The sequence below is a fragment of the Nylanderia fulva genome, unplaced genomic scaffold (assembly GCF_048542155.1).
Source record: "Nylanderia fulva isolate GAGA-0341 unplaced genomic scaffold, ASM4854215v1 Scaffold13, whole genome shotgun sequence".
Classification (NCBI taxonomy): Eukaryota; Metazoa; Arthropoda; class Insecta; order Hymenoptera; family Formicidae; genus Nylanderia; species Nylanderia fulva.
This window is the reverse complement of record NW_028189518.1, coordinates 3,613,127-3,757,305: the sequence shown is the minus strand read 5'-3', so window position 1 is coordinate 3,757,305 and position 144,179 is coordinate 3,613,127. Positions and strand designations below refer to the sequence as shown.

The 144,179-nt window shown below is 34.8% G+C and overlaps 7 protein-coding genes and 2 long non-coding RNA genes across 13 annotated transcripts; 7 read left to right on the top strand and 2 right to left on the bottom strand.

Annotated features, from left to right (window-relative positions):
• Positions 1-139: 139 nt before the first annotated feature.
• On the top strand, positions 140-1,267 carry Osi16 (DUF1676 domain-containing protein Osi16). The gene is made up of 2 exons (XM_029304902.2): positions 140-641; positions 891-1,267. The coding sequence occupies exons 1-2, from the start codon at positions 140-142 to the stop codon at positions 1,265-1,267; spliced, it is 879 nt and encodes a 292-aa protein (XP_029160735.2).
• A 10,416-nt stretch (positions 1,268-11,683) lies between these two features.
• Positions 11,684-15,865, top strand: Osi17 (DUF1676 domain-containing protein Osi17). 2 transcript variants are annotated; one of them, XM_029304841.2, is made up of 5 exons: positions 11,684-12,916; positions 13,094-13,326; positions 13,411-13,657; positions 13,727-14,126; positions 14,727-15,865. In XM_029304841.2, the coding sequence occupies exons 1-5, from the start codon at positions 12,271-12,273 to the stop codon at positions 14,860-14,862; spliced, it is 1,662 nt and encodes a 553-aa protein (XP_029160674.2). In that variant the 5' UTR covers positions 11,684-12,270; the 3' UTR covers positions 14,863-15,865. The 2 variants fall into 2 exon arrangements, with proteins under 2 accessions (XP_029160674.2, XP_029160673.2); XM_029304840.2 differs by having other exon boundaries at positions 13,411-14,126.
• Positions 15,866-17,046: 1,181 nt separating this feature from the next.
• On the top strand, positions 17,047-18,421 carry Osi18 (DUF1676 domain-containing protein Osi18). Its single transcript, XM_029304887.2, has 3 exons — positions 17,047-17,172; positions 17,331-17,695; positions 17,857-18,421. The coding sequence occupies exons 1-3, from the start codon at positions 17,072-17,074 to the stop codon at positions 18,135-18,137; spliced, it is 747 nt and encodes a 248-aa protein (XP_029160720.2). The 5' UTR covers positions 17,047-17,071; the 3' UTR covers positions 18,138-18,421.
• Positions 18,422-20,241: 1,820 nt separating this feature from the next.
• Osi19 (DUF1676 domain-containing protein Osi19) lies at positions 20,242-21,373 on the top strand. The gene is made up of 2 exons (XM_029304853.2): positions 20,242-20,530; positions 20,704-21,373. Exons 1-2 carry the CDS (start codon positions 20,333-20,335, stop codon positions 21,250-21,252), a joined length of 747 nt encoding a protein of 248 aa, XP_029160686.2. The 5' UTR covers positions 20,242-20,332; the 3' UTR covers positions 21,253-21,373.
• A 2,334-nt stretch (positions 21,374-23,707) lies between these two features.
• Osi20 (DUF1676 domain-containing protein Osi20) lies at positions 23,708-25,656 on the top strand. Its single transcript, XM_029304852.2, has 2 exons — positions 23,708-24,398; positions 24,822-25,656. Exons 1-2 carry the CDS (start codon positions 23,843-23,845, stop codon positions 25,055-25,057), a joined length of 792 nt encoding a protein of 263 aa, XP_029160685.1. The 5' UTR covers positions 23,708-23,842; the 3' UTR covers positions 25,058-25,656.
• A 49,751-nt stretch (positions 25,657-75,407) lies between these two features.
• LOC146724470 (uncharacterized) lies at positions 75,408-103,289 on the top strand. Its single transcript, XR_014924058.1, has 3 exons — positions 75,408-75,891; positions 102,708-102,913; positions 103,239-103,289. It is a non-coding gene; the product is annotated as an uncharacterized LOC146724470 (long non-coding RNA).
• Positions 88,912-109,844, bottom strand: Dip-B (Dipeptidase B). 2 transcript variants are annotated; one of them, XM_085479808.1, is made up of 9 exons: positions 109,760-109,844; positions 109,286-109,588; positions 101,048-101,329; positions 97,238-97,346; positions 92,636-92,783; positions 90,797-91,143; positions 90,115-90,393; positions 89,387-89,626; positions 88,912-89,310 (listed from the first exon to the last, which is right to left on the bottom strand). In XM_085479808.1, the coding sequence occupies exons 2-9, from the start codon at positions 109,300-109,302 to the stop codon at positions 89,152-89,154; spliced, it is 1,581 nt and encodes a 526-aa protein (XP_085335934.1). In that variant the 5' UTR covers positions 109,303-109,588; positions 109,760-109,844; the 3' UTR covers positions 88,912-89,151. The 2 variants fall into 2 exon arrangements, with proteins under 2 accessions (XP_085335934.1, XP_085335935.1); XM_085479809.1 differs by having other exon boundaries at positions 109,286-109,568; positions 109,760-109,835.
• LOC146724471 (uncharacterized) lies at positions 100,101-101,149 on the top strand. The gene is made up of 2 exons (XR_014924057.1): positions 100,101-100,181; positions 100,998-101,149. It is a non-coding gene; the product is annotated as an uncharacterized LOC146724471 (long non-coding RNA).
• A 1,390-nt stretch (positions 109,845-111,234) lies between the features above and the next one.
• On the bottom strand, positions 111,235-143,838 carry LOC114932394 (sodium-coupled monocarboxylate transporter 1). 3 transcript variants are annotated; one of them, XM_029304561.2, is made up of 6 exons: positions 143,252-143,838; positions 121,685-122,090; positions 120,898-121,072; positions 119,336-119,490; positions 118,763-118,903; positions 111,235-114,124 (listed from the first exon to the last, which is right to left on the bottom strand). In XM_029304561.2, the coding sequence occupies exons 2-6, from the start codon at positions 122,038-122,040 to the stop codon at positions 112,960-112,962; spliced, it is 1,992 nt and encodes a 663-aa protein (XP_029160394.1). In that variant the 5' UTR covers positions 122,041-122,090; positions 143,252-143,838; the 3' UTR covers positions 111,235-112,959. The 3 variants fall into 3 exon arrangements, with proteins under 3 accessions (XP_029160394.1, XP_029160395.1, XP_029160393.1); XM_029304562.2 differs by lacking the exon at positions 143,252-143,838 and adding an exon at positions 122,287-123,032; XM_029304560.2 differs by lacking the exon at positions 143,252-143,838 and having other exon boundaries at positions 121,685-123,032.
• Between the last annotated feature and the right edge of the window lie 341 nt (positions 143,839-144,179).

Below are 144,179 nucleotides of genomic sequence, written 5' to 3'. Positions count from 1 at the left end.
TTTCATCCGTCAGCTTCAAGGTCCTTCGTCTTCAAGGATATCGTCGCGCTGCTGGCGATCCGTAGACCTAGGACGGAAAAAAATTCTGCACAAATTTTTCTTACTTCAATCAAGTTCAAGAAACAACCAAAAATTCGCGATGAAAGGAATTACGCAGGAATTGTCGCGTTGTCATCTCCTTCTTCTGGTACTTGTTCTTTCGGGATGCGTCAGTGCAGAGATCGAGAGACGCACCTCGAGACAATTGATAGAAGAAGCGCCGGAAAATTTGGCGTCCAATTTAAACAAAGATTGCGGAAAGTCATACAGTGCCACATGCCTCAAGCTGGACGTGGTGTCTTTCCTGGATAAATTGTCGGAGCAAGAGAACATCGGTATCTTGCCGGGTGTATCTGTGATCAAGGAGAACAGTTCTGCCAATGTTCCGGCATCGGAAGTAGTCGCCAATTTGGCGAGGGACTTCCCGAACGACGTTGAGAAGAGATTGGATGCTTATTTGGTTCACAAGGTCGGCAGTTACATTAACAGTCACTCAATCTCTATCAAGCTTTTCGATCCAAAAACCTTTGAAGCTGCCAGGAGCTTTAACGAAGATGCGCTCGCGCAACTTGGTTTCGGTGGCAAAGAAAATGTTGAAACAGGTTAGAATTTCTTAATTTCATTATTTAACTAAGTAATCAAGAAAATAGCAAATAACAAGAATTATTAGATAATCAAACAGTTTAAAAACAGATAATTTATTTTACTATTTCACTATTTGAGCATATTTTACTATATAAAAGGTGATCAAATCAATGTGTTTCATATCTCGATTATTTATGCGAGTATATATATTTCAAGATTAATTAATTAAATTATTTATTAATTATCATTTTTTATATTTATCACAGGACGTAAAAAGGACAAGCATCACGGCGGTCTGTTAGCCGGTCTGATGATGATGAAGGCAACTCTCGGCGCGATGGGATTCGGCGCGTTGGCACTCCTCGCCGGAAAAGCCCTGATGACCGGTTTGATGGCACTCATGTTATCAGCCATCATCGGGCTCAAGTCCCTGACTAGCGGTCACGACAAGAAGACGACGTACGAAATCGTTAGCAAGCCGGTGTACAGCAGCTCGCATACGCATAGCTCGGAGGAGCATCACGGACACGGATTCGGACATTCTGGATATGGAAGATCCCTCGATACCGTTCACGATACGGTTCAACAGGCCGTGCTGAAATACGGCAACGCGCGCGATCGCAGATCAATCTTGCAGAACTAATCTCAACCCAATGATCTAATCCGATGAGTAGCGTCCGCACTCGCCGGTACACGACAGAACCATCTTTAGCACATCTCTACCTCACTGCGTTTCTTTTTTTCCTTGCCGTTTCTTTTTACCCTCTAACGCACTATCGCGTTTCCTCCTCATGCCTATCTTTCTACGTCTTCCTCTTACCTTCGCTTCGTCTCTCTTCTCTCTTCTCTGTCTCGCCATCATTATCACTTTTGATCCGCCTCTCTAAGATCTCATCTGGCTTCTTTTCGTCGCTTCATGAATTATCATATTATTTATTATTTATAGTTACCTACGTATATTTATTGCGGCCGCCGTTGCATTTTCGTCTATTGGGGAAGCGTATCATCGTCGTGCACGCAGATTGCCCAAGATCATGTACATGATTTTTGAATATTTATTTTGTTACTGTTAAAGTTGTAATAATAAAGAACATTTGTAAAGACACATAACGCGTTGTCATTATTACTAATTGCAGCAATCATCAAGAATCGCGGAATATGCACGCTGCAATAAGACTGCCTGTCGTAAAGTGATTAGCGATAGTCATCAGGAATTTGTTAATTTAAATGAGAAAATTACACTGAACTTTTCTAACTGGCCAACGTGAATACATCGTTTAACCGCATCACGCGCTGAAAAGTGCACATGTTTACTGTTATAGTAATTTAATTGCTACGGTTAAACTTAGATATCTCTGAAGGTGAATGTACGAACCAATTAAGAAGTAATAAGGCTAGCACCTTCACCATAGACAACTATCAACCTGGCAGTCCTGCACCAGATCATAAAGTATTGCGAGTCTCAAGGCGCGCATAATCATATGTATTATTACATACATACACAGCACACTCACACATGTACACATATATGTACATAATGTGCTCGAAGTATTTGAAATAAAATATAATTATTATCATAATCATATATTAAATCATATAGAGCAACGCGTTTATTTTAATTTATTAATCAATTTAATTCATCAACTTAATTCATTTGGCAACTAATAAATGAAATATTTTTCTATAAATAATAAAAAAACAATTTAATATTACATTTTACATAAGAAAATGTTCTGATATATTAAAGAAAAATAAAAATATAACAAAATATAAAAATCAAACGCTTAATTAAGCGATATATGTCAACAGATAGTATTAATTCTATTTCAATTATTAGTTGTTATTGCTTTAATGTCGTAGATCTTATAAATTATAAGTTTTAGTTAGTAATTAATTTGTAAGTGGCACAAACTGTCTCAAACTCTTTGAAATGTTTCTATAAGCGTGTCAACGTAATACAGCTCGTAATGCTGCATCCGGAAACGTTTGCTTTAACTATTGCGTGTACCATCTAGTTGTGGTTGAAACCCGATGAATGATTTCGATCCTTTCTTGATTTGCCTCTTCAATCGTATTATTAGATGACTACTTGTCTCTCGCTGCAAGTAATGACAATCGTGACAAAGCATCGCGAGGATACCGCGAATGACATAAATCTCATTGTATATAAACGATTGCGATGATCCGGAGATCAGTCAGTGTCAGTCAGTGTAATCCTCTCAAAGTCATATTTCTGTCATTCATCATCGTCATCGGTGTTCATCGTTAACCACTCAACGTGCAAGAGTGCGTGAACCTATGTTCGTCTTCTGTTTGCTGATTGCGTGCGCGATCCATGCGAATGCGTACGAGAAAAATGAGATCCGAAACGTTAAGGATTACATCCTTGATATGGGATTGCGCAAGGCGCCGGTCGAACGTCGACTATTCAATCTCAAGAAGAATGGTTTTAAGATCGACGTTAAGATCGTTCCAGCAGCCAGGAATGATTCCATGAAAAACAAGGACGACGATCATTTTCCGAGGTTTCCCGTAAAGGATATTGGCAAATGCGTTATTGAATTTTCGCTCGGCTGCATCAAGAAACGTTTCGTCCGTTTCTTAGAAACAATAACTCATCTTGATGAGATTACTTTGCTCGGGCAAGACATAAAATTGGTGAAGATCAGAACAATACATACATCTGACGGTCGAGCAATGAATAATACAGATGTTAGCATCGAACGCAGCTTGGATGATTTTTTCAATTCCTTTACTCTGCGTATCACATTGCCTAGATGGAACAGTAAGCGTGAAAAAAATCAGATCGATGTAATGTACGATGATGCAGCTGTAGTGGAAGGTTGGTGCAAAGGAAATTAAAACTAATGCAAAGGATATTAAAACAATATTAGTCACGCAATATAGATATCTTAGATGGCAATCTTTAATGGATAATTTTAAATCCTCAGATATCTTTTACAAATCTTGAAAATCTTTATCTTCAGAACACTTGTGCGTTCTTGAAGAAATTATTGCTCTTACAGTTAAATATCATTTGTTATAGGACGAGGTAAGTGCGGCGGTGGTAAGGACAAGTGCGGGGGGGGTGGAGGTGGAGGTAAAAAAGGAGGATGCCAAATGATGATGATGGGCATGCTAATGATGGTGAAAATGAAGCTAATAGGTATATTATTTTTTTATATTCTTCCATGATCTCTCTTTGCATCGGGCACATATTTTCACTATTCAAATATCCATATGTATAAGTACCGTCTGTCTGTCTGTCTGTCTGTCTGACTACAAACTACTTCTTCAATAATGGACCGACTTTTAGCATTTAATACTATGTAATTTTTTAATTTTTATTTTTTTTCATGTTAAAAGCTGTTTTTGTGAAAAAAAATTGTTTTGAAATTTTGTGCCAATGTGTTTAGAACATTCCAAAGATACTTATATAAATAGATAGTTTGAAAAAATCGTGCAAATAAAAATGCACGATTTTCGTTCTATTGCAAAAAAAATCTTGATATATATTTCCGCGCGTAACGCGGATTTAAAAGCCAGTTATATATATTTCTGTTCTGTTTTAAGAAACACACATCACATGCATATTGAAATATTTTATTATAATAAAATAATTAAATACTTGATAGGATTGATGGCCATGAAAAGTATGATGATGGGCGGTATGTCTCTGATGCTTTCCATGATGATGCTTATGAACAAATTTGGAAAAGGTGGAGGCGGCGGCGGCGGCGGAGGACCATGGCAGAGTGGAGGTGGAGGTGGAGGAGGTTTGATTATTCCTTGTTAAATTTTAATATTTCTATGTTTTGTGTCTAATTGTTAAAATCTAAATAATCTGTCTTAAATATTTTTATGTTTTGTGTCTAATTGTTGAAATCTAAAATAATCTTGTTTTAATATTTTTATGTTTTGTGTCTAATTGAAATCTAAATAATCTTTCAATGCCCACACTAATTTACATTGATTGTTCTATTGTAAAATTTTGGTTACCATAAACTTTGAGAGTTTTTAACAATCTAAAAAAATATTTAATGTAATAGCAATCTTTTAACAAAATCTATAAATAACAAAACTAAATATCTTCATAAAACACCTATATTTCTGTTCTGGTAACACTTTCCAGGGCAACTCAAAGAAATAGTACTTCTTACGAAAGCTTCGGGTGGTGGTGGTGGTGGCCCTAGTGGTAGTTATGGTGCACCGCCACCAAGTAGTTATAGTGCACCACCACCTAGTGATAGTTATGGTGCACCTCCATCAAGTAGTTATGGTCCCCCTTCAGGAGGAGGCGGTGGCTACGGCGGCGGCGGAGGTGGATGGGGTCGCAGCTTCCACAAACGGCCGATGACATTATCCTACGACAAAATAATTAAGGAGGAGATGACCGCAAATGATGGACTTAATCACATCCCGAATGTAGGAGAAGTTATCTCGAACGCGGAGAGTATCGATTATCCAGACTATCAAGACTATCGAAAATCACCATCAGAAATAAACTCAAACTCCGTGACTCCTAATTGGAACGTAACAAATTACAAGACTTTCTATGAATATGGAGGCATCAATAAAACTGCTGATTCGGTAAAAAATAATTCGAAGGTAGAAACAACAGTAAGTGCGAAAGAAAAAAGTTTCATCTTCAACAGAAACCCACCTATCAATCTCATTAATGTAACTGAAAAAAATGTTGATTCTGCAACAAGCACAAATCAACCTGATGTTACTCATAAGACAGATATAACATATATGAATGAATGGCAGGCTACAGCTGAAAAAAATTCTAATAATATTCCATCGTCAAATTCGAATATAAGAATTGAATTACACCAAGTCGAGCCGCATTCTAAGGGTATGCTTCATGGAATTTAAATCAATTATAATTGTACGACACATTATTGTATGCTTGTTTATAAATAAAAAATATTACAATCGTTATACAATTATTAAAAAGTATTTTATTCCTATTGTTCACATTTTTTGTAAGAAATGTTTTTGAATAAAAATCAGATTGAAAATTAAGAAGATATAGATATATTTAAAAAGAGAAATAAGAGAATTTTTAGTAATTAAGTATACAATAATTTAATTTAATAAAAATTTAGTAATAATATTTTTAGTTTAATAATTATTATTATAAACTTTTTGTCGACAATTTTTTAAATTGTTTATTAATTTTGTTTGTAAGATAGTAGCGCGATCTTCTGAAGAGTCTTCCAAGCTTCTTTTCATTACTTTCTAGTAAGTAACCGACTTTGAATGTTGCCGGAAGTGTATGAAATCCATTTTATCTGGTACATTTAGTATACCGGTTGAGAACCTTCACCAAGAGCGTGAAGAATATCAACACCAGGTGTCGAAGGTATTCGTATATTTGATTAAAATCTAGATTTAGTAAATATATACAAATTATTTTGAAGAAAGACCGAAAAAACCATATTCGAGGCCTATAACGGGTTTTTTCTTACGTCATGGTCTATAAATTTTTATTTTTTCCGCATGACCTTTCATGCTAAAATCAACCGCAATTATTTATCCGCAGTCATTTAGTCATTATTTGAAGAGATATTTCTCACATCAACTTTCCAATGTTAGCGTTTTGTCACCATTCAGCGAATTATTGAATTTATTGAGTTGCTAACTATTTATCCAGCAAATAAGTTCTTTATAAAATGATAATGGTACTAATACGTTAAAAATTTAATGTATTATTTGGAAATTTTGTTAGATTGAAAAAATGATTTAATTCCTTAAATTTAGTTGGTCTATCTAAAATTAAAAAAAAAAATTAATATAATCTTCGGGAGAAATAATAAAATAAAGATCTTTTACAAATATAATTTTTATATAAACTAATAATACTTAACAAATTTGTTATTTAAAGGTAAGTAATTGTTATTTGAATATATACATAATGGATATTATATTATTTTCATTCAAAATTATCTAGGAGGAACTCAGTTACACTATAGTGAACTTTATACACGACCAAATTCTTAAGTCGTCCAAGCTTCTTACTCGCCCAATGATCGACCTACATTAGTGCATTGACTATCTACTTGAGATTCTCGACACGTAATCTTTTCGGTAGCAACGTGAACTGATTTGAAAAGAATAACGGCAAGTGAATTTATCCTTAGCTGTCTCCTTGGACAGCGACACGAGTGAGTGCCTTTATGGCCGTGCATTTGATTTTCTCAAAGGATGCTCTCCTTTAGCTTTGGTGACGAAGCGCCTGCTTTAAGCCACGAGGTCATTTGCCGATTCCCGTTAGATAGCCGACTGATCAACGGGATCCCGTTCCCTTTCGTGATCGGGAAAAGCGGCGAAAGTGTTCGTATCGTTCGACAAAAAGAGGATTTCCTGTTCCGGAATTAGATGCATATTGCGTTGAGGATCGGTTGGGTCACTTTCCTTATTGCATCTCATAATAGCAATTGAAAAAAATATCAAGTAATTGATTTTTATACAATTAAAATTATAATAATTATAAAAAAAAACATAAAAATTTATAATTGCATAATAAAAACATAGAAATAATTTTTCTTTTTTCTACGCTCTGATAAAATTTGCTTAAGAGAAAAAAGATATTGTAACTTTCCGTTATATTTATTCTTTCTAATATTAACTCAAGTAATATCAGTTATTACAATAAGGATGTGATAGTTTGTTTCCAATATTTATCTCCGTATATCTACATATTTAATAAGATGTTTCTGTTTCCGTTTTTAGTTATTCTTATATACATACATATATATGTATCTGTTACAAATGCCGAAAGCTATTTCACCGCCTCACTTTGTGACGTAACGAAGGAGACTGGACAGCGGTCTATGCTGCGTAACATGAGGCAATGCAGTATACTATTTGTTCCGTCAGAGATGGTGCTATAATATTATATTTGCATGTTGCTTGATTCATAGGAAGAAGTGTAGAAAGATAGGTAAGTGGGTAAGTAAACGTCATCGCTCTTTGTCAAAAAAATGAGAGGATGAAAAAATTATGATTGATTCTTTGATGACAGTTTTCATTTGCATGATATATGTGATATAGTCGGTAGATAGTAAGCTATAATATATTTTTGTTACAAATAAAATTTAAATTTAATGTAGAATTAAAAAAAATTGAAAGTTTTTTATGTTATTAAATTTATATTATACATAAATTTATATTATACATTTAAAAATATTTATAATAAAATTAAAATTTTTAAACTGATTTTTGTAACTGATAAATAAAGCAATCTTTAAAAAATGATTTGATAAATAAAGTCATATGCCAAGAAATAAAAATTCAAAGTATTAAAAATAAAAAAATATAAATTTTCTCTAACATAAAATAAAAAAATATAAATTTTCTCTAATATAAAATAAAAAAATATAAATTTTCTCTAATATATGTATTTTCTCTAATATATATATAACTCATTAATTATTAAATAATTTTTAATGAAACTCACTTCAATTAACATACAATGCATCATTTTTAAACAGGTAATAAAGCTTAAATTTTATCGCTCATCCAATATGTGACATGTCCCAGTTGCTTGGTTCACTTTGTGCACGTACAAACCAGTTTCGATGCACCGCAAATACTTTCCGTTGGGGCTCTTATCGCTATTGAAGTTTGCGTTTCTGGTTTACGACGCTAACAATTTCTACTACTATCTACCATCCGAAATACTTTCTAATGTATATACAGACGCACTTGTCACAGGTGACTGACATATCCCAAATAATATGTTACAGTCAGACCGGCACAGATTGCTTCCTCTTTTCGAGATTATATATGAAGAAATAATTAAGCAAAAAAGAGAAATTGTGATTGTGTATGTGCAGTGGAGCCACTAATATACTTGGTAACCATCACTAAAATTGCTAAGCAAGTTCATCAAGCGAAGTTCTATCAAATGTATATTTCAACGGTACGATTTGCACAATAATAACATCTTATATTAACTCTCAAGGAAAATTTATAATATACTTAAAAACGAATTATTCATACTTATAATATGAATTTCTTAATTGGTTTACCTCTGAGAAGCTTTAGTACATCATAAATAAAATAAAATTAATATTGTATACGTTTTCCTCAAAATTTACACACACGTGCGTACTAATTGCTTTATAAACTGATATTTTCACTTAAAGTTAAATTTCAAAAAGCTAATTTTAATATACATATAATAATGTTGCATTTATATTTCAGTGATATGAAGAAGCAGCCTCTTGTCGCCCTCATCATTATATGATGAATTATGGTCAAGACGTAACTGGGTTACGTTAAAGTGTTGAATGAACCTCTTGTTCCTCCATGGGTATCGAGAGCTCAGAAGAAGTGAGGTAAAATGGGAAAGAACGCGCGTGCACGTTATATTTTACATTCGTCAACGGAGAGGCAAGACAAATCTTCGCGTGGCGGAACAAAATTCCCAACGTGAAATCCTGTTTCGTTGAATGCGTCTTGTGCGTGTTCGATCGGCTTTTCGGCAGCGAACGCGTAAGCCGGTCATGCGCCTCAACCTACTGTAGCATCTTTCATTAGTGGGTCAATGGAATTCATTCGGTCCACTCGCTTGGCCCACTCGATCAACTACTTGGTAGTATATTGCAAGATAATTTCCCCAGAAATGCTCTTCGTTATTGAGACGACCTCTCTGTTTTTTCAACCCGGACCGATTTGACAGATCAATGCCCTACTTTTCAAACTCGTTTATATGTAAAAAAAAAGCATTTATATTCAAAAAACATCGTAATGAAAATATAGTAATAAAAATTTAGTAATATCTTAATATATTTAAGGTTAATATTATGTGACCTATATATTTAATATTATGTGATATATATGTAGACACATATGTATATTAAAATTTTGGAATATAATGCAAGAAGAGAAACGTGACGACCGTAATATATTTTTATAAAATTTTATTGAGAGAAAAAAATTGTTTTCACAAAATTAGGAAGTATATAAAAATACATTATATAGATGTAATATATAATGCAAGTATCTTTGTTATTATTATATTGCATTATCAAAATTATCGAAAAATATCATCAGCAAGACGAAGAAGATAGTCTAACTGTCACTTAAGTAGAAGTTAGATACGGATTTAATGGATCGCGTAGTTGCTGGCTGGAATAATGAGAACACCTTCACCAGAAATCTATCTAGTGAAAAGCCTGAGAAACGCGATTGACAAGTTAGAAAAGCAGTAATAATAATATCTAATTTTGTTTGGATTTTTCCTTTTACATTCAAACATATATATAGATAAGGATCGTAAAACTATTCGTAGTAAAACATATATATAGATAAGGATCGTAAATATCATATTTCTTTCAAAGATCATAAAACATTATTTCTTTAAGAATTACGATGTTTCACAAAGTAAAAGTATATTACATTGTTGAATCATAAATGAGTTTATCTGTATATAGTACTACTTGCTTTATCATAATTTTTTCATTATGATAATGCTCATGCATAAATGTGGAATTTTTTTATTATGCTTTAACGTACAGTGTTGTTTCAGTGTACCAATAAGAAACATAGTGCATGTATGGTCTAGCATTCACGTGGAAAAAACTATTCACTATCTGGGATTCATTCATAAATACCTCACTATCTTCACGGATCTGAAAGTGTGTAAGTATGTGTTTCTATTATATATAAGCACATAAATAAGATTTAAAAAAAATTTTACTACCAAATTAAATACAGATATTAATTACCTGATAATTTGTCGCTGTCATTTCATATTAAAACATTTTTATAAACGTCAACAATTTTTCTTAACCGCCGTTATTGCTGATTATTTTAATAAAACAGTAAAGTAAAATAAAAAAATAGGTCTAAAAAATATGTGTCAGAGAAACTTAAATCTTGGAAAACATCTCTTTATCAAAAATTCGATAAAAATAGATTCTTATTTTGCGTTTTGACTTGACACACATACATAAAGATTACATGCAAACAGTAAACTTTAAAAAAATATCTTTACTGAATCATTTATATACGCAAATAAATAATTTTATACTTATATTTAAATGCAATATGTGCAATACATATTTTCATTGAATATATGTGCACTTAAATTCAACTTGCAATTAATTATTATGGCATCTAAATGATTTTAACATCTTATTTTTTACAACTATAATGATATTTTAATTCTAGTTTGATGTTACTAATTTCTATTCATTATATCGGCACATGGATAAGGAAGTTGAACTATATTTTCACCGGAACACGTAGCAGAAGTATATGTATATAATTCCGTATAAATGGCCGACCATGTGACAATTCAACTATATACTTGGAAATTTCTTGCTATCATCATCTTTTGAAGAAACGAACTGCGACCGACAGTTCATGAATGACCATAATTAACTTTTTTTATATAAAAAGCGACATTGCGTGCCACTCCATAATATACGTAATTTGAAGCTTAATTGTATCTTACATATTTATCGCGAATGTAGAAAAATTAATGAGATGTCCTACAGAGAATATAATCTTGTGCAAGATGTAATAAAAGTACGAGGCAGATCTTTTCCTGCAATTAAACAAAAGTTATTCAAGTTTCACCTCCACGCGAGTAAATTGCATAAATAGAAAATACAGTTTTCGTGAATTTTGATAAATTTCAAGATAATTTAACATTCAACTATAAATACGAATACAAATATACAGAAATACAAATAGGGAACCACTGAATATCATTAGATATTCTCGAGAAAATTGAACCTTGGGAAAAAAATGAGAATAGACACGACATTCCTACTTGATCGTAGGAGCTCCCGTGTCCCGCCAGATGTTTGCATATTTATGATGCATCTGACCAGGTCTTCGGGCAGGAGCCCAACGGTCTTAAACGCGCGCGTGTGTAACCGCAGACCTGGCCGGTTGCAGTCCGAGAGGAGACGATAATGACCTTCCACGGAGGAGCTCTCGTCGAAGAAGAAGGAGTAGGAGGGCATTTGACATACTTGACGTTCAGGTGAATTGTAAGCGAGAACGGAAAGGCCCGTGGTTAGTGCGAAGCGAGAGATCGAACGGTGCGCGTCTGCGACGGAGGAGAGTGAGACAGAGAAAAAGAAAGGTAAAAAGGAGACGAGACAGGTCGAAAGATGTGACAACAGTCACGAGCACGTTAGTAACGCGATGATCGACGTCTGCGATGCAACGTGATTGCAACGGCAGAGTCTGCCGATTGCACGTCGCGCCGAAGGAGAAGCCGAGGAGGCTGTCGCGCGGAGAAGAGGATTGCCGATAAAAAGGTGGGAGAAGGTCAGGTTTTTGGATAGGAAGTAGGAGGGAGGGTTGACGTTGAGCAGCGAGATCTCCAATAAGTAGAAAGGGCATGTGATGACCGCGGGTAGATACCAAAGAATTGGACGTGTACGTGGACGAAGTGACGATGACTCATTTGCAAAATGAAAAGTGCGCCGGTTTCAGTTACTAGATAAGTAATTGGCCAGTGGTACCGCCGGTGGTGTACAATTCAGAGCGTGCAGTGCTTCCGGTACGCTACCTCATATTTCTGGTCATATACAAGTAAAAAAAAAAAAGCCGAGTCAAATATAAAATATACAAATTAAATTAAACGTAGTTAATCTCTCAAAAGTGCTATCGAAGATGCATTGGGGATCGACGTTGTTCCTGCTATGTCTCTTGATAACGTTATCACACTCGAGCCTGTTCAGTGTCGAGAAACTTAAATTATTTGCGAAGATCCTGAAGCTTGATACGTTGCATATCAACGAGACGGAAAACGAGCTCTGGCACGGACTCTTCAGGGATTGCGATAAGAGAGTGACGTTTTCCTGCATACAAAAGAACGCGTACACCTATCTTGATAATACATTCATCGAGAGAGATAATATCACCATTTTCGACGGTCTATTACTCACGAGAAATAATGTTACTTACGATACGTGTCCTAAAACGGAAAATTCCAATAACGTTCGTGAGAATCTCGTGGATGACGTCGACGCGAATGGCTGCCATCGAGAAACGGACGAAGAAGCGAAGGAGCAAAATCGGAAGTTTGAGGATGAACCGGTATCACCACTCCAAGAAATCACGAACGCTTTACGACAGAAGACAATGAAATTTTTATCGACGCGAAATTACCAAATTCAACTTCCGCAGTTTTTTTTCGAGGGCACAACTGTGAAGATAAGCCCACGCGAGATAGACGAGACCGGAGCTCTTCTCAGAGTAGATTTTGGAAATCAAGAAGTTGGACAACAAGAGGGACGAATCTTCTTTAAAAAAATCAGTGAGCATCCTTAACAATTAATATAAGCACATGTGCTATTTATAATATTGAGAAAATAATATTTATTGTTTTACAAAAACGATAAATGTTATTATTTATTTATATTTGTTAATTGTTTTATAAAATCAATCAAAATGACAAAATTTATAATATATAATATTTTTTGTTTTATTTTAGAAAAGTTCGTACAGAATAAATTGTTAACCAGCTTTTTGGCGCTTCTCTTAATTATCAAGCTGATTAAAGTGAAGTTCCTGTTTATCATTCCGTTTCTCTTCGGAGTGGGAGCTGCGAAGAAACTTTTCCTGAAACTGCTGCTGTTCTTCATTCCTGCGTTCGCGCATATTTTCAAGCTCTGCTCCAGCTACTATGCGTCTCACTCTACCAAGTTTCATCATCATCATCATCAAGTATGCGTGTGATTTTTCTCTATCTCTCATCTAAACTTTGTTTAAAATATATATGCAATATTTAATTGACAATCTTCATTTCAGGTAGCGCATCATCATCATCATGTGCCGGTTCCGGTAGCCGTTCCATCTTATTACCATCGCGATGACTTCAACGGTTACGATTACACCCACCCTCATGTTCAGTATCGGAAAGATATGGAAGCGTTGAAAGAATGGGGCATCGAACCTTACGACGAGCCCTACGAAGCCGGTCAGTCCTACGAGGCCAGTCAACAGTTGAATCGCGTAGTTCCAGCTCCAAGTCCAGTTTCCGGTCTCTCGTATTCAGGTCCGTTGCCGCAAAATATGCCAAACGTAGAACCGATTGCATCATCTTATTTAGATAATTCAATGACAGCTGGCGCGCACAACTTGGCCTACTCCGGATATCTGAACGACATTAAATACAATCGGCGACCCGCGGCGCAGCCGACTGCTACTGTACTTTCGATAAATCCCGCAAATCTCGTATCCGGTACAAAGACATCGGCGAAGAATCCTTACACCGTGTTCGCGCCAAATGTACGACTAACTCATCAGAGGCTCTTGACGCCTATTGCAACCGCCAAGAGCTCGTCGATTTCGCAGCAAGAAACGGATGATGAGTATTACGGACCGATAATGTCACGACTGGACGACATCTTCGGACAACTGAGATTCTACGAAGAGACTTGCAGGGAGATGCTCGTCTGTAGTATGTACAAGAACCCGGCTGGCTACTCGCCGCACAGTAATCTTGTGTCAAACGAGCTTTCCAGGTATGAAACTATGCAGCTTATCGATTAAATCGCGGTGCAATCACAAAGAGAAAGGTGGAGATCGCTTGCGTGCTCCGAATCACGTTAATCGGGTCATGTTTGGCTCTCTCTCTCGTCCCTCTTCTTTTTTTTTTTTACATTTTACATCGTTCCTTTTTCCCATTTCTTAATGCCACGATTGTAAATTCGCGCCTTGTACTTCAAGCTTATCTGGTTTTGCATTGCGTTTTGCTTGCATTCCGTTAACAATAAGCGTAAACTACAAAAGATGCTTTCACCGAACCGGCTATGCGATAAACCGGAAAGTTTTTGTTGTGACCGGAACGTTTGTTGGATAACTGGCTTACGCACAATTATAGCTTTTGAAGATTAATTTTTTCTTAATTAAATTTTTTTAGGTTGCGTTTTTGTTACATATTTATACCGTATTACTTGAGTAATGATCAAGAAACGTAACGTGACTTAAATTAAGCACACTTTAAAACGCGCATGTAACTTAAAATTCATAATTTTCGCATGTTTACAAAATACTACTATCATTATTATGATAATACTGGCTTAATTAAAAAAATTTATTAGAACATTTATATATATTTTCAGAGATCCACAGGAACTGAAGAACAGCGTAACAGAGAGCGTGTACAGTGAAAGATTTTACAGATACGTGAATGCAGCCAGGCACGGTCAAGATGGTGAAGATTGCCTCAGTACATATCCTTGTAACAATACCGAATAAATACTTCGTTTATAAACGTAGAATTTATATCGGACCGTATTAAAGCGATTAGAATACGACAGCTGTTATCTGTTACATCTAGCAAATGTTATTAGACATACATATTTGCTCAATAAGCTCGTAGAACCTGCAGATAGATCAATATTGTAAAGTTGCGTAATGTAATATCGATATAAAAGTAGTAGATCAACGGTACTGCCATGCATTAATTTATAAATATATAATTTATAAAACGTGCGCGAGAACTAATGTCCAATTTTCCTATTAGAAATGAAATTGGAATTGTTCCGCAGATAAATGCGCTCGTAGAAGTTTTAATGATTAATTTAGTTAAGAAAGTGATCGACACGCGTTAAATGTAATATTTATTATTTATTCTAATTTTTTTAATTTAAGCGACCAATTTAGTAAGGAGTTAATAATCAGTGGATTTTGTGATGATGTGTCAAAGTTTCTGAAGGCTATTGACACGTTGTCAGCAAAACCCGCTCTCCAGGGGTAACATCATTATTATATAATCATATAATAAGATTGATACGACATTGGATTTTGTGGCATTTTATGGGTTATAAATGTGCTTTATGATTTCTTACTTTTGGTAACTTTTAGTGTAATTAAAAATTATGGATTTCAAAATATAGGGAATTTTATTAATTCGATTATGCTTTGAGAATAGAATTTGATAAAGAAAAAGAACATTTTTTTTCTCTTACACAATATATATTTTTACTGTTCACTTATACAAAATAATTATTACTTCATAGGCTTTATATATTTTGTAGAATACTATACAATGACATAAAATGTTTAAATAATGTTCTGCAATAATTTAAAAGCTATTGTGTTTTCTATATGCATGTGATGTTATGTAAAAATTAGTTAGGAAATAGCGTCTGTTGCATAATTTTATAAAAATTATTTATTCTGCTAGAGAAATAACTAATTTATTATTATTAAATATTCGGGTGCCATACCCAACACACAACTGTTACTTTTTATTTAATTTCATCATGAACTTTTTAGATAAATATATTTATTTTGATGTAAAACTTAAATAAATATTTTTATAGTTGTACGATTTAATCATAATGTAATTTATCTGCAATAAAACATTAAATCAATGTTTTTTTATATTATTATGTGCATTATCCTTGTAATGAATGTATATTTGTACACATAATGTGGTCATTATATTTTTAATAGCAAAAAATTTAAGTAAATTAAATATATATAATACTAATAAGATTTCAGCGCTTTCATGAATATTCTCAGAAATACTATTAATTTTTTTCTTTAAAAATAAATTTGAGAGAGATAAATCACAGTGTTATCTTTTTCAGTTAGTATACGAGTATCTTATCTTTATTTATTACTAGTGTGTATCGTATCTTTATTTATTATCAATTTATTATTCATTTTTTTATTAATTTTTTGGATAATATTAATTTTTAAAATTATAATTACACTCATATACAATTTAATTTTATGGTGGTATCGCTATTTTATTTATTGCTTGGTATATAAAGATAAGAGATTGCTAAATTGAGTAAAGCAAAAATAACAAAAAGCGGAATAAAAGCAAATGTATGACATTTTTAATATTATATTATAATAAAATTACCTTTTATTAAGTAAAATAATTTAATCGTGCGTATAATATATAATTATTTTAAATTTGACATATCAAAAACGTTTATAATACATATTTATTCTTCTTTTGTTGAAATTTACATTTGCATTTGAGTTCAAAAAATTGAATGGATAAAAATGAAAATCTGATTTAATATTTCGATAGCTCGAGTTTAAAATTTTTACTTATAAATTTATTGATAAATGTATAATTATTTTTATATTTGTATTAATAAAAATCATGCTATAAATTTACTGAAACTATTATGTGAATATACTTTACAAAAATATATTTTATTTGAGTACTGTTCATCGAGTGGATATATTCTAAAAATGGAAATAATATTTGGTATGGATGTCGAAATCGAAACCATTCCAGAGGGACGACAGGGCATTTATAGTTTGTGAAACCATCGACACCCTAGATAATAAGGCTTTCTTCTTTTCTTTCGGCCAGCCGGCAACACGTCTCTAATCAAAATTCATCAACCGTACACGAATGCCATCGCCTATAAAACCCCGTTGACTTCGTTCGTACTGGCATTCGGTGTTTAGCCTCTAACCAATCGGTGGTACCGTCATGAGGCTCTTAACTTTTGTGTCAGTAGCCCTTCTGGCAACCCTTACTGGTGCGCAACAAACAGAGACCACTGTCGATGTCCTGCAAAAAATTTATCACAGGTATGTTATGATTATATTATAACTTTTTTGTATCTAAATAATTTTAATTATTAAAAATTAATTGTATCGTTATAAACATCATTTAAAAATTATTTAAATCAGTGATATATGAGAAATATTTAAATGATCGTATTATATACAAATTTCGAACATTACAGATGCGCAGATAGCGAGTCCATGTTATCTTGTGTTAAACCAAAAGTGTTGGCTTACCTCACTGATGCTGCAAAACAGGACAGATTGGCAATTACGGAGGATTTAGCGTTAATTAAATGCCGTAGTGCGGATTCCGTGGTAGCAGATAGCGTGGAAGATTACTATTCCTCGCAATATGATGCTGCAGATCCATCCAAGAAGCTGCGAACATTGATGCTCGAGAAATTGGACAAGTATTTGTCTAGCCATCAGCTTGAGGCTAAACTACCGGAAACAATAGCGGAATCAAATATTGTTCCTAGATCTTTAGCTGACAGCATGCCAAAAAGTCTTACGGTCCCTCTTAGTGATTCTTCCAATGAACAAGGTAAGTAATCTAACAATAAATAATATATGTTACAGACGATAATTTTATCTATAATTATTATTTAACATAAACCGCTTGCGAAGAAAATTAATTAGGAAAATTTAATATTTTTAGAATTTAATATTTCTTGAGAAGTGCATTAATTTTATATACATTTGCAGGTCGTGGTTTCGTCAAGAAGGTGATGATACCATTCTTACTTGGTCTCAAATTCAAAGCTACCACTTTGGTACCTCTTGGTCTTGCTTTGATCGCCTTAAAGACGTGGAAAGCGCTAACTTTGGGTCTTTTATCGTTGGTCCTCAGCGGGGCAATGTTGATCTTCAAGTTGACCAAACCGAAAGTCGCTTACGAACTTGTTCATTACGGACATCCACCTGTTGAACATCCGCCTCACTGGGACACCGCACCTCATGGACCATACAGAGCCTATAGAAAATAAAAATCAATATAGAAATTAATATAAAAATCGATGCAGAAGAAAATTCGTCATTTCATTCATCCGCTTAAATTTATTTAATATTTATTAGTTGTACTAGTATATATGTTCCATCTGCGTTACTTAATAAATAAATATGTATAATAAAAGTTTTTAGTTTTCATAAATCGTTTTATCAATCAAATCTTATCGATTATTTTTATTGCATTTTTCTCTGATGTAATATTTTCTCTAATTTAATTTACATTTTCTTCCTCGGAGATGCAGCTATAAGAATATACTATTGCTCTAATATTATACATTAAAAAAAATTACATTTTGTAAAAAAATAATAAAAAAAAGATTATAAAAATATATTAAAATAAAGGAAGAAATAAATTTGTTAATTATTTACCTTGTATTTTATACATAATAAATGCAGTAGAATGTTTGAATAAATTATATATTATATTAATAAACTCGATTTAAAATAATAGAAATTATATATAAGAATATATGCAATTATATATAAATATAAATAAAATTGAAGAATAGATCATGTATAAAAATGTTTATAATATAAGAATATAGAGCTCACTTTTTACTAAAAACATTTTATTACGTAGCTATAAACTATTTTACGTCTATTATAGCTTATGTGATCTGTACTATTAAATAATCTTGTATTTTCAAAAACATTTGCTTTACATCTCTAAGAAGAAAATAAGATATCTCAATATAATACAACATTCGTTTCACAGCTTCTCGAATTCTTGTTATCATATATAAATTTGACTTGTCAAAGTAAGCAAACTGAGAACACACAAAAAGAATTGACTGATTGCACGAAAGATGTTGATCGATATTTCGTCGGCTAGAGACGGCCTGAATGCTTATGCAAACTCGACCCAAAATTCTAGTTGCTGTTTTATTGTTACGACAGAGAAGAAGTCGGGCAGGACAAAAGTGTCTCCGATGCGCATTTTCGTGCGAGAAACTCGCACGCAACGTGCATCACTGATGTACCATCGTGCTATTTTCCTTTTCGATCAGGAGTTACAATTTAATAAAGTTCGGTGAGGTGAAATTAGTAGCTCTAGAAAGGATAATGGCATAAGGATAGAGAGACAAAACGGAATGAGAAAGTCGTGATCGTGATATGAATGAATCATTCGATTCAATGCCAATGTTACGATGGCTATGTCAAGGATGAAGGACTCTTACGTGCGCATATGATTTCCGGTTACTTACTATAAATAGAAATATAATTAAAATGAAATAAATAGCTCTTCAATTTTCTTGCTTCATTATTTTTTGAAAGTTTCACAATTGTTGATATTTAATTCTATTATTTATTACTAACACACAATAAGTTGTAAATACTGATTCTGACCACGAATTAATTATCACAATTCAAAATAGGAAATAATTGAATAATTTAATTATTAATTTCCTATTTTTTTCAAGTTTAATAAAAAGTAGTTTATTAACAACTTTATAAATTATTTATCTCTATTATAGACAAACTTTTAATATTATGCAATTGATGCTTTAAAGTAACTGCGAAATTTTTAATAAATTAGTTTCTTTTCTCTCATCAATGTTCTTAATGATTTTTTAATTCTGTGCGTTTTCGTGTCACGACGAACTAAATCCGATTATAAAATCCGGTTGCATTCATTATCAAAAATTTAATTTCAGACCATGCGTGAAAAAATATGCCACGAACGTTTATCGCCGCAAGTAGGTCTTTTGATATCGTCGTATAGAAAGCAAACTACTGCTCATTAATATCATAGATTCCTTCGCGTTTCATGATCGAAAAGTACGACCTGTTGACAAAAGTATGACATATTGGCGGGACCGCTACCCCGGTTTGACGTTTGCAGCGTGTCGCGCGATCTCACGGTCTATCCCTCCCTCATCAGGTAGTCGCGGCATGATCCATGGCGAGGCCTCAATAATCGAAGACCATACTGAACGAAAAGAAAATCCACACCCGGACGGAAGTGGGGGAGTGTTCGAACGCCGCTACGCGACTCTTCGACGTGCATTATACGATTCAATGAGATAGGCCTTCGTATAAATACCGTACTGCCCAACCTATTGCCATCAGTCGTCGTGCCGCCATCGTTCTTATTCATTATCCACGAATCGTGTACACAACGAGAATTTCCTTACAAGTTTTCACAAACGGATATAAACTGACCGCCAGCGCCATGAGGTTCTTCATTCTGTGCGCCCTATTCGCGTTGGCCATCGCGCAACCAGCCAAGAATGAGAACTGGAAGAATGCCATGGACGAGGTGGTTGATCGATCCAGGTCCGAATGCTCGCAGAAGAATGACGAGATCGCTTGCATGAAATTCAAGGTGTTTAATCTGCTTGACCAGATCTTCAGCAAGGATAATTTCAAGGTAGATATCAGTCATGTTGGTGGCAACGCTTTTGCGAAACAATTCGCATAGCTTTTACACTTTATTTTAGTTTTCATTTTATATTTTATCAAAATTAAAATTTTATAAATTTATTTACTTCATTATTTTTAATGAGATAAATCCGCTGATTTTCACTGTCTCGATTTATCCAGGTCTTCGAAACGGTGGAGATTTCACGCAACTCGCGCCCTGCCGAAGAGGTATCCGCTCGTAGCGAGGGTTCCGTCCTTGACACTGTACAATCCTACTTGACCTCTCACGACGTGACCTTCAAACTGCCGCTGGACTCCACCGTGAAGGTGAGCTCGCGCAACATCGAGGACGATCAGCTCACCTTCGACGTCAAGTTCGGTCAAGGCCGTGCCGTCGATGAGGCTCGCAGGTCCAAGCTGAAGAAGGTCATCATCCCTATTCTCGTGTTCGTTCTCCTGAAGGCGATAACTTTGATCCCCTTGGCCATCGGTGTACTTGGCCTGAAGGCCTGGAACGCCTTGCAGCTCTCATTCTTCAGCTTTATCGTGTCCGTCGGTATGGCCATTTTCCAACTTTGTAAAAAGATCGCCGCTGATTCCCATGCTGCGCCAATTGCTCATGGACCTTGGGAGTATCAAGCTCAATACAGATCGTTCCAAGATCAGGACCAGCCCTCTTCCTCGCAGTTTGCGCAGAATCTTGCATACTCTGCCCATGCACAATCCTAATGTTACTATCGGCCTAATGACGCTTTTGTAAAATATTTAGTTTCCTATTTATACTGTTTATTTAATAAACTATTATAATAAACTATTATAATAAACTATTTCAAGTTATTTTATATTATAATATGTTTATTTTAAAAATATTTGCTTTCCCAACCCTACCTCAATATTACTGTTTAGTAATAAAATTTATTCAAAAAAGAAAGAAAGAAAAAGAAAAAATCACAAGTATAATTAATCTATTTAATAAATTATTATAGTATAAGCCTTTTCCACCACCACATTCATTTAAAAATCTACCACTTGTCAGTCAAGATTAAATTTTATTTGAAAAAAAGAAAAAATTAAAGACTAAATATGTAAAGAAATTATATGTTTTAAAATATGCAATGAGAAGATATTTGTAATGATAATTTTTTCAATTCTAAATCAATATGTATATATTTTATCCATATTTGAAAAATTGTATCTTATTAATTAAATACAATTAGAGAGTGTTTAGTCATATAAAAAAAATTATATATTGGAGCTCTGTCACAAATGTATTTTTTTTTAATTAATAAAGCATCTTTGACAGTTCTTTAGACAAAGATTTCATAAGACTTATGGTTTTAGATAATAGTTTCATATAATTTATTTTTATTTTATTTTGTGTGTTTTACTTATTCATAAAAATAAAAAATAAATAAATATTATATGTATATTATATCATACAAATAAAAAAGCAAAGTGTGCTGCAAATCTTAAACATAAAATTTAATTGCAACATATATTTATATTGCAACTGATCCAAGATAATAAAGGAAAGAACTTTTATGTTTAAGATTTGTGTAGCACACTTTGCTTTTTCATTTGTATGATATCATCTTAAATTTGCATTTCTTTCTAAGTCTACAAGAACGCTTTTTGCAATCCAAATCAATTGCGAGTGATACTTATAAAATACTTATAGGAGACCTACATACAAATGTGATCACTTTCGTCTTTTACGAAAGTTAATTAGAAGTCACCACTTTGAAGTCATTTCACTGTTTTAACATATATGTGACTTGCAATTTCTATGGATATAAGAAAATATTATTTTAATCTACACGCGTTGCTAAGTAATTAATAAATGATAAATATAAAATAAATTGTAATATTATAAAATTAAATTATAAAAATTATTAAATTTGAGCTCTATATAAAAAATATGATAAAGCAGTAAGTGCGTTTTAGAGGGAAAGAGATTACGATTTAATATATGAATGCAAATAAAAATGGATAAAATCTCAATTTTATACTTGCAATCCTATTTAATTTAGTTTTTTGATTATTATAATGATTTATTACGTTGTAATCATGGTGTTGCACATCTGGCATATAACGCCATAAGTTATAACGATTGTAAAAGAAGTGAAATATGTGTAAATTATAATGTTAGGAAAATATAAAATCTTTTGCTTATGAAAAAAATTTAAGTTTATATACCTAGCATTAGCTAAAGATTTTTATTATATTATATAATGATGTGATAGTTAAAATGTTTTACAGTTGTTTTAATTATTTATTATTTTAATTAAAAAATTAAACTTTTAGTAGATTTAACAAATAACGCAATATTATATCTGTTATTATTATTCAAACAGTTAAATAAAAATAAAAAATATTAAAATAAATTTTCAAACATTTCATCATTAAAAAAAAGCCTATATATTATATAGCAATTCAAAAATAAGATAATGTAATTTTGTATTCATTTATGAATTTGGACTAAATTATTCTATATTATATAAGAACAAAAAATAAAAATAGTAGGTATATAAACTTGGATTCTTTTCATAAGCAAAAGATTTCAAATCTCCCTAACATTATAATTTACACATATTTCACTTCTAAATAAATCGTTATAACTTATGGCGTTATATGGCAGATGTGCAACACCATGATTGCAACGTAATAAATCATTATAATAATCAGAAAACAATGCAGATACCTAGCGTAATATAATGGAGGCATGTGCATATCGTGCGTCCTTTTAAATTACCATACGGTGCTTGCGGTTTTCAAGAGTGTTACAGAGACAGTTACTCATTCTGTTAATCGTAATCATAGAAGGCATACAGGCCGCTAAACGGCAGTATGACGAGCCAAGTTCGAGCACGGGCGAAAAGAGATGCGAGACTCAAGTTCCGTTTCCCATATGCGCCGCATGCCATCGTGTACGACGTACGCGTCGTGCAACAATCGACACGTATTTACACGCGTGCGTACCTATGCCTGAGTGAATAGACGTGAGGAGGAGGTTCGCAGAGGTTTGGCGAAGAGGGTGGCGGCACGACGCTCTATGCCAGTGAAATTTGAATAATTTCCCTTCGATCGTAGATTCCCGGCATGCGTGACCGCATAACATAGTTTCAAGGGGAACAAATTAAATAAAAGGGGCAGGCCACTCCTCTGTCAGTCGCAGTTCGATCATCGCTCGCTCGCACGGGTGGACGATCGATCGTTTTTTATTCACACCCGCGGACGGTGAGTGGAAATTACGAGAAACAACAAACGAGACAAAAATTGTTTTCCTGTAAAACGTGGAAGAAAGGAAAAGGATCCCGATATGCGATTGACAGCATCGATAGGAGCGATAGTTCTGCTGATTGGATGTTGCGCGGCCAATCAAGACTTCTTAACAAATTCCTTGAACGAGTGTGTAAAGGCGGAATCATGGATATCCTGTCTCAAACATCAAATTTTGAGTTATCTCGATAACAAATTGGGAACTGCTACGGAAGCAAGATCGCTCGAAACCGTCGACGAGGCGATTGTTGCCAGAACCATCAAGTATATGAAGAGTTACGATTATGGTGTCGATTTACCCTTCGTCGATGCTAGTTTACAATATAGACCCAGCAGAAGTTTGATCGATCTTGACGTCGAATTCAAGAATAATGACGTAGCCACCAGTCAAGCTAGAGGACTTTTGAAGAAAAAGCTTTTACTACCATTCTTGCTGTTGCTGAAATTAAAGTTGAAGGCTTTAATGCCCATTTTTGTCGCCATTATTGGAATAAAAGCGTTAAAGGCTCTTGTCCTGTCGAAGCTCGCTTTGCTCATTGTGATCGGATTTGTTGCTTTTCAGCTTTTCAAGAAAGGCGGCATGATGATGCCGATGGGTATGTACTTTTATATCACTAATGCTTTATATCAAATAGTTGTGTAATTTTTAAATATATTTAATGCTTAAGTCGAGATAATTGCAATTTTTTAATATTTATTCCTTATATTACAAATAACCATGCAACTACAAATTTCACGTTACAATCTCTGCAATATACTTTCACTTTCTCTGTTTAATTTAATAAAAATTAGCTTTCTCGGAAAAATATTTAATAATTTTAAAACAATTCGAATATGTATTTAATATATTGAAGAAAAATTCCATGAACATTTCTGTTCAATTGTAAAGAGAAATACGCATCTTAATTGTTGCAAAAACATTTTTCTCATCACATATGCATCGTCTATCTTTTCAATCAAAATATATATTAATATACATATTAAATAAAAATATATAAAATAAAATTTTTCGATCATAGGAATGTCTGTAGAACCGGCGTCAACATATGGTGCTCCACCCTCGACGACGTCGAGCTATGATCCTGCCAATACGTGGGACGGCAATGGTCCATATTCCCGTGTTTGGATGCCAACTAATGGCGTGGAAGCCCAAAATCTTGCTTACAGTTATTATTCACCCGGTGGCAGCTCGAGTTCGTACAACTCGGCAAGCGGCTCTTCGGCATCCTCTTCAAGCAGCTCAACGAATTATTAAAGTCGTTCTAATGCCCGACTTCGATGTTACGATGCATCGATCGCCCAATATTGCTCTCGAACGAATTATCGATCACGTCAGCAAATAAGATACGACCAAAGAAACGCCAAATAATTACGAAGTAGATCGCGATCGATGCTGACAAGACGTCAGTTTTGTTGAGAGTACTGTATTTAAAGACTGTCGACTCTGCGTCGGCTATAATCGTAAAATTATTTTGTCGATTTAACAAAATAATCTCCCTTTAGCTCGATGTCGAATTAATTTGTCGAGAAGTCAGTTGCGCTAAGTAAATTTTTGATAAAATTTAAGGATCCGAAATATTTTTCTCCTGGCCTATTGTCAATATTTGCAGTACGCATCTGACGAAAAAATTAGATCAAACTTAAAAAATTTTTAAGAATTTTTCACAAAAGTTGCAGTTTCTCTTTGAGTGTATACATGTTAAAGATAATTAGCAATCACTTGTTATATATATGTATAAAAAAAGGAAAGATATTCGCGATGATTATGATAATCCTCAATATATCACGGGATATATTTGCAAGATAATGCGAAATTATCATTCCTTCGCTAAACTTTTTTTATTTACTGTGTGACAGGATTATTTATTATTACTTTTGTGTATTTGTTATATAATAAAATAATCTCTTGTAAATTTAAAAAAGCTTTATATATATTTACATATTTTCAATTTTAATATTCCTGTAAAATTTCTTTAATATCTTCAAATACTAAACAAATATGACAAATAATATAAGATTAAACATAAATAATTAAGAAACAACTATTTTCATTAAATTTTAATTTAATCTATACTTTTCATAATTATCTCAAATGTATATTTCTCTGTAATTAAGTTCAAAATAAGATTCATTAAATCCTTATAAGATATCTATCATGCCATAACGTATGTAAAAAGTCTATAGTCATTTTCTTAGAATAATACAACTCATTTAAGCATTTGCAGTATTCTTCTATCACTTAAAAATTTTAAAATTCGCAAATACACTAAGTAAATATAGAAATAATTATATACACGTGTAAAACAAATAAAATTATATAAAATTATATTAATATTTAAAAAATATAATCTTGATTAATAACTAACGAGAAAGTGAAAAAGATTATTAATGAGTTATACTTTCATACGCGATTTGTCTCAATTTATTGCGGCTCTTTTTCAAAGTATCAATAATCTGCAAGCGGAGACACGCAATTACACCATACCAGTCGCGTGTGCGACGCGAAGAAGCTCACTGTCAGTTGTCAGCTGTCAGTCATAAGTGTGGCGTTGCGCCACGTGGTCGACCACGTGGTCGCGCCGCGTTATCTCATGCGTCACATGTCTGACAATGAATTGTGCGTACACGCTACTACTATCTATTCCACTCTCTGGTTCAATTGACGGTCGCGCCATTCATAAATCGAGCGATTCCGATTTATATAGTTTTACGGACGGCAATAACTCGGCAAAAATTGATTGCAACGGTGCACAACAAAAACGGATCTTAAAAATTTGCGATTGCGCATCTTCTCACGTGTTTCAGATACGATTGTCAGAATTTTTTATTTTTTATTAAAAAAAAGATAAGAGATTCCTCTTTTTTATTTTTTTAATTAGCTTTAGTCATTTAAATGGATAATTATTTTTTTCCAAATTTTAAAGTCTTGGATATTATACAATAGCGTTAAGTTAGAATACGCGATTTTTAAATTATTTTTTTATTATCAGACTGAAGATCATTTCATAGATATATTCTCATATTATAAAGCCCACTCTTGCATTTTTTAATTAGTTTCAGTTATTAGAACAAAAATTAATTTTTGCCAAATTTTGGGTCCCGATTTACGTATCATTATGTTAGGTATTAACGCGTTATTTTTAAATGATTGTATTATCAAACTGAGGATCCTTTCATAGACGTATTCCCATATTTTGAAGCCCGCTCTTTCATTTTTTAATTAGTTTCAGTCATTTAAATCGATAATTAATTTTTTCCAAATTTTAAGGTCTCGGATATATGTGATGGTACAATGATTATGTTGATTTCTCCGATAAAAGAAATAATCATTGTAGAGATAGAGAACATGTCCATTGACTAAATTTATATATAATAATACAAGAAATTGCATATCAAAGGAATAGGAATGCGATGGACAGATGGGTCATAATTATATTTATTATAAGTTTAGTACAATTATTTCAATTTAGTCATAAATTTTAATGATTGTTATTAATTTAAAATATATAAAAATTATTGTGTGAATAAAATAAAAAACATTTTTAAATGTTTAATTTTTAAATCAGAATTAATTTTAAAATTTATTGGATCACGATTATTCATATAATATCATTTTATATAATCTTACACATATTTTTTATTGTATAGAAATAATTTTAATGATTGTTATTAATTTAAAATATATAAAAATTATTGTGTGAATAAAATGAAAAACACTTTTAAATGTTTAATTTTTAAATCAGAATTAATTTTAAAATTTATTGGATCACGATTATTCATATAATATCATTTTATATAATCTCACACATATTTATATTTAAGCGAGATTGTGATGATGGATTGGATGAAATCAGAGATAAATGCAGGAACGTAAATATCTATAGCGACGGAAGATTCAAGTACCACAATGGTCGTTGCTATTATTTTCAAGTACCACAATGGTCGTTGCTATTATTGCTCATAATTTTATTAGTTTTTTTAGACAGTACAACTTTATATTATACAGAATATTATTAAAGAAGAATTTAATATTAAATTTGGTAAGAATTGATTAACAAGATTTATTTTTTATGAAATGATAAATTTTAATTTTTTTGTAAACAAAAATTTTCAATTAAAAGAAAATGTTTTATGTGAATAAAGTGTGCAAACTAGAAACTTGCACATTTGTTTTGCATTATTTTATTTCGTTCATAAAGCTTCTTCTTTGGGAAAGTCAAAAGAGAAAATACAATTTGCTTATAGAGGAATTTTTATGAACAAAATAAAATGATAAGTTAGCAATGTGCAAGTTTTCAATTTGCACATTTTTTAAAAAAATTTTATGTATATTTATTTTAATATTTAATTAAAATGTATAATCAATTTGCAATTAAACGAAAATATTATTGTAGATATTTAATTGAATTACCGACATTTATTGCTATAAAATATATTTAAACTGTAAGTTCTTCAGTTGGTAGTACTGTTATATTATGAACAACTAAAAAGAACAGTGTGAGATGGCGCTTAAGATCTGAGAAATCACAAACGATCCATGGATCTACCTTCTTTATCGATAGTTATAACTTATTCCTGTTATAAATTATTTAACACGTACTTTATAAAAGACAACTTTAAAATTTAAATTAAACGTTATATTATTATGTTATAAATGTTAATTATATTGTTATAATTTATATTTTATATAATTGTTAGATTATACACAATCTCAAGTTTATTAAGTTATTTAAATATGATGAAAATGATATCGCGTAATCGATTTTCATAAAATATAATCTTCATGATATAACAGAAAATTTCTTTCACTTTTTATTTCATATAATTAATCTAGTAAGGTTACAAGTTATGTATACGTTTTTTTTTTTAATATTAATTAGTAATTAGAATATTCAAAGTAGCAAACACGTGTTGTATGTTAACATAATTTTTATCGCTATTGTAATTAATAATGTATAATTTTTCTTCCATAGTATTGCAAAATATATCGAATTTGTTTTTAAACTTTAAACTCAATTCTCTATTATTTAGTTCGATCTCTAGTTTTTGTTCACACAAAAGTTTTTTCTGGTTGCTTTTAACGACACCATTTTAAACATTTTTTTTCGTAAAAATGATGTTCTTTCATTTTTTTCTTATGTTAGTATAATAGGAAAAAAATTGATGATCTGAAGAATTATTGCGATCAAAAAAATATAGGAAAGTTTATATTTTGTAAACAATAGACAATACAGTGAAAGAATTTAGAGCAGTTGTCGAAAGGGTTGAAAATATTGGACAGTATAAGAAAAGAGATCATTTTTTCTTCTTTCTTTAAATTTGTTGACTATTCATTTTAGAAGCCATTAAATTTAGACTAGAATAAAATATGTAAAACAAATTATGGCCGATTGTAAAGAAAATTTTTTTCTTTCTTTGTCTTTTTTTCTGATCTTTTTTTCTTATCTTTTTTTGGAAGAAAAACTGTCCCGCATTTTTTTGTTGTGCCATCGTTGTATCACATTTGAAATAAGTATAAAAGCAATCAGTGAAAGCGGAGAGAATTCGTATCAGCCTGATTAATCGAAAGCGCGATTTCTCTTTGCTCGCAAACGCTTAAAGATAGGGAGATCTATAAAATCAAACAGCAGGATGCGCGTAGGATACTTTGCTTACGATCCCTTTTTACGTAAGCAATTTGCTTCCGCGCACGCTAATATCCTACGGCGAGTAGGGCACATATATTCTTTAGAAAGTGTGTTTATCGTATCTACAAGATCATGCACGATTGTATGTGAAACCTTCCATTACACGTCAACAATGTTGCTGAAAGTACTTAGATTATTTTAATAATTGCATAGTATGGGAGAGTGTTGAATGATGTTTCCGGGTACCCGCATATATACGAACTATACGACGATTACGTATTAGAAAGAATTGCTCGTATGATGATCAAGTCATACGAGCAACGATTGGTACCATTAGATTACGACTTTTTTTCAAGTACACCCCTTCGATTGCATTTCCGCATCGTGAAACATAATCAGTTTTTCTCCATCTCGTTAGATAATGTGTATATGTATATGTATATGGGGTAGGAAAAATTAAGCGCAGCCAGAAAAATTGGCCTTCATTAACGAGCAATCATTTCTCACGAATCATATACTTGTTTATTGCATTATATTTTTGCCAATTTAAAAATAAAGTTAATTAAGCTTATAATAAAATAAGAAAAAGAAAATTAATCAATTAATTGAAATAAATCATAACTGATTTAGTACGGTCGAGAGAAGAATTTTACCTTTTTTATAACTGATTTAATTTGACATAAATAATTTATATCATGCATATTCTTTCTTTCTTCTTTAGATACGATAAATTGAATTTTCTTTATTTTTTCCTATATAAAATAAATTCGTCCATTGACAAGGCATATTTTCCTTAACCCTTCCCAGAAAATATCCTGTTGCCGACGCAATCGGCCTTATGACCCGAAACTCTCCGAAGAAAGCGATCTCAAGATTCTTTTGTGTGACCACATTCTCACGGTCGGCCAGAACCGCGCTCAAGCTTTCTCGGTTCATGCCCGACTCATTTATGATTCCGAATTACGCAGATCTGTGAATAATAACGTGGCTACATAGTCGTATTACATAGACACACAGAACAATTACCCGTCAATTAATGCTGATTTGTGCACGCGATTTTGTCAGCTGTCAAATTTTTGTATACCGCTAAAAGAGAGAGAGAGAGACAGAAGAAACACGCGCTCCAGTTTCGCGGGCGATTTGCAATTTATGGGAACGCTTTTCTCACGAGAGAAGACCACACTGGCGGGAAACGCAGCAGATACTGAACGATGGCATTCACTTTGATAAGCGTTGCGCGATGCATCGTTGTGCATGCAGTATCCGGGCGCAGCCTGCAAGAGGAAAGTATTATACAATTAAATTCTCTCTCCCGATTTCTTCGGGAGTGCTATTGTTCGAGGATTGAAAACATTAGGGAAGAGACGCGGTACACGTTATGCAGGTGATCAAACTGATTGAGCTAGACGATTGAGCGCGTGTCTGCATATCGCAGACGACGCTTAAGCGATCACTCCCACAGGATACGTTACTTCCTGCATTCGTATTCCCTGTTTCTGGTATATGGACAGTCGGGCAGAGCAACTGAAAAACTGCCTGCGTTTGTCGAGCCATCGTCAAGCTGCGTGAGTTCTTTCTCTCTCTCCCCCTTTCTATATCTTCCGCTTCTCTTTTTATACGGCTTCTATTAAAAAAGCTCGTATATACATATAAAACTGACGATCTTTTGTGAGAAGTATATATACAGCGCGCAACGAGGGTGTCGAGTGCGGAAGAGGAGAGAACGACACACACACACACACACACACACACACACGCGCGCGCGCGCGCGCGCGGTAGATGCAATGTGCAGCGTAGGCGCCTGTTACACAACCGGAAGCAAGACTACAGGGCGGAATAAGAAAGTTTGTGTGGACTAGCTCGGGTATACGGGACCGCATTTCGATTATGCTCGTCTCTCTCTCTTTCTCTTATTCACGCCTCCCACTTCTCTTTCCTCTTGATTATGTAATGCAAAATTGATACTCGATGTCTCTCGACACTCGGCAAATGCATTAGGTATGCAGCGTTATATATAGTTTGTCGGCGAATTTTCTAAATTTGTGCATACTCGTTTAGCTCGTTAAAACAACTTTTTTTTTTTATAGAAAATGTGTTTTTAATGCGCGTGATCGATTGAATTTTAATTAAATTTGTAAATTTAATGCGTATCCGCTGTATATAAAAAAGCCTGGTTTTACAATTATCACAATTATATGGTTAATTTAAATAATATTATTTCTTGTACAACACGGTAATATTTAATCGCGTAGATGTGACATTTAATGCATATGCGAATTAATGTCGCGAATTTTTCTTAGCAGACGCCTTTTAATGTTATCCTTTCGCAGAAATGTTCTATAAGTCAGGAACAGTTACATCTAACATGACCTTCGATATAACAAGTGAATCTTAATCAACTGCAACATTATCTAGGTATTTTCTACTTTGCTTTGGTGACAAGTATAATTCCTATTTTTATTTCAAAATGTACGATGTATTAAAAATATTGACTCTTATTTCATTAAAAAAAAAATTTTTAGAATATTTTTGAGAACTTTCATTACATTTAAAATCAATTAAATTTTACAAAAATTAGTCATTAGTAGTGTTTAATGTTAATTAATCATTAGTAATGTTAATTATTTTAAATAAAATGTTAAGCTCTGATAAAATAAACACAATAAAAAATTAATAATAGGCCAGTAAGAGCCGCGACGTAGGTGGTAAAGGCGTAAGTAAAAACAATAAAAAAATATAAATTAAAAATAAACTAAGATAAGAAATACAATTAGACGTTTCGATCCTTCCTTGGGATCATCTTCAGTAACTGTCAACACAAAAATAAATATAAATATAAAAATTGAGAGTGTTAAACAAAAATAAATCTTATTAGCCTATTATTGGTTTTTTATTGTGTTAATTATTTTTTCCTCATTATTTTATGATCGCTCTGTTGAAGATATGTCAGGTTTTTAATTTTTGTTTTTTCGAAACGCTGTTCAATTTTTGAAATAAAAATGTGTTTATTTAATTTATTTTCGTAGATTTACTACATACGATATTTTTTAAAACTTATTAATGACACCAAACATTTTGCATTTTATTGATGTTTCGGATTTTTTCTCGCATCCTTCTCTATTCCTCTTTGCCTCTTTCTTGCGTTATCTTTAAAGCAAGGCATTTAAAAGGCAAGGCATTTCAAACACTCTGCCTCGATCTTAGCACGCAGATAAAAATTAAAACACGATATGCCGACACTTTTTTCACAACTTTCAATTGTCTAGGTGTTATACATCGCTGGTTAAAGTGTAACATGATCGTTTAGATACATGCCATCTGTCATCGACTTTTTTTATCGCGCATACGTGATTTATGTCTCAATTGAGTTATCCATTTATTTTATTTATTTTTATTACTTATACATTTTATTTCATTCATTTTTAGTCACACATGCGATTATAACGTTGGTGTAGTTCTGACTATTGTTCTTTTTATTTGAATAATTTAAACAAGAGACACTCAGAAAGAATCTTTTATATAAATCATTTAAATTTTAATCATTAACTTGTATAGATATATACATCTATAAATAAATAAATTAAATTTATTTATAAATAAATTTTATTGTACGGTAAAAGATACCAACTACATTGTAAGTATGTCTTCATTTTTGTTTTTTTTAACTTTTAGTTGTTACTTCTAATTGTATGTAAATTTGGGCATTTTCTATTAGTTAATTTTGTGTTATATTTTATTTCTTTTAGAAAGGTTTTATCATTAAATATATATATTATCTAGATTTTGTAATTTAAAAAAAATTATTTAATAGTTAAATTGTCTAATATTGGACTAAACAATCTATTTTTTCATAGTTATTTTTGATATATACCATTTCTTTTTTTCAACGATATAAATCATATGTCTCTTAAAAATACAAAATACAAATAATCAGATACCAGCTTTTAAAGTTTTATAACATTTTATTTTAAATAATTTTTTACATTGTAAAGTGAAATGTTGGAAAGTCAATTGGCGCTATTTGCAAATAAAGCAAAGCAAATACAATATCTATGTATAGAGAAACTTGTTCCATTATTTTCTCGATTTCTCCGGATAATATAATCGCAATTACATAGTACAGCACAACATTTAATCTCGGCGCGACGTAGCATTTCGTGCGTTCGCCAGTGAATTTTTCCTCGAGAGAAAAACACTTACGAGCGTGTTTCTTTCTCCGCCACGTAACAGGTGCAGCAAAATTGGCCGTCGACTTCACGGCCAATATTTCGCCCGCTAGATCTAATACCGTCGATAGCGAACTGAAGAGAGAAAGAGAGAGAAAGCTGAAAATAGGACGAGTGTGTCGGATAGTGGGATCTGTGAAAGAAAGATGCACATCTTTCGAGAGACAGGTAAAAGTGGAGGAGAGCGATTTAAGTTATTTATTTTGGCAGCCGCTAACGATTCTATTCTCTTTCGCTGCATATCTCTTCGTGCATCGATAAATTTTGGGCCGAAGGGTTGGTCATAAAGAGCGCGCAATCTCCCTCGTGTTTTTACAAATAGCTCGGTGGGATGAAAACGCGTGTCAATTTTCTCGAAGGTTTCCCGAGCGAAGTCGCGATCGCTATCTGAATGGAGATGGACGATGGATGCGCGAGCATCCAAAATGAGCGGTACATTGTTGTTTCGGACGATCTCCCTCATCAGGACCGCGCGCGATTAGTATCGAAGGTGGTCGACGTTACGAAAGAGCAGAAAATTTACTTGCTCCTTGATATAAGTAACGACCTTAGCACGAGAGCAAGAGCCGCCTAAATGCATTCCCTCTCGCATAGTGAAAAGGAGCGCCTCGTCGGCGTCGTCCTTGCCGCGAAAAAGAACAGCGATGCAGGCTGCTCGATTCTTTCTCTAGATTCGATTCTCTTATGCCTTTTGTCAGCTCCTCCTTTCAAGTGAACGCGCCGTGAGTTCTTGAGTCGACGGAATTTTTCACGAAGACCTATGACGACCTTCGATTTACGTAATCAAACTAATGCGGTCGAAAAACCTGCGAATAAGAAATTATATAACGTTTATTGTCTCATTTATTTCAATAATGAGAAATAAACAATTATATCGTTTTAGAGGTAGAATAAAAATTGAACAGGTTCAGTTATCAATTTCATAGAAGAATTCCGCCTATAAATATCGCTAAACAAACAAGCGCAGAAAGGGCGGACGAATTGGCGCCGAAATGAATGAATGAATGACCATCGATGCCTCTCGCTAATCGGGAATGTCTAGACGCGGCGATACGCACGATTAGGGATGACCGTGTATTTGCGCCACCGGTCGATCAATGGACTTCGTGTTTGCTACATGTAATCTCTCTTATCCTCTCCTCCACCCTTTCGTGGACCACCAGGGTTAACATACGGGAGTCCACGGGCTCGGTTCATCGAGTTCAACTCGTCTTCGACGAACGCGCGTCGATCCTCATCCCGCGTTCGTCGATGATAAATTACGAATCGTAAGTGAATCTTCATCGTGAATGCATCGCCTTAGTCGGTCAGGCGAATTAATCGGGCGAATAAATCGCGAACTGCTATTTCGAGAAGCCGCTCGCGCGCGAACGTCTTCATTTGTGATCCGATAGAAGATCCGAGATTCGTTTTCTCTCGTTGCAAAATGAGGAGATGAAGAAAATGCGCTTGCGTTTATATATCTATAACCGCGACGCGGGCAAATTAATAAAGGATATTAAACGGCATCGTCGTACAATATCTCGACGATTAAAACGCGCATCGCACTCGTGCATCGGTGCGTCATGAAATGTCGAGATGCTTAGGAGGTACTGGAGGATTCCTCCGTTTATCCGCATATTTTCAAGGGTCAGTGAGCCCGCTCGCAGCGCGCATCCGTCGCATATTACCTGCGGTTTAAACAGTGGAGAAACAGACGGAATAAAAATACGGCATATAGCGATAGAGGAAATATCGCGAGAGAGGAAAAGATGGAAAACGAGGCGAAGGATCCGTGCAACAATTAGTTTTATCTTTTCATCTATCAATTGATTCGGCGATAGAATCGCCACCTTATGAGACAGCAGATGCGAGCAGCAACCTTTGAGTCTTCTTCGTCCTCGCTCTTCGAGGATTCGAAAGGAGGATTCCTACGTGGTGCCGTCATGGATTTTATACATTCCTGCATTCGGACGCGGTAGGAGGCTTCCTTAAAACCGAAAGTGATATACGAAAGACACTCATCGCTCGTTTAAGAGAAGATAAATGAGTTGTGTTTACGTTAATGCTTTATTGTGAATAAAGAGGAAATAAGGAATTAGAAATTTAGATGATATCAGAGATGAAATGTATTCTGTAATCCCGCATTTTCGGAAGAAAAGCAATCTGCAGATATAACGATATAATATAATATAATATAATATAATTTTAGTTTAAAAGATAGTTTTGTAGATATAGATTGCACATAAAGTAGCGTAAAATTGTTGCGAATAAAAATAATTTGACATCAATAAATCCATATTAAACATGAATCTCCACTTTACACAATTACGATATACTGTGATGAAAGAAACTGGAAAGGATAAATCTTGAAGCGACATGTGTTCATTTTCTTTAGATGTATTGATATTCGAAAATAAGGATGTGTTTATTATGAGAATTTTATTTATATTTTCATTCGTGAAAAAAATAATGTCATCCTTTATGCGAATCGAACGAAAATACTGCTGTATTAAACTGATGAACGCAGTGTGCAAGTCGTGAAATCCGGTTTTAACCACACGTGCGTAATTATTACGAATTAACATAAGGCGCGTGCCATATTTGGACGAGACGCATAAGATGATGTTTTAATATTGATCAACATCCTTCACGTCAGCTATCTCGCAACTTCGTGGCCATGAGCATCGATTGAGACCCTCGGATTAATGTAATCGACGCATATATATCCCGCTTTAGAAATTTATGCTGTCATTATTTTTTTGCGTCTCACTAATTTAATATATTCGTTGTCGCGTAAAATGTCATTAATTCTGTTTCATTATTTGAATCGTAAATTTCTTATTTATATCAAAATCATTCATTTTTTATAAAAACCTTATATTATACATACATGTTTCTATATTTTCCCGTTATTAATAATGGATTGGATAGGTATATCTAAATTATATCGAACAAAAGTAAATCGATTAGGCAACGCGAAGCGTTGCAAAGAATTAAAGTTTCACAGCGTTTAAGAAATTTTCAAGACGATTGATTCTTGGAGCAGGAAGTGACGAGGAGCACACAGCTGGCGAAATTTCAGGCACCTGGTGAAGGAAGAGTAGTCTCTTTCCCGAGTGGTCTGGCCGCGATCTGGAAGAAGCGGTTTGTGTATAAGGAGGCGGTGGTGGAAGAAGTTGAAAAAAATCGGTGATCCCCGGAGAAAGCAGAGGAAGGGGTTGCCAAGAATCGGATCAGAGAGAAAGGTGCTTTCCAAATGGCTCGCGATTAACTGGTATGCGGAAGGGTTGAGGGTACCTCCGAATCGGGTTTTTTTCTTTTTCATCACGGTTTTTTAATCTTCTACTACGATGCGAGGGGCGGTTACGATAGTCCCGTTAGGTCAGCTCGTCGGCAAGCTGCCCCTTAAGCGACGACGGCCGCGTTCCGTTTTTTTCTTTCTCCCACCTCTTCACAACCCTCGTCTAACTGTGGGTCTACGCGTGTAATCTACGCGCAGCTTCCGCGTTTCGGAAACGGGGATCGTTTCCAAGGTCTCGATCGTTCTCACAGTTGTCTTCGATGACGAAAGAACCGCTTCTCCTAGACAAAGAAATTTGGTTTAAATATACTTATGCTATATGCACCACGGTTATCAATAATATCAGATTATAAATATGCGAGATTTTTTAAAAATATTTTTTGTCATTATGCAAATTTTTAAAAATCTGTTCTTAATTTTAATTATATTCTAAACTCTGATGTGAAATTATCTATTAAAGAATCTATTATTTTCAATAAGTTCTGTTATATATAATTTAAATATATAAATAATAATATTAATTTAAAGATATCTATTAAATGCATAAAGAAAACGTTTTTTTTTTTCAACGAGTCCATAACATCAATTGTATTGTACGAACTGATTACATATTTCAGTCTTAGATTATTTGCTTGCGGCACGTCCAATGTTAACGTCAAATAAGACATTAATAAAGAGAAAAAAGTGCAAAAAAATGATTAATGCAAAAAACTAATTTATCAATATCGTATATTCGATGATACTCGAATCTCAGTGTGTCTGGGAAATCATATGTTTTTATGACTATCACTATTCATGTTTCGTTTGAGAACAGAGTGTAAAGTTTTTAAAACGTTCAGCACACAATTGTGTAAAGAATAATTTCTAGTAATTCTAAGCAACATTCTCAGGTTATACATGTTTATGCGCACACGTTAAGAAAACAATTTTAATTTGGGCAACAAGAAAATCTAGTTCCCCAAGTCTTGATTAAAGTAGGAAATTTGATCTTGCATTTGGTTTTCGAATTTGATTTACGATGTTTTATAACATGTTTAATGTCATTATTCAAATAATACAAATAACGTTATTTCTATATTTATCAGTTATACAAAATTAGGAAATAAAAATCCTCTTGAAATAAAATTAGATAAAATTGTCATGCTAAATTTTACAAGAATAAAAATGTTTGTACATAATATTAATAAAAGCATAGGCATTATAAAATAACTGCAAGTCCTTAGTCAATAAAGGAACACTTAACGCGCTTTTCAAAAAAAGAAAAAAGGTTTTTAAAATCGTTAAAACAAAAATGCTATAAAATCATCAGCATTGTGGATGTATTTGGCCGCCGTCAATGCAAGCATATTGTCCACAAATACTTGTGTATGTGTGTGTGTGTGTGTGTGCAACAATGGGTTTTGTTCTCGTTTTGACAAATTAATCTCCTGGGATGCACAAATTTTAAAGAATCTGACAGCTTTTCGTAAAAGTAATAAATATAATATTCTAAAAAATGTTGTAAAATCTATAATATACATTGATGATTTTATTATACGTTTATTTTAACAATTCTAAAAACTTTTATTGAGTTCCTGATATATATACATATATATGTATATTCTCTAGAAAATAAATTAAGAAATTTACAAAAGCTTCGTCAGTGTTTGCATTATATATATCTTTATGTAGTTGCTCCCCATACATCTTTTTTTATTACTGTAGTTATAAACGACTTTACGTGTGGCGTTATAAATCAATTAGAAGAAAAAGTTCATTTACAAATACTGTTCGTTTATATAGAATTTTCTTTGAGAAAAAAGAGGGTGACGCAATGGTCTCCTAAAAATGTACAAGGTTGAACCGTAATTTAGCAATTTTGCAAATTTTGTTGCTTTATTTATTAGAATATTTTTTTCTTTAGAATAATTTATGCGTTTACGGTTTTTCTTGCTGTTTTTCGAGGTCATAAAACTGTCTAAAATTTTTTTTCTTTATGGGATCTTATAATGGTATTATGAAACACTTCAGCTTAACTATGGCTTAAAAGTAGATCATATATTATATTACGAGAAAAAACAAGATCGAACGTAAAATATGTTTAAAGAAATAGAGCATGACCGTGAACGTGAACTATATAGAGTCACAGCATGACCACAAACGAAAAAACGATTCTAGCTAGGGTATTGATTCACTTAAGGTCAAGGCATACTGTGACTAATTAAATTCGTAATAATTCTCGTAGTATATATTGAGATTTATCTGTGAATATTTATCTCTTTAATTCTCTTCTATAAAAATTCTTAACTATTAATTTTCTTAACTTAGTGCATATACATTAAGGCTTTATATAGAAACTTTTATAAGTTTGAATATAATTGTAATAAACTTTTATACTTGCTGTTTAAAATTACAATAAAAACAATTTACATAAACATGCAATTATGCAGCATTTTATAGACAGATCCATTAATAAAATACAAATATATCTGAGCAAAATAATCGTTTCTCATCGCGATTCAGAAAAAACTTTATTATCCTGTAATCATAGTTTCTTTGTAAAAAGTACTGCAAGTGGCCTCGACTTTGGCTGCAACAATCGTGCATTACTACACTCTGTACGACGATTATGACTAATTTTATACTAGCTATTTGAAGAGATCTGCTTCTAAATAATGCTGTAAAATCTATTACGGACAATTGCAATTTTATATCGGCGAGGCTATCTTCCTATCACTCTGTTGTTCAATATTTCGAGATGCAAGCATTGTCTAACGCAATAAATATATTAAATTTCTAGAATAAAATTATATAACAAAACTGTGTTTAATTTCAGCGAAATTCGAGTAAATATAGATAAACTTTGATGTTAAATGTTAAAAGACCGCAACGGAAGAAGTCTTCCGAGAGTTTGCTATTCGAATCAAGATCAAAGGTTCTGTATACGTCAAACACTTCTTTAGCGAATGCAAACATGATTATATGAACGTTTCAGTTTGTTTTGCGAACAGAAAAAAAGCTCGTTTCCATGTTATTAACTCTTGATCGCATCGCCGACCGAGAAAAAAAATAGCAAAGCTGGGGATAAAAAAAGCAGCAGCCGCTCAAAAACTCGGGATAAAAATTGATCTCCATATCCCGACATATCGCGTGTCGGCTTGATGCGGACGAAACAGCATCATCTCGTATCTGGGATACCTTAGATTGCCTACGTCCACATGCGGGAGAGGAATCGAAGGGAAGAGAACCAACCGGCATGGTGGGGGCAAGAAGGCAGAAGGGGAAGAGCAGGCAACCTGAGAAGAGAATCCAGTAACCTAGTGCCGAGTCGCCTGGAGGTCTGCAAAAACAAAAGAGATGTGCGTGCCACGTGCCCCATGCGATCCTCTCGATATCTCGCGATTAGTGCCGGTGCTGGATGCTGGTGCTCGCAGCGACAGCGCTTCTTGTAGCTGCTGCTGCTGCCTCGGCAAGAGGGTTGAACCGCGACAACCACGAGAATCTTAATAATTAAAAGAACGACGAAGCAAGGAATCGCAAGATGCTAGAACGCCATCACAGGCTTCGTCTTAGAACTCATAATTTTCTATTAAAGGTTAAGGCTAATCGCCGTCTCTCCTTCTCTTTGTCTAGTGTAACTAATGATTACGAGTAAATCGAAGTCTGTAAATACGTTCCTGACCTATGAAAATATGTATCTTCGTTTCTATAGATAGACGGTCTGATGCATCTTGAAAATAATTTTGCTATACTTATCGCACGGAAAGAGCGAGGAATATATCTGCTTGCGCTGTGCACAATGTTACATTAGCTTATACAAACTATGCAAAGATGAAAAGGTTCATTTTATTGGATGTTATATATACATCGAAATAAAAGAATAAGGAAATATAAAAGAAAATAAAAGAGACTCTCTCTCTCCCTCTCTTTGGAAAAAAAACCAAAGGACAAAAAAAGCGAGACAAAAGAAAAGAGAGCAGAAAAGGCATTTAGAAATGACTCAATTATACAGAAAGTCGTTCACGGATGGCGAAATATTTACATATATTATGTTATTCTTCAAGGCAATATAAAGAAAGCGAAAGTAAAGAAGGTGACAGGACATAAAAAGAACATATAGCTTGACAATAGTTTTATATATTTTTTTTATTTTTTTTTTTTTTGCACTTGCCATTTTTATTATACAAAAAAAGAAAAACAAACAGCTACGATTTACCTACGACTCGCACGGGAGCGAAAGGAAAAATAAATTGAAGAGACAGCTTTTTCGGAAATTAGAAAGTTGGGACTAACACCCTGGATCTTAGTCGGGGTAACGTTCAGACAGATACGGCGACAATCGTGGCGATTCACGATTTTAACAATAGAAAATTATTGACGCGCTTTTCCGAACGTGACCTCAAGTAACGAACTCTTATCGGTCTACGGATCGTTGCGTTCCAATAGAGAAAGGTCATGAGGATCATGACAAAGGAGAGAAAGAGAGAGAGAGATATATGATATAGAGATGAGCTCACGCGAGTTTCTCTTGATTATCCAAGCGACGAGAAATAACGGGTACAAAAATATATATTTATTTGTATTATATGTATGTGTATATATATCTCTTATATATATCTCTTTCTTCGCTTCTCCTTCAGTCCCGCTTGTCTCTCGCACACACACATTTGTACTAAAAGAAACATCATCCTTCCCCGTGCACGCGTTCGCCTCTTTACTCGCTAATAAAAAAAATGACGTATCTCCGACTACTTCCTCCCGCTCGATGATTTTCACTTTTTAACGCTCGCTATCCCTATTACGGAATTTTCGATGTAACGATTCAGAGCTGCGAGAGAAAGAGTCCCGAAACACTTAACAATAGAAAACAAGAGAATAATAATAATAAGAGAATAATAAAATGATAATAATAATAATAATACAATAATAGCGATAATAAGATTGGTAGAGAAAAGAAAGATAATAATAATTAGAGTAGTAATTAAGAAGTAAGGAATAAAGACAGAACGAACGTTTACCTATGTGCTACTCGATCATGTGGTAATTAAGAAAAATACGGTAACTCGTACACATATACGTAGGTGAACAACACGCGCTCCAGCTCGCAGCGGAGCACGGTTAACGTTTCGGTCCGTGTATGGTTCATGTGTATGTGTGTGCATGTATAATTGTGTGTATAGGTGTATGTACGTTGGTGTGTGCTCGTGTGTGACAGCGAGTTGCAATGAGCTCGTGCACCAAGCGAGTCGATGTATGTGAGGAATGCAAAGTACGCGGTCGTCGTAGTTCGAAACGCGCGGATCGCGCATTACAACACAGCGGATGGAAAGAAGTTATGTGTAACAATGCGCGACCGATGTACATGCGCGGCGATCGCTTCCTGATAATATTACGGAGAGGTGTCTGGATTTCACGCGTACTCCCGAAGCGCATCGCCGTACGCATCACACAAGTGCGCGAACGTTTCGTCGGATGTTAATTCACTCGTGTTAATCTATGCGTCTATCTACCGTGTAAACGGCGCTGTCCGCAAAATCGCTTGATATCTGTCGGTCTCTCTTTCCGAAAAAAAAAAGAACTGCCATTTTCAAGTTCGAGAAATATCCACGAAATACAATTTTTATTTCTATTGGAAGAGAATGTACGCCGAGAATATGAAAATTAATTAAAATTATAAAATTAAAAAATTAAAATGAGCTGTTAGAAAATCGACGTAATGATTTGATATGTGTATATGTTGAAAATTGTTTTTTGAGCTTTGTTTATTAATTGATTTACTGAAAATGGCAATTTTCTCGAACACGACTTCTTAATTTTTAATATTACATGCATTATACTGAGTCCATTCAAGAAACAGCTAATGAATGTTATCAATTATGTCTAAATTAAATCGCTAAAAAATAATAAGTATTTAAAGAAACTAAAAAATGTTGAAAAAAAATTTTTTCGAAATCGATCAAACTTAATTTTTAGTTATGTTGAATTTTTTCTCTTCATTCTTAATGCGATATAAGCAGTTGCAAATACAACTACATTGAATGTATAATCGGCACTGATCTCGATTAATTTTGCATGATTGAACGTGTCGTCTAAATTTATCCGCGTTAATCGCATAATTCTTGGCAGTTTATATAACGGAATACTAAAAGAGCCAATTTGTAAAGTAGAGAAACGGGGTATTTTCGAATAATCAGCTACCTGTTTCTTCGATCCATGCGAGATACTCGATAGTAAGCATCATCGATACTCAAAGCAACAGAGGAGAGATATTGTAACGGTGGTAAGTCGTATTAATCGTGACAACGGTGATAATGTAGCGATAACGGTAACGGTGCGATATATTCGCGCGATATATTCGCAAATGTCTCTCGATCGGTGGCGAATAATACAAATAATACAGCGAGAGCAGCGATGACAAAAGTGGCATTGAATGAAGGGACTGTTCCTTCAACGTTACATCGAGTCCGAAGCGTTGCTCTCCTCCGCGCTTTCGCGTAATGTCTCGATGCACATGACGTAAAATAAAAATAAAACAAGAGAAAAAATGAGAAAAAAATCAAAGAGAAGCATCGCGTCGCATCGCGCGTAAAACGAAAACGATTTCTTCCGGATGTCCGCATTTCGCTCTCAAGGAGTATAGACCGCGAGAGACGAGTGAACGAGACGAAGGAAGAGAAGAAGCGACTAGGTGGCGAACTTCCATGGCAGTGCAAAGTTTCTGTTGATCCGTGGTCTTATCATTCTCGTGGAGGAGACCCCATCGTCCTCGAGCGATTTGTCATCAAAGCGAGAAACGATAAGGCTACTCAATGGCAGTGATGTCGTTGCTGGTCGGTTCCTGAAACAAATAAATAAGAGACGATTCCATTAATTCAAAGCGTATTAATATCGAAATAAACTAGATTTACACGCGGTATACATATCGTACAAATAAAAACTCCATTAGCATCGCGTTTAGTATCTATTATGTCAGTGCGACGTCCAGACGCTTATCATCGCTCATACATTTATGTAGATATCCTTGTAATAATCGTGTAACGTCGTAGCAACAGAGTATCTATATTTAGATTTTTATCATTTACAACGTATTCGATCGATGCTAATGCGAAGCACACCGGTTATCCGTGCGGTAAATTACGATGTACCAGTATCTCGCTTACGTCACAAGCAGGTAGGAAAGATTCGAAATGTAACAGAACTGACGGCAAAAGACCACGAGTGGGTGCACGGAGAGGGAGCAAACGAGCGACGGGATATCCTGATCTCAGCGAAGGCCGTCTGGTGTGCATTCTAAGCTGGCAAAAACTGCATAGGAAACCACGCCCTGACAGACCGATCGCGTATCCCTCAGGGTTGCATCGGCGCGACGTCTCTAACGTCTCGAGAATCGCTCGCCATTCGCGCTTCCCATTCATTCTCGCGTGTATGTCTGCTCGCCTCGTCTCTATGGATTCGTGTTCGAGAGCACGTGCTCGAACGGAGGTATAAAGCGCGTGTAACAGCACGCGATTTAGCTGGCTCTTGTTAATAAGTGGATTGAAAGCGCGAGAACGCACCATCGTGCATATATATATATATATATATATATACACGCATACACACGCGTGTTGCACGCAAAACAGACACGTAGATCCGCGGCTGGCTACTTATATATCCTGCCTACTTGAGGCCGACCACCTTCCCACCATCGGCCTACCTGTCTACGCCTTGGTGTAGGTTCGCTAGGTGGATATAGGCGCGCTTTATCGTTAATCGATATAATATATCCGCTGGCTAATAGTTACGTACAGCGAGAGAATAACGCGCGAAGGAACGGCCTTCGTGACGATTTCACCGAGGTCACTTTACTCGCTTAGTTCCTTTTTCCGTTTTTTTTTTTTTTTTTTTTTTATCACGCGTTGCTGCAGAGGAGCGAAAGAGAATTCGAATATCGCAGGGGAGGAGAGTCGAGAACTGTCATGAGTAATCTCGATACGGATATGTCGACAGATCTAGGAAACGTAATTGCATGCAATGACGAGACATCCGATGCAACTTCGATCAATAATTCGTATTATTCGCGTCTCGGATAATTTACGCAGGGGGTAGTTTCTGGGAAAGAATAGATTTCCGGAAGAATGAAAGAGCAAAATATATACATGAACTCTCGAAATGTTTCAAGGGAAGATTATAGTAGAAAGTAATGAAACTAATAAAGTACCTCTTTTCTCGAAAAATTGAATTAATTAATTTCATCCAACTACTTTTTAAATGACATATATTATATATGACGTAAGAGAGAACACGCAAGTAAGATTCCTCCAACAAGTTGCTTGATCCCTTGTTGAAAGTCTCCGAAGAATAAGCTTGAGACTTCGACCGAGTCACCGTCTGCCTCCGACTCGAAGGAGAACGTCAGTCGTTTAAAGTAGACACGTAGCACCATCGTCGAGGCTAGAAACGGTTATTCGAGAGCGAAGGGTTTCACTTACGCTTTCCAACTCGGTCGTTACTGGGCCAAGTTCAACCGAAAATGTGTCATGAAACGTCAGTTTACTCAAGAGAAAGCACTTTCAAAGCGGCGTCGGCGGCGAGACCTAGGCCAAGATCAGCTTCACGCGGAGAAAGAGAAAATAAGGGGAGAAGCGCAGGTATATAAGAGATCATTCTCGCTCTTCCTTCTACGAGCATAATACCCCAACACGTGCGAGGGAGGGTCCAAGGCGGTGGCAAGAGAGGAACGGAACGAATGGCCAGGCTTGGGTCTGTCGGAAAAAATAAAACTAGGCAGACCAGAGCGGAGTCTGGAGAACGGAGATCAGTCCGTTAGACCGCCTACCGTACTCTCTCTCTCTTTCTCCTTTTGCGCTCTCTCCTCCTTAGGTGAGAGCGAGATATATATATATATGTATATATATAATGTATATACATGTGTATACGAGGGAAAGAAAGAAAGGAGAGAGAGACTAACTTAACCTAAGGCACCAGAGCAGCTCGTGCGGCTCCGGGCATGGTGCTGCAGTTTGCCCCTGAACTTGGTTCTTCGACTCGCCCGCTCGACGTTGACCCACTTTCATGGCTCTACCTCTATATACGCGTCGTACACCCACCGATACCGGCGAACATTCCAACAACCACACGGATTTTCTCGCACCGCGGCCTAGACACGCCGATTGCATTTCTCTGCTCCAGATATCGCCGATCGGTTTACTACTTTTACGGCTGTTTATACCCCCTCAAGAGACGATCCACGAAGCCGGTTCTATGTCTTTGCATAATTTGATGTTTACTAGGAAACACCGAGGAAACCTCTCGTGAACGATAAATCTCCCGAGACCTCGCAATAATATCTTTAGTTTATCCTTGATCGTCGCTCCTACGTCGAGTTTCCTGATCGAAAAGGAATCGCGAGACGAGGGAATGAGTATTATTGCGCCGATCGCAGCATGATGGACTTTCCACGGGGCCGTTATCCGTTTATCTCCCGGCGCGTTATCCTTGCGCGATCGTGATAAATGCGACACGCAGGACACGGATGTGAAGCGTACGTCATCGTCTATCGCCGAGACGGCCGTGTCAGACTCGTCGGATTAGACGAGTTGGCAATGCGCAAGAGTAATACCGAGATAATCATTAGTTTATATAACGAGTCATTTCCCGCGGCCACGTGATTTTCTCGTCAAGGCGATCCGCTCACCATCACCAACGCCGACGGCACTTGTACCACCATAGACTATACGGGTATGCCGTACCACGCACACGAATACAATTGCTTAGGGGACCTCTATACATTCCGCCTTGGCTGGAATGCCCACACGTGAGGTGTCGTCGTGATTGGCCCATTTTCATCCACGGGCAAGTAGTTATTGACCATAGATATATGTCAATTATCGCACCAAGGATTGCTGTAATCGTTGAGGAAGTACGCAATGACTGCTCATTTTTGTATAGCATTTATAATAATATGTCATCGCTAATTCTGCGAATATTAATTGATGGAATCTTTCTCAATGCTTATCATTGAATATTATAAGTGTATTGCGAACCAAATTTTTAATCGCGACAAGAAAATTGTGTACTAGTAACGCACAATAAAAACCGAAGATTTATTTTTATTTCAAGTCGCACAAAGCAAAAGATTATTTATAGAAATGATGTGAATCATGCTCGATTTATAAAACAAAAAAATTTATACGGTACTAAATAATGATCAACTTTGTGAAAGTCTAATAAATATGTTGTTAAAAATAAATATATATATTTGTTGCTTAACTTTTTCACGATTGTATTAAATCTTGTGTTTGTCTAATATAAAATAATAAAATGTGTGACTTGGATTCCTGAAAGAGGATTAGTCCAGGCAATTTATCTTTAACAAGTTTATCGCTTATTTATTATAAAAAAAATAAATGCACTTTTCTCTTAAATGCAATCAATATATCATTGAAAAGCAGTGAATAGTTACTGAGGATCTCAATTATAAATATAACATAGAATCAATGAAATTTCAAAAATCAGTAATATTTAAAGATAATTATAATTTTATTAAATGACATAAATATATTATATAGCAATATTTTATTAATTGTTAATTTTTTATGATTTTACAAGAATAAAAAAATAAGTAAAAAAATAAACAAATAGTTAAGAATAAAAAAGAGTAATATCTATTTATAATTCTGAATTTAAATACTAGTTATACATATTTCGTTCCAAATATGCTGGATATGTAGCTGTTTCTGTCAAAAATAGTACAAAATAAATAGAAAAAACTTTTTAAATCACATCTGGCAAATATGTATGATTTATTGATTTTTCAATAAAATCACTACTATGACATAATACGGAAAATGTGTATTTCCACTGAAGATGAGTGAAATATTCATTGACTTTCAGGGAAATCTTGTACCACACTGCTAATCAATGACATTTGCATTGATTCAATTTAAGAGAGTTCAGGTCGTACGTCAAAAATTCTATCAACCAATCTTTTGATTGTCGAAATATTAAAATAGCTATAATGGATGCGTCGGCTAGAGAAGTGAGAGTTTCATCAGCGACGTTTCGCCGTTTATCCCCAAGAGTTTAAGGCCGATTCCGCGGACTTCGTAGGTGTTGCGAGAGACCGATGCATTCCATAGAGCGCTGGTAATGGAACGCTAAAGAAGCTGCTGTGCTCGAGACCCGCCGCGAGAACAAGCTAAAGAGAAAGAACGAGAAAGAAAGAAAGAGAGAGAGAGGAGGAGAAAAAGATAGAAGGAGACGAAGATGAAGACGGTGTATGAAAGAAAGAGATAATAAAAAAAAGAGAGAAAGAGAAAGAGAGAGGGAGAGAGAAGAAGTCGAGGCAAAGGTGGTCTTACCGCCGTAAATGCCACTGGTTGGCATTATGCCGCTTGCCTGGTCAGACCTTCGATGCACATCGAACACATCCTAAGATGCCGCCCGATGATGACTGCTTAGTATAATCGTGATATCGTTCTTTCGTAGGAATGGTTATCGAGAGGATACTCTCGGACGCTTCGAGGGAATTTCGTGTTGCACGAGCCACGACGATGGCCCTGGCCCATTTACCCTTGGGCTCTAAAGCTGGCGAGTCGCATCGCTCCGTCAGATGTAGACGATACTGGCCTTTCGAATTTTTTTTGCACGAGAAAGGTCGGCGGTTATCGAACGGGAAGATTTCCTTTATCGCGTGAATAACCGAAGATATATATATATATATTGACGAGAGAGACCAAAGATGCGAGGACTGGGAGAGGACGAGCAGGCCCAATGACAGATTGGGAGTCTATGAGACAAATCCGACGTTGGTAATACAATTTTTCCTCAATCTCTGTCACGGATCGAGGATTGTTGCATCGCATTGGCTCGGTCAGGTGACTACGATAACGCAAGACGGAATATCGTGGAGGAGACACGAAGAAACGCGTGGGATTTTCGGTGGATTGATCAGACGCGGCGAACTGCGAAGGAAACTTAGGAGAATCCGTGGAATGTCGAATTAAATCTCGGCCCCGATCCGGCGCGGTTCACCGAGCGTGATCTTGGATAGGACAGCCTGTGCGTGAACGTGTGTATGTGCGATCGCGTGTTATTCTAGCTATATACGACTATAAACGGCCACTCCGGTTGTACTCCCCGGCTCCCATAGGAGTAGACAAGTCCGTAGAGCAGTAGATATGAGGTGAACGAACCTCCGAATCTCCTGGACACGAGGAAGAAAAAAGAAGGAGAACCACCGAAAAAAGAGGTGACCACAGAGAGAGGACGGAGGAGTAGGAAATGAGGGGGGAGGGAGAGATGGTGAAGAAGAAGGAGGAAAATGAGGTGGTGGAGGAGAAGGATGATCGTGGATACTCGTTATAGAGAGAGATAGGTTGGGAATAGGCGAGACGAGGGCAACCGACGTTATATCGGCCTCTGCGTCATATAAAAACGCATCTTTATATATTATCCGCGCGTATATATAGCGTCGATATATATATAGTCTGAGAAACGTTCTGCTAAATCGATGTAATATCGCGCGCTCGTTCGAGAACACCGCGACTTAACGATCCCGTTCGGACGTTAATTGTAATCGAGTCTATTCTATTATTGCGGCGCTTATCGAGCTTGTAATATCAGCCGTCGAATGTCGATCATATACCCGTGACAATGACGTTTTTCATACATGATAATGATGAACGTTGCCGGACTGGACGTCGACCACGTGTCAGACATGTGGGATGACAGCTATCGGATTAGCCCGAGGAAGTGTCGCTCCGAAATCCGTTCCGGAGAGAACATCGCTAGTTAATTGTACATCGAACGAGGAATTAATGATTGTAATCGGACATGGTATACATTATATAAGATGAAGAATATCATAGCTGTACAAAATAATTGCATGCAAATATGCAGTCCGTATAATATTAAAAATAAATTTCTTCACGCTTTTATTTCGTCTCGTTCAAAATAATAAACTGATCAACATACGTAGATTTTAAAATACTTCAAAATTGTCTGATTAATCGAAAGAGCGATGAATATTGGAAAAGGGTAGAAAGAGAGATCCGCTAACCGTTCACCAAATAAAGTCCGTAGTTTTCGAGCGCATCGAGCTCGCGTGGGTGTCCGACTACGTTCGCCAAATTGAAATACAAGCGGCAGAGCGATTGTTATTCATGACGCGTCGGACCGCGCAGATGTATTGTCCGCCTGCCAAAATCCGCGAGGCCCTGTCTACCTTCGGGTTCGATAGCACCGGGTTCGACGGCGCCTCGTTTCTAAAACCACGACATCGATGCGTCACGATCGCGGAACGAAGGGTTTCGATTCGGTACGCCTATTACGGAGCCCGGGGGAGAGAAAGGGAACGGCGTGACGGGAAAAGGAGAGAAAGACGACGGTGTGCGCGACACGGGAAGAGAAACCGCGCGTTCGAGTAAGAGAGAAATGAAAGAATGTGTGAGCACGTGCGAGAGTAAGAGAGAGACGATTGGCATGCAGGTCGCGCGGTATGTTGTCCTAGGTCACGCGTGATCTCTCTCTCTCTCTCTCTCTCTCTCTCTCTCTCTCTCTCTCTCTCCTCTTCTCCCACCTCCCCCTACCCTCCCCCTACCCTCCCCCTGTCATTCTATCCCCTTCCATTCTTTCCTCTTTTGCTCTCTCTTTCTCTCATCGCGGTATTTCTGTTCGCAGCAGCGGCAATAGCAACACAGCGGCATCTGTACATCCTATCTTCACAATTTCTATTTGCCTATTATTCTGGTAATAAGATCGTACCGTGGGGCGAACATTACGACGCGGCGGATAAACGGAAGCGGTTCGAAATTACAACCGGCGACGCGGCGCCTATCCGTTGCACGTCGCATTAAGTGAGGGAATGGAGTTACCTCTTTTTCCCTCTTGGGATGCAAGCAATGCTATTGTATACTATACAAGTTCTACGAGAGTATAACGCCGATTGTCTCAAGTTCGCGCGCGCGTTTAAAGCATTCTTATCTGACAGTAAGATGCAAAGTTTCTCTCCTTCGTCGCAATAACATCGACTATGTATTAATATAGAATGTATTACATCAACATTTTTTACATAATAACTTAATATATATATAAACACTCTTAGCTTGTTGACTTGATACAGTTGGAAGTGAGATATCTTAACGAATTAACAGTTATAAAGTTTTTTTAAAAAATAAAAAGAAAAACGTGAAATCAGCACAAAGAAATTTAAAAGTAAGCCGAACAAGTACGTAAGATTTTATAAATTGTGACCGATTATTAATTGACTTGATTGAATTTTTACGGGAAACATTTTATAGCTTAAGAACGATCTCTACACAAAAAGATTCATGGACGAAACATCAGACATGACACGTGACACATTTCTAACATTATTAATTCGATAGGATATTAATGTAATATAATAGCGGTTAAGATATGACTTGATAATTTATGTATATTGATTGTTTCAACAATATACGAGCGAATATTAAATTCAAGTCAATTGATAGAATATATTCTTTTTTATATAATTTATGCCGAAAAAATTACAATTTTAATTGGAGTAAAAAAATGGAGTAAATTGGAGTAAAAGATTATCACTCCAGAAATAATTTTAGAACGACGACGCGATCCAATGTACAAATATTCGTCGAGTAATCACGGTAAATTGCCGCACTTCTCTCGCGTACATCTCGCGCGAAGAGCTAACGAACGGTTTGGGATGCACCCGGAAGAGATTCGTGTATGCGCGGGCCGCACGACCCAACGTGCAGAAGAAAACTCCGGAGGAATTCTCCCGGCACCGTTTGCGGAGCTCGAGAGAGAGAGAGACGGAGAGAGCTCTCTACGGAAGGGAGGTCTCATTTTTCTCTTCCACGAAAATTAACGCGACCGGAAATTCCGCGCGGATCGATCAGATCGATCGATCGATCGCTCGCTCGCTCGCTCGCTCGCTCGAGGTGTATCGCGGGGGTATCGTGGATCGTTTCCGCGAAATCTAGGGGATCCCTCGAAACCGTCCTCGTCGAGAAGGAAGAGGCACGACCGAGAGCGGACTTGACTTGAGCGAACGGACGAGCGAAGGAACGATCGCTTATTCCTGACGAGGAGAGCACGATCGACGGCGCGGGCGCGCGAGCAGGACGGTGAATGCCCAAAACTCAGGTGGTGTCAATGAACTCGACCATGTGAGGAGTCTCTCGTGGCCGGGGCCTCCTTCTCGGCTATATACTCGCTATATCGGGGTCTTGTCTTTCCCATGGGACCGAGACTAATTTCGTGACTTTGCGAAAGCGACGCGGCGCGCGCGCGCGCGCGCGAGCAAGCCGATAATACCGAGAGCGCGACGAGCGCGGATTTCTAGAGCGATTTTTCTCACCCCCTGGAGGGTGAAGGAGGGATCTCTGATTCGCGCGGCACTTGTGATTATATTTGGCGAACGAAGCGTGTCACACTTGCGCGTGCCTACGCACCGGATATTCGCGACGCGCGCGATATTATCTGATTAGATATCGCACGCGAGTAATTATTAAACACGTCGGAAGAAGAGGGACGGAGAGACTATGTATCATAATTATGCAAATTTGCCGACAAATTATATGCAAATATTTACTTATTACAAAAAAAAATTGATTACGCTGAATTTTGTGAATAAAAGAAATCGTATATATAAGACTGTTATTAGACGTCGGCAAACGAATAGAGATTTGAGGAAATTTATTACCTGCGACTTACTAGTGTAAATTGATACGGCTCTTGTGTTATCGGATTTATCTCAAATATAAAGAAAACATCTGGTCGTTAAGCGATCGCAATCAGTAAAGTGCGAGATGCCGCAGCACGTCTAATTGCATGCTAGAACATATTCGGAGACGTGTCGGAGGTAATGGCGAGGTGAATGGTCTAGACTGACTTTCAGAGGGGCACCTGCTCGTAACCGCGACAGAAAAACCAGGTAGAGAGGAGTATAAGGCACGTACATCTACGCGAGATCACCGTCTCATATAATCTAACGTTAAACTACACGCCTGTCAAAATTAGATAACCGGTAGTAGTGGGATTTTATTATCGCGGACCTTCTATCTAATCGCTCTTGGCAGAATCACGATAACCAATGAGTCGCGAGCATGGTGTTAAGTGTCGATAGAATGATGTGACGTAACGTTAACGACGGTACCTTCTCTCGCCTCGTTCTCCATAGCGTTTTTTTAAATCGTCCTTCCTCTTTTTGGACCGTCGCGGGTCGAAGAGGTCTTCCTCCATTCTTTTGCAACCTCAGCGCGACCACGGTTACGTCGAAGGTAGCAAGAGAAAAAGGTAGAATCGTGAGCGAGAAGGAGCGGAAGATGAGATGGGAGAGGGTTGACCGCCGAAAGAGAAGCTCGCGAGTAGTCGCGGCCTGTTCACGAGCTCGAGCGAATCATTGCCATAGATTACGTAATGGCGATCACGTGCGAGAATAGACGAGCTACGCTGTTATATGTAATTAAAGCAGAGTTCAAATAATCCTCCGCTACGTCAGAAAGCGATTAAAACATATAAATTGATAAAAATGGTTTCGCGCGATAATTGATTTACTAAATGAATTATTGACAAGGTTAAAAACTCACCCTGTATGTAGGCAGATTCGGCATTTTCATTGGCGTTCCGCGTTTACTTAAGAAACGTCCGATGTCGTCCTTTGCGAATGTGGATGCTCCATATCAGTCTCCTCAGGTTTGAGGATGAAATCTCCTCTCTTCCTCGTACTTCTTCCATCATCGATATCACCGGATCCATAAGAATGTTTGCTTCGGAAGCTTTAATATTTTAATATTGCCCGGTCGGATCGAGACCTTCGATAGCAATCATGTTGCGACCTTGAGATATCTCTTGGGTCTTCGCTACTTCCTCGTTTCTTCCGCAAATCCTTCCTCGATTCTTCTCCTTTCTTAATATTGACCGGTCGGGTCGAGTCCAGCCATGGTGCACAATTGAAAATCGTCAGTCAATGAAACACCTTCGAAGATACGGAAATATAAGGTCTTAAGAAACGCAGTTACGTAGCCGGCACTTCAGTACAGACCGGTGGGGTCCAATCCTCCTGCTGCCATGTCGACGATAATAATCTTCAGCAACACTGAAAGCGGAAGTATGTAGTTGCTCGATAGCGGAGAAAAACGTCTTCAATAAAGACCAGTGGGGTCCAACTGCCGAGCCATATCTTCTTACTCGGCTCCCTCGGAAAGCTACCGGAGCGTTGCGGGCACTTCTGACACTTAAAGTCGGTGACTCCTGAAATACGGCAGGCTCCTTGAGAATTATCGGAAGTCTTCGGAACAATTTCACCGAGTGAACTTGCCAGCACGCGAACGGCGCAGCGTCGTCGATGTGCCACGAAGCGAGTCAGTCCCAGTAATGACAGATCGATCGGAAAAACTGATGGATCGGTGGTCCCGCGAGGATTTGCGCGCGACGCAAGGCCCGATAAATCGATAAAGCCGAGGCTATTGGAAAAACTGAAGGGACCGGCTCCTGTGTGCGTGACCGTGCCCCACAGAGCTCTGACAGCTCCACGGCGAGTGGCCTCGCTTAAGTCTCGGCTGGCCCCCACCTGTCCAACCAGGGGCAACGCCGATTGGTCGTTGCTGCCGGCTACAGCGGCAATTGGCACTTTGATGGAACTTTTGGAAAATTTCCCCCAATTCATCGTTTGGCCCACAAGCCCAACCCTCGGCTTCGCACAACATCTTAGGTAGAAAAGTAAGGATTCACCGGATTGAGAGGAGAAAGGGAAAGAATTCTTGAAAGAAGGGAGGCAGGGCCCAGAGGAATTTTTACGAGTCTGAATTTACCACCAATGGTTGACAATGTTCTAGCTGAACATCAGGCTATTAAAATAAATGGACCCGTGTCATTGGTGTAGCTTTTCAAAGGAAATAGATTCCTTCGTGTTTTGAACAAACGGAACATGTGTTTTACAGTCGGTCGACCTGAATGCATAGCGCAGATACAAGATCTCTTACGAGAGCCGTCTGCGATTTACAGTGATGTTAACACGATCTCTATTCATCTCTAATTATTGCATTTCTGCCATTAAACATTTTAGCTCAATATTCATAAATATATTATTTTGTTATATGTAAAATATAAAAATTTATAAAACATCAAAATTTCTAAGCATGTTGTGTATATCAAAGCTGTTCTCCATTATCGAAGGCGTTGGCGGAACTGCTATCTCCATCGTCCTCTAATACTATTTCTAGCATGGCGTTAGGTGGGATGGATTCATTGACCTCACGCGAAATCGATCGAGAAGTTATCATTTTAGAAACCATGTGCGTCAGCTACGGCATACCATAAACTTAATGACTTTCAACATGACTTTCTCATGCAATTTGTATAACTTACGTATAGTAAAATGTATATGTCCATTTTTTTGCTTAGTAAGTAAGTTTATTAATCAATAAATTTTTTTGTTGCGCAAAAAATATATTTTTTTTCATAGAAAGAAAACTTTTACTTTTGACAGAAATTTATCTCTTGCATATATTAATTATTGATTTTTTTATACGCAAAGCACGCGAGGTAAGTGTATTTTAAAATTAGAATTTATGTAACTATTATACACATAATTGTTAATGTCAGAATTGTTGACTAAGCTTAAAGTTCTGAAGAATTTTGTAAATAGATTTATATAATGCTGTAATGAATTATGGTACAGAGTAGTAACGATAAATAATTTCTCTAATATAAAAATATTATGCCATCTTACGTTTGTTCTATGCGATAAAAAAAACTTACATTAAATACATGTTATATATGTTATCTTTGTTTTCGTCTTTTTTATCATTATGTTTGAGCTTGTAGAATACTCCAAAAATATTAGAAATTCTAGAATCGATTTAAATGAAATCTAAGAAAATAAATAAAAAAAAGTATCGAATTCAAATTTAGACAATAGCACGTGCTTTCCAAAATAAGAAAACGTTCGAGCCATGAAATTCAAGATATATGAAAATGAAAAATAATAAAGTTAAACTATATGTATAATGTTATAATGTAAAAAATCAATGATGAAAATTTTGTTATAATAAGATTCGACCTCTCTTTTTGCAAGCAATTAAAAAAACATTATTACATCAAATAAATCTCTTATTAATTGACAGCACACTATCATGGGTTCGACTTAAAATAGAAAACATTTCAAAATCAAGTAAAGATATCCCGTCATGCTTGCGCAGTAAGAATCTATCTGCTTGTTTCGTTCTTGAATGGAAGCGGTTTCTTGAAATAGTATATAGGTTTTTTTAATAAGCCTTAAATACGTAATATATTTATCAATCGATATTAATCAGTTGAGTTTTTATTCAAATTTATAAACGTTCTTCAATAAGTGCTACGGGACAGTATCTTGTATATGCAGATATGATTGTATATATTCATAACATATTTTTATTTTTCATTTTACGTTAATTACTTTTTATCAATGTGATAAAATTATAGTGCGACAAAAAATTCGTTCGGATTTATGAATCACTGCAACTGCAAATGTTAAGACTTTTATTGCACATTGAAATTATTCACAAGTAGATTAAAAGCGCGATCTAAGATATATATCATTCTCCTTAAGCCCCATTGATCTAACAGTTGCAATGTGTTCTCTCGTTTGTGCCAGAGATACTATCCGGTAGGCTGGGTCATCGTCATTGTTCGTCGTTTGCATTCTGTCATTATATTCTAATGACACGAATTCGATTTCGATAAGTTAAAAGTTTAGTATAAAGATACCCAACTTTATTAAAATATTAAAATAATCAAGCAAAAATTTTAAGAGCCAATATAAATTTGTGGATATCCGTGCAAAATGTTTATCTTTACAAAATTGATAATTATTTAAAAAGTTATTATTAAATTTTAATACATTAGTGTATATGAATGCACGCAGCAAGTGTAAATTCTATTATACAGTTACTAAAATAGACTTACAAATTTCTACAACGTATTAGAATTGCAATTAAAACATATATTTACTAACAATAATTATAAGTTACAAAACTGTTTAGAAAACAAAATTAAATTCCGAAATATTCCTCGACGAGAATTTTCCATCGAAAACACGAAAGCGCAACGCAACGTTTTACAAGCGTGAGAGATTAGAATCCTGTTTTTCACTGATATCGGCAACGCGTTTTTTTTTTCTATACGCTTGCACTTAATTTAATCTAAAAGCGATCTAAAGTGATGAAAAAGTTCATCCGCGGCATTGATTTAATACGTATCAACCGGTCTCCCGACGATCGTTGCTCGCGCGTCGCGAAATCATTGACTCGTTGACGCGCGCGTGCACGCTGCATTAGAACGAAGGGGGACGACTTTAATAGAATGAGAGATAGAGAGAGAGAGAGAGAACGCGCGTCTGATCTGCCGATATAAATTAAGCCACGGGTCCTGATCCGTATAGATACCGTATAGATACGCCGGCGCGTATCTGCTTGTGCAGATTGTATAGTTTGTCGTCCGTCGTCGCTCGCGGCTACGACTTCGTGTTACTGGGATAAAAGGTGAATGACTCGTTGCTACTTGATGTTCATCCCACCAGCAGCATCCCGCTCTTGGTTTGGAGGGGTAGCGCGTCCTTCTGCTATGCCGCAACGCGATAGAGACTCACGAGTCGCACGAGGGAGAAAGAGAGATGGAGAGGCGACACCGCGAGAAAGAGGCAGATAGAAGGAGATCGAGAAAGGAAGAGAGTAAGAGGGCGATACAGCGATCATAAATTACTTGATCATCCTCAAGGTTCGATTTGCCGGCCGCGTGCGCCTCTTCGTTGCACCGCGCGACGTCATTAAGTCCACTTTCGAGAGGAAATGTAGATCCAGAAGAGCGTTTGTGCATTTCCTCCATTGGTTTCTCGCATCGGCCGCATGTGAAACGCGCGCGGTCGCATATTAATTAACATTACGTTGGGATTTCATAAATGAGGAGCTTAAGAACGTGTTCTCTCTTTCGTATACCGTGAATACGCGCTCCGATTTCATGTTTTTCATTTCGTTAGATCATCGAAATCGACTTTCGTCGCCTCGAATCATTTTTACGTGAAAATTATGCAAGATGCAGCGATACATACGATAATTAATATTTACTGTAGTTCGATTGTATATCTAGAATATCACGTTAAATATCAGATAATCAATCGTGTAATTAGATGTGTAGCATTATATGAAATATTTGATATTATCAATTTTTGAGTTGTTTGATAATAAAATTTTACTCGAAACGTCATACAAAGATAATTATTGTAAGTTGAATACGGATGAAATGTAGTCGATTCTTGCAATGATATAGACACCCTTTTTTCATCTGTCTTATGCTTCTGTATGCTATAACGGCGATTATGCAAGATGCGATCCTACCTACGTATCTATTGAGGTTTGCGCAACAAGCAACTTCGAAATGCCGTCTTGATGTAGATCTTCGTTTCTAACCACGCAACATCCATGAATGTATTAAATTCAATCGATTCATTCGATACCCTACTAAAGAAGAAGTCTTAATGATTTAACTGAAAGTATTTTTTTTTTTAATCATTCTAAGTAAAATATATAATAGTTAATCTTTTGAGCATAATAACCAAATATTTGAAATATTTCTACTCTCGCATTAGGCAGTTCTCTACGTCCTACCAACTTTTAATTAACTTGCTATTGATTTGCAACGCAATAACTACATATACCTTTTCGGATTATCAACCTTTTTCAAGGTCTGTGACGCGGAAGAACTGTTTTGAATGTTTTGAAATAAAACTTTGCAACTATTTTTATATAGAAAAAATTACAAGTAGTCAATTTTTAAAAATGTCGTTTTAAATTGTTCGAATTATTATTTCAAATTCTTCTTTAACTTCTGCACATTGCTTTTTAACTTCTGTGTAGCGCTAACAATAAGTTCAACAAACTGCATTTCGTTAATCGCTTGTTCGCGTATGCGTTAAATACAATGTTTTGATTTCAATTTGTTAAAGTATATGTTTAATAATTATGATGATTCAATTCTGTAATAAATATAACAGTATGTTTCAAATTTGCAATAAAAATCGGAAAATAATTAATTTGAATTAATTTAAATAATTTATTACCAGTTTCATCAACATTGCTTAATTATTCACTCATTATCTCTTCATTAGTTAAAGTAATATTCAAATTAACAGATGAAATTGATAATTAATTTACAGTTTACCAGTGCGAGAGATTCATCCTTCAACGTAAAATGTGTTTGTAATACCTGTCATTTTCTAATTAGAAAAACCAGTCTTTTATAATTCTAATCAGAAAATGCGGCATCTTATCAGCGCACAGAACCGTCTTAGCTGTCATAGTTAAGAAACAGCGATCTTAATCGCGCCGGCGCTGCCTAAGAATCCTAGGTCATCGAAGGACTCGGAGAAATCCAGATGCGTGTAATATCCTCATCATGTTAAGTCCTGCTTCGGATTGCTCCATTGGCGGAAAAAGTGAAAGATATTACGAGAAGAGGATGCGAAAGAAACAGGGCAAAGAATCGACGGTAAGGGACGCTAAGAAATGAAAGAAGACTGCTGGAGTGAGAGGAAACGAGGAAGAAGAGACGACACGAAGAGGGTGACGGTGGAAAGGTGCTAAGGTGAGGGAGGACAGGAAGAACCGAGGATATAGAGGGAGAAGGCAGAGAATATATAAAGAGAGAAGAGAGAGGAACCAGAAAAGAGATGAGGAACGAACCGGAGTGCAAGCGAGCAATTGAGAAGAGCCTGGAGACGGAAAGAGGGAAAAAGAGAGAGGGAGGAAAGAGACGTTCGCTCGAGTTGTCGAGGCGATTGTGCCAATGTGCGTGGCAAAGTTTTGCGTCGAGCTCTCCCTGACCTAACCACTCTGTCTCTCCCGCTTCGAGTTTGACTCCACGCACGCTCGTGTTTGACAAGGTCCGACTAGATTATTTCCGAAAGATTATCTCGTACAATGGTACAACATTGGCATCGTAAATCGTGAATGTGTCATCGGACAAAAGTTCAAGGTTCATTACAGTCAAATCGGCCTTTCGGCAGAATGAATTGGATGGGACATTAAGAGACACCTATTCTCCCTATTCTTAAAAGAGATATCTGACCTTCTTTACGCTGATCCTCATAAAATCTATTTCTTTTGTATACGCGTGAAATCGTGCGTAATCTTTCGTTTTCGAGACGTTTCCTGACGTCGCCCAACGTATGTCCTATGGTAGTTGCGTGTTTACGTATCGCATGGTTCGCATTACCGGCGACGCGCCTTCTCGTCGCTCTGCTCCGCTTCATTCCCGTCTCGGTTAAAACTCCCGCGAGAGAACTCGCAGCCGCTCTCAGCGCGACGCAATGCGCAGCCTCTAGGTCGGGCGTTCACCCTGTTGTTCCGAGACGAGCAGCTAAGACTCGCGTTCGCGAATGCTGAATCTTGATCGCGAATTTCGTTCTCTGATAACGTACGCGGTTTATTTTTGGGAGAAAATTCTTCATACCAATTTTATGTATGCTCATTTGATTTTTAGTGGAATTTAAACAAGAGCCGTGTGATATAAAATGATATGAATAAAAAGAAAGATATTAATATCGCATAAGATTTTTCAATTTTATTTATAAAAAATTATATCTACGTACAATCGCGATTATACTCTCTTTTATCTCTTATTTTTTCAGAATAATTTTATTTAGTATTTACAAACTGTGTACGTTATTAATTAATTGCGAAAATATATGTCTCATCTTATAAGAAATAATGTATAATATTAATAAATTCTCTTGCTTTGCAACATGAAGAAAAAAATGGTCAAATATCATATATTTATAATAATTTTGAAACATATTTTCGATGACAAATATGTATATTAATTTCTATCAAATGTCCCAACAGTATCGCAGAAATATCACACAAACGCGAATATCTTATTCTACAATATTTTACAATCTTTTATTGAAATCTGTAACGAAATCTTACGATGGAAGGTATGTAAAGGAATCTGTGAATTTAATGTTTCTTCTGCGAATTTCGACTCAAATCACAATTGTGTTCTTAGACACAGAACACATAGCGAACAAAGCATAAAACAAATTACGAAAGTCCTTTTCATCGATTAAAAAAAGAGTAATATTATAGAGATTAATCTTATTCAAGATTCCAATAGGATGAACCAACCATACCGAAATTCATGATGTTCAGTCGATGATAACTGACAGCTATTCCATTCGGATTGATTGATAATAATGAATTCTTTTATCTCAGAGGTAGAAAAAAAGACCGCCCATATATACAATATTATATATGATAGCTCGAGACCTCCCTCCCTCCGCTTTCCCCCTATCGTTTTCTTGCGGATCGATTCCAGCTGGATCACTGACCTGACAGTACGCCACACCGTTCCTCCGTACGAATTATCGTAGGCCTATGCGTATTCCCTGGGAAGAGGAAAGGGAAGGCATGGCACGCGAGAGAGTACCTTACCTGATCAAAAGCGGGTGATGTTTATTCGGCGGCACATAGAGACAGACTCACCAATTCGAGGTGAGCTATCCGAGCACCTTGAGCGACGGTGAATAAGTGACGATAAGTAGGTAGATGGGTAGGTAGGTAGGCAGAATAGATAGGTTGGTCGACTCGCTCGTTACACTAGAAAGGTGCGTTGACCCTCTCGGCGTGTTCACCGAGAGATAGGAGAGGAACACAAGTGCGGAAGAGATAAAGAACGGAAGGAAAATGGAGAGAGAGACAGAGAGAGAAAATGGATGCAGAGAACGAGAGAAGAAACGATGCTCGAATAGAGATAGAAGGAACGGAAGAGGTGTTCGTCAATGAGATGTCAAATTCGCACGCAACATATATATACACACACATCTTTTCGACAGTTCTTCAATCGTTCAGGTATAACCGAAAATCGACAGATCATTGAACTCAACCTCTGAATGGGTTCAGCTATTGTGCGATTAAGATGTTTGATCTATCTATCAAGAGAGAACATCTATCGAGAGAATATGTTATGAGACTGAGGCTGTAGAATCGCGATCATTAGATCATAAAATCATTTCTTATGTATATCTGTGTAGTAAAAATAGAAAGAAATTTTGTCCAAAATCTTATTATAATTTTTTAATATGGTTATAAATATTTGATACAACGGAAGATTTAATATATGTATAGATTGTGGGTCTCAAATATTTTTTTGAATGCGAATAAATTTACATTGTGTATATTTGTGTATATATTTGGAATATATGTATAATAATATATATAATGTGCACGAAAATAAGTTAAGATAGAAAAAGAAATGAATCAAGTTTTAGCAGAAGATATAATTGTACTGTCGAAAACTAAAACATGTCTGCTGGAGATTCTGATGCTTGTGCGGAACAAATCAATCAATGTTTTTTTCTTCGAGATATGATTAAGTAGCTGGTTATTCATAGATTCTGAATCATCGTATATATGCTTACGAAAGTAATTGGTCACTAAACGAAAGTAATCGGATTAGTCATAAATAGAAATCCCGCAAGAGAAATCGCACTTTTAAGAATCCCTCGTAACTATAAAGATATTTGAATACGTGTAAGAATATTGATTATGTATTAATGCTATTATTAATAATGAAAATAAAATTATTTCTTATTCAGTATTTGCTTACGCAAAGTGTTTAATAATACAGTGAAGAATGGAAATATATTATTAATTTTTATTTTTTCTTTTATTAAAATTACTTCCTTCTATAAGTTCCTTAAAGTTGAAAAAAGATATAACAGAGAGTAAAATTTTCCCGCAAACAAACTGCGTCTAATGACATTTGCGAAAGGAGAAACTCATGTTATCGCGCGTCATGATAAAAGAAACTCAGACCATATCCGGAGCTCGAGCCATTTTTAACACCTTTAGTGCACTCTCACGGTTCTCTCTTACTTTCCCTGTGCAAAAAAAATGAATAGAGAGAGAACCACCTTCCTCGTCGGAGAAAGTGAAATCAGTCACCTGCACGTCTGTACGCGTGCTCATCTTATTGGTTGCTCTTACCTGTCGCGTAAATCAGCGGAACGATCATGCGCCTAATATTATCATTAATAAAATAATGCGTTAATTTATCTGCGAAAGTTCGATAGAAATCGGGATGAAAGGGACAAAGAAAATAAAACTGAAAAATTTTACATAGACTTATGCGCATGTTTCAAAGATATATCATTTATATCGTTATATTTTTGTAAAAGAAAAGTATATTAGTATCAACATTTTTTTAAAAATTAATTATAACCCTTATGCTTCTAATTATAAATATATAGAATATTTAATATTACGTTCTCAAGTTTACCATAAGAAATGACCATGAAAAATGTCATCAAAATATTATCGAATATGGTTTAAATCAGCAATTTGCAAATCTCTAAATTTCATGTCATCTCTCTCAATATTTTAAATTCTTTAAATGCTTCTTTGAAAAAAAAATCATGATACATAAAAATATTGTATTTCACAATTATATTTCTTAAACAGCGCAAGCAGCGTCGAGCAGGTATGCTTTCACTGCTATGTTTAGTCGCGTGCATAGAAACGCGTGGATCACTTTCATGTATGTATTGGTGCACACGTTCGTCTCTAACGCGTGATCGACACGCGAGTCGAATCTCGATCGAGGAGTGCGCGTGCGGTATGGGATACGTAAGCGTGCATATAGCATCGGCGAAAGAGGGTCGTCACGTAGTTTGCAATCCGGGGGGCAATAAAGATGCTGATTATGCGATAGTGAAAGAAACGAAAGTTTGTGGCTCGACCTAGGAAATGTAACGAAACAGAAACGGCTAGATTTGTGAAATGATACGTGCAAAAGATACCAGACAACTGCCTCTTTGAGCCATGCAGATGAAGAAACCTAGAAGATGAAATTTAAATAAGAAAGCGGAAAGGGCGATGAGATTCGAGAAGAAACATTTTTTTTGGTCTTTTAAAACACATACAAGACGCGAAAATACACAGGTTAAAAGGTTCGCTGTATCCTTATGCTTAGACATTTATTCTTTACGTTTCCTTCGGACGTGATATTGACTTTTATAATTAAATGTACGTGTTACTTCCAAAATTGACTAAAAAAAAAAATTCCGGAGAAGGAGCAACTTTTTCAGTTTAGAAAAATTAGTCAAGATATTTCACTCACCAGCATAAGATCGATTTGCAGGCGACAAAAGATTGTAAAGAGAGAAAAAGAAAGAAAGAAAAAGAAGTCCATTCTATATAATTATCAGTAGAACAATTACTTGGCGCGATACGTCGTCCGACTTTCACAAAGCTTTCTTTCCCAACGATTCTCTCGCAATTCTTGCGCAGATAATGCGCGTAAATATACTCGATACTTTGCGGCTGTATATGTTATCGGAAGAGAAACGCAACACGACTGTCGTGACATTTGTAATTTCCTGTGGGCAAATGAAAGTTGCGCGCCATTTCTCCGATGTATCTTCATTCACGATATCTGAAGATAAATTATGCATTAATCAAGTGAAGCTACCTGTATGTATTTCTTTCTAAACTGCAAATTTTTTCAATTTGCATTCAACGTGAAATATCTTTGTGCTAAAATCTCAAGATGCCATTAAATAAATATTCTATAAAAAACGAAACAACAGGATTTCTCAAACTTTTTGAAAAAAAAACTTGGCAAAATTGATTTCGACGTAACTAGCAATTTTATTCAATACTTTCACGACGTTTCGACCATTTGGTTGTAATCCTTATCAAGTGAGAATTCCATCAATTAGTCGTGAAAGTATTGAATAAAATTGCTAGTTACGTCGAAATCAATTTTGCCAAGTTTATTTTCACCACTAGCGTCCAATATTAATTTTGATTGATCTTTTTGAAAAACCTACTATACTTTTGTGTAGATAAATTTGTACGAGACAAAAAATGCAAGTTCGCTATTTTTATGTTACGTATACAATATATCGAATGTCACTCGGTGAGATCACTCGACATCAGGAACATTTGTTTTCACTTCCTTCCTGTCGCAAGCGAAGAATACCAAGTCTGAGAATTCACCGACGACGAATTTATACTTCAACCGCGGAAAGAATCGTATTGGCCGGTTGCGCAACATCTGCTTACGTTGTGCGACCGCGCGTGGGCGAGAATGTGTGTGTGTATATATGTATATGTATATGTGTGAGACACTTCCTCGTTCCTATAAAGCCAGCCGGCTTCTATCGTCCGAGAACCACGCGATGAACAAGCGATCGTGATGCTGTCGTCGGAAGCAATGAGTTCGATGCATGCAGGTGCATATGTGCACGCACCGGGTCGATTTTGGCTGAAGAAGCCGGGCGGCTGAAGAAATTGCGCGAAAAAGATCTGTCCTTTTGTCACGATCCCGAAAAAGACGAGAGCCTCGAGGAAGGGAGAAGCGGTAGGTATTCGAACTCTCGTTAAACTCGCGACTTTACCGCGGACCCACGAAATGATATTCAGCCGTACGTTTCGACAGGCCGTGCAAGTGTCGTTAACCTCTCGCGCAGTTCATTCGGAAGCGGCGAAATAATTGTCCGGTCTAGGAATAGCGAGCGTCGTCCTGGACGCCCACTCCCTAGGGACTATATTAACCCGGTTAGGGTGTCCCGTAGGTTGCGAATTGGGCGTTGCTCTCCGCCGTTTCCTCGCCGTCTTGAACGAAACGCTTGGAATGCCACGTTGGGATCACTCGCGTTTGGAGAACATGTCGTTATACGATCGCAAAAAGCAGGATCATTTCGGCAAACGGAGTTTTCGGAGTTCTCCGCGAGTGAGAAAATGCAGAAGAAAGAGAGGGTTTCGGCGAAGGATGACGAAAACGATGAAGTGAAGGGCACGCGAGACCGCGCGCTCGTATTCATTAAATTCGAGGATCCACGTGGATGGCCCAGCGAGTAGTGTGTTGCAATCTTGCAGTGAACCTCTTTGCGTACCTTTTCCGTTCTCCCTCTCTCTCTCTCTTCCTTTCTCTCGTCGGATCTCGTACTGCTCTTTGTGGCGCCGAAGACGCTTTTGTGTATTTTCCACGGCTGAGAAGAAGACAAGACAGTAAGAAGCGAGGAATGCTCGCCCTTTGACGTCTCTTAACTTTAATCTTCACGCATTGAAGCGAGAGTGTCGCGGCATAATTATTTAGATTGCACGACACTATTTTCTTCATTTACTGTAATAACTTTGTTCTTAAAATATATGGGATATTTTATTTTGTTAGATTTAATTAAATATACTTATTACATGCAAAATTGAAAAAAAATATTAAATCATTAATCAGCCACAAAGTTTAATTACATTTTATCTTAATAGAAATCAAATGTGAGATTGAATTTTCAATATATTATATTGATATTAAAAATTAAGCAGTAGCTGATGATCATATCTAAATATAATTAATTGAAAGAGATTTAATCTAAATTAAAAAAATAGATAATTAACAGATATTAAGTAGCTTTTATGCTTTGAGAATTAAGAAAAAATAAAAATAAAAATAAATGTGAAAATTGCTGTTGCAATCGTTTGTTCGTATGTTTATTACAGAGAACGTGAAATATATGTACATACCTTTCGAATGCACTTACTGTGTATATAACACACCGGTACTATATAGTAGAAACACGCAAAACGAGCTCGACTATCCGTGGTAACACTAACTTACGGTACTGATCTACGATCTCAAGATCCGTGGCTGCTGAGACTGATAGCTCTATTAAAGGTTGCAAAGCAAACATTGAACTTCTCGACCCAGTTTCTTAGTTACGGGAGCGATAAAGGCAAGAAGAAGAAATATCAGAACTGTGTACAATGTTATTAATGTGCATCTACGAGTGCTCTAACGAGAGATATTAACATTTTCCATCCTGATGAGAATAATTATTTTACATATGTATGTGAAAGTCAATATACTTGATTATTTTGTGACGTAAAAACACGTGTTTTCTCTCTTCCTCTCTCATAATATTTCTATTAAATATTTTAATCTATCGAATAGCGCACTTTTCAAACGTATACATGCCCGTTACAATCCATTACGGTGTAACCCATGTAACGGATAAATTCGGATGCTCGAAAAAACTCCTCGAGAAAGATTCTCCTCGACCTAAGAATCGCTTCCGAAGAAGAAAGTACCGAAAGGCGTGCTAGAAAGCCCGCGGGCGAGACCTAGATTTTCTCATGAGTAATACCGGAGCAACGGTATATTGTCGAAAATCCCGTACGCTTGATCACCCGATCATTTGTCGCGAGTTGGCGATCGCAGGCCTCTCTCCGGTCAGTTTTGACGAGCCATCCTCGTCCCGTACGCAAAGATGTATCTCCAGCATGCAAGTAGGTTTACAGCCGGATGTTGGCCGTGCATGACAGCGAGCAGAGGACGATCAACGACGACGATGATGACGACGACGAAGACAAGTAGCCGGATTTATTTTTTCGTGCAGTCGAGCGGTTCTCTTCGTACGCGGCCACGGCTAACTGTATTTTGACTTTGTGGCCTGAATTGCGGTAACACGGTAACTGGCTCCAGTGCGCGACACCCCGGAGTAACGGGCCATATCTCGAAGGCACGGTTCAGGCCTTTACGCATGTAGGTACCTACATAAAAGGCGCTCTCACGTATATACGTCACACGGCATATACGGCTTTTATACGGCTGATGGGCGTACATGTGTGCACCACCAAACAGTCGCGGTATAGGTAACGTGCGTGTGCAGATGCGCAACTTGAGGAAAGAGAGGGATGGGAAAGGAAAAGAGAGAAATGAAGGAAGGAGAGAGAGAGAGAGAAAGGTTAAAAGAGAAAGAAAGAGAGAGAGTCGTTGGTGGCGGTTCATCGTATGCGTCCGGTGTACGTCCGTTCGTTCGCGTTGCAAACGTGAATGTAGGTACAGTTAGGTAGAAGGTGCCCACGGGGGCTCGAGTCTGTAGGTCGGAGACGCGGGACTTGCAAGCCGAGCGTGTATATCCTTCGCATCCGGGGGATCGCCTTCGAGACGACAGCAGGACCTTGGGCCTTAACCCACTCTTACTTGGAAAGGGACTAGCGACTTGCATCGCGCGGCCTCTCCTCTTCCGCGTTCGCCGCGCGACGACGTGCATGCACGTTCCGCAGCGATGTGCATGCGAGGCGTCTTCATCAAATGTGTTCTAACGAACGCACGAACGAATGCGAGAACGGAATATCGCACGCGTGAAAGATGCTTGCCATGTTACATCGAAGAAATCAGGGATAATTAACCCATATTCCGCGCATATAAATCGTGCGAAGATACTTAATTAGCTATGTTAAGCGGGCGTTAAAGAAGTACCTTCTCTTCTGTTTTTTTTTTTTTTTTAATAATTTTATTACGAGATAGTTCCCTCGAAATTCCTCTTTATGAATAATGTAATGTTTGTCGCATCAACTCAGTCATCACTCGCGCATCTCTCTCGCGTCTCGAAAGATTGACGTATACACAGAACGTTTTGCTTTGACACGTGAACAACGATTACGAACCATACGCTCGTATGCTCGCTCTAAGCGCACAGGAGACGCAGATGGAAACGAGACGTTGGACGTCTCGATGAGGTCTAACTATCCCGGTGGGATTCTGTCGTGCGCGTAATTATCCGATATGCGGTCCGCTCGCGTGCGTGCGCCAGAAAATTATCGCCCGAGAATTACGCGCATCAGCTAATTCGAAAATGCCGACCGACGAGGAAACGAGTTTTCACCGGCGGACCGTGGCGGCGTGTGTCGAAAAGATTTACGACGCGGTAGAAGGTTGATAACTTCGCAATGTGTGTATGTGTGTACACGTAAGAAGACGAATGATTTGTTGTCGCTCTATGCGAAAGGTGCGATAAATAGTGATTTACGCGAAGAGTCGGAAAGATTAAAAGTAAATCGTGACTTTGCAGTGCAGCAGCATCGGACATAATAACCAGGAAACTCGATCCTCTCGCTAAGGGTTTCCTCTCCAAAATCTCTTCTTAACCGATTCGATCGATTGTCAATACGCAAGGATGTTCGTCGTGACATAAACACACCTACGGGAAGCGTGTCGCAGTTGCAGGCGTTCGCGTGCCACGGCACGCGACACGTGACTCCGGATCCTCACGATTCTCCTGGCAGAAACAGGAGAATCGAGAAGCGATCCGGGAAAAGAAAGGCAGAGAGAGAGAGAGGGAAAGGTAGAAATTCTCTTGTACTCCCGAAGCGAAAGGTATCCCCTTTCGTCGGTCCGTCATTCACCCCTTTCTTTCTCAGGTCCGTCTTCTTTCCAACGTGGAAAGGAGCGCAGCTGGTCCCACGCGTTTTGTTATTTCCCGAACCCTTTTTACGAAATTTCGGGCTTCTTGGCCGCAGCCTGTACAGCGGCGAGGCCTTCTTCCGGGTGCCCGTCGTATCTCGCATTGCATCTAGTCTCGAACTGGTTTTCCGGTGTAAAAAAAATGGGAGTATAGGAGGAGACGGGTAAAAGTGATGAGAAAAAAAAAGATGCGAATAGAGAGAGGGAGGGTGGTGGATAGAGAAATTCTTCTCTCGGGCAGAGAGAGAGTCCGCTCCTTTTGTGCCCATATGCCGCGCCATCCACGCCTATCTGACCCGCTGATGACGATCGAGCCGACTCGAGCCGAGGACGGCACGCATCTCCGCCGAAGCGAATCGATCCGCTTCCTGGTAACCGTCGAATTTGATCCACGAGATCGACGACTAGAATCGAATCCGGAAGTTGTCGCGTAATTCACGACCCACGCGATGCAACGTGGATTGCAACGCGTTGCGTCGACTGTATTCTATATCGCGCAGAAAGGTTCTTGTATATCTCAGGCTAGCATTTAATTATAAGCAAATATTCGAGCAAGGACAACACGTCGAGATTCCCATATAATATAGGCGCCATTCTATTTTATCTCATTACACGTCTCTCTATTTTACTAATTAAATATGTAACCATCAAGCATATTTCAATTAATAATTTAACGATTTATAATATCGCATCGTTTTTTTAATGTGTGATTTTTGACGTGTTAAATGAAAATTCAAGCGATCATTAATTTATTTCGATTTATGGCAGTAAATCTGTGTGTATTTTTCTGCGTGAATTTTCCATCACAATCCTTTTGCTACCCGCAGCGAGTGAGGTCCACAAACACCAAACGCGATGAAAGCAGGACATTTAACTCTGCGGTTCTATGCTGACCAAAATGCAGATGTATGTTGTCAAAGTACAGTGAAAACGAGAAACTGTCCATTCAAGCGGTCAGCTTGCCTACGGCGAAAAATGTCTTTTTAATTGGCAATTAGACGCGTCGTATGTCCTCTCCCAGCTGTCATGTAGCCGCGGACGAATCGCGCGATCCGGGAAGGCACGCTCGAGTACCCCGTGAATGGGCTCAAAGGACGGCGAACTAAAAACCCCCCTGAAAGTTCTGCCAGTGTCCGAGCATTCTTTGACAATTCTCTGGACACGAGTGGCCGGCCGTACGTTCTCCATTGAGTGGCCACGCGAAGTGACCCGTGGCGGCGAGAAGCCGCAGGAGCGACAAAGAAAACAGGAAGAAGGGGACGAGGGCGCGTGTGGATGATAGAAAATGGGACGTTGAAGGATGAAACTTTCCGGCTTTATAAATTTTTCATCCCTTAATTTGACGGATGGCCGTGCGCACCCCAGAAGGATTCGTGTCCGCGATTGTGACATTTCTGAGGTGCGCACGTGCCTTTTATTATCGGTGGGATAAAATACTCTTCATTACATATTTATGATGCTTTAAACATGTTAGATTATTAAATTAATATTAGTTTCACGATTATAATAATTGAGATTAATTTTTTTTAATGCAAAAAGAAATTATTTATACAGTAATTTTTTTTGTTTTTTTTTTTTAGCTGCCCATGGATGCGATATCATTGAGAGCTGATAAAGAAAGAGGACGCGGACAGATGATATCTCTATTACACGCGTGTAGGTGCACGGTCGAAGAAATATCACCGAACAACAAACAATAGGAATGACTGTTGCTTAGGAAGTGATAACAGAATTGCGGCAACATATCACGAATCTTGAATTGCCATGGGCACACCTCGTGCCATTAAACCGGTCACTTGGCAATGGAACTCAAATGCTTGGCATGACTTAAGAAACACTTTTACAAGCGTAAAATATAGATGGCCCGATTCTTTGTCATTAAGATTTGTGACAAATATATTCTCAATCAAGATTTTTTCGTCTATATAATATGATATATGATTTTTATTTTTGCAACATTTTGTACTTGTACAGATTGTACTTGTACACATTAAATTTATGAATTATTCATTAAATAATATTAGCAGATCATTTAGATAAATTATCATTAAAACATCATTAAATAAACAAATTACGTGATTATAGATGTGATTATAGAATGTAAGTTGATTGAATAATATTAAAACGATAATTTTAATCTTATAAAAAGGTCTGATGTAGAGAAAAATTTACTTCATACATAAACAAAAGATTTAATATAGAATGCAGGAAAATAACTATTGACTACAAAATAGATATATCTGACATATGATCAAGAAAAACAGAGGTTTCTGCCGCAACTCTCATAAAACTACAATCCGATTTGCATAGTAACTTGTACTTGGACCGATATCGATATCAATTTACCGTTGCAAATGTCTAATAACGTATATAGTATAAATTCCAGCTTCCTTGTGTTTGCATTGCAGTATCGGTGTATTATTGCAAATTCCGATATTTATGATAATAACATACCGTTTCGATACCGTACGATGATGATGGAATTCGTATACGTCAATTTGGTATCGTTATCATCATAATCACGATATAAGTAGAGACGCCACGCGGTGCATCTTTTTCTCTATCCTGCCTCTCCCTCACTATCGCGATGCTACTTTCTTCCTTTTGCGTTGCGTCGATTCATTCCGATGATGTTTCGAGAACAGTTATGTGGGAGTCTGGGTCACAAGGCGTGGCTTCTATGGGGACACCAGCCACTGTCCCATAGAACCACAGTCCCATTGGCCAAGAAACGCTTACGAGGCACGGTCGGAATAATTATGTAACCTGCGCTTCGCGCGCTACGGGCCGACACGAACGTCCGTGACGACACGAAGACTACCAAGGGTTGGAAGAAGAGGAAGAAGAAGAAAGAAGAGGAGGAGAAAAAAAAGGAGAAGCCTGCCGGTTCTGATGACCCTTGCAATGGAGGAAGGCAGCAGCAGCAGCGCGAACGCGATGCAAATTTATTTACTTTACTCTTGGCACATGAACGCGTGCATTCTCTTTTCTATAAATAGAATTATATATTTATAGGGACAAAATCGATTTCTTTTACAGTCGTTTATTTGCATTGTTCATTGTTTTTATGCAAATTTGATGCGTTAAAAAGAAAACAAAATATTGAGAGGAGATTGAAACTGAAGGGACTGTCCCGAAGAACTGTTTCTTATTTGAATATATTATAATAATAATTGAAATGCAGTAAAAATGAGAAAATAATTCAAGCAAAAATTTTTCTTGTAAAAAAATATATAAAGATTCTTAAGAATCTCAAATTCCATCAATTTTCTGCTAATTTAGGGGAAACATCGAAGAAACTTCTAATTAATGTCTCTAACAAAAAATGCATTCTATTCGTGTCGAGGTTACAATAAATTGTGTATATATTAGTTGTTAAATAGGATATTACGTCATACTGGGAAATGAAATCATCTTTTCAATAAGGCTCGAAGATTTGAAGGTTCTTCCGTAATCGAGTAAAATATCTTTTGTTCGAATATTACTGTTGATTATCCGTAACAATTTCTACATTCTATATCGTTATTGAGTAATAAAATAAAATTACAAGCATTTTTTTTCTTTTGCAAATAATGAATTTGCCTTTCGCGATGATTTCTATTATTTATTCTAAATTTAATATTTGACTGTGTAATAATAATGATAGCTTGTGATGATAACCTTTTCAAAAAATGTTTACATCATGTACGTTAAAAAAGACATTATGCAAACAATACGACTCAATTTCTATTCTAATTTAAAAATCTCTAATCTGTCGTATATTGCTGATTGTTCCAGACAATAGATAATCACAATGCATAATTGTAAATTCAATACATATTTCTCAATATTTCATAAACACATTATTATGCTATTAAAAGATATGCTACTAAATATATTCATATGCTAAATAAGAATTGCACGACTAAAGAGAGATACAAAAAAATAATTGTGCTATTCATTTGTATGACTGGTATACGGTACAAGCTCTGAAGCTATAAAGGTTAATTGAATTCAACGAGCTGTAGCGATAATGTTACCCTATTATTTAGCTAAATATTTACATTTCCAGGCAATAATACGTGGTCAGTCACACAGTGACTGACTGAGTGATATTAACAGAGAGTGACATTTTTCTTTTCACGAACATATGCTGTTCATTTCGCATATATGTATATAATTTTCGAGTCGAGCCTAATGCCCCAGTAACGGGATGATGTTTCATTCTCGATGTCACGAATTTGCAATTCAAATAATTAGCGAGTCCAGCGAAAAGCGACCAACAACGATATTAACGAGACCGTGGCGGGATAATTTACGTTCTCGTTCGAAGCGTATTATTTATATGTGGAAGGAAGGGCTGGATGTCAGAGCGCGCGAAATCAGACGCCGGGAGGCGTCGAGTCGAGTCGAGCACTCGTTCGCTCGAACGCGCAATAGTGACTTTTTGACCTAAATACTTTAACGACCGTTACTATTGACGTCACGAAATCCTTGACCGTAACCGCCAATCACGAATATCCATTTATCTTCTTCGAATTATCGGTCGTCGTACAGGAAATTCTCGATCGCGACTTTGCTTTTTCTCTCGCCTACCACATTTCTCTCGCAAAACGTTTTCTCTTTATACTCTCTCGTACTTGTACCTGATTCGTTTTGATTATTTTATAGTAAACAGAACAATTTTGCTTACGGGAATCCTTATGTGAAACGTAATAAGACGTAACGATATGCAGGCATAGATTGATGCACGTAATCTTTAAAAAATAAATTGTACACACATATGAATCAGCAGTTTATAAAAAATTCTGTCGCATACAATTTATATATTTTATTTAAAATTATTTTTGTGAAGATTAGCACAATTTTGCGCAAAATCGTCATTTTATTTGAAATAAAATGTACCAAGAATAATATATATAATATTAAAATGCTATCATTATGATACATCGATAAATTCATCGCAAGTAACACAAATAAATAATCAAAGAGAATGAATAAGAGAACAGAGTCATATAACATAATTAAATTTATCAATCAGGGGAAAAGAGGGAGCAAGAGAGAAAGATTCGTCACTAACTATTATTTGTAGGCTGCTTCCTTGCGCGCTCCAAACAATCAAAGAAAGAGATTTAACACTTTTTTATAAGTTGCTTTATCCACTCCAGATGATAATCATTCAGTTAAGGATCAATCGCGGTTAATTACGCGCACTAATTACTAATTAACGCAATATATATACTCTACTATAATTTACTTACAACACTCCTGACACTTGTTGCACGATGCACGACAACCAATAACGTGAAGCACGTCGCGTATACGATATATAATATCTCGATGTATTCGTAATCTGTACGTGTGTATGTCTCTTCATTTTTAAAACAAACTCGGCGCAAATGTCAAATCGAATATAAGTCGACGCTTGATTGATAAATTCGAAGGTTTGTTTCTTAAAGCTACGCGCGTTCTATCTTCTTTTTTCCAATATTTGAATTAAATATTATTTTGCAGAAAGGATAATTTACATGTAAAGCTACAAAAAAACAGTCACTAGGTATCGCGCGCGTTGTCACGTACAGTGACATTGAAGTGAACCACCCACGTGTATGTACAATATTATACAATATATACGCGGTCCGTCTAGCTAAGAACATCTTAAAGGGGTGGCGAAGAATTTTGACGGACATTCGTGAGTATAATGTTAATAATAGTTTCTTAACTATTGATCATAAGTACGTAAATCGCGATAAGTTTGTGCTGCAGGAAATACTGAAAGTGCCTAAAGTAAATAATTATCGGCTACAAAAACACAGTCGCTCGTGTCGCGCGTGTAGTCATGGTGCAATAAACATATTGACATTGAAGTGAATCGCACACGTGTAGACATTTTAAAGCGGATGGACAGAGAACATTGGCAGATTTTGTTGAGTATAAATAATAGCTTTTTAATTAGTGTCTCGCGATCGTTAGTTTTATATCGCGAGACGATACGATGTAACGGATGTTGTCAACTTTTCGCTCGAGTTTTTCGTCCACGAGAAGGCGAGATGCGCCTAACTTCACGATGCCAGCTGAGAAGGGGAGATAGGAGAGTGATAACCTGACTATCGCATAGTGTGTCGCGACGCGTCGTACGGACTTATTGATCGCAAGTGTGTAAATAACGATAAGTTATTTGTGCTGCAATAAGTGTCGAAAGTGTCCGAAGTAAATAATTATCAGCTACAAAAGACAGTAACTCGCGTAATCATGTGCAGCGAACATTGAAGTCAACCGTGAGTGTTTCTATTATACATCTTAAAGGGACACTTAAAGAGGATGATGAAGAACATTAATAAATTTTCGTGAGTTGTATAACAATAACAATAATTTTCTTTATCGTATCGTGATCGCTAGTTTTATATCGAGACGTGCCAGAAATTGTCAGTCGCTCGAGTTTCTTTTCCTCTTTACGTCGAATTTACGCTTCAGAAGGGCGATCGTTGAATCAATTGTCGCACAGTACAATGCGGTGTCGTAACACAGTGTTATTTATCATAAATCACGATAAAATTGTGCTGCAATAAATATTGAGAGTGACCAAAGTGAACGACTATTGTATCAGTGTAAGTGAATGTTTGATGGATACACTTGCAACTGCCGATCTACCGATTGATTTGCATCCACTCGAATGAGGGTCCAGAACAATGCAGTCGCCAGTGAAAAACGATGGTCAATCATCGGACCGGTGAGTCAAATTGATTATTTCACTTGCATGCGATTTTGATGTGTCGTTGTAACACAATTATTACGCCTACAGTGATGGTTTGTTAACTTAGCCTATTCCCTTTAATATGAAACTTTTTCATAAACGCGCGATGTACAATACTATTATATTTTCTATATGATTTCTTAAAGATGAATTAATCTTAATCGTTAACTATTTAAAGAAGAATTTATAATATAATTTTAAAGTTTTTAAACGAGACGTTTATTTTAAAAAGTAAGATATTTCTTGAGAATTTTTTTTTATATAAATTGCATAGCAGATCATTCTAAAACTTTTAGGCATTTATTATTAAATATTTATAAAAATAAAAAAAATTGTTTTTAGTTAAAAATATGGTTTGTAGAAGTCGTTCTATATAAAAATCTTCTTGCAACTTCACTGCCGGAGTTGCAAATTTGCGAGCATTCTCATATCTTCAAATCTTGTCTGAAATTAAAAAACCAAACATTTTTTTATTATTTATTAGATTACATTATCGATGAATCAATAAAGTAAGAAAAAGATATGAAGTTGACAATGTGGTGAAACTTAAAACGAAATAGATTTTTAGGTACATTTTATTCATATTTATTTATGTAAAAAATTGTTTAAATTATATGTTAAGGGTTCCATCGACAATGTAATTATATAAATAATACGAAAATTTATAGTTTCTTTAATTTCAGACGAGATTTGAAGATATGAGAATGCTCGCGAACTCCGACAGCGAGATTTCTCAAAGGCGATTTTCACGGTCCATATTTTTAACTCAAAAATTTGTACCCGTAAATTTTTAATAATAAATGCCTAAAAGTTTCGGAATAATTCGCTGTAAAATTTTTGCAAAAAAATTCTCAAAAACCAAAATCTTATCTTTTGGTTTTCTACAGCAGACGTCCCCCTTTAAGACTTTTTGATTCAGACATCTCTTTTTGTCTTAAAATTCTTTTTTTATATTAAATTCAGGATTAAAGATAAAGTTGAAAATTAATTTTATCAAAAAGAACCTCAATTTGTGAATAGAATTTTCACATTTCGCGATAAGCCTGTGATATTTAAATATCAAAACATGTAGATTATGTATACGGACGTTCACTGTCGCCAGTGAGATAATAGAAGTAATAATGATTACTCGAAACCCGCCGCATGTTTTAACGACGTCGTTAACCCTGCGCGGGTTTTACTGCTGCAGATGCGTTACGTTCTACAAGTATGCGTTCTGAAAAGAGGTACTTAACGAGTCAGTTGACCGCTCTTACACAATCGAATTTTATTAATCCTATATTATTAAGCACAGATTTTATACATGTGCCGCTCAAAGGGCTCTCGGCGAATCAAATGTCTCGTGATGTAATTTCATCGCGTATTCATGGTATTACGTAAAAAGAAGGGTTATTTTTGGATAATTATAAATATCCAATTTAACAGATTATATTCGTACGTAAGATTAAGATCAGAAATTAACGATTCCATCGAGATAAGATTTATAGATGTGTAATTGTACCTCACATATACATATATGTACATATATATTGACACGACAGGACGTTGGCTCATTTGTGGCCAAAGCGTAGTCCTACGGAAATCGCAAAGATTCTACCGAAACCGGTTCTGATTGTGTAGCTATTTTCGGCGGTTCGCAAACACATAAAGGTCTTTTACGAGGACCGATGCCCGGGCTCGTTTTCGACGTGTAAAAGATATTCGATGTGCGTGTACACGCGTATCTATAGACTTCTATACTCTCGTAAAATGTACCGCGATTTCCATAAATTATTGCTACACAAATTATTAAAGATCGTATATCAGGGACTTGTTATATATCGAATCAAGCAACTGAAATTTTTTGCATCTTTGTAACACGCGATAATCGCGCGCTACCGAAATAAAAAGCCGGAATAAATATTCGAAAATTTATGGCCATCTGCTTATTAGTATACAGAAGGCGACGTCAACATTATTCATAGGAAATTAAAAGGATTCAGAAAGCACGATTACGTCGCTACGTTTTAATTGAAAACAATCATTTCCTCATTGTGATTTATATTGTTGAAATTTTGAAATACTATATTGATTATACTGTAGAATGAAATATTATTTTGTTTTATATATAAAATATGTATAAAATGTTTTATTTAATTTTATATATAATATAAAATATTATTTTATGTATTTTATATATAAAGTATTATCCATTAATCTATTTTATATACAAAAAATATATATATATATATATTTTATTTATAAAATAAACCTCGTGAATTATTGCAATGGATTTATTTTGCATTAATCTTGCTCATCACATGGAGCTACACAAATTATCTTATCCGTGATCAACAATTCGATTCACACGAAATAATTTAATCTATATCGTATCATATGCATTAATATCTCCTGAATTAAGATGTGCGAAACGTGATACGCTTTAGGAGAGCATCGAAGAAGTTGTCGATCCTCTCAATCCGGAAGGGCAGTCGCGACGCGAATGTTGCACGCGCCCGATGCCGTAACACGAGACACTCGTAATCGAATACGCGAACGAGCGGGACAGAAACGCACACACGATGGCACGCGCAAAAAAAAGAGACGCTTAAAAAAAAAGAAAAAAAAAACGAGAAACGAGCCGGATAGAGCGTTTACGGGGCGCTCTCGACCGACCGTTCGACCGGACGGTACCACGTTGCGCACGAAAGGGACCGCGAAGGGTCAGAGCACAGGATGCATCGATTTTTTGCGACGCGTACGCTTCATTCTCTCCATTTCACCCTTGTGTTTTTTTTTTTTCGTCCTTTCGACCGAAAATGCATAACGGTGCGCGCCACGGAATCGTGGATCGCGGACCCCAAAGGGAACGTGCGTGGCATCAGGCCTCCCGAGATCCATCGTACTTTTGCCGTCCACGCGCTCCGCGTTTCGAGGAAAATATATACGGCGTGGGAGAACAGAAAAGATTCGAGACTTATAGACGTGTCCTCTCCTCCGAAGCGAGAGAAACCGATAGAATCACAATTTAAATTCTGCGCGAGAGCGATACCGGGATGGGAGGACAATATCGGGAGTATCGCGTTGGAACACGCGTTGTTACACGGGGTTGGAGAAACGTGACGCGAAAGCAGAGACTCTTTTCCGTGCATCTCATTAGGACACTCCGGCTCAGGACCCCAACAGCTTATCGGGATGAATATATTTTACGATCGGGAAGTATAGGGGGCTTCCTGTTGGCGGGTGCCTAATTGGATGCCTCGCTTCCTGGTTAGGTTCAACCGAGCCATTTCCTTCGAATGAATTAAGCTAGGCGATCGCGCGTATTAGGTCAGATTAAGCGTAAGTGAAATCTCCCTTGCTAAATTTTGATAAAGCGAAATCAATTATAGCATACTTACGTACTGTATAAAAATATATTTAATATATTTAATATAATATAAATATATTTAATATATTTAATAATTTTTATATTTAATATATATTTATAATGTAAAAATCTATTTCTAGAAGAATCTTCATTTTATTCATAAAATTTCGCAATGCATTCGACACATCGTAAAGAAATACGTTCGTTGTTTAGTAGAGATTTATTACAGGAAATTATACCGATCGGCTACACATTCTTAGAAGTTTTGAGCTCTATATCTTTAGTTTGAAAGGCAGGAATTGAGAGAAGTCGTCTCTTTCTTTTTTTCCGTCATTCTCGTTTTTTCCTCGTTTAGGATAAAAATAAGAAAAACCATCTTTCTTTTCAGTTTTCTTTTCTCACTTTTTTTTTCCTATTTTTCTCACATCAATACTCTCGCCGGGATACTTGTCAATGAAGAGCAATAAAACAGCTCCTCTTGTCGTGTCGCTCTTTGTTTCTCTTCCCTTTCTCGACCTTCCCTCTCGTCTTCCTTCATCCGACACACCGATGAGGAAGTTTAGCGCTGGCTCGACGTGGCCTGCGTTCACTGCGCATCCGTGAAAGTGAAACGGAGAAAATCAGGTTTCGAAGACGAGCCTTCGAACCTCCCTCTGAAGATGGAGGCAATAATGAGACTAGAGATTATTGTCTTTCGCTGTAAATGTTTGCCGCCAATTTTATCGCGCCTATCGAACGTGTCGGATAAAGATCGTCGCAATGTGAATCGATTGCGTATTTAATTTGCTGTTGCAATAAAAAAAATTTATTTCATCTTCTCTTATATATACTATGAAATATTATTATGCAAATTTGTATTTTTTTCACACGGAAGAAACTATATTTATAGTGTTATTTCAACATGCTACAGTTGCTGAAAAACAATTTTACTAATGAATATATCCACGAATATAAATCGATAACAGTTTCATAAAATAAACATTTTTTATCATTTAAAAAAAAAATATATTTTTTAATTTTCTATTCTTAAATTGTAAATGCGAGCATCATAAAACATAATTTGAATAAATTCTCAAAATATTTATTCGGTTCTCCTAATGATTACAGTTGTATACCGCTTAAATCTGTCAATAATCTAATGCTTGAAGATACTAGATAGTTGCCGGTTATGATAATGCCCAATGTCAGGGACTCGTCGCTTGAGCATTAGTTACCGGTCAATGACAGGGATATTTTGGTATAGGCGTCATCGCGATCGAGCGTGCTGTTACGCCAGAGTCTGATAAATATCTCACGAAAGGCCCCGATACACACATACGCGCGTACACGCACGCATGCCGCCTCAGCTGAGAGATCGCCCGAGTCAGCTGACTGCAAGTCTTACTCGACTGCGGGGGTCAATCCCTCCTTCTTGCTCGCTCCTATCTCTCTCGCTCTTCGCGCGACCCGTGCTTCGACTTCTGGATTGTCGGGCCGCGAGCACCTTGAGAAAATTTCAGCGATGAAACCGACGAAACTTCGAGCCTCTCGTCATCGTAACCGAACGGGAGAAACAGCTGGAAATCGGTTTTACCGCGCGGTTGTTATTCATTCTCATTTAACCAATTAAAGGTAGTTAGAGATGGTCAAACGCAAACTTCTTTCGTGGCGCTACAGGATGTAAAATAAAATAACTGTTGTGTTTGCGAACGGCTCCTCGTGATTTTTATTCAATTTCATTCCTTAGGTTGCGTACTAAAAAATATTATTTCAGTCATTCAAATTTTATTAACAATACATCTCTTTCTTATTGGTCCCGTCTCGTGACAACAAGACAATTCCAAATACGACATTCTAAATACCGCGAGAAGAATCAAATTCCTGTTGATAAAAAAATGGAAATTTCGGACAATCGTCGAAATTGATATCAATTAATCGGAACGATGATTTTCACTACATATATATATATATATATATACAAGTTTACGCCTCTCCGTCACCTGCTCGTATCCAAGTACCGTAACCGTGAATCGACCCCGTCGGCGAACCTTCGGCCATAAATAGAGCCCAATTTACACGGGGGACTGCTCGACGCGGTCCGGTGTATATATACGCGGAACTTGTATGCGGATGCACACGTGATTGTCGCCGGCGCGCATGCAGCCCGGTGCAACCGGCGCGGCGTGCCACGCTTCTTTCGACTGTGAATCGTGCGAATCGATCGTGGCGGTGTCCTGGTATGGGACAGTAAAGAAGGAAGCGAATGAATAAAAAGGGCAAAAAGAGCAGCAGAAGAGGAGACGAGAAGAAAATGGAAGAAGAGGAAGAAGACGACGACTGCATATACATATATATATATATATATATATATATATATATAGGGAAGGAAGGGTGCGAGTCGTCGGTGTAAACCGATCGAGGCATAGAGGAATCGGTAGGTGATACGGGAGCGGGGGAGGTCGAGTGTCGGGGGGACAGGAGGAAGAAGAAGAAGAGAGAGAGAGAGAGAAAAAGAGAGATGGGGGAAGTTGGTATCGCGGATGGCGATGGCGATGGCAGAGTCAATGTCCTAGCGCTCGCACTGGGTCACGGCAAGTTGCGGCCAACGACCCAAGGCAGCTCCTCTTTACTTTGCACAGAGCGAGCAGAAGAGCGAAACGCGCAGAGGGAGATGGCGAGAGGGAAGAAGCGCGAGAAGGAGAGGATAGTATATAGGAACGCGGTGGAAGGCAGACGGACCGAGGAGGCACAGAAAGGGAGAAAACGAGATGAAGAGCGCGTTCTTCAGTTCCTCGTCGCGATATACGCTAAGGTGCTCGGAGCGAAAAGCCTGTCCTTTCTCGCGCACGCGAATTCGCGAGCGAGAGAGAGAGAGAGAGAGCGCTTCGTTTCCCGCGTGACTTTTCTATTTTTTCTCCCTCTAAATATATGCAAAGGAGCCCGCGCGAAATTCCCACTGTTCTTCTCTCAGAATGCCGATCTGTGGAATAGCGATGATCCGCGACGTTTTATCGCCTATCTGTCTGCTTTGGCCCGTGACAGAACGCCACATGTTTAGCACGGTCTGATGATGGAGAATCGCATCGTTGCGATTCGTTTGACCCGAGTTCGATGATCCGATTGAATCACGATTTTTCTCATTGTCAGGACCAGATTTTCCCTTTTTTTTTTTCGTTAATTAATCTTCGGCCCCGAGATCGATCGCATAATGTTTCGCAGATTATTATGATTCTTTGTTTTATGCGGAGGCTCTTGGACCGAGACCAATAAATTACGCTACATCCGCCTTATTTATTTTTTTTTAATGAAATAATCGTTTGTTTTTCTTCTCTTCTTCTCTTTCTCGTTTCTCTTTTTGATTTATATCATCTCTTGTGTAACGTATATATATATATATATATATTTATGCGATAAGTCAGGTCATTCCAAAACGCGAAAGAAATCGGTAACAAACATTTATCACAGGGTAAGACAGACGTAACGTAAGTGAACGGCGGCAAAAGTTTTTCTAAAAATCTACATTTGCGTTGAAAAGACGCACGAGGAAAAGAGTTGACGACAAATCTAATACTGACATTTTACAATTCGAGAAAATAGTCGTCTTTTCGACATGATGCATAAAATTCTTGAGTTCAATATACTTGCATTGCATGAATATATTCGCCGCGTAATTTACATCGTATTCGATATATTGTACGTTGCGAAATTTTATTGCCATAATATAACGGATAATGTGGTCTCTTTCGATATTCAGATGAGCGTGATTTTATCTCGATAGATCGGAGAAAGATATATCGCGGCTGTGCATTTCCAGTTGATGCACATACGAAGATTCTGCCATATGCTGAATCCGTGTCGTGCAACTGTGACGTATACGCATGATTTAGTATAAATCTTTTGCATTTGTAATCATCGATCAAACCATGATAAAATAATATTTCGTATTTACTGACGAAGCTTTATGATTTATCAGAGCAGCTTTTCCATCTCTTGCTGTAATATTAACATATATAATTTATTGTCGAATCTCGTGCAAATATAGCATAATTGGATGTTTAATAGCGCAAATAATGCAAATGGGTGTAAACAATTTCGCTGTTTGCACTTTCACGGATTACAATAATTTATTTTATAATCGATTCCTCATGCCTCATTTCTGTAATCATTAAAGTGTAAAGGTCAATAGCACATAGTTTTAAATAAATCAGACACAAGTCATTTAAGCAATTATTTTTGTAGATTTTTCTGTCGCAGCATTTTTATACGAAGGGAACATTTAGAAATTGCTCATGGTATCCGGATATGCGAATTTCTGCAAAATATTATATAAAATATATCGAATCCGTTTAAAATCCGATTTTAATTCAAGCGAAGAAACGAAAAAATATAATCGTTGAAACAATAGATGTCAAATATTTGTTAGACATACATACGATTGTATTAAAAAAAAAAAAAAAAACTGAAAGACATTGATAAATTTCCGCGTCGATAACCACAGCAACTCATTCGAGACTTCGATCAAAGCCTCGTGCAAGATCAATGGCGCCCGTCTCGATCCTCGTTATCGGCTTACATATACTCCTCTATAGCGACGTCCAATTATCAGCAAGCAAATTTCTGCGAACGCAATGTACATATACGTGACAGAAGACGCGTACCATTCGCGTCACGTTCCATTTGGCCCGGGAATGTTTGCGGGGTCTCGTGACTGTCCTGAGAAGCAGCCCAATTCGCCATATGTTGATTTTGCGAAGGGGAAGTGAGAGAGAGAGAGGAAGAAAAAAAGAGAGAGACCAGAAGTATGAGCTAACGCACCATATCAGAGAGGTGAACCTCGGCGAATCGCTGGATGGAGTTGTCCAGAGACAACCGGACAAGGGCCTCATGCCCAAAGTATATTCGTGAGTTGGGTCTCATTGGATGTACCGTTACGACGTTGCCCAAGAATAGTTTGGCGCGAATGACCACGGCCCATTTTCTTCCTTTTTCGGCCTCTTCCTCTCACCTACATCTCACCCGGGCCTCACCTTTCGTTTCGTCGCTTTTGTCCTTTATCCTCCGGCTTCTCCTCCAACGGATTTTCGACATCCTCCTTCTAACGGGCGCCCTCCTTTACGGACCCGCGTTGCGCGTGGTCGTTGATTACCTTTTTCATTCGAGGAAGCAGGCCAAAGGAACGGGATCGAGAGACGCGCAATGGACGAGCACGATCGGTACGGTTAATCGATGGCAAAAAGACGACCGATGTGCCAGTAGTATTATCTATCGCAATTAATAATGTAAGCGGTATCTCTCCGACAAAATCCACGTAAACGTGCAGACCTTTCATGCCTTTCATGCGTTATAAATGAATCCATTTGTATAAACATGACGCGTTATATAAACTGAACATTGTTAACAATTTTTATTAAGATTGTGCCTGTTTTTCAAATTTAGATAATACTTATTAACTAGTACACAAATTTAATTAAAAATTTGATGGTATTCGTAATTCAAATGTTTCGTGCAGATTTTTTAGATATTTTCTTCAGACGTTCTCATGCTTCGCGGCTAGTAATCTCTGAAATCCGATCTGAATTATGTTTCGGGAAGAAAAGCGCAGTCCCTTGGGAAAACCACTTTCCTTCCGCAAGTATAACAGAGGCATTTATTTCCGTTCCATACGGATGCGTGCTGGTTACGTGCGAACCTACAAACTATCGGCAAAGAGTCCCTCCTCGTAAACCGTAGGTGTGAATGCAAACGGGGAAGAGAAGCGTCGTCGCCGGACGACGTTGCTTAGATCAGACGAAGAGGGATTGGGAGGGAGGCAAAAAGGAAGGAGCGGCAAGGAGACGAGAAAGACGGTAGCACGAAATCTCGGATGCGCTGGTAACTCCAGGCCTCGTGGTACTTTCACTTCCTTTCCTCTCTTCCTCTTTCCCTCGCGGTCGCTCCCTCCGGCTCTTTCTCCCTGTCTCTCTCCCTCCTTCTCTTTCTTCTGCATAGAACTACTTTTCCTTTCAACTTGACTGAGGTGTCCGATCAGGCCCATTCTGAATATAAAAATTCGTCTTGGTGTCGCGAGGTGTGCGATACGAATCGCGGCTTCCATTCGGAGCCGGCGTTTATAGTATATATCTGTTCATCTTCTCTCACCCGCGGGACTGCCCGGTGTCGTTCGTATACGGGATAACTAGTTACGTGTCCTTTTGTAAATATTGCCGGCTCGATCACTGAACGAATCACTACGATGAGATATGAAGAAAAAAGGGAAGAAGGAACGAGACGGCGGCATCGGTCGAGGAAGAAGAATGAAGAAGCAAATCCGCGGCATGACCTCTTCGCTTCGCGAGATGAAGAGGAAGGAAGGAGAGAAAGAGGTGGCAGAATGGGGTGCGAGCGGGAAAAGAGCATCACATCGTATCGACGCCGTGAAGTGAAGCAGCGGGGAACGAAGAAGGCGTTTCGCGCGTGTGGCAACGCTTTCGTGCGAAAGAAGAGAGGAGACCAAGTGAATGGAGAGAAAGAAAGAGGGAGATAGAGAAGCGGTCGGTCGACTGGTCGGGCAAGAAGATGAGAGAGAAGCAAGCGCGCGAAGGCGCACACCAGGTCGGATCATGAAGAGAGGTGAGCGCGGAGAGTTGGCAGACGAAGGAGAAAGAGAGAGAGAGGGAAAAAGAGAGAAAAAGAGACGGCGAAGCGAGGTGAGTCGAGATGATGCAGTTGTGCGTTCGCAAGGAAGGCGGAAGGAGGAACCGCGGAGGGAACCGGTCCCGGTCACTGGGCCACCAGCCGGCCGTCGAACCCGCCACACTGCCCCCTACCGCCCCCTCCTCTCTCATTCTCTTCCTTCACCCCTCTACGCCCTTCATTCCCCCCGTCCAATGTGTTACCTCCTTGCGAACCCCACGTCGTTCCTTGCAACCGGTGAGTCGCGTTGCCTTCAACTTCTTCAAACAATGTCAACTCTCGCGTCACTGATAACGCTGTCTCTCCCTGCGACTATGTTTACCGTCTGTGAGCCGGACGCTGGTCCCTCTTCCCTTCTACCCCCGCAATTCGTCTCGAGGGTAACGTGTTTTCGCGAGCTGATATTGATGGCTTACGATGAATATATTCATGTTTTGCGCATGTACTCGCTAAACGATCGATACTTGAGATCGGTGATAAAGGAATTATGAATGATGAAGACAATTCGGATTTTTTTTTATTGCAAACTTCTGCATTAGATGCTAATAGCGTTAAATTGATACAGCTTAAATAATAATTTTATAAATCGCAAGAGCTGATAACGATTTTTTGTATTGATATGTAAATTACTTACACGTAAATTTGAGGTTGTAATGTTGGATTCATGAAAATTTAATTAACAGGATGATGAAGATTGTATAAATAATCGTATTTTACCAATCCATTCAATTGGCATAACATCAGCATTCTTGCAAGAAATGATGCCAGCATTAGTGTTTTGGATCGGGCTTTCGATCGTGAGAAAGCCAACGCGATGGTAACGCAAACGGAAGTTTGCCTTGCTCGCGGTAATCTCTGCGAGATACGCCAAACATTTTCTCTTAATTAAGAAAGGACGTAGCGTAATTAAGTTTTCCTTCCACAGGCATTCTCTTACTCGCGTCAAGCTTATAAAACATTCTCGGTGATCGTCGAATGTGGTTTAATTCATTAATGAATGTATAATAATATAGAATTCAAAATATAAAATAGTTTTCAAACATTTATACATTTTTAAAAATACTCTTTTATTTTCTGGAGACATTTTTGTAATTAAAACGCGTGAATAATTTAAAAAAAATATTGCCACAGTTAATATAGAGGAAAATTATCTCGGGTGTGCATATATTTTTTTAAGTGTTAAAGTTCAATGTTTTTTTTTACAAAAGGAAAATGTTATTATGAGTCTTAAAATACAAAACACCACTATGCATAAGTTTCGTAATATATTTGTAAGGAATACTATTCGATGCGCAATAAATTTTTTATTCGCATCAATATATTTTAAATCTATAAATATTGCTATTATATGTACAATTTTATTATAATGCAAATAATTATATCAAGTTTAGCTGTACTTAATAATAATTATATAGCTGTAATTTGAAAATGATTGACATTAGAAACATTTTGATTATAGCATATTTTTCTTCAGAAATTAATATACAATACATTTGCATATATTTAAAATAAGTTAAGTTTAAAAAATTTGAAAATATTAAGTTGATGTACTGACTGTTAGTAAGTTTAATATTATATATGACGTTAATAACCATTCTTTAGTAATAGTGTCAGGTAGTGTCATACCAACAGTAGATACATTTCCTTGACTCTAGATGTATTAGATATCTGGTACGTCAGTGAATTTACTGGCTATAGATAGCAAATGTAGTTATGCTTGGATATACTAAATTTTTCTCGCTCGATAATTGTAATACATTTTTCAAACAATTTTGATGTTTTTCTAGATGACAAAGAAAAAGGACTTTTATGCACAATACATACTTTATTCGTACAAATGTATATTACACATCGAAATAACATAATTCTATAAAATGAGTAAAACGGCGATAAAAAAAAATTCAAATTCAAATCGATGACGAGATTAACGATTCGTTACATAGGAGTAATCCTCGTAAATTCTCATATCGCACGAATATCTCATAACTTGACGTATTGTCAAGCGCGAGGGTTCAATTCATTTTTTTGGACGTTTGATTGACTTATTGCTCCGTGATACATCGTTTCTGAATTACATGGCTGACAGGCTTGACACAACGCTGCAGATTGGGCGGGTGGATACGATTCCGCTTGATGCGGTTCGCAGGGTGGTTTCGGACACGTGAGAACCCTGGCGATCGGTGGAGAAGGCGTTCCGCTCGGGTCACAGGGCGATGTGCAGACAGGTTTACAGTCGAGCTCGCAGACGTATTGCATCTCGTAGGGAAACTCGTTTCGTAGCGTCAGACACTTTCCTTGGATCAGGTAACAATAGGACAGGGCTAGGACAGGATTGCCGCTGTACGGGATGCGATCAGGCTGACGTAGATGTCCGTATAAATCGATGTGCGTGTACTTTAAAGGGGTACAACTACAAACTCCGTGCTGTAATCGATACGAAATGGATGAGAAAGGAAACGAGAAAAGAGGAAAAAGTCAGGGAGTGAGAGAGAGAAAATTACGAAAAAAGAGAAGGCAGATGGAGAGCAAACTGGATAAATGAGTCTTTAAACGTCATTGTAATGGAGAAAAGCTTCTTAATCTGCCATTAATGCTTACTCACGGTACCTGCGATAAATCGATCGCTTATAAAAGATTCATTGAACTTAATTCGAGAGAATCAAGGGAATAACGGGCGTTTTTGAGTGATAGATGCGATATAACGTAGTGTAAATGTTTTTACAAGAGATGTGAAAATATTTTTTAATATTTTTTACTTATTGTAATAACGGCTTAACATTTTATATGTAATATTTTTAACGCGTGAGAAAAAATTTTACCTGTCAAATAATTCCGGACATAATTAGTGCCGCGATATATTACTAGAAAAGTTTTAAAAAATAGAAGTTAATGTAAATGATTAAATATCAAATTTTACTCTGTTCCCAAAGTATAATAATGCAAATTTGTTTTTTATTATTATCTATTAAGAAAGAAAAATAGAAAAAAATTGCCACTTCTAAAATTTTAAATGTTTATATTTATTGATAAATTTAATACTGTAAACGATCCTAGTATAATCGTTTACGCTTGTATTAAACTCATGCTTTACAGCTTATAAAAGCTCTGTGAGAGTCAAGAATTTACGGAGATGATTAATCGTGTTTATTTGCTCCGGTTAATATCTTTACGCGCAAGGTTTCAAATATTAATTATTTAAAACATTATACATATGTAAGACAATTGGTATTAATGTATCACGGATTTTTGGTGTCCGCAGTATCGATTTTGTCAAAAAGAAACTTTTTAGCTAATGCTACAACCGGAGAACCGGTTGGTTGTTCGGGTAGAGAACCGGCACTGGCCGCTACGTCCAGATGGCAGTATTTTAGAGGCTTTTCTGATCCGATACCGTGCTAAAAGTCATAAATTGTTAAGAAATGTATATATTTGGAAACTCGTTAAAATCTCAAAATAAAAAAAATACGATACCTTGTCTAATCCAGACGCCTTAATTAGGAAGGCCGCTGGTCCTTGATGACCTCGTGGAACTTTGGAACTGGGTTGATTCAGCGCTTGACGAATATCGTCACCTTCCGCGTATCCTTCATGTGTGCAAAAATCCTCTCTACGTATTCGCGATATTTCAAACGGATCTCCCATAGTTTCGCCGGAAGCTTGAAGCTTTTCCGCATTACTAGACAATCGTGCAACGGCGTTATCCATCGCAATCTATAATAATAAATATATTATATGTATGTATGAATTAGGCGAAAGTATATAGATAGAATGTCTTTTTTCATATGTAATAAAGTAAGGAATGAGTTATCGTATACAACGAACATAATTTTTATGACAAAGTCATATGCCTTCACATCACACATCATTTGATATCATGTCCGGGATTCGATATAACACTAAGGCACGGGCAAATTGCGCACTGCATCTAGGTCATTTATAACCCTGTCCAATTAAGCTTTCCTCAATGAATCAACAAATACGTAACTGTCTGTACACATTCCCGCGCCAATTCGCGCATCGAGCATCTAGCTTTGTTATTGCTGCGCGCGATGGTAGCACAATGAGATTATTCGCTCTCTTCGTTATTTCATGGCAGGTTATATCGTCATCCGACCGATAGGAATTCGAGCAGCTACGCGTGTTATCTTAACATTTACTGAAATGCGGTTAAAGGCATAACGAACGAAAATGCAACTTACGGTATATCCTGGGCCTGCAGATAACAATGCGTGGCCTGTTAACGTGGCTATTGTGAAGAGATGCGGGTTCACGGAACACAAGGCCATTTCTTTGAGATGATACAGAGCGTCGGCCATAGCCATCCTTCCTTCGGCGTCTGTGTTGTTAACGCGTACCCTTGCGCCGGATTTTGCCGTTATCACTTCATCGGCGACATAACAGTTCTCGCCTATACTATTTCTTACCACACACAAAGCGGCGACGACCTTCACCGTCGGTGGTTGCAATAAATTCACTATCTACAATATTGAGCAAGAATTATATTTTTTCGATACATACACATATGTGAAATTATCTTTGCGCAATTAAATTTTCATGCATTATTATTTGATTTTACCTCGCTACCTTGCAAATCATTAAATTTGTTAAACTAATATTTTTAAAATTCTTGATTTTTTTTTTATCAAAGTGATAAGCGATATATATGAGAAAAAGGGAAAGGAGGAGAGCGAGAGAGCGTGTAACCAGACCATTAATGCCTTCTACACCTTGCCGTAAGGATGATTATTTCAAGAATCTCCCAACTCTCGCGCAGTTGGGCAAAGAACTTATTAAAACGTAATTATTAAGAGAAGCGAAGGGAAACGCGATCGTTTCCGGCGTGATGTATTACGACAAGCTTGATGATATATTACGCGGCACCTGCATGAATCCGGCGCAAGCGGCCGCGCCGCATTTGTCCCTCGACATCCCTGCCATGATACCCTGGCACTTGATGTCGGCACCACCGGTATCGTAAGTGACACCCTTTCCTACGAGCATGATCGTCTCCAAGACGCAGGCGGGTGGCTCATAAGTCAAAAATATAATTCTACCGGCGTGACGTGGTATCACCGAGGCAGCGCGATTTACACAGGCGAACAATGGGTACTCTTGAAGTAGGGTGTCTTGATCAGATATCACTTGCATCGTGACATTTGAGCCGCAAAACAGCTCCGCCAGATACTCTTCCACTCGAGGAGGTGCCATTCTTTCAGGATCTGCGCCTCCTAATTTAATACGGCGGATAAAACATGTCGCTAAATATTAATAAAATACGAATGAATAGAGATTTAATAAAAAATAGATCGATATTTTATAGATTTGAATCGCTGAATATTAGAGGAATGATGTATTTGAAAATTTGATAAAATAATTGGAAAGAAAGCATATTCTGTTTTTTATACTCTTATACTTTGCTATTTTATACAATTGATTTCGATGAAAACGGGAAACATTTATATAATATATTTAATATATTTCTATAATTGAATTTTTTAGTTTAAATTGGTCAATTTTTTATAGTAATTACTCTTTTCTAATTTTATGTTTTATATTAATTTTTTTATATACATATTATGATTAATTTATATATTTTTAATTGTCAATAAACTTTCATCTATTCATTTCATATGCAAGTTGAAACCTAGAACATTTGAATTCTTTCTCTTTCTACGAAGAATGCATTCCATCCAATTATTTTAGATAAAAACACAATATTTATCATCAGCTGCATATCATAATTATTTTTACTCTTTGACAAGCTGAAATCACGAGACTGTTATTTAATTATTTGGCCTTTGTTATCGTTGTTTGATAGAAAAATAATGAATAAAAACACCGTTATAGATTGTAATTGTATATAGCATTAACGAATCTATAAAACCGCATAAAAGACGTATTATGTGCCTCAAATTAATAATTGCGAATGTCTTTACGATTTCTCGCGCCCGAATAACGTTGAAAAATTCGCACTCCGCGTATAATTTATTCTTCACTCCGGCACATGCGAATGATTCAGACTCGACTGAGCCCGCGGAAAACGGCCAGGTCATCAGAGTTTACTTTACGAAATTGTATTATCCACTTTTCTAGTTTCATTCCGAGAGCGAGCGAATATATGTTCTGTATTCAACATAACTGAACAGGAATGTGTATGAAAGTTTATATATACGTATGATAACCCCATATACTTGATTCCCGCAAAAATGCCACGCATATAGGATTCATTTATAAAATGCTAAGGCAATCGTAGAAATTTCAATTATTATTAGCTGTCCACCGGAAAGGAGAGAGCTTTTTATTTTTCTTCTTCATGAGGCGTAACGTTAAAAATGAACACTTAAGTTCTTCAAATCGTCGACTACTTAAACTTTAAACTCAATAATTCCCGGGGGCTATTTCAACTGAACTTAAAGCACCGGAACACGAGGAGCGGTGGATTGTGCTCGATTAATCGGGAGCCAAAAGACCTCTCTCGGACAAGTAGAAAGCCGCGGGCGATTTTTTTCTCCTAAGCTTATTTTCTTCCATGAGAAGCGGAAACTCGCGACGGAAACCCATGCACCTCTTCCTTTACGCGGACAGGAAAACCTGCTCCGTTCACTCGATAAAGTACTGTGCGAATTGTGTGCGTGTGTGTGTGTATATATGTATATATATACATATATACATATATATATATATATGTACGTGTCTGGAATAGAACGGGATAGAACTTACCAATGTCCCTTGCGACGTATCTGCCACTTTCGAGTGCCGAGGCGAGTTTCACGATACCCTGAAGCTTCTTAGGGCAAATCGGACTCCACACCCCGAGTTGACACGCTTTGTAACACCGATCCAGACATATCTCTCGCACCTCCAGAGGCTATGAAAATATCATTGCAAGTTGAAAATTATCATAAGAAGCGATGCAAATACAATACAATAAATACAAATACAAATATAAATAAGAACGATACGGGAAACAACAAAGTAACGAATTGCATTTTTAAAACTAACAGAAGGTTTTTATATTGAAATTTTAATTTAAAATTTGCTAGAAAGATTTAGAGAAGGGTTTTTAGGATTTACGGAAAATTCGCGACGTTCTGTATAAAATATGTTCTACAAAATGTTTATCCGTTTTATTATTTTAATATGTATTAATATGACTTATCTTTGAAATATTTGCAATCCGCATATATCATTAATTAATTCTTTTTGAATAGAGTATAATAAAGAAAGAGAAGTTTATACGTCCGCATGAAACGTTAAGTACGATAATCTTCTTATCGGATGAGCACTTTGTAGATAATGAAGTTTATAGCTCTTATGGACTTACGTATAAACCGACTGAAAGATTTTCTATCCGATTTTTACGTCTAGCAAAGATCTAAGTAGCCGTCTTTGCTTTAAAAACTCAACATTTCAAAGTATATAACATTTTCTCTTTTTAAAAATTTTTTAATATGCATTTTACATGTTTAAATATGCAGTTTGTGTTAAAACTGTGGAAAAATCATAGTTTAATTATGTAAATTACAATTTAAATAATTTACAAATAATTCCGGAAAATTGGAGAGAATATTCCTATAATTTTTTCACGTAATAAAAAACTAGAAATATAGCAGGCTAATCCTTTTTGCACGACTATTTCTCAAATTTTTTTCCAATAAAAAGAATTCGCGACCCGACACGTGCTTGGCCCGTTCTATCGCGACCTTTTTCGTTGTCACTGACGCGCGTTCGTGCGAGCAAGCGCGGAAAGAATCGAAAAATCAAAAAACTACGAGAAAAAGAAAGAGAGAAAGAGATTCACGCAACGTTAGCGACGGCGCAACGTTCCGATTACGCGGCACAGAAATTCCGAGGATGCTTTCGGTATTTGGAAAACGATGCCCCGTATTTGTGTCGGATGGAAGGAACGAGCGACACACAAGAGAGGCAAGAAGGTCCTACAGAGGATAGGGAACTATCAGGAAAGAAGCGTAGGAGCTCAACGTTACCGTGCCGCGGGCTGAGAGAGCGGTCGGAAGCTGAGACGACGGAGACAGGAAGAGAGTTAGGTGGAAGGGAGAGAAGGAAGGCTCGAGTATTTCGCTAATTAGGTCGCCTCACCAGCCGCCAGGATTCAGGAACGCCAAGCATTTGCTACTCTTGATAGGGCAGAGTACTCGGCTTATCCCTGCCGCGTCCTTCTAACCCCTTGCTACAATCCACCACCGCCCACAAACAAACCTCGTCCTCCACCGACCGACTGTTCCTCTCTCCAAACTTTAAGTTTTGGTCCTTGAACTTAGGAGACAAGAATGCCCATTATCGACGGACAACGAGTTACGAGAATATCCGCCACATTAGATAAGGCTTACCGCCCGTTAATGTCTAGGAAGAAATCGATTTTGGATAATAGAGTGGATACACAGTATATAAGGGTAGAGATCAACTATAGATATCAATGAAACGAGTTTTAAGCCGAAGATAGAAATGAAGTGTACATACGTGGTATTAAATTAAATTGCTGGTGATTGTGTGATTATCGTTTGTGTGATTTGTCCAATTAATTATTGATACGTGTCACACGCAATAATATTGATAATACTATTGGTACATTATTTCTCGAAACAATAAATATCGCATCAAACTTCAATATTGCAATATATAAACGTTTTATTCAAAATTTGTGATTAACTGTGATATCGAATTATCAATGAATTAAATTAGTTTTACTTCAAGAAATATACGTTAACATATTGTATATGATAGGTTACATATTTTCTTTTAAAAAGCACAGAGCAACAAAATAATTTTCATAATTTTCAATTTTACGTAACTGTTATAACTAATTTTTATGTCATATATTCTATTTAAGAAATTGATGAAAAGTTAAAAATACTATACGTAAATATAATATTATTTATGAAAGTATAAAGTATATATAATAAATAATTTTAATATTTAATTATACATAGAAATAATCACATTTAAATTACTACATACAAAATAAATTAAATTTACATTTTCTCTCTCTCTCTCTCTCTCTCTCTCTCGTGTAATTGTAAAAGATTTATTTTTTTTGTAATATAAAATGAGAGATTTTTTGTTACGTATAATCTAAATTTCACATGCAAGCAAGGTCTTCCTATTCTAACTATTGTTACTATATCGGTTTAACGTTACCGCCCGTTCGTTGTCGTTGATTCAACAAGAAGGAGTAAATGTCCAGAGATATTGTATAATTGCCTTCATTCTAGTATATAGCTATATTTCTGTGTTTCATGTCAAAAATAAATCAATATTATATTAACGTTTACATGTATATGTATTGCGTGTCACTGGGAATTATAGTTTTAACGAAAGAGTGATTTGAGCAAAAGAAAAATTTGTATACATCACACTATTCCCTGCACTGTTATCCCATTATTCTATTATATTATTCTACCTCGTAAAATTACAACGATGCAAAAAAGAATAATCTTTTGGAATAATACTACAAATATAAAAATCACGGTCGATATGATAATAATAATATATTTTGGCTGCAAAAAATTCCATTACACAAAAATTCTCTAATTATATTAATCCCTATTTGTTTGCATTTAGCAAAAAAAAAAAAAAAAAAATTTCTCTGCCGTCATGTATGACATTTGACATTTGCAATGTTTTCAATGGAAGGGACTCTTTCAATAGTTGTATCCAATTAAGTATGCTCAGTCACCGAGCATGCGAAGCGATCGATCGGACGGCTCGCGCTGGTAAAGCGATTACTAATAGGATTCGCAAATCGATTGCGCCGCGTATATACCCGTGCTGGATAACTTCCGACTTCCAAGTTCGCATAATAACGCGGATACTATCGCGATCGTAATTAACCATGACGCTGAGGTTAATGAACAATGGAGCTTGCAATCGAGTTGCGCAACCTGATATCTCGCGTAAGAGACGCCACACCACACTTATCCATCAAGCGCAGCTTGCGCCCGATGGCTGTCGGTGGCAGGTGTTGTTTGATGACCGTGTTGACCGTGCTCTTCGCCGTCGGTATCTATCATCGGGCGATCGTTTATTCAAGATGTCGTTCAACGAAACCCCGTTTAGGATCGGAGGCTAGCGGGTCTATAGTCTTATTTTCGGTCGGTGCTGTAGACGCCGTTGTTGTTTGGCGCGTATTGTCGTGATGGCTCTTTGTCGTCGTCACGTACATACGTTCTTATCGGAGAAAAATGAGCTCTATCGAGAGCTCGAATTCGACCGATCGATTCTCTATTCGCTTAGTCAACCGGAGATTGAACACTCGTTCGATCGTATAGTAATTGCGTTCGATGTGTAGATTATGATGCACAGATACTTGGATTAATCCTTACCATACGTGGAACATACGTTTGCTAATTACTGCGAGATATATATCCCGGTTTCTCGTAATCGTTAAGTAATGAATACCCGGGCGAAGGTTTCGGGGTAATGACGCGGCCATTTACGAACGAAGATCTTATTGGAATGATCGGACATTAATGGGGCAGAATTAAATCGCGTTTTCGCAAAATATCGCAGATTTAGTTGAACTACGTCACGCGGACCGTGCGATTACGTCGTTAGTTATGGATTGAGATCACAGCAGCGATTTAGTTTATAGAGACAAGGTGGATGGATTTAGTAGAGTTAGAATATGGTGAACAACTCTTCCCTTCCCCCTCAAAACCAATCAGACCACAGCGCACCAAACTCGGCTGAAACACGGAGGTGAATTCCTTCCAAATACAACTACAACAGAGGCTTCCTATTCCGTCGATGTAAGTGCGCACAAAGCTGTACTGTATCTGTTTGATTGGTTTAAACGGCTCTTGTGTAACCACAACTGTACCAACTATCTGCGAAATGCCTTAAGCGGATATATTGGCACAATCGAGTAACATTCGCTTATCGATTCTCTCAACTTTGACCAGATTTTTCTGATTTCTCTTTTTTTCATATTTGACTCTTTTTTGTAATAACATATATATATATATAAGATAATTAAAATTTTCCGACCGATTCACGTTTGGCCATATTCAACAACTCTTACAGAAAGTAGTCATTATTTTTAGACAAATTAAATCAAATGAAATAATTATGATCTTTTGTACAAATATGTCTTTCTCTACGCGCAATGTTTCAATAAAATTAAATTTATTTATCGACTTTATCATATATATTTTTACACGCAATTGTGATCTTATTTTATTTATCGAAATTAAAATTATTTGAATTATTATGGATATAAAAAGATCTTGAAATGTAACTTCTTCATCATAATATTTTAATGCGTTAGTATTATAATTAATAATTCATGGATATGAAACTTACCACGTAGAGAGCCTCGAGGGCACCAAGAAGCGTGACCAGCTCAACGTTCTCAAAACGGTCATCCGGCAACAGCACTAATAAAGGACTCTTCACTCCAGCTTGCAAAGCTCTGATAAATGCAAAAGAAAAATTATGAAACCAATCAAACTGATAAATTATCGTCGTATCGATAAAAATATTTGAATTTAAATTTAGATTAAAGTTATTAATTTTAATTCAATAATCAAAAATTATTATTATACGGATACAAGATATAACACGCTGTGACATAAGAATTCCTCTCTATTTATCATGGGTTCGATAGCCCTATCTATCATTCATTAAAAGAAGGGATGTCGGCGAAAGGATCGAACGGTCAAGAGACTTCTCCCGTTGACAGACAGATAAACGAAAGGATGCCAATCTAAGAATCCAGTGAAGGATCGAAAGATATACCCTAGAGATGAGATTTAGAGATTGAAAGGCATTATTCATACACTTGAGAGGAATCTGACCGTAATTATGATACAGATATATTGGCCACGTTCAACGATCGTCAATGGCTACCGTGAATCTATACGTAATAATATTGATATCACAAAATCTACAGAGGATAGCAGAAACTACCGACCCGAGGGACGAACGTCAATGTAAAAAGGAAAAAAGAAATGGGTTTTCCCTGGGGATAGGTGCGGTTCTGTCATTGAGTAACTATTTTCGCTCATTTCGTGTCCAATTTTCGTCTTGTCTGCTTATAACACAAACGCAGCCGCGTAATTGAGGATTTCTCGCTTCGGCGTATCACGAATTATTAATCTATCCTTGAAATATCGCTTTATCATATTTAAACTTTGTTATATTCTCAATGCGCGCGTTTCTCGTACTTTAGAATTTCGAGAAACTGTCGTTTCTCGAAAGCGGTTCTCGATTCTCTCGTTCTGTTCTCAATTTAACAGAGCACTTCTGAGTTTGATATTAATGTCGCGTAGAATCGTGGGTCATTATTATTCCGGAATTTCAAAAGGATTTACAAATAGGTACCGCATTATTGTGCTCGGGTGTGTAACGGAGTGTGATAATAATTTTGCAAGAAACATTGGTAACAATTAAGACAATACAAATCGTAGACCATGGTTGTCTTCGTCTGCAGAATATTAATAAGTATCTTGCACAAAGAGGGAAAGAAATAAATCTCATAAAAAGCAAGCAAATTGTACTTTTAAATGATATAGAGTCGAACAGTTGCACTGCAAAAAAATTTATTGAATTCGAATAAATATTTATTTCAATACTGCCTAATAAATCATTTATTTGAAACTAATAATATTGATTTGATGTGAAAAATATTTTGATATAAGAAAATTCTTTTCAAAACAGATAAATATTTATTTGTTTTAAATAAATAATTTACTAGGCAATATTGAAGTAAATATTTATTAATTTTATAATCTGTTTCAGTGTATTTTATATACTCTATTAGAATTACATTGCACTAGATTCATCCAAATAATGTAATAATAGAAGAAAACACATGTTGAATTCTTGTATATTCAAATTAGTATTTTCTAATAGAATCTGTTTTTATACATAATTATTTAAATACATTTTCTTTTATTTATTTTTAATCACAATATATATCACATCACATAATATATGTGTACAAATTTTATTATTTATATTATTATCAATTATATATATTTCGAATGTTTATCAATCATCAGATATTTCTAATGCTATTTTTATTACCCGCGTTGAATGCAATACATTCATCGATTTAGATAAAACTTTTTTATTACTGAAGCGAAATATATTTCAACATTGCAAAGCATTACGAGGTACAATCTCCGATTTTTCTCATCTAAAATGGAACGTTCTCCACGCCAATCTCTCGTTGACGTTGCCACTGTTCAGTCAAAAAAAAAACAGTTGCGGCAAACAGACAGGAATTTCATTTTTCAATCGAATTTCAGAGAACGAGCAGGCATATGGTTCGCGTGGAATTTCGTTTGCGCATCATTGCATTTCCTCTATGCAGCTATTCGAGTATACAAAACACTGTCAGTGCACGACTCGTTTCGTTGCAAGACCATCATATCGCGACAGTTAAAAATTTGAATGCGCGAATGCATCGGTATGCGGGCACGAAGATGTTCGAAATTGCATGTAAACATGCAATCAAGGGCCTTTGATTAATTACTATTGATTACGATTAATTAAAACGAATTCGGGGAAAAATGCGGCATTTTTAGATCTTTGTAAATTATCGAGAATGTAGATATAACATCATTTCCTGCACGTGCTCGCCAAGTTCAAATATATGTGAAAAACATTGGAATCTACGCATTGTGATATTGCAGCGAATTTCACAAAATGTTACTGACAATGAGCTGAAGAATGCTTATTAGAAATATATTACAGATATTAAAAATTATTGTTAGAATATTCTCTCTCTTACACTGTAAAAAAATTTACTGATTAAACATTAAGTAACAGTTTCACTTACAAGATTTCGCCGAAAATCAGCGAGTATTTTATTGATTATATTTATTCTTTAATAAAAATATGCAATAAAATTTGATGCAGCTATTGTTTATAGTCATTAAATTTTAAAACGTATATATCACGAAAAATGGATATCGAGATAGATATTTCGTTGAAATTGTCAAGATCAGAAAAAATCATTATTGCTGCAATGCGCAGCATTAGTTTAATAGCATCGTGTCATTATATTGTCGTTTTCTTTGTCTGCCGCTGTATAATACAATCTTCCTACGAAACGACAGATAACCAGGACTTATCTAGCGGCGTTGGTAACCACGATTTAATTCGCTGACAGCATATAAAGCGCTGAATTAACGGGCAATTCCCAGTGTAGTAATGGCGATCACCAAGAACCGCTAGAGACTTACGAAGTCTGAAGTTTAGGTTATTCATAATAACATAATACTTCCCATAAATAAAAAATGTAAGCACCAAGCATTTATATTGCATTTGTCGTAATGTTTCTATAATAATAAAAGTTTTGACGAAGTAAAAATATATATCGAATAGCAATAAATTGTGAGACTTTCTGAATATACAAAAAAAGAGTTTAATGTCATAGCAAAATCATTACTATTGTATATTTGAAATAAAAGTGACGAATAAAGAATTTACCGCTATAAATCTCTGAGAAATTCTCGATGAATTTTCTTTTATTTTCTGGCATAACATATGTTATGCTGTCGTGGCAATATTATTAATTTTTATAGGAAAGAAATATAAATAATTTTATTTATCGAAAAAATAGTTTTATTATATATATTATTTCGCTACAATAACGAATTGATATTTATTCCAATCAATATTAACTAATGATTTCACTGCAAAAACAAAATACATTTGATTGATTATAAATAAACTATTTTGTAGCAAATCAAATTAAATTTACTGTAAAGTGTACACTTTGCAACAAAATATATTTCTACAAAGTATATACGTAAAAAATTTTTTTATTTTATTACTAATTTAGTATAATATAAGATTTCTTTTGTAATATCAAATAATTATTTTTTTACGATAACAAAATTTAATTACTTTTATTTTATATATGCAAAATAATGATTTTTGCTGCGATATTATATTCTTTTTTTCTGTATATATATATTCAGAAAATCTCACCGTTTTTATTGCTTATTTCTATTTGATATATCATGAAGTCATATTTAAAACGATATGTCGATAACACACACACATAAAATACATTCCTACAACTGCTTTTGTTACTTCTCGCGTTAAAAAGGAGGACTAAAGAGAAAGAAAAGCGTGTGGGAGATCACACAAAGGAATTACCGCTTTATTCCCTTCGTGGCAGCCTCTGCAAAGCTCCGCACATCGTGATAATCCATGTTAAGCGGACCCGTTGGACTGTAAATGAGCCTTTTTGCGAGCAAATTGATGGGCAAAACCGCGCCGATCACGCCCAGTGCGGCATCGATCTGGGCAGCAGAGTAAAGGACGGTTTTGAAGGGTTCTGGCTCGTCGGTTCCAGGAGCATTTCCTGACACCAGAATAATGCCATCATAATCGCCGCTACACAAATTCGTTTCAACTTTCAGCTGACACGGCATCCATCTGAAATGAATCATTATGCTTGTTATCCGAACGCGCCGCTAATTATTGATAAATCCGATTATATCAGAGCAGATTAATTAGCTCATTCATAAAAGCATTACTTATATACTTATTCAAATCAACATAATTATAACAAGATTTAAATCAACGCAAATAAAGATTTTTGTTAGAAAATAGAAAAAATGACAAGGATAACATTTTCTATTTTTATATTTATTTAATATTCATAATTCATTATAAGAGCTGAAATTACTTGCTAAAATAATGGCGTACTATTTGATTTCAATGATGAATATATTTTTGTATAAAATAAAAAATACTTCAAATACTTTGATTTTATTGTTTTATAGGTATAAATATCTAATTGAAACTCTAAATGTATATACCCGAAGAGTGTATATATATATATATATATATATATATATATATATATTAAATCTTAATATTTTATTATATATGTCTGTATTAATTAATTTTAATTTATATTTATATTACAATAATTATAATATTTATATATATTATAATAATATAATTATTATATATATACTACACGTATGTATTGTATAAAGATATTTATTTATAAAGATAGCATTTGGTATTTAAAGAGAAAAAAAATTAGATTTTGGATCTTGTTAGACGGTTTTCACCGGGCCGGGCTCGGCCACATACTGCAGTCTGTGGCTCAGCTCTCGGCTTCTTGGCTGTCAAGTTAGGTTTCGTCGTTAGTTGGAGATACCACTGCACAAAGTATTGCGGTCGGTGGTGGGGATCAGTCTCACGCAAAACATGCAGCGTGGTGGACGTATAGGGCGCTCGAATTTAATGGAAAAGATAGAAAGAGAGATATGTTGAGTCTCATAAGGCAAGGCCTCGACGGACTCGGTTTATTTTTGGCTGTAAAGTTAAATTTCGTTGTCAGATCTACCGTGCAAGTCTTGTGCTTGCGGTCAGTAATGATGATAAGTCTCGTACAGTGCAATGAATATGTGGAGATGCATGAGTCTAATGAAATCGCAGACATTTTGATCAAAAGATTCTTGTAGAAAATTCAATTTTTTGTTCGCATTTTCTGTTAAAGATTTAAACATTGCATTTTTATGCATTGCACAATTAATATTTTATTGTCAAAGAATAATATAAGCTATGCTTAGCGCGTGTATATTTGATTAGATTAAAGATTGTATTATATAATAAAATTATATAATACAATAATCCTCCCATAGGTTAATTCTTTAAGATTTATCCTGAATGAGAAATCAAGTACCCAAAATGTATAATAGATTCTTGATTTCTAAAAATAATTTTTAATAATAATTTTTTGAAATAGTTATTCATTTAAACCCTGTTATAATTTAGATTTTATATTTGTATGTTACAGAGACAACGTAAAATTCGGGAGTGTCATTAAAAATATCGCGCGCGTACAAATGCGGGAGTGCTGTCAAAAGTATCGCGCGTATACAAGTGCGGGAGTACCGTTAAAAGTGTCGCGCGTATTAATCAACGGACCTTGTTGGCCCTGATGACCTGAGAGGAGGAAGAGGGCTAGGCAAGGCTTCGGGCACCGGCAGTACAACCTTTAGGGTGAGTGCCATTATTTGTATATTAATTATTATAAATTACGTATACGCGCGGCACATTAATTCGGTTAATTTATTTGAGTAATTTAAACAAGAGAGATTGTGAAAGAGAAAGACTTTTATATAAATTATATAAAAGTGTTTCTATATCTTATTTAAAATATTTATGTTTATAAATTTATAAAATTATTTATATGTCTGCTTGTTATTATATGCTATTATATGTTATTATATTGAATATAAAATTCGACGCGTATAATAATAACTTCTTAAAATATTAATTATTTTTAACATTGCGATAATTTGGATTTTATATTTGTGTGTTACAGACAACGTAACTTCGATATCAACAACTCCGCTATAGCGCATCGGTGTCGGTGAGTGAAAAACTTTTATTTAATTTTGAGGTAATGAATTTGTAGGAATTGTAAATAAATCTGTTGCCTCAAAATGGATAAGCTAAAAGATTAGATTGAATAACTTTTATTAAATTGCTTTAATGCGTGAATATAATCCAAGATAAAATAAAAATTAAAAAAGGATAATTATAGGAAGAGCAATTTTTTCAATTTATTTAAATACTTAAATTTAAAAAATTTTTGAAATTTACATTTTACCTGCTTTATCTATTTACTTAATAATCAACAATTTTGATAATTATATGTAATGGTAATAATTTATTTTTATATCGCGCTGATTTTACTTTAATTTATAGCTTATCCATTCTATAACTTATTTAGTAGAAATTTTGTCTCAAACTTTACTTTAACTGATATAAAATTAAGTGATCAATTAATTAAATTACCTGTAAAGTAATGATAAATTGTATAAATAATTAATAATAATTTTATTTTGTTATAAATTGCAGTTTTATAAATTATATATTAGTACAAAAATTTCAATCAATCAATTTTAATTAAAAGTTTAGCTTTTTCTGTTGGTTAAAGTAAAGTTAAATTAAAATATCAGCGAATTCAACAAACGATCATAAAATGGCATGATTGTCAAGGAGCGTGATACAGCTCATCTATTGGCAATAATAAATAATTATCCTGCAAAAGACTTTCTCTTGTTTCTTGATCTACACGCGTGAGTTTAAGAAATCATAGATCTAACTGATCAAAAAATAATTAAGGTAAGTTACTCATAAAATAGGTGGCCCATAACTGTAGCCACAAAAATGCATAACAAAAGATACATAAAACAACAATATACTTCTGCGAGAGCATATGAAAGCATTTTGCGTATTTTATGTTTTACGTTGCAATTTTTAATATTTTAATATTTTATTATTAAAGAATAATATAATTTTGCTTCACGTGCGTAATTATAGTCGATTAAATTAAACGAAATGAAATAGAATTTTCTATAAGAATCTTTCAAAATAAAAACAAAATATGTTTTGAATTGTATTGATATAAAATGATTAATCATATGTTATTTTTATATTTCGCATATTTTTTATTTAGCAAAATTCGTAAAATTTTTGTGAATTGCAAACAGAGGAAGGCATAAAGTTTTCACATTTTTATTTCGATATATCCTACAATATATATCTATGGAATGACTTTTACCGAGTTTGATTCTTGATGCAGGAATGTTTATTTAAGTCTATCTCTTCGCATATTGCAATTTTGCATTATTTTCGCAATAAAATCAAATAGAAAGATGGACTACATTCGCGTATTGAAATAGAAATAATCACTACACCTTTTTTTAACGCAACATATGCTTCATAATGAATCAGTGAATAAAAGCGTACATAAAACTGAGATAAATAATGATGCAGTTTAAAATATATGCTAATTATTAGGTGTCTAAATAATTAAAAAATTTCTATTATTTTTTTTATTTTCTTCAAAGTTTAGTCTTTTGCATATATTTCGCATTAAACGGACATGGGATATCTTATGTTTGTGTAAAATAATTATTTGACCACAATAAGTTTAAATCGATAACTGAAGGAGCGATTACGACTCGTTTCATGCATGTAAGTATATAGGTAATCTTTGCCGATTATACTATGTTATTTTCAAACGATCGATACTATCATCTGTATAGTACGGCACAATAGGATTTCAGTAGCTCTGGCGTCAGCAACTTGGAGAATCTTTTCTCTTTTGCGATAAGATTTTCTTGAATTTCTTTTTGACGCAATACACACACACACACACAACAGAACTTTACAAGAAAAATTTTATTATGTTTAACAGACACAAGTAGTCATATCAATATTTATTTTTTATAATTTATTTTTATTTATTATTGCATATTTAAATAAAATTTAAATCAACAAACAAATTATATATTAATCGAAATTTTATTTGCGCTAATTATCATTCTAATTTCAATAATTATTCAAGGCTAGAAACTATTATTTTTATTTGATTTTTATTCTATTTTATTGTTATATATATGTATAAAAAGTAATATGTTAAATTAAACACAAGCAAATATATTTAATTATTTTTTAAGTTGATTCTAATTATACTTTATTTGATTTTACATTTAGATATTGCAACATTTTATTAGAAAATAAATTTGTATGTGTGTGCATATTATACTGTAATTTTATAATTATTTAATAAAAAATATGGCACTCTTATCGTTAAAGATATAAATAGCGGGAATTATCTTCAGCTTTTAGGGCTAAATTAAAAGTGAATCGTTAAATGTGGGTCTTGGAAAACAGAATATTTCTCAGTCGGACAGCGCATAACCATTAGATAAGACCGTCAGCGGTATTTTCTACGTGGAATATATTTGCATTATCTTAACAAAACGTATCTATAAACATAGTATCGCTTATCACACAGCAAAAGTCGTCATTGCTAAATTACTAGAGAGCAAATATTCGAAAGCTGCTGTTCAAAATATTAAAATAACATTTACATAAATAATATGCGTATTACAATGCGATAAAAAATGACATATTTTCTGCTGTTGTTTCATTACTAGTGTGTCTATGCAAATATATTTTTGAATAATGTATGAATGTATGAACATGTGTGAAAATGAGGGTTCGTCAATATTGCAAACATTCGTATTTCGTGCAAGAAATTTCATATAAACATAATTGCAAAAAATATACCACAATAATAATTATTACAATAATACTATAATAAATAAATTAAAATATACTATATCATTATAAAAGAAACTATACGAAACAAGTATATAGACACTCATATAAAAAAACTACGTAATCGTAATATCAGAAAAATTCTTTTTATATAACAGGAAGAAAAACATTACAAATACGTATTATAGAAAATGCTGATTAGAGTCGATCATGCCAGTAATTCTGAGTTGTGGTATATATCTCTAATGATTTTCAAGATCATGCTGATTAGAGTCGGTCATGTCAGTAATTCTGAGTTGTGGTATATCTCTGATGATTTTCATAATTGTGAAGTGTTTTGTTGACAAATCAGCGATTAGATTTAATATCGCAATCGGAAGATGTGTGACTTAATTAATCAGAAAATTCTATATATCAACTCGAAGTATTTCTTTTTTTCCAATGCCGGCAATTGATGCAAATCTCACGGCTTTAATCATATGTACGATAGATTTCTCTATATTCGTATATTTCCTTTTAACGCGGACATTAACAGATTTTTTCTCTCGCGAAATCAACCGGGTCAACGCTGACTAGTCACAATTCGGGCACAATAACGTTGAATTCTATGGAAGATAATAAATCTTAAGAGTACACATGATATCGCGCGCGCGAGCGTGATAAATCGAACGTCGATCGATCGCGAACATAATCCAACAGACAATAATGCTTCCCGCGCGATCTCGAGTGCGCGTGTATATATATCACGCGATGATAATGAAGTCTTTGTAGATCTACGGCCATTGCTGCATCAGGTGTTTCCACAGGCTCGCTTCGTACGGTTTATGCATGATGCGCTAATAATTTACTGCTATATCTGTGTCTGGCACACATCGAATTCGACAATGGCTTTAAAGAGCGAAAAAGGAAAGGTGCGCGAGCAACCTTTAGAAATTATGACTGCTGTTTTGTGCGGCACAAGACATCTCGATGAATAATGTAACGCGAGCCTTTATCGTGACGCAATGTTATCACTTATATTTATGCACTTGTATATATACATATATACCTATATATATAAGTCTGAGTTCTTTTAAAGATGTCGTATAACATGTGACCGGTCTCGGTCAAGCGTCGCGCACCCTTGTTATCGTTGAAATACATAAGAATTCGGATGACATTCACGTTACTGACAATGAGATATCGCGCTTACGCAATTCCGTCAGATTTGAATTGTCGAGTGGAATCATCTAATCTTTTTTTATTAATATTTTGTAATGAAATCTGGATTTAAATAGTCACCAAGTGCTTTCATTCTTTATAGACCGGAAATGTAATTAAACAGAAAAATGCTTTACTTATTTATTTATATATATATATTTTTTTTATATTTTTTATTTTTAAATATTTTATTAAAATCTTTTTAAACTCGTTTTATCGTTTTCGTACAATCAAAATATTTCATATATATTTTTGGACAAACTATAGCCAAGTGATGAAGTGTACTTTCTATGAAGATTAATAGTATTAATATACATATTGCTACAATAATTAATTTCATTGAGATGGATAACAAGTTTAACAAGTATTTAACAGGTTAACTACAGTTTAACTACATGTTAATAAACGTAGCATCATGTTCGAACAACTATAACTTTTGGAGCTACAAACGATAAATTCGATTTGAAGTCGACAAGATATGTACGTGTTATAATATAATATTAAAATATTTATAATAAGATTAAAAGTAATGTTTATATCAATTTTATCAAATTATCTCAGTTTTATTAAATTAAAGATAATTTAAATTAATTTAGATAATTTTATTTATTTAAATATTGATAATCTATTATACATGATGTAATGTAGATATACATGTTGACAAAAATTGTAGCAATATATATATGCTAAACTGATAACTGATTTTATTAATAACTAATATTTTTTCCAATTAAAATAGAAACGCGCGATAGATTCGATCAATGTATTGCTTGAACAAAAGTTCTAATACATAAATTGAGACATTTAAGTATGAGTTTGCGAAGAGGAAAAGAGGGAGAAAAATATATTTCTTTTTTTCTAGATTTGAAAATTGTTATCTGCCATAATGCATCTTTTATAGATTGCTTTTTATCAATATCTTACAACATGGAATATATCGAATATGATTTACAAGGGCGATATCTATATTTGATAAGCTTCAAAGTGACTCTGCCAAGTTTGCAAGAAACCTTAAAAAAAGTAACATCGCGGGAACTACTACTTATATTAAAGTTCTATGTCAGTTTCCTTCTGATGAATGAAACTGACTAACTTCTATCGCGCACTCTCTGCAAACATGCACAATGTGCAATCAATCAGGGGCATGTTTTAAGTTGCGAGCTAATGATGTCGGGAACTTTGCAGCTTCGAAACAGTTGGGCACCACTGTCTCGTATAACAGTGTGAAACGTACCGACATTAGATTGGAGAAACTCGTATTTCTCATGAGCTCGCGCGAATCCGCAAGCGAATATGTTTATGTCCCATTTTCGACATGAATTACCTTTCGTTCACCGAGAACTTACAATTTACAATGGAATTCCGAATTACTCATTATCAGTAATTATAATACGCACTTTGTGCAGCGATTTTTTAATATTTAACATTTTAATATTTAAATATTATAAAAATAAAATTGATTATTCACGGTTTCAAAGTAAAGCGAAAATAGCAAAATGTATAATTTTTTTTGGAGGGGGGAGAAAGAAATTAATAATTTTGATTCTATAATTTTTTTATAATTTTCTATCACTGAAATATATTTTAAAAATGTCTTGTGCATAGACATTTGTCAGACAAATAGATATATTTTTTTTTCTTTTGTTAAGCATACTTAGAATGCATACTTCTGATTAAATGCATATTGTGCGAGCTTGTATGGAATGCGTAATAAAATAATGCCTCTAATGCAAATTTTTCCCATCATTTTATTATTATATGACTTAATTTACACCGAGTAGAAACTCTTACGGATATCAGTTTAGTTTGATAGGCTGTTTTCGAAGTATCATATCATAATACGCGGGCATTTATAGTGGCAATCGAACGGTTTAATACGGATATAATAAGTACTTGATATGCGTATCAAGTGCTCGGTGTAAACTAATTAAAATAGATTTGGTCAATTGAGACGATCAAGCCCAAATTATTTGCGTTGATTTTCCGGCCCTCATGAATGATTATGATAAAATCCACAAGAGAGAATTGTTTTGTGAAGAGTGTTTACCGGCGCACACACCGGAGCACGTGTGTGCGGATTCTCCGCGCATTTACCTCGATTCCACCGCCATGATGCGTTGCACTCGCGTTGTCCTCGAAATAGAACTTCACGTGTAAAATATCGCACAGACACGTATTATCTTCCACACGCCCGTTCTAACATTAGATCGAGCACGTCTTTCGTATAGCCAACAGAAATAAGCACGCAGTTGTTGCGCGTGTTCCACGCGATCTTGCCGGCGTACTGTCAAAATGGAAGTGCTCTCGTGGCTTGATCGAACGCCTCGAAAAAGCGAAGAGCGCAGGATCGAAACCGTACTCGCGGCACGCTTCAAACCTGAAAGCCGGTGATATTCACTGTAACAGCAACGGAAATAATTGAGAAATTGAAAAAAGAAGAAAAAAAGGGACAGAGAGAGAAAGTGATGAAGAAAATGAGGAAAATTAATGAAGAGCGAAAGAGAGAGAAAAAAAGAGAGAAATATATAAGATAAGAGCGGAAATTCGGGCTGTTATCACTCTACGTGCCAACGATATTATCATTTCTTGTGCAAAGAGATTTGCGAGTGGTTGGCTCGGGAAGGCGCGTAGCACTAAAGAGCGACCGGTGTTTTCTCGAATATAACCGACCTTGCTCTGCTACTTCACTACTACAGAGCCGTTTTGTTAGAGTAGGGTGTATACTGTATACTAGTGATACTACTACCATTAAATTACTGCAACGTTGCCAGTGTTTGTGCAGTCTGCACCTCGAACCAGAGGCCTTGAATTTCCAGTTCTGAAGAGAGAAATAGCGTGGATGGTCAATGGTCGATGGTCGATGGTCGATAGTTGAAGATTAAATGTGTAGACTACGCTATATTTCTATAGCGTTTTCCTTCTTAATATTTATTATATTTGTTATTTTATTCTAATTTTTATATACACACAAACATAATAATTAGTTTATTATAACAAGAATTGAACAACAATAAAAAAACAACGATTATTTCATATTTATAATTATAATTATTAAATTAGATTAGTTATAATCGAATGAGACTGATGATGCTTAGTTGTGCTGAGTGCGAGATAGAACCTAAGAGATTATATTTCGCGAGTAGGCGTCATTTAAAGCAACATCAGTAGTTTAGATATCACGTATTTGAAATTGGATAATGGAAAAATCGAGTTATCTCTGAGATACCCGGACATACGCGAATTGAACATCAATAATCTCAATATATTTGTTTAAGACAAAATTAAATATTTTTATTAGTTTTATATTTGACTATATTATATATTATATTAGGCAAATAGTGCCTAATAATAAAATAAATAAACCTGCCATTTTCTATTACCGCAATATTTTAATATAAATATAGAAAAAATAAATTATTTAATCATATTTTCTCTCTTTTTTACGTATGTGCATGTGTATGCATTTTATATGTGTGCGCGCTTCCTGTGTCTGGCTACTTCCACTTTTTCGACTTTTTTAGAGAGAGATGAATCGTATAAAATTAGATCTTATTTCTTTTTTCTATTTAAATTACATTATATAAAATACATAGTTTATTTATAGTATATTTATGGATGTATTACCAAACAGAAATTTTTTATAATTATCTTTATATAAACACAACTTAAAAATGATATATGATACTAATAAACCATATATAAGGAGCCAAAAATATATTTAAATAAAATATAGAATAAGTAAAAAATATATAATAATAAAAGTAATCTTTAAAAAATATTGAAAATTATATCAAAAGATATAAATATAGAGAATGTCAACAAAATTGTGCGGATATATTGAACAATCATCTCAAAAGCTCAATTAAATTGTTTATTTTAAGATTAACACTCTTAAACATTTATTTAAACACTCTTAAACTGATTAACTGCTTCAAAATAAATTTAGTACTAGAAGTATATCATATTCAAGACACACTTACTAGCGCATTTACATGAGGAAGAGATTGTACAGAGGAAGTAATAATAAGTAATTACAAGACAGATAGAAAAAGTAATGACTAATATTATTGAAGCAATAAATATAATATGTGCAATGAGATATACAAATAAAATCAACGATCACAGTCGCTGGATTTTTATCTTCATTACGTATATACATATATATTTAAGACATTTTTTATTTATAAAATAGTTTATATTTTATTTTAAAGTATAAAAATAAATTTTAACATTAAAATTGATACGCGACATGATTTAAGAATAAGATATGCACACGTATAATACTTATGCAGGATCGAGAAAACGCGATATACATATAATATGTATGCAATATATGTATATCTTCTGTGGTTAAATATAATACTATTTACACATTATTATATGTGTAAAATTCGGGAAATCAGTTTAAGATAAATATTATGCTAGAAGAACTCTTACATACTTTGATGTGATTGTTTCATCAAAAATTCACCTACAAAAATATATATATTTTATGTACATATGTGTGGATATATATTTGTATGTATGTAGTGTTGCATAGTACCGGATTCCAGTAATTGAGTACAATTTACTATACTACCAATTACGTGTATTCTAAACATATACACACAGAAACATACCATACAATATATATATATATATATATATATATATATACATACATATATAATAAATATACACGTATACATATTAGGCATTTTAAAATAATAATATATTAGTTAAAGGAAGTGATTCTATAATGAATCATATAATATGCGCGAGAACACATTTTTTATTCTATAATTTCGAAGTTTTAATATTATTCTATAATAATTTTTTTTTACTATATTTTTTATAAGAATCATTTTTATATATTATATATACATACATATATAATATATATATATATATATATATATATATATATAGTTTATAAAACTATTCTTTTTTAGATTATATCACGTATTTTTAAACATCTTGCATATCTATATCTTTACTTTTAAGATATATTCTTAAAGACATGTCCTAAGATTAATTAGGAATGTAAGTAGAGATTAAAAAATTGATTCTTCTTATTGGAGTATATAATGAGGATACATATTTCAACCTCTTCAATTGAAATATCGCATAATATATATATATATATATATATATATATATATATATATATATATATATAGACGAAAAGATTCGCCTTGTCGATTGACAACTAAATCATTAATCTCGCATCGTTTTAGAACTAACTTGCGATTATTCTTGACTAAATGCGATTCCGCGACCGTTTTCTCCTTTCGAATTTTCTTCGCTTTGATGTAGAATTCGTTCGTTGCGAACAGCGATGCAAATTCTATTCAATATATGCGTGTTTGACAATCTTTGCCATAGTAAATAACGTTCATGTCTAAATACAGTTTACAAAATACGCGTCACACTCATGCTTCGTAGTTAACTTTAATTGGCACAGGCAAGTTAGAAGTTTTCCTAACGAATTGCACCTCTGAATTGCCTTCATTTGAGCGATATTTTGAGCTGAATGTGAGTGCGGCTCGAGCACTGTAATCGAAGAAAACTTTGCTTCCGTGTAATTACGTTCTACGCGCACGTATCACAAGTCCACCACTAATATATACCATATATGTTGGAATAATAAAATTTGGCACTAACACATGCAATTGCTCTCTCATTCATTGAGTTTATCGCGGTATACCGCTACTCTTGAAATATGTCGAGATTTTTGACGATATTGTTGCGAATAATACACGAGGAACCTGTCCTCGACTAGGATCGAATCATAATCTGGTGTGTTTGCCCATCTCATTGGTTACGTCGATAGAAACAGTCTTTAGCGCGTTGAGTTTTTCCACGTAGTTGCTATCTAGTTGCAATTTGCCCTTGTCATCCACAAATCCTTGAAGGGAAGGTATTCTTTCTATTCCTTTCTCGGTGCTGCCAGCGATGGATGGCACTGCGATGGAGGAAAGAGTGGCATTCGTGGCATCGTTTTTATTCCCGAGTCGGGTGCTGGTGGCGTAAAGTCTTTGTTTCCCGGGAAATAGACCCGCTATTTTCCGCGCCATAGGATGCAGTAAATGTTCTTCGTACTTGTCCGATTCGGCATCGGCCGTAATCAAGCTCACGAGGATACCGACGACGACCGTCGTAATGCTACCAATAAAAGCGTAATACATGTACGTGATACTGTAAAGAACATTTAAAGGATTGGACGAATGATCAGATTCGTCGACGGATGCCAGCGTGATATTCTCATGAATGTTCAAACTGGAGACGTTTGGCGTGGAATAATCTAAACTAATTGGTTGCGTTATCCACGACGAAAACGTTTCGTTGTGGCAGTTCTCCGTCGACAATGGCAACATCTCCTTTACGATACCCAGATTGAGATGACCGAAGGTGATCCACAACGTCGTTACGTGGCTGAAAAGCATACCAGCCGCGGCACCTTTCCAATTGGCGCAAGGTACCAACATAGCGAGGAGAAATACGCCAAGAAGAGGTCCGGATGTCGCCGACGTCATTAGCATAGACGATTCTATCACGCCCGATAGCATGGCTACTAGGAAACTAATACCGATTATTAACAGACCGTAGATAAAACCCACGATTTTGATAGTGTTGAGCTGCTGCGTATCCTTGAGATCTTTCAGTGCCGGTATGTGGCTTAGAAAATCCTCAAATGTCACCGTCGCGAGAGAATTGAGATTCGATACGGCTAAAGTCAAGGCGCTGTTAAATAGAGTTGCCATCACCAGACCGAGCATACCGGGTAGATTAAAGAATTGATCTTCGACGTAGAACGGCACGATCTCATCGATCTTATTTATATATCCTAGAGAGAGCGGATCGCAGTCGGCGTAGTTAGCGAAGATGACCATTCCGACGATCCAGGATAGCGAGAACAAGACTAATATTATGGGCATGTTGGCCATCATCGTACTGAAAATAAAAATATTCTCTCATTACCAAAAATTAGAAATTTTAATTTTGGAAATGTGAAATTTTAATGACCAAAAATTAAAATTGTTTATAATTATGTAAATATATGACGTTAATTCTTTCAAAGAATTAACGTTATACATATGTATAATTATTATTTGCATGTGCATTTGCAAGAAAGATTTTTTAAAATAAGTTTTCTCGTTCTCTCTTTCTCTCTTTTGTATACATATGTATATATGTATTACACAAAATTCCAACAACATATTCTCGGTAGAAAAGATCTGTATGTAAAGAAAAATAAAAAAGAAAGTAATTTTGGTGAAAGAACTTTGACAATGTATGTACAGCAAACAAAAAAGAGAAAAAAGTATAGATAATAATTACATATTTATTTTTCTAATAACTTCTTTAATTTCTCAAGATAATGAACGAGTGCCATTGCAACTTATAGAAAAGTTGAACATAAAAAAGAAAAATGCAAAAGATAGTAAAGAAATATGGAATAAAAATAAAAGATCGCAATACTTAATATTTGAGTATCATAAAAGAGAAAAAAACATTCTAAGAAATAAATAGCTTCCTTAAATCTTTCGTATACACATCTATAATTCGCAATAATGCACAAACAGAACAAATAAAAGAAATCTTTTCGAATTTATTTCGATGTTAATTTAAAAGTTTATTGCAGAAATTTTTAAAAATATATAGGGTATAACCCGCTTACGTTAAATGCATGACATTAATATACATTAGTGCGAATAAACCTCACGAAAGCATAAATTTTTAACTAGCCAGAATGATGACGCAGTCATTTATTATAATTTTGTGATGTCTCTAGATATATCTTGCACACAGATTACAGTAAGAAATGTAAGATGCTTTAAACGGTGGCTTTAATTTTTCATTATTCTGGATGGCTTTACCATTCTTCTCATTCTTTGCGACACATTTACTCAATCATATCAAATGAAATGAGAGTACGCGATGTAGGGACGCGAATTCATCCTAGAAACATATGTCCTTGTCTCTTTGTTTGAATTGATATTGTAAACCTTACTGAACGACGAGGACTACTGTACTAAAAGTTTGGCGCGGCGCCATTCGGCTCCCTACGGAGCTCTCATTGATTATGTGGTAATAGTAACTGTGGTACAATTTGCTAAATCGGCTCAATCGAAACCACTTCTGAAAACTTTTTGTCGCGAAAACTCGTTTTCGTGAAATTATTAATCTATTATCACGTATTAAAATTTAATTTACAATATTTGATAGATTATATTCAATATAAAAAATAAAAGTGCGAAAATATTTTTTTATGCATTAACAATAATATGTGAAGATTATTTTTATATAAACAATTTTATAAACTATACTTTGGAGTTTATTATATTATAGAGTATAATATGCAGTAAGAGAAGAATTTGCGAACGACGAAGAAATTTTGACAGAAATTCTAACGATAAATTTCTGCTGAGATCCTGAGAGCGTTTCATGAGCATGTCTCTAGATCAGATGTGTAACTTTATTTTTCTTACCAAAGTATCTACTTGAGTTCCTCCGACGATACATTTGCGAGCAATAAAATTTTACGAACCAACGTGATGCATACGTTCCACGTGATGTCTCAACTTGGTAACGCAACAAATTTGCGGTCGCACACAGGTGAGCGTTTTTATATGATTTTGATTACCGCCGGACAACTGACTGAAAAATGCTTGGTTTTACGTTCACTACTACATATATATGACAATTGCCATGTGTATCAATATTTCGTAAAATCTCGTCGCGGTTACAGTTTCATATGCGTACATATGTATATGTGCTACCTCAATTGTGCAAACAAGGACATTTATACGTTGCGGAGAAAATAAATATTTTAAATAATAAAAAATTACAAAATTAAATTGTTTTGTCAATATAAAATAGACTGGTTTTTTTTTAACTAAATATAACTTATACGAGCGCGAGAATTTCTAAATTTAATTTTGTGAGATGGGAGACGCGCTCGCGTATCTCATTCAAGCGATAAGACTTTTTATGACGAAACATGGTTTTAAATTTTTTTGGCAAAAAATTGATATTTCTTGATACGATGTTTTTTAAAGATTTTCACAAATCATGCTTTATTAAATCAATTAGATTTGTTACTCTCTAATTTCTATTTTCTATAACATTGTGATTATATTATGTTATTCTGAATGTTAATACCTCATTTCTGATATCACAAGAGGATAAATTAATGCGTGGAAATTTTATGGTGTGTGGAAAAACCGAGAAAATATTAAATATAGTAATAAAAAATAACTATTAAAATAGCTATTCAAAAGCTTTTAAGTTAAAATTAAAATAATTTAATCTCACCATATTTTTATAGTTAAAAAATGATTAAAGCACGTGTATGACAAGTTACATGTATTCAACTGTTACTAAGTTAATTAAAAATTGATTAATGAAAATTCTACAGACGAAGAAATATATAGGAAAAGTATGGCTTTATAAGATATATATGCATACTAGTATTTTTTACTAGAATATATTTCAATTTCCTATAATTTCTTAGTCATAAAATACGAGGTATATTTTTTTATAATTCTAAATTCTAAATTCATATCCATGATTATTCCTCTTTTGTTTTTTTCTTGTTAACGTCATTTCAATCTGTAAATCCCAAAGTAAATCCTTACATTAAGATAAGAATTATTTACATGATTAAATGTGAATCATAATTCACGTGATTCTCGTTGATGAATCATTAGTCAAACTCAAACAACTGCAGATAGAATTTCAACAAGTCACGAGTAAATACATGTGTGTACATCCGCGAATTATAACTGGTATACATGTGCAAAACTTAAGAAGAAATCTCATTTTTCGAAAAAATAAAAACTGTGTTTGCAAATATATATCTAGATACATCTTTTCTACAAAATTTCAATATGTTCGAGTAAAATTAATTAGTGTAAAAATTAATTTAGAATTAATTAAAGAACGTATTATTGTGATAAAAGATTTGTGAAGAAATACAATATCTTATATCTTATATTTGGAAAATGTTATACGTACTATATATTTATATATTTGTATATTTGTATTGATATATTCTCGTTTGCAAAATTTTAATTAAAAATTGTCAAATAATATATTGTTTTATTAGATATCAAGAAATGCATAGTTATTGCAATATTAAATATTACACACTTTAATTCAATATAGCCAGTACGTGATATTTTTACTTAGCGTTAAATTTATTTTAAAAGTTTATATATATATATATATAAACTTTTAAAATAAATTTATATATATTATTATATATTTATATATATATATATATATATAAACTTTTAAAATAAATTTAACGCTAAGTAAAAATATCACGTACTGGCTATATTAAATTAAAGTGTGTAATATTTAATATTGCAATAACTATGCATTTCTTGATATCTAATAAAACAATATATTATTTGACAATTTTTAATTAAAATTTTGCAAAAGAGAATATATCAATACAAATATATAAATATATAGTACGTATAACATTTTCCAAATATAAAATATAAAATATTGTATTTCTTCACAAATCTTTTATCACAATAATACGTTCTTTACTTAATTCTAAATTAATTTTTACACTAATTAATTTTACTTGAACATATTGAAATTTTGTAGAAAAGATGTATCTAGATATATATTTGCAAACACAGTTTTTATTTTATATATATATATATATATATATATATATATATATATATACATATTACATATACTGTCCTAAAATTCGTGAATTAAAATCAATCATTCGTAAAAAAATTTATGAAAAAATATTTATTGATATTTTTTATTTTTAACAATAATTTTTCAATATATATTTAAAAGTTACCAATTATATTTTATTATTGAAAACATGGTCATTAATATTATCAACGCGTGACGCATGGACAGACGTTTAATCAGTAATTGGCCAATTTTAAGTATTTTTCATTCAAAAACTACTTTCTCTCTATTTGAAATGAAAAATGACAAATACTTTTTAATTCATTTTTTCGAGAATTTTGTTGCTAAATAGTATTTTGATTTGCGAATTTCGGGGCACTCTGTGTATATATATATATATACATTATATATTTGTATCGTTAAGGTTTGTGCTATACGTAAAAATTTTTATATATAAGAATTTGCTGATATCAATATTTTAAAAATATATGATTTCGCGCAAGATACATAGAAAAATATTTATTTTAATATCTCTAAAAGTTCTCTAGATCTCTTTGGTTAATTGTATAATAGAAATTTATACTAATTTTTATATAAAATTTCTATTTAGCATTATCAACTAACAAATTCTTTATGACTCAACTTTTAAAGTACAATTTTATACAATTGACGGAACATTATTGACCCTACTTTTCCTTTATTGACTACTTTACGTACTACGTGTACGCGTTCGTGCTCGTAATTTCCATTTTCATCTTATACGCATAAAGTGATAATTCACGAAACATTTTGCATAAATCACATTATCCTTTAGATCATTCGAGTTATGCATAATGTCTCATAGTCGTTTACCGTTGCACGACAGACGAACGGTTAGGACAGGCAAATTGTTTGAAATTCTGTTCAAATAAAAAGTGTACTTACTGAACAACCTTTCTTTGGCTGGACATACTGCAATACCTCTGGACAAAATTCTGTTGACATCCAAAAATGGATAAACTCATAAAGAGCTGACCCAGTGTCGCTGATACTGTTGTCACTCGAAGAGTAGGATCCATATCAAAGCTGAAAAAAAGATGAACGAATTATCGAATTAGTATAGTATTTTTATATACGAAAGATCTAGAAATATTAAATGATCTCTAAATTATTTTGTAATCTAAAAGAAATGAGCGATCATTTTATTATCTCTACAAAATTTTTCAAGGATGCAGAAAATGCACAGCACGTGAAATAATTTTGCGCTGCTGTGTGGAATTTAATAATTTTAGATTGTGAAATGCGTGGTAAAGAATTTTAATATAAAATCACATTTTAACATTATTCAATTTACTGACAGTTGGTTGGAATTGTATATTTTCACTGTAATTAATAATTCTAAAGTTCAAAAATGAGATGCGAAAATGCGCAACAAGGATTCCGCATATGATTATTGGTAAATTTATATTGAAATGAAAATTATATACGCGTTTGATGAATTATTATCAATAGACATACTTAAAAAAATTCAAACGCCCGCGTTCGAGAGTCACATTTAAGACATTAGCTGGTCCATGGACATTAACAGTTCCCTGTATGATGATTACCACGGACACACCGATCATCGTTAGGCCTTGTATAACATCCGATAAAATGGCAGCTCTCAAACCTCCCTAAAGAAATAAACGTACATAAATATCAGTACTCGTAAATTATAAATTAATACAATATTGATTAATAATCGATTAAGGAGCTTATAATCGACAAAATAATTTTATAAACTAATCTTAACGCTACGTATAATAACGAATGTATAATGACTTATTTCGTAAAAAGACATGTTAAAATATCTTATTATTCCAAAGGCTTAAGAATTTTATTAAGAGTTATAGTTTTATTATTTTTTTTTTTTTTCATGTTTGTCGTCATTATATTCGCCATTCAATACGTCCTATTTGAATGCTTAATTGATCCAATTTTCTATAAAGCGAATAGTAAGTAATTTGCCGATGGAATGTAATTTCACACGTTTACCAAAATTAGATCATAATTTTAAGTTTTAACCTGAAATATCAGGCTTTACGAAAATACTCTACCGTTCTTCTACGAAGTTATAAGTTATATTTTCACAGAGATTGAAACTGATATAATTTTAATTTGAACAGATCTTTTTCTCTCATTTTTATTTATAGCATTGTATGCTACTTTTTTATTTGTGGCATATAATGCCATAAATAAGAAAATTTTTACTTAATGAAATTAACATATTAATTATACAGGGTGTCCCATTTTAAATGTTCCGCGCAAATATCTCGAAAATTATGACAGGTATGAAAAAATGTTTCAGATAAAAGTTGTTTGACTCGAAGGGGGATATAAGATGGAGTCATTGATTTAACGATTGAATAATCATTTGAAGATCACGTAAAAGTCACCTTCAATTTCTTAAACGGATCTACTTATTTATTATCACATATTCTTGTAGGTTATTTCAAGAGCTTTCCAAATCTCTACAATAAAGTATTTTTTCATGTAGTACTCTTTAAGTTATAAAGATTTGAAGCTAATAACTTTTTGACATAAAATGTAAAGTATCTTGTAAAATATTCAGTTCTCGGTAATCATACCTTTATTTACTTTTTTTACTTTTACGTGACCTTCAAATAATTATTCAAGATTAAATCAATGACACCATCTTATGTCCCCCTTCGAGTCAAACAACTTTTATCTGAAACATTTTTTCATATTTTTCGAGATATTTGCGCGAAACATTTAAAATAAGACACCTTGTATATAAATTAGACGAATTTACGCTTTAGAAACAAAATTATTTGTTATTATAATAGATGAATATAAAAAATATTTTTGCATAATATTTTGTGCGCATTGCATTGCATCGAGAATTCTTCGTAATTTTAATTTATATAGTTTGCATGAAAAGCGCTCATTACTCGATTCTAAACGAAATATTCAACAACTTGCATTATTTCATATTCAACATTTGTTTAATGAATGAATGTTGACTTTTGTGAAACAGACGGATATATATATATATAATATAATACATGTGTTGCTCTTACCATGATTGTGAAAGCCACAGAAATACTTGTTATTCCTACGATACTAGCCCAATACGGAAGCCCTATTACTGCTTTCAATGCGACACAAGGAGTAAACACAGTGACTGCCAAATTTAAAAGGCTCCGTATGACGTATGAGAAGCTCGCCAGACATCTGACTAGTTTCGACTTGAATCTGGGGAATTTACATAATTAAGAGAAACTAAAAAGATGAGAGATTCGGAGAATTATCTTCGTGCTAACCGGACCGTTACGTATGAGAATACACTCTCTCTCTATGTCATAGCTAAAATTATAAAAATCCAAAGTTCACTACCAAGTACTAATCACATTACAACACATATAGGAACAACTTTTTTTTTCTTTGAATTCAACTGTTTTTCATATCCTATGATATCATTACTTTTTGCCGCCACACACGATGTAGTAAACATCTGAATATAGAATACAATGTATATATTCAAAATTAATTTATCTGTTGGTTTAAAATTCTTGACTATATGTTAATAATTAAAAACTTCCACAATAATTTTGTTCTCTCTTTTGTTAGATATTTAACTTTAAGATTGATCTATCGCAATTGTTATCGATGTAATATCAATACAACATTTTAATTTGATTTTGTACATTTATATATCGCTTTGATCCGGTTATCACACAGTTTATTTTGCATGTCATGTTGATATATAATTCATATATAAGCAACGAGTTATTTTCATACAAAGTTTGAGAAATAATATATCACACATGCCATGTTTTCGTGAAGAAACAAGAACCGTGAAATTACCTCATGTCCAGATATTGGTAGACCGACGTGATACCGAGACTGTAGTAAACAGGCACAAAGATAAAGCAGACGATGGGATAGGCGAGCAACATCCCATACAGGGTCTCCCACATGGCGCTACCTCGATAATACAGTTCCGAGGGATAACCCAGGAAGGATCTGACGCCAAGGGTCCCTCGCGCAATTGACAGCATCATCGCGCCCATCGACACGCTTCCGGTGGCGAATACATAATTCGCCTTGGTCTCCTTTTTCTTCGTCCTGAAGTTGCCCCATAGTGGTATCACAAAGGAAATCACGATGAATCCGATGAAAACCAGGTAGTCCACCACCATCGATGTGACGTTGGTCGTCATCCCGTATCCGCACCACCGTTTCGTAATGTCCTTCCGTGATCGAGGTTTGTCTGTGTACCGAGATTACGAGGGTTGCTCTGAGTTTAAACGGCGATTCGTATCGAGAGATCGTGTCGCTCGATATACGAGACCAGATTCTCGATTACTAGGGGTGAGAAGTGGCTTTTGAGAGACTCTCGAGTGCTTGTCGAGCACCACCGCGACGATTGTTTCTATTGGGAAGTGTCGACGCGGAGACGATGTTACCTTTAAACGCGATTCTTGTCTGACTTTCTTGCCCGATCGGTTCCAATTGGAAAGGACGAGTGCCACGAAGAAAGATGCTCGCCTCCACTAGAGAGGTGGAATATATCCGCGACAAGTTCCGGTGAAAGGTAAAATAAGAGGAGCTCGTCTGTAACGCACCCTTATATTCGCGGCCGTGTGTGCGATCGTATTAGAGACCTTGTTATGTAATTTCACGAGATACACCAATATGACTCAATACGATCAATGTGACGCGATCGGAGCGACGGCACGTATTGACTACCAACGAAGTGAAGTACTTGACGCTATTATGCTAACGACCTGGCAGGAAAGAGAGACGATATCGCCCCACACGGAAAAGAGACAAACGAAGGAATAGCATTGGTGGGATGGTGAAGTTAACGAAAGGAGAGGGAGTCCGGAAGAACGTGGTCTTCTTATCTTCTGTCGCTATTGTTTATCGGCGTCGTACCGGCGTTCCTGTAAGCTCTTTTTCATTGAATTTATATCCCGCCTGCCTCTCTCGCGAGAGAGGACGTCATCTGATTCTCTAGAGAGCCTAATTGTTTTTGAGTGATCCATTGTTGAACGAATTTATGCAACAGGCTGCTAAATGATGCTTACGAATTTTAATATAATGACGGTTTACGTCAATTCTCGCATCTTTTCATAGACATATTTCTCTAACAAAAATATACGCTCTGTGCATTCACGCTTCGCAAAAGCTATTAAAACTATTATTAAAGCTATTGTTTGCACATAACTTGAACTTATTTTGCGAAAAAAAAAATATTCTAATGAGTATGTATTTAAATTAGTAAAACGATTCTATTGTCCATAAGATATTTTGGACTTGTTTTATGTTACGAAAGAGAAGTAAATTTTTATATATATTTTTTAAGTAATTACATAACCTTTTTGTGAAACTTAATTATCGGTATAATTTGTATTATTTACGTTGAAGCTTGTTTACAATTTGCATTTTGTTATGGTACGTTTTTAATGAATAGATAAATAAAATTACTGTCTCGGACAATTTCACATTTTAAAATTTGAGTGGAAAAATAATGTAATGTTATATTATACACACATTTTATATATATATGTATGTGTGTGTGTGTGTGTGTGTGTGTGTGTGTGTGTGTGTGTGTGTGTGTGTGTGTGTGTGTGTGTGTGCGTGCGTGTGTGCGTGCGTGCGTGCGTGTGTGTAAAATATGATCACTATTATAATATGATTAAAAAAATTATCAAAATATCTGTTTACATATTTATCAATTGGAGAAAGAAAAATAATTTGTTATTCTCGTTCGATGAAATATTGTGAAATGATATACGAATAATAAACATTGATATAAACATACAAATGATACAAAAAGAAAAATCTATATTTATTTGATTATATGATTTATTGTTAATAATTTATATATGCTAACACGTAAATCGTAAGCTTTTAAAAAAGATAAAGGTTTTTTTAAATTGCGATTTGTATTTTACAAAAAGGTTTTAAGATAAATCGTTTATAAGCGCGATTATTTTAATATGCTAAATTTTTTACTACATCAATTCACCTTTTATTATAGAAGAACTATAAAATCTTACAGTTTTTATGAGGAACGGTTAATCTGAAATTTTTTTTAAACAAAAGATACTCTTCTAAAGCATAATTGGCTTATACATAGTAAGTGCTTCTCGTGACAAGTATGTACATTTTTTCTTGGCACATGCTATACATATGCAGACAGCAGAAAAACGAGATATATGTAATGCTTTTTATTCGCTACGGTAATATTCTCCGGTAATTTCCCGACATTTTGATAAAACTGTTTACAAAAAAAATTTTAATTGGCGTAGATAATGTATAAGGACTATATAATACTTAATCACTGATGCTACGATTTCCTTCAAACGTTAGCAATTACGCAATTGCAGATCTGTGAACGTGTACATCATCGCTATCTAATCATCTCTGAAACCTTGGGTCTCTTAACACTAAAACGGTTGAGCAGTTATCTTGACCTCAAAAAGAACTTGTTTCTTCTCCATCGTAAAATCGTATATATTCTCCTAAATAATTGTTTTTAATTAATTAATTTATTAGAGAAATTGTTATTTTTGTCATGAAAGTTTCCAATTCTCCGTCATTCCAATCGTAAATGGATGTGCTACATGTAAATCCTTAGGAAATGGAAATCACAATGAAGTCTTATGGTACCAGCTAGCGTCTTTAACTTGCGGGCGAACAATGCCCTTTCCTCATTCCCGAGCTACCACAAAGATTCGCAAAATTGAGACGGCGAAAGCAGCGAATTGTGCTCGGCACTCCTTCGTAGTAACTCCTCCGCGGAGTCGCCCAGACCACTTTCCATTTTCCAGCATTCAACCTCGTTTCTTATCCCGTGCAATGCCATGGTCCGCTCAATGTGGAACAATGCTGAGTACACAATGCACATTTACGCGATATGCGTTTGGTGTGCAAAACGACAACGAGGACTCGGCCGGATGGTGTACGCGTTAACGCGAGTGGCCAATGAGGTACCAGGCCTTCGTAGAGCTAACACAACCGAGAATCCATTGTATCGCACTTGGAGACAATGGTATGCGATTCTTTCTTCTCTCACTCTCTCTTTTTCTCGAGCTCTTTTCTTCACCGTTCGCTTCCCTCCACTCCGGTTCTATTTTCCATTTCGCTTTTAGCTCGTTTTCCCTCTCTGGTTTTCTCCGGGAATGTGACAGTTCCTTCCATATATTTGTCCGCGCTCTTGGCAGACCTCGCTTTTGCTGCTCTTGCACGACGTCTATTTTCATTTCGCGTCTGATCTCCTTTCTCACGTTGACTTCCCGGTTTTGTGGCATTCATTCCTCTTTTTTTCCCCTTTGAGTTTTCGCGTTTCTTACGGAATCGAAAATTATTTCTGATATTTATCGTTGTCATCGATATGAAAACGACAAGGCGCATTTAGTGTGCAGTAAAAAAATTGGTAAAAATGTTTGTGTCCCGCCAATGCATGAAAGCACGTGTGCATGCACAAGAGAGAAATCGCAAGTTAGTCAAGTGCGAAAATCGCAGCTAAATGTTCTGTAAACGATGCACCCGACGAGATTATGGCCAACTCGAGCGAAACGAGTTCCGGGGATGTACCATTATTTCACGACTTTCAGATCACAGGTCATGAGAGATGCAACTTGGATTATTATTCCGAATAGCGACGTTGCTTAACGCGATGCATTTAACCTTTGCCACATCGACGTCTAATAATAATATAACATATTTGTGATGTCAAATTTGTTTAAACTTTAGCAAGAAATAGTTGACTTAACTGAATTTTATTTAATTCTAAGAAATATTTTATAATTTTGTTTTTAACTACTATTGACATTGACACTAATCTCTCAAAATTATATGAAATTTTGTAATTAAGCGCTTCACACAAATGAGTGTTAATGACTGATTCAGTCTTTTCAACATTGTTGGCAACAAATCAATGGGTTAAAATAACAAACTCCACTTTATCTATGTTAATGTTACGTCATGACGAAACTAACATAAGTGGAATAGCTTCCGGCGTTGTAATTATTTTATGACTCATTGTCAGACAAGGAACTTGTTTGACATCTTTCATATAAATTACGAAAAGAAATAAGATTTGCACGTATATAAGATTTACGTTGCCACTTAATATTCTATTGATAGGACAAACGATAAAACTCGTTGGGGGCATGTATTGGCGCCAGGTAAAATATTCTTTTTTCCGCGTATTATTTATTTATTCACAAATGTGCGCATGAACGATTCATCAGTGCTGCATAATAACATCGTCGAATGTGCAATATGCACATATACTTACAGATTTTATATTATTCAATGATAGAATATATAATTTTTTCGTTACATCGCGACGGAAAGTATAATAAATCACCGTATGTTATAAATCAAGTTATGAAAAAAAACATGGAATACCTTTCAGTTGTTAATAATGCTTTGACGATAAAACTTTATTTATTTTTTTATATACTTTTATATGTCGCTCACGATCATGTCGGCTGAAGAAAAGTAGATAATTTTAATTACCGCTTTATGCTGTCTAATAGAGCGAGCGATACGAGTTTTTTTAACGAAAGAAAGAGGAAGAGGAAGGAAAAAAGAGAAAGAGAGAGAGAGAGAAAAAATCTTGATAATGAAATATACAATTTACATGTGATTGAAAAAAGAATATCGATGAAAATGAAGAAAAGAAATTTGTCGAAAAAATGAAGCAAAATACTCAAATATTCTGAAATACACTACACTTTGTTTTGTTAGTTTTTCTTAGCTTTGATAAATTTCTGACTTTTTTGTTTGTCGATTTTGATAAACTCATTTGATGATTTATTAACTCTATCTTATATTGAACATTTACCTTTAAAGTCTTGTATTTAAGAACTTAAATATCACGATAAAAGTGGCATTTAACATTTCCAAACATTATGTATGACCTTGACCGAGTTTAGTCTAACAGTGATCATGATTATTCTGAATGATACCAAATTTTCCATCAACTTATCTCACAAGTGTTGGGCAATTCTCAGCTTAACACACTGTTGTCACAGACCAGATGTGTTTTGAACTGTCAGCAAAACCAAACGCTCGTTTGTAAGAAAACGCCGGCAATAAATCATGACATAATTCATTTTGCAGCAATTCCAGCGCACAGAGACAAAATTTTCAAAAAATTAGTTACAAATGCCGGATAGATTTTATACTTTCGTTAGTTGCTATTGTTCTCGGTGAAATCTCACAGAGCTGTCACGTTCATTAGTACGTTAATTTTCACGTTTCAAAGCAAGATGATTGATTCATTATATAGCGTTAGCATTGTTCTCGGAAAGTAATACTTATTCATCTATTGGATGTATCGTTCATCTGAATTGTTGCTATCAACATTGGAACATAAATTACAACGGACTTTTATGAATGTGTTACAACTCGCCTGTGCAGAAGCGCGAGAACCATTCGGTAAATACTCGGTCGGTTTGCAAATTTAATCTATTCGTTATCATTTTACAATGAAACCATTTAAATTGTGGGATTTATTGCCAAAGCTGTGCGTACTAATTTATGAAATAAATCGTAGTTTTATGTCTCGGAGTATAGCCGGATTTCGTAAGATAGAAAAGAAAGAGAGGAAGAAAAATAGGGGAGATGGAATAAATGAACAAGTCTAACTGTAAGATATCTTAGTTAGATTTATCATTTCTTTATATTTTTCATATCACTATAAGAGGAAGAATTCAAACGTGCAGTGCATATGGTAGGATCAGACAAATTTGAAGTATTATTAAAGAATATAAAATAAATAGAAAAAGAAGAGAAAAGAAAGGATGTAGAAAGAGCTGTGACCGAGTTTAAAATGTCGGTCGGATCGTTCATTGAGCTTCACTTCGGTTATATAGCTTCTGTAAATTTACTCATTCTAATTGCTGAGAAAATATATGTACGGAGATAGATTGAATGGGTGATAATTGCTTGCGCCGATTGTACGTTTGGATTACACGGTTGTTCCGAATCCGTGAGGCGAGTACGAAATGGATTCTTTACAACCGAAAATCCGGTTACCGTTGCAAAGAACATTAGCTACAGCACGAAACACGCGCGTGCCAAGAATTTTTTCTTACACCGCCAATAGTTGGTACATCAGTAATGGCATTTTAACGCAATGTTCGCTAAGTTATGTGCAATGAGCAATTTTTCGTATATTACATCATCTCCGTTCTTCCGAAGGAAATTCGTTTTACGCTAGCGTAGCTTTTATTGATTTTATCGAGTTTATTATAATGCGGAAGAGCGAGAAGACAAAGAGAGAGAGAGAGAGAGAGAGAGAGAAAAGAGAGAGAGAAAGAAAAAGAGAGAAGAGTATAATACTAGCGCCATTAGTCTAATTCACTTGGCTTCTGTGGATTTAAATCATACTGCGCTTCCGCATATATATTCTCATTTCCGTTTCCTTCAGATTTATCGCTATATTTACATACATATTCTCTGAAATCGTACAGCTGCTATTGCAAAATAATCGTGGCTTATCAGAATTTAGAGAAGTAATTTTTATCGTACCATCATTTACAATCGATTTGTTTGCAATAGCTCAATTAATGTAAAAGCTTGTATTTTATTTTATTTTATATTATATATTTATTATATTTATTTTATTTTTATTTTATTTTATATTTTATTTTTTTATAGTATAGTATAATAGAATTTATTATTATAATAAATTTTATAGTATAGTATAGTATAATAGTAATAGAATATGCATTAGTTCTCTCTCTTTAATATTTTTCTCTTTTAAAATAATACTATAAATGTGCATTAGTCAATGTCATTGGTCATAATTATATTAATTTAATTATCAGTTTTCCATTATGTAATATGATTATATAAAAAGATTTCTTTATTCTTAAAATTATTAAATATTTTCAGTTTTCTTTTTTTTTAATTTTTCTGTACTTTATATGATGAGAGAGAAAGAAAAAGAAAAAGTAAGTATGTATGTTTTTTTTTTTCGACCTTATAATACACAATATAAAAGTTTATTTAACAAACGAGAAACTGATATTCGAATGAAATCCTAAGTAGAATGTACGAGTTGTTTTAATCTAATTGAGATAATCAATGCAACGTGTCAATAAAATGAAACTACTTAGCGGAACGACTTCTTATTGTTATTTACGAGGCAATGGTAAACGAAAGAGCGAATTGTCTCGTCGAGCACAAACGTGTTCAAGATTACGGTGTCTCGTCACGTGGCTCGTGCCATCGTTTTAGTTTTCTGCTACTAAAACTCGTTGGATACAAACCAACAAATTGTCACCTTTATCATTGTATCGATTCTTGTGTTACACACCGAAAAGATCTACAACTTCTTTCACTTTCGTTTTCTCTTTCTCCGTCTTTTCCTTAAGTTTATATGGAATAATGATATCAATTATCGTGTTTATTTATATTATATAATACGTATTATTCGTAATTTATTATATCACTCCACACACAAAGTAATTTTTTTGTAATAGCATAATTTGGTCGTTTTACTTGGAAAAATAAAATATATTCAGATTTGTTATCGCATCACATGTGAAGATCATTCTTTTCTTCTCAGAAAAGTAATATTTCTAAAAATATTATGTCTGTAAATTGCCAATTACAATATGTGCAATGTGTATTTTATGATAGAACCTTGATCATTAAATTCACGGAAATATGTTCATAATCGTTGTTATGTTCTCATCACTACATAATCATCACTGTGTATTTTAGAATCTAATTGATTATTGCTGTAAGTTAGAAAAGAGATAAAATTTATCTTTTGAATCACCGATTCTTCCTTTAAGTATAATGGAAAATGTATTTTTATATGTAGAAGATACGATAAAAAGATTCTATATTTTTAATATTATTGTGAAGAACAACAATTTAATCAATTATTTATTTTTTAATTTAATTAATTATTTTTTTTAATAAAAATGCATTTTTTAATCTTTTATAAAAAATAATTGAATTAGACGCACTAACGTGCATCAACGCATCATTTAGATAAAATATTCTCACGTGATATTTATTATTAATAAAATGTTATTATTGAGTGTTACTGATAAATATGTACTTACATGCAATCTTGTGTGATACTTATGAAACGATAATCTATGATTTTATAAGATTTTTGTATTTTTATTATCAAAAGAGTGCATGTCAAAGCACACATTGGTAACACATATTTTATTCATAAAATTATATATAAAAATATGAAATATTAATTGTTTTATGTCTGATATAATATATTGCTAAAGAAAATATTAATACAAAAATTCTTGACGTTGAAAATAAAAATTGCACAATGTTCTTTATTCAATTGATATTTTTTTCCGCAATCTATTATCTGCCATTTGTTTGTAATGGAACCTATTAGATAGGCTTTTTTGTGGTTAAATTGCGGTTGACAACACATGACACGCAATTTAGTTAATTATGTTATGTTCTTCTGTGGTCTCATCGACGCCAAACCGCAAACGTGATTCGCGTAAAGATGGCACCCGGAAGCGTAACTTGTATTTAAAAAAAACATATGTTAATGTTCATTGAAGCCTATCGACGTATAACAATAATAATGATGTAAAAGCTGAAAATAAATTGTGAGCGATGAACGTCACATGCGCAACGATAATCGTTCATTAACAAATGATTCTTGGTTGCGTTTATCATATCGGTGTATGTAAATCTTCGTGGCGTTTGCAATGAAGATGCTATTTCATCCTGTAAAGTCGCAGCGCGATTCGAAACGTGATGCATGACGAAGCTCACGATATCATCTAATAGCGGTATAACAGGTGTGGTTTCGTGAATCTGCTCACGTTGCAATTCTCTCTGTAATCATGTGATTGATAATGAAACGCGGCGCCGTCTTCTGAGGCGTCATTCAACGCTATCTAATTCATAAACAGAAAGTGTTTAACTTGAAATCTCTTCTGTGTATGTTTTTACTTTCTGAAACAAAGTGTACGTGACTCAATAATTTCATTAGTTAATCTAGATACTAAAAAGAATATTACTTTACGGCATTAATTAAAATTCGATGCGCGCACACACATGTGCAATACATGTACATAAAATTATGCTAACTCAATTATTTCTTTGAAGAAAAAAACTTAAACTTGTTAAATTATAATGAAGAACTTATAATGAAGAATTAAAAGGAAAAAACAAACTTCCTATCAGTAAAACAACAAATGTAGTATATAAGATTTCTTGTAATAATTGTAAAATTATAATGAAGAATTAAAAAAAGAAAAAAACAAACTTCCTATCAGTAAAAGAACAAATGTAGTATATAAGATTTTTTGTAATAATTGTGATTCCTGTTATATGGGCAAACCAAACGTCATGTGGAAACACGAATTAAGGAGCATAACTCGAATATTAAAAAACATGATACTTTTCATTCGGTTATCAGCAAACACAGAACGTTGTTTAACCATGATTTTAACTGATCAAATGTGTCCATTTTACATAACGAAGTACATGTAAAAAAGAGAGAGATAAGCGAGATGATTTTCATCAAAAAATAAAAGAATTCCATTAATTTGCAAAGCGACACTGAAAACTTAAATGATATGTACGATACTATTTTGAATTTATTTTAGATATTGGTATTTTTATTAATTTTAATCTCTTCTATTTTATTTTATTTCCGTTTTTATTTAAGTAGAGTTTATGTATAATTTGTTTTTACCATTTATAAAGTGTTTTAGAAGCGTCCCTATGTTTATATATTTTGTTTATTTAATTTTATTTTATTCGGTTGACTTCTATTTTTCTATTTTTCTTTTTAATTGTGTTATTTATTCGAGAGCTTGTCTGTGTGTCGGTTTAATGTAAAGTTATATGTCAAAATGAACACTGCTGTTCTTTTATTACTTTCAAGTTTGTCATATTCTGATCGGTTACAACAAACAGACACTATGATCATTTAGTTTACCATGTACTTTAAATTAACAGGTATTGTTTAACACTTTATTATATGTATGATTTTCTGTATCCGATTTTTACTGATATTTTTATGTTTTTTTTTTTTTAACTGAGATGTATAATTTAATTTTTGTATCCTGAAGAGGACCCAATTCGGGGTCGAAACGTTGCGTCGTTTTTAATAAAAGATTTTTCAGCTTAGCCAGTATCGGTCAATCAATTCCTTTTTATCTTTATAATAAAAAACGTTGATTAAATTTAAAAAAAAATTGTCTCAAATTAAACAAAATATTGATTTCACACGCGCGTAGCACTAAGCTCTTCAATTGAAAGGCTATAAATTACTGTTAATTCTTAGATCCTGTTTAAAGGTCAACGATAATCACTCGATGCGTCACATCCTTCTCGTTCTCATTGTCCAGTCTTGACTATACAAAACATCGGACGAAGGCTCTACCGTATGTTAATTTTACGATTCGCGAAGGACGACGAGGCGTCGTAGTAATTATCAAAATGATGCAATGACTTGGCGTATATTCTCGGTGCATTGCACTTCGCTGAGAATATTCGCGGCTCTCTCGTTCATTGCGGATTATGCAACGTAATGTCGGAAGGCTAGCTGGCCTCTGGTCATGATTGCGCTTTTGATGCACTCCGTTCGTGCGTATCATATCACGTTCGTATTGCCGATAATGATTAGTAGTCGCCCCAAGGCAACACGAATGTCGCTATATTAATATACCGTTAGTCGTAATTATCACGTGACTAATCTTTGTAGATAGGGCCGATATTAAACGCTGCTCTGGAATATCTAACACGATGTTCATACGTTACATTTTTGATGAGTTGCTACATATGTATGCTCATACATAAATTAGCATGACTCAATAGCGTAATTTTTCCTCCGATGCTTTTCATCAAATCTTTCAGAAAACTCTGACAGATATATGTATGTATATATATATATATATATATATATATATATATATATATATATGTTTGACAAAGAATTTTATCGTAATTTTTAATATTGCTGTTTCTATTTGATATTAAATAATTAGATAATAATGATTTTCTTATTTCAATATTATGTTATATGTACATCAAAAGGTACATATCTTTTATTAAATAAAATTTAAATTAATGAAGTATTTTAAATTAATTAAAAGTATAACAAAAGATGACGATAGAATGCTTAATGAGTCAGTGCGATGCGTTTTCTTAGAAAAATAGGAATAAAAATGCACTTTGGTCGATTTCTTTAAAACATGTGACCATGAATTAATATTTATAATATGTAGATTACCTTTGATGTTTATAGTTGTTATAATGTATTTATACGTGTACTTCATTACATCATAGTGATTCGTCATTTGATCTGTTTGGTAGATATATTATGGTCCGTTCTTTAATTTCCTTATTGCGTCTTTTTAGAAATGTAAAGAGAAAAGTGGAAAATTACAGTTTTCTCTAGAAATATCTTCTATGTTCTAACATAATGCGTATATTTGATGAATTGCATCGGATAATAATTTAGAATGTTTGACTAATTAGATAACAAGTTTGATAATAAAAATGTCTGTCAACGAATAATACTTGTTGGTACTGATAATATTTAAGTCAATAAATTGTTATATGCTTATGATGATTAAATAAAGAAACTCTTTCAGGAAAATGCAAAATGATAAACGAAATTAATAGAAGTTTGGAGGCAATATATCTGTATTAACGAACAACGCCAGGGGTGAAACATTTGTCTATATACATATATTCCTAAGAGATGAACATTTTTCATTGTCCAAATTTTTTAGAATAAGTGAAAAGTTAAATTGATTTTGATTAATTAAAGTTACGAGTTAATATAAAATACTTCAAAGTATCCGTTGAAATTTATGATGCCTTGTTGATTACTTTTATTACAAATGGCTGCTCATTAATTTTGATCTTTCATTTCTTTCTTCCACATCACGAAATATATTTCTAATTTACTAATTAGATTATAAATTATATTATAAATAATTATGAATTTATAGCAATAAAATCAACTTATTTTAAAATTGATTACTAATATTGAATATATAAACAAATAACATATCTTTAAGGTAATAATTGGTAGGTGTTAATTGATAATTGGAATATGTTTGACTATACTTACACAGATATTAGTTTAATTACGAATCTCCTAAAATTATCGAATGAATGGGATTGGTGGACCGTGCTGATGTTCCAGCACCGAGTTTGCACAGTTGGCGAAGTAAATTTAGCATTAGTAACCGGTTTGCAAAGCAAGTTTCCCCGCACTTCATCGAATATAAACTCAACTTGACTAGAGTTGACTAGACTAGACTACCGCTAAACTTAGTAATCCATGATCGAATCACCGGTTCGATGTAGATATCAGAATTGTAACAATTCTAGCCGAGATCTCGCACCCATTGTATATGTAAAATATCTCGACGACGTTCTTTAATTTCAAAAAAGATATATAAGAAAAGAGAGAACGATCGCATTCTTAGTCGTTGGAGTTTCAGTATGGCCCGTCTCGTTGAAATCGTTGAAAATTTCGCTCCGGGCATTTTTCCACATTATAGTTCTTTCAGTGGTAAATCGCTTGGATTGATAAAAATGGAGCGTATATAATGGCCGCTCTCTTTTCTCGCACACTATTTGCGAATGTAAAAGGGAATGTACAGCGTATATATAAAAAAGTAGAATGAAATTACGGATGTGATACGTTTCTGCCACTAACAATGATTACGTCGATATGAGAGAACATATGAAGTATATCGCGGTGCAATGTGTCATTTTACTCTTTCGCGAGGCTCGTATCGGGATTTCAGCGGCCTAGCAAGTCGCGATGTAATCATGATATAGCTCGTTTCTCTCTCATATACCACTTTTCTTAAATTGAGATAATTTACCTTCTAATATAGTAGAAGAGACGCGTTATGAAACCTAACTATACCGAATAGCCGTCCATTTGACCTTTCTCTCATGATCTGAGATTATTCAAAATCCGCACGGGTCGTCCTTGAGGCTTTACTCTTTCGATTAGTATGTTAATTTGATCCCCGTTGAGTTATTTAAGTGTTCCAAGAAGCGTTTTTAAGAAGATAGATATGGACTGTTTTGATTTCTAGATGAAACATTTTACGTGTATGTGTGTGTAAATTCATTTTTATGTATGTACGTCTAGATAATAAATCTTTCAGTTTAGTGCCGGCTTCACTTCATTCTTGCGATCGCGTATTCTGTATTTTATACATTATAATTTTTCAACCGTAATTTTTCACTGTAAGTTTTCTTAGTATTTGTAAAAAAACGATGCGCGGTGTAAAATAAATTGCTGCCGATGTAGTTCCGGTCTTTAAGATTCTCAGTCGTTGTATTCGTTATGCAAAATTTTATTCAATGACAGAAACGTGTTTATCTATGCAAATTTATATAATTTAATGCGAATTTGCATCCATAAATAAACGCTTTTGAGAACGAGATTTTAATGCTTACAAAGTAAAGACTATATAAGTCTTATATCGTCTTATATCCTAGTCTTTATTATATTTTCATATACTTGCTTTTCCTTTCCGTATAAATAAATTTAAATAGCCAGAGATTGTCACACGATGCCTACATAAATATATGGTTGCGTGTTTCTATATAATACATTATTTTTTTTTAACGATGGTAGATTTGAGTTTCTTTAATCTCCAAGCGTCTCTAATGGATATTTTTTATTTTATCTTTTTAAAAATATTCTTGTTTTAATGATTACTTTGCTCTTTTTTGTACTTTTTCTATTACTTTTTTCTTCGAAAATAATCGGTTCTTTGATAATATTTGCTTTAATATTTCAGTCTATGGTTTTATTGGGTCATATTTTGTATTAAAAAGTTGAGTAACTTTTTAGTCGCAAAAAGAATATAAATTTAACTGACAAAGATAAAAATCTGAGGTTTTAGTGTTTAGTATATCTTTATACATGCTTTTATTAAAACACGCGAATGTTTCGATAATTTACAGCAAATGATTTTGAACGCACGTGCGACTGTAACGTAAATTAACAATTTTGCAGCGGAACAGATAAGTTCTCGACTTAACTATGAAGCATTTATATTCTAATTTACATTGCTCACGGAATGATTATCGACCGCCGTCACATTTTCTGTCAAATCCTATGCATATGTATATGAAAGAAAAAAGATTTTATATTTTAAATTTTAAATAATAATTTTCTATTATTAGATATGAATATATAATTTTCGAGAATTACGAAAAAATCACAAATGACAAATTAAGTGTAATAACAAATAGATAAATTATATAATAGGGTGATATACCATAATTTTGAGATATTATCTATACACATATATACTTTAAAATTATGATTTATATACATCAAATAGAACAATTAAATATTTAAATATACATATATATATATTTTTTTTTTTTTTAATTATAATAAGTGTATCTACATCATATATAATACTGTGTATGATACATGAGTTTACATAACTGCATTCATTATTTTAAATTATGCGTATCAAAAATAAATCACGTAACTAACAAATTAGCGCGACATTTATTAGCAAGCTAAGTTAGTTTTTACTCGCAAGCATAATAATTAATTAAAATAAAAAACCGGATGTTTTTATAACACTTTATGTATACGTATTTCCACGAAGAATCGTCGGGTTTGACGTTGGTTTTTCCAAATTACATCTTTATAAAGAGATCATTCGAGGATAAGAGGATAAATTGTCGCAAAAATATATTGACAACTCGAGTTATATAAATTTTTCCTTGTTTATGTCGTTAATAATATATATGCCAGGATATTAATTAATGCGACCGATGCTTGGGTTTCTCAGAAAAATAAACAATTAAGTATATACAATAACCACAATTTTCCCGTTGATAGTTTTATTGCAGTGATCCCGCGTGAGTTTCCGCGCCACGATGTTACATGAGTCACACGCCATTGATTGACGTGTTCATGAAAGTCAATCGGTCGTATATAGTATTCGCGCAGCGTATGGCGAACACATTGTATATCGCTGAATAACGGAACACGAGAGAAGTATTGTGCCAGACTTTCCACCGACACGAAGAGTGTTCTCTGTTCAACGGGGACTATCTGACGATTTACATTTCGTTCTGAGAATCGATTGCCATTTTGGTCCGCTGACGTGCACGCTCCATCGGTCCACATAGATTGATTTTGCGACCAAAAAAAAAATACTGTTAGAGAATATTCAAACTCGTTGATGGATTCTACGCGTGAGCATACCCTTTGAAATATCTCATATATTCGCGTGACTTTTCCTATAGATATTGAAATATTTCATAATCTATACTGGAATGGAAACATTTATGCATGTCCTTCATAGCAGCGAGATAATCGACATTATCTCTATTACGGATTCACATAGATTTCCATATTATTGTTCTTTTTTACAATTAATTTGGATTCAGGAGAGAATTGTAAAAACAATTTTTATTTAATGTTAAAGAGGAAATTTTGTGATAATGAAAATTGAATTATACAGTTATGTGCAAATAATAGCACCGGTTGAAAAAATAAGGGGAATTTGTATGTTTCCTCTACCATGTTTAACTGTCTTGACTGTATATCTGGGATTAAATTCTGACTTTTGTGGTCTTCAAACGAACTGACGAATACCAGGAAATCCTTTAGTAATCACTTTTCGTTGGTGGAGCAAATATAGAAATTCCTCTCATTTTTTCAACCGGTGCTATTATTTTGCACATAACTGTATATCTGAAAAGAAGATTAAATTAATTTTTTTTATTTATTAAATTTTTTTGTAATAATTAAATTTTGATTTATAATTATTTTGGTTTCATATTCGATGTACAAAACATTAACCATGGCGCATCAAATTTTTTTACTTTTATTAACAAAAAGACCGAAGGTAAATGAGACAGATACTGACATTTGAAATATGACCTGGCGGAAGAATTTATGTATTATATGTCTGAAAATAGAAGAGGCCTTTCTGTATTCAATGCGCAAATGAAGACCTATCTATTTGGTTTGACTTGCAACCCTACTTGTTCTGTCGTTAATTTTAGGCGGGCAGATGTTTTGCACACGACAGGTAGTTTGCAGCAAGTAATTTGTCCTCTTGACTCGCCTCCGGGTTCGTGTTAACTGACCATTACGGCAGTTCCAAATATACTCGACAGATATTTGTCAAGCCGATACAAATATCTCATTGTATGTGTACGTATGAGAAATGTACCATATACATAAATAGATGTGACTGTATGTACCGTATATGATGTCATGATATGCATGCAGTAAGACTTGTCAAATAATTGCGACATGTTTGCAATTGTCGAGTAAAATTGTGAATATGACAAATGAATAGGCGATTTGTCATTTTTTGCACAAAAGAATAATTTACTTCAAACTATCTTGTAAATTACTCTAAATTTATTATAATCTATCTATAACGCTTTGTCTTTTGATTTTCAACTTAAATGATATTGTCAAAATGTCCGACGCTGCTACCCCACATTTTAGCATATTTTTCACACTAATACTGTACAAAGACAGTCTGTCAGTGGTTTAATTGTAAAGTTTCGGAATTAACAAAGTTTCTAACATCACGTTTCGATCAATGAAGTAACTCGCGAAAACAACTTGCCGGACCTCCACGCCCTTTTTAACCCATACAAAAAAAGCTTTACTCTTTGTAATTTATGCGAAAAATAAGATGACAACATTAATAAAGAAGTGAATAATAAGCTTTGACAGCTTTTTTTTATCTTCTGTTAGTTATTAATTATCTCGATATTTTATTTTTATATTTTATATTCATATCTGTTCTGAATTTTATCTGTCACTTTATACATTTTCCGATATTTTTAATTAAAAATGTCATCTTTAAAATTATTAAGAAGGAAATTGCAGAATAAACTTTAAATTTTATAATCTATTAATATATCCTTCCGCGTGGATTTCTCAAATTGCACGATTTCAATATCGAATTAATAAAAATTATGATTTATATAAAATGTTTATTCTCTTATGTTATTTTTTCGATATTTGTGTGTTTTTTTAACGGAGAGATAAATTATTCTTTTGAAAAAAGTTTGATAATTTTCATTATTGTATTATAGAGTTGAGTTTTACTTAACTAAAATATAAGAAAGATCACACGAGAGAAAGAGATAGAGAGAAAGAGAAATGGATAAGAACAGGACAACGAACAACAATTTTAATAATCCGAATTGTTGCGGAGAGCATAATAGTACAATTTACTGCTGCATGGTACCAGGGATGCAATTCCACAATGCAAATGTAGTTGCGGTATTCCTTTCTGTGCGTTCGACATAAATACAATTTCCTTTAATTACCGATTTGCACAAATTAGCCATAAATATATGCGTGTATTCGCGTATATTTGGCATATCGTATTGTGTCGCATTGTGCGATGTATGTGTGTTTCGTCAGGCATGAGATAATTGACCTAATCGCATCGCTTCTTCCTGTTCGTATATCCGTTCACAATTCTGTAAAAATTGGATGATCATACGAAATAATTGCTAAGATAAAAAAATATTTTCTACGAAGTTTATATTGTTATTTAAGTATATACAATTTAACATTACGTGATAATATTTTGTTATCACATACGTCAATAAGATAATTATCCGTTAATTATTTACTGCAATATTATATTTTTATAATAAACAGATATATTGTATTTATGTTTATCAAGCTTTTATTTCAAAGTGTCATAATATTATCTTTATCTATTTTTTTATTATTATTTAATTAAACATGATAAAGCAATATACATTAATGATTTTGATATATAAATTAATAATAAACGATGATAAATGATGTTTTATATATTTGTATTCATTCTCTATTTTATTTAAATTAAAAAGAATTTAATAATTAAAGATATGTGTAAAAACACATTATGCAAAAGTATTATGTAAAAAAAGATAAGAATTATGATTAAAATTATTTTTTTATTTTCAAGTGCGCAACAAAAATGTTAACCGTTACTTCATTAATAGTATAATTTCGTAATTAGATTAATTAAGTTAAGAAAAATTAGATTTTAAATATATTTCATTACATAATATCCGTGTGCAAAAGTATATTTTATCGTATTATCTTAAAACAATAAACGACAATATGAAAACTGAACGTAGGATTCTTTAGTTGATGCAACTTAAGAAAGATGGAAAAAGTTAATACATGTTTGACTTACCTGTTACAATAAATTTAAGGTCATCTATTCGTTCTGATATATGACATATGTAGTTAGAAGCGAAATTCTTAATAAATTCTAATTAATTTTCTGTTTGATAAAAAACTTTTTAGATTATTTATCTTATTTGTAAAATTAATAATGAAATTAATAATAACGGATGTAACCGTGACCTCTACTTGAGATACATCGATTAATAATTTAAATGGAAACATTTAATTAACATGGAAGTAGTTTCTAACGCAAGATTTTAATCTGGATTTATCTTGTTGCTCTCTTAAATCTCTTCGCTTAAATTGAATCCATTTACTAACTTCTGTTCTAACGCAAAATGAAGTAAAATGTATCGTGACTGATCACGGTTGTTACATATATTCCAAAATTATTACATCGTTGATTCAGCTATAGATTTTGTTATTGATGTATAATCAATTTTTTTACAAGTATTCTTTTATCGAATTTTAAATTAGATTTTATTTTAATATAATTTTATAATCTACAATTTCTTTGATGAGAGAAATAGGGAGAATATGGCTAATGTTGAAATTCAAGATATTACGAGGAAAGATATCTTATGAAATTTTCGTCGATGAGAAATTAGGGCTGCAAATTCACCAGAGAATTTATAGTGAAAATAAAGTGTCCGAAGTGTCTTTTCAGTAACTAAAGTCGACATTACGTTTCTCCGTTGTAACGTTACCAAAATTCTCGCGCGCGTTCCTCTGAATCGGGGCAGAGGCCCTCTGGGAGCGGAATGCATGAACCTTTATCAGATCGCGGAAGACGATAGAAGACGAGGGTGGGAAGAAGCAAAGGAGCTTTTGTAACTAGCTTTACCCGTTTCGAAGAGCTGGCAGCAGCGACGGCGCAATTGAGCGAAATTGCGCACGTAGGACGCGAGAGACGGGAAACTTTACAATGCAAATCCAGCTGCCACGACCTGGACTGTTCTCCGTGTCGCTCGTAGCGGTAGTTGCTGATGACGGCGGTGGAACCGTTGCTGTAGCAAAAAACCTGAGCGGCACGGGTCGCGTCTGTCATATTACAGGGCCTCTTTTCCCTTCCTCTCCTTGTGCAGATTTCTATTAGGGACTTTTTGACAGCGTCAGGATGCTGCCTCGTTGCTTTTTTTGCACCGGATTATTGTGGAAAGTTTTGCGAAGAGACTAGCTGTCCTTCTTTTTCTCTTCTCTTTCTACCCGTGTGTCCTCAACCCGAACATGTGCAGTAGAGTCCGGAAAAAAAACAAAGCTAGGCGGACGCGGTTATTAAAAGCTAGTTTACTGTGTGCGAGAGCACACTTAAGTCTTCGTTCGAATTTGGACCTCGCTCTGGCTGGGAGACTATATTTATCATCTAGCAAACCACTCTCTCAGCGCGAAAACAAGTAACATATCTACCTTAAGTGACGTAAACCGCGACTGAATCACTGCTTGGAGGCGAGGACGCTGTATTTATCGAAGTTTGACTTTGTCTCGTATTCTCGTTGCTTCTTAACGAATCTTTGATTTTATCTATTTGCCTAATGATTATTGCACGTTTATACGTAAATTGACGTCAGTAAGAATAAAGCCATTTCGTCAACAAATATTTTGTTAATATTTTTGTTTGTATTTGTACGATTCTACCATGCTGCCATACATGTTATGAGTTGATTGTATAAAGTGTGGTGTTTATGTAAAAAAGGACGTCAAGATATAACGCGATCCAATTTACGAAAACAATTTTATATGATTTTAAATGAAACCCAATACTTAACATTTTTTCTAGGACTCATATTTTTCGAGTTATTCTGCTGTTCCGGAACTTTTATAACATCCTGTATATTACAGCGATTTATATAATTCCTATTTAATTAAATCTTATATATTAAATTCAGCGCGGTTCAAATCAATAGACATTGGACACCAAGTGTCTTGATGCTGCTCAGGTATATCTCGGAGAAAAGTGCAGAATCATGATATGAATAATCACAGCGTCTTCAAATATAGCCGTAGTCTGATCGCGTTTCTGATGCTAATGGGTAATATCCGAGCGTTTCCTAGAATGAATTCATATCCAGCGATCAAACAAATTTGCAATTATAATGTATAAAACTCATACATTTCGGTTCAGCCAGTGAATTATAATATAAAATAGAATGCATCAACATAATTATCAAATGTACAAATACGCTGCAATTCTTATGCATGTCTATCAGTTATCAAAATAGATAAAGATACATAAGAAAAATTATTTTTATATAAGAGGAAAAATGATATAAAATATATCTCGATCAAACGTTTTTCTACTTGCAAAAATAATATCAAATTATTATCAGATCAAGACCGATGTATGGTCAACTTTTATCAATTGTGATTTTTTGATCAAGTAAATTAGCGCAATATCGTTACTGTTAGAATGCGGACATCATAAGCTCGGATTTGCGCAAAAAGTTCATGCAAAATAATTGCGGTATATTAAGTACTATTTATAGCAGTTGCGTAAGGAACTGATCTGCTAACCTTACTAAGTAAGGACGAATATAATCAGAAAAAAACGGGATTCATTATATATTATTGTATAGAAAACAATATAAAATTCTGAATTATTCTGAAAAAGAATTATAATTATGAGAGATAGTAATTCTCTCCAATATTTAAAATTTTGCTGCCTAAGAGAGAAAATAATTTTCAATATTTTATTTCTAATATTTATTTATGAATCAAAAGGAAAGAAGTGAATGAATATTCTTCCTGCTTATTTTATCATGAAAAGATGAAAGATATTGTAAAGACTAAATCCTACTAAAGTTATTATATTGCGCTGAGTATCGCTATTGAAGCTTGCCGTGAGACTTGTTCAATGAACCAATTGGAAAAAGATGGCAGGAATGGTTTGAAGAAGAAATAAGTTCAATTTTCGTAACTATATATATAAAAGATATATAGGTTCTTTAGCATGAAAAGAATGTCCGTCTAATATTATAATGAAATACTGAAACTTTTTCACAAGTGTAAAATTACAAGTTTTATCTTTTACCTTTTTTACGCGAAAACTTCTCGTCAAAATGTTTTTAAACTCAGATGCTGTTTCGTAACTTGTTACTCATTTGGATTAAATCGTTAAATCCGCGCTTTAATATAAATTGCTTTAAAATTCGTATAACGCGAAATATATTGCACAGATTTTTTATCTATAAAAAAAAATCTATTTTTTATTAATGGAAATACTGCATTACCTGTGTCACATGTTGTTCAATAATACTGAACAGCACATCCGCATTATCCACATTCTGGACAATATATGCTAAGTCCGTCAAGGCTGGTACACGTTCCTTTCACGCCTTCTGATAATAATACCGCTATTACGTAAGCATTATTTCGTACAGCGTTTTTGTTATTTCTCACGACGATGATAAATTTTGGGTGATTCAGCACTTATATCGATACCCAGATGTCAGCTTCACGAACGGTTGTCTGTCTATCGGCTTTCGTAAAATTACGAAGGGTTTTCACGTTTCCGAATAAGTGAATTCGATCAGTTTCCCGATCGAGATGGAGGATAAGTTGTCGAAGAAAATCTATGGTCGTCAGTCAATCACCATACGACGTTCACGATTTCATTCACAGTATTCGAAGAGCTCCATTCGTTTCCGTTTCACGCAGCACGACGGTTGAATCGGATTCCGAGTGAATTACGGACCGTGCGACGTGGTCAGCCGCCGACGTAACACTGGGAAGTCCACACACTACAGCTGCTACATTTAAAAAGTAACACTGGCCTCTCATGCCAGCGCGCGTACGTCGGAGACGTCATACGCGACGATGCAGAAAGGCTGATTGACAGATTACCAATCGATTATCGATTATCGGGGAATATCTCTGTACAACAGAGGGGGAGATAATGTCGCTTTCAGGAACTGCATTGGATCAAGGGATACTTATCGGTCACATGTTCTTATTTTTACAGACCATGTATCTATGATTCATTTATAATGATCAATCTTAGAGTGATCGATAATCTATTTTTATTATGGTGCTATGATAACAACTATAGTACGTATTGTAACACTGTTTTAATTTATGAATTTCATTTAAGTGTTGACAAATTAATTATCGCACAGATGCACGATATAAAGTCGTGTGAAAAGCAATGGTATATATATA

Bases quoted from the DNA above. Each gene is read 5' to 3' on its own strand.
- Osi16 (XM_029304902.2), top strand. From the start codon at position 140: ATGAAAGGAATTACGCAGGAATTGTCGCGTTGTCATCTCCTTCTTCTG. The intron at 642-890 runs GTTAGAATTTCT...TATTTATCACAG, and splicing joins CAAAGAAAATGTTGAAACAG to GACGTAAAAAGGACAAGCAT.
- LOC114932394 (XM_029304561.2), bottom strand. From the start codon at position 122,040: ATGACGACCAACGTCACATCGATGGTGGTGGACTACCTGGTTTTCATC. The intron at 119,491-120,897 runs GTAAGAGCAACA...TTATTTCTTTAG, and splicing joins CTGTGGCTTTCACAATCATG to GGAGGTTTGAGAGCTGCCAT. The intron at 114,125-118,762 runs GTAAGTACACTT...TTTTATTTTCAG, and splicing joins AGCCAAAGAAAGGTTGTTCA to TACGATGATGGCCAACATGC.
- Osi18 (XM_029304887.2), top strand. From the start codon at position 17,072: ATGAGGCTCTTAACTTTTGTGTCAGTAGCCCTTCTGGCAACCCTTACT. The intron at 17,173-17,330 runs GTATGTTATGAT...CGAACATTACAG, and splicing joins CTGCAAAAAATTTATCACAG to ATGCGCAGATAGCGAGTCCA. The intron at 17,696-17,856 runs GTAAGTAATCTA...ATACATTTGCAG, and splicing joins TGATTCTTCCAATGAACAAG to GTCGTGGTTTCGTCAAGAAG.
- Osi20 (XM_029304852.2), top strand. From the start codon at position 23,843: ATGCGATTGACAGCATCGATAGGAGCGATAGTTCTGCTGATTGGATGT. The intron at 24,399-24,821 runs GTATGTACTTTT...TTTCGATCATAG, and splicing joins CGGCATGATGATGCCGATGG to GAATGTCTGTAGAACCGGCG.
- Osi19 (XM_029304853.2), top strand. From the start codon at position 20,333: ATGAGGTTCTTCATTCTGTGCGCCCTATTCGCGTTGGCCATCGCGCAA. The intron at 20,531-20,703 runs GTAGATATCAGT...CGATTTATCCAG, and splicing joins TCAGCAAGGATAATTTCAAG to GTCTTCGAAACGGTGGAGAT.
- Dip-B (XM_085479808.1), bottom strand. The intron at 92,784-97,237 runs GTAAGTTTCATA...ATATTTTCATAG, and splicing joins CCCTCGAGGCTCTCTACGTG to CCTCTGGAGGTGCGAGAGAT. The intron at 91,144-92,635 runs GTAAGTTCTATC...GTATTAAATTAG, and splicing joins ATACGTCGCAAGGGACATTG to GAGGCGCAGATCCTGAAAGA.
- Osi17 (XM_029304840.2), top strand. From the start codon at position 12,271: ATGCATTGGGGATCGACGTTGTTCCTGCTATGTCTCTTGATAACGTTA. The intron at 13,327-13,410 runs GTATGCGTGTGA...TCTTCATTTCAG, and splicing joins TTCATCATCATCATCATCAA to GTAGCGCATCATCATCATCA. The intron at 14,127-14,726 runs GTATGAAACTAT...ATATATTTTCAG, and splicing joins GTGTCAAACGAGCTTTCCAG to AGATCCACAGGAACTGAAGA.